The sequence below is a fragment of the Caretta caretta genome, chromosome 2 (genome assembly GCF_965140235.1).
Source record: "Caretta caretta isolate rCarCar2 chromosome 2, rCarCar1.hap1, whole genome shotgun sequence".
NCBI lineage: Eukaryota > Metazoa > Chordata > Testudines > Cheloniidae > Caretta > Caretta caretta.
In genome coordinates, this window is record NC_134207.1 from 63,390,686 (window position 1) to 63,534,864 (window position 144,179).

Genomic DNA, 144,179 nt, shown 5'->3' on the forward strand with positions numbered 1-144,179 from the left:
CGCAGCTGGTGATTGGAGACTACTGCTTGATTGGCAACAAGTGTTATAGAAATGGAATATTAAATAAATATATGAACAGTAACCTGTCACGTTGGCCTGGTCAAATACTGAGCTGTTGTAAGGCTCCTCAACTGCCCTTGGGTCTCCTAGGAGCCAGAATGCTGCTGCTGAGCTAGGCTGTAGCCAACCCAGCTTTCACTGACTGACAAGTTCCTTACCCTACTGGGGAGCAATTTCCCTGCTTTGGCTGAGGCTGCATAGACAGGATGTGGTTTGTAGGCAAGATAGAGGCAGCTCACCTGGAGCAGCTGCTAGCTTTGTTGAGAGGAACAGAGTGTCCTTGCAGTGCTTCTGTATGTCATCAGGAAGCAGGTGTTTGCTGTGGGGGGAGAGAAACTGAAAGGTGAGTTAGTTTGTATTGCTCCACCTTAGCTGCTCTTCATTGTTCTCTGGTTCCTGTCTGTGCCCTGGGAGGTCCCATGTGAGTATGTGCATTGCTCATAGTTAATGTGATGATTCTCTGATTTATTCATTCCTGAGTTCTGTGTTTTCTTGTATTATTTTAGTAGCTACATCTATCCATATCTCTAAGCACCTGAGTTATGCTCTGTCAGTTCCATGAATTCTTCAAAATACAATCTCTTTGCAGGGACAGCTGACTTCTACAAGTCCAAGCTTCTCTGATTTGTTTAGTCTGTTTCTATGCACTTAACAAAGACCCATTCCTTGTACACCTCAAACTCCCATTTATGCCAAGCTGACTCGGGCTTAACGGGAGACAGCAGGTGAAACCAGGGCATCCAGCCCTACTGTGCTGGGTAGTGTGGAAGGGTTGCTCTAATGTTAATTCTTCCTTCCAGTGGGGTCCCATGGAAGCACCTCTTTCAAATTTGACTCAGCTACAGGTTCTAAAGGTCTGCTCCTGGAGGCTACTGATACCTTTACATATACAGGTAAGTGAGAATTTGACTTGGTATTGAGTGCATTTGGGTTTAATGACAGGTTTCAGAGTAGCAGCCATGTTAGTCTGTATCTGCAAAAAGAAAAGGAGTACTTGTGGCACCTTAGAGACTAACAAATTTAGTTGAGCATAAGCTTTCGTGAGCTATAGCACACTTCATCGGATGCATATTGAGAATCACTGGCTTATAGTCCCTTGGCACTGTAGGTGGCGGGTGCAGCTTGGCCTTAAGTCGTAATGCTGCTCTGCATTGTGGTTTCTGACCAACCTGGAACGTGGTTTGGAGGAATTGCAGAAGTGGGTAGATTTAAATCAAGATGCAACAAGACTCACACCTCAGCTGTTCTTAGACTTGTGCTTTCCCCCACTCGGCACTGTTGCTGTGAAATGTTATTTTTAGGTGTGTGTGTGTGTAGGGGGCAACTATTGAAGGGTTTATTTATTTATTTTTAAAGTGTAGCAGGATGAATCAATGGATGGAGAACAGGACTGAGAGTTGGGTTGCCTGGATTTCTGTTGCTTGCTTGCTTGTTCTTGCTTGCACAGTGGGGATAATGATTCCTAACTACTTTTGGTAAAGTGATCTGAGATCTTCTTATATATCACTTTTGATCAAACTAAGTCTGTATTGCTATTTTTGTACCTCCCCATAAAGCCTGGCTTAGTACTGGCAATCTTTAGTATTAAGCCATGAGACAAGTCCTAAAATATCATGAGATTGCCTTGAAATTTTTTTATAATAAGCTCTGGGTTCTGTTTTTGAATCATTAGGCCCATGATTTCAGTCTCCACAACTATAAGGGCTAAAAAATTATTTAACACTCCCCCCTCCCCCCCCGAAGTTCTCATGTGATAACATGATTCCAAGAGCTGGGGCTTTAAGAAAAACACCAAATCTTACAGGAGTCAGGGTAAAGCTGTGAGAGTTGACAACAATGCTGGCTAATATGTTTCTTTAATTCTTAGAAATTCCAGAAATAAAAGTATAGTTGCATATTAGTGTTTTATAAATGACATTAATCTGAAAGAAAGCTTTGTCACAAACTTGAATATCATTGACATAACATAAAAGGACTCAATAATGTTCTTAAGAATGCTTCATGCTGGGTGGTGAAAGATGTGTGAGGTCTGACAAAGATTAAATACTCCCACTTTAAACTCTTAATTATTTATCAGTAATAAATTATGAAATAGAATGGTGACATCATGATTCTAAATGGGAAACATTTCCATGTGGCCTTTTTTAAGCCGGTATTTTTCAAACTGCAGTTTGTGGAGAACTTTATGTTGGGTTGTGGAGAGTTTTCTAGTCACTAGAACTGGTCAAAAAATAAGTAAGGTTTTTGTGAAAATTCTGAAACTTTGCAGGTTTTGTTGTGAAGTGTTAGAAATGGGCCCAGTTTTCTTTTAATGACTGTTTGATTCATGCTTTTTTCAAAAATTGTGATTTTTCTTTTTCATGAAAAATTTTGAGGGTTGACAATTTCAAAAAGAACCCAGCAACAACAAAACAAAAACAATTTTTGAAAGGCCATTTTTTGACCAAAAATCTCCAAACTTCTTCTTGGAAATTTTTGACCAGCTCTACCTGTCACATATTATCTTTTCTTGTTTCCAGCTGCAACATTGCCTTAAAGAGAGTTAAGAACACATGACTCCTTTCCTAGCGTTACTCTGCAATGTACATAAATTGCTGTAGTTTCTACACATGTATAGTTATGTATCACATGTGAGTCAGTATTCCATGCAATTGCAAATGGAAAAAGAAATATTCCATGGAAAAAATTCCCTTTAAGGTGTCGATCACACTGTGGAAATGTTTGACTCTCTACACAAGTTTTTTACAACTTTCATTTAATTCTTCACAACTGTAGTTAATTATTCTTCCCAGTTTGGCTATAGTCTAATACACAGAATAAATGACTCATCCAAGACCACAGACAGAATTGGTGACAGTCAGCATTATTACTCTGTAATACCTGGCTCCCAGTCTTGTACTTCAACCTCTGAACTGTATCAGTCTTACCAGTTTTGCTTGTACTAGTGTTTATTGTGGGGAAAGTTTTTGTAACAAAGCACCAGGGGATAAGAGGGATCTCTACAGAAGAGCTACGTGATCTGACTAAACCATTAAATAGTACTGTTCTGTCATCTCCTGTGAGATGTGAGACAAGGCAGGTGAGATAATATCTTTTACTGGACCAACTTCTGCTGGTGAGAGGAACAAGCTTCTGAGCTACAGAGAGCTCGTCTTCAGGTCTGTGTAGCTCAGAAGCTTGTTCCTCTCACCAACAGAAGTTGGTCCAGTAAAAGATATTACCCCACCCGCCTCTCTAATATCCTGGGACCAACATGGCTACAACAACACTGCATATATCTTAAGTGTTGTTTCCTTCTAAGTTCTAGTCTTTGTTTCTAATTTTTCTTTTTGTTGAAGTGAATCAATAAGCTTTTTTGTTTTAACTGTAGGGGACATGCTGCAACATGGCTTCCACTAGGAACAAAAGTTCATTTTGACAAAAATGCTCAAGTCATTAGGATTTGGATAGAGAAATAAACAAGCATAGTGGAAACGGATGAAATTTTCTCGCAAAGAGCACTTGTCTGCAGCTTTCTGCTGCTGCCGTTCCAGCTTGGGACTGGACTAATGGTGCCTGCTTTTCTTCCACCCTCTGTCTCTGCACCCTCTTGCACAAGAGGCCACTGATCTCTTTAGAAATGGATCCTATTGCTTCTTCCTTGGTCAGCCACTGGTCCAATATGTTAACGATTGGCAAACTTGCAAATAGTATCAAAGTGTCGTCTTCCCCACCACACACACACACACACAAGTGATACAGTAATTTTTATGTCACATCCCCACTGCCCTCCTAACCAAATGACTTGGCTTTAACCCAGATACTACGCTCATTTGCAGTGATGTGTCTGTGTGCACAGTCATAGGCAACTATTTGTTTAGGGATGGCGCTAAAAAATAAAATAGCTGTTGAATATCGCTTCAGTGAGTAGTTTTGTCTGATAACGAAATTTGTCCATTTTTAATAAAGTGAGAAGAACTTCTGTTTCAAACTGTTCCTTTTATTAATGCAATTCCTAATTATTTGGGGACAGGGGCTACTTCTCTTCTCTCTCTCTCTTCCCCCTCTCACCCGAAGACCCCAGTTGGCTAGGCTTATAGTGTGGAATAAGAATTTTAAGAGAGATTGCTGTAATGAAAGTGAGAGTTACACTTATTAAATTGTAATGGTTGTAGGAACTGGGTGACTCAGGGGTTAAGTAATGGAGCATTTCATTTCTCTGTTGCCAATGAAAGCCAGTTCATGTGAGATGTCGAGAGTGCACTACCATCAGAATGGTGATTTGGCCTTTGTGCGGTGAGTTGTTGGTGTTAGTTTAATTCCCAGTGGACTAGTGTCCACATCACTGTTAGCTCCCTTCTTGCCTGTTTTGGAAGCAAGGACTGAATGGAAGTATCAGTTGAGCAGCCTCTTTGCCTTAAATAGGTTTGAGAGACACTTGAAGGGCAATTTGAGGAAGGCTTGACTGTATCTGTTCACTGGATAAATACATGGCTTCACAGTCTCGATAGCTGTCAACTGGGAACCTTTCCCAGCACTAAAATTAACATTTTTAATTTAATTAAAAATGTTAATAAAACTCTGGTTCAGGAGGCAGAACTGATTCATGTTAAACATATTCTTAAGCCACTACTGAGATTTTAAAGCCTATTAAAATCAGTGAATTATTTTCTTCGTTCTTTTTTTGTTTTAAGGATGATGGTGTGTGTATATATTGGAGGCAGAGCTGTTGGAATCCCAGCTAAGGGCCCAGTCCTGCAGCCCTTTCTTGGGCAAGTAGTCCCATTGAAATTGGTGACACATTTTGCTTGAGTTAGTATTGTTCAGTTGAGTAAGAGTTGCAGGGCTGTGAGAATTTTGAAGGAAACTTCTTTACTTTTATATCTATCTCCCATATTTGAAATGAAAATGGCATTTCTGACTCAATTATGGAAAATCAACCCCTTTTTCTGTTTCACCATTTAAAACACTGGTCCATGCTCTACTCATCTACTCTCTGGCATTCCCAAGAGAAGGATGACCCCTCTCGCCAGACCATCCAAAATGCACTTTCTAAAATGTTCTTCCCTGATCATCACTGTAACCATGTTATTCTTCCTCTCCTTCCATCCCCACTGAGTCCCTCCCCTGGCTACATATCACTTAGTGCTTCATTAATGTGTTTTGGGCACAACCTGTGTGTTGCTCAACACTTTCTCCCCCTCAACTGTGGTCAATTCAATGGGAGCTGAGTACTGCCCATACTTCACCACATTATGAAGAGACTTTTCTGTGAAGGTGTTGAGCAAATATTGTGTGCTCTGGCTCTCTGAACTTTCAACATTCTCTAGGACTGAGCCCGATGTTCCTATTGAAACTTACCTAAAATCAATATTTAAGTGAAAAGCTTTTCCCACTGAAATGATTAGGTATCAGTTTTTGCCTGTTACAATTCACTTCATGAAAATGGGAGCCTCTCTAATAAGTTTCAGCTTTTTAATATTAATATTCAAAAAAGAGCAAATCCTGTTTGTGTTTGAGGCAAATCAAACATAATGATTTGGATACAAACTAAACCAAAAAAAAATTCCCTAAAGCAATTTCTTTTGCTTTAAAATTTTAGTCCTTAAATTTATAATTGGCCCACTAATGCTCTGAGGTGATATTGGGGAAAAAAATGTTCAATGACAGAAAATTTGTGTTCTTTACTCTTGAAACAGCTCCCCATCCAATAAATGGCAAATAGAAGATGTGGTGTTTAACAGAGACGGGTGCCTTGGCTCAACACTGCTGCTAGGAACAGCATGGTCAAGTGACCACTACCTCGCTGATGGTGGCCCAGAGAATGTAGTCTTGCCAACCTGATGCTGAAGCTGCAAGTCTTTGGACATGATTCTGATCTCAGTTACACTGGTGCAAACTGGAAGCTACTTGTAAAGATATGTTGGTAAGCTACATAGTAGAGGACAATAAGCCCAAATCCCACCAACAATAGCACAGCTGTGTAGTGTACCGAAAAAATGGAAGTGTGCAGTACTACCTGCTGCCACCAGAAGGCCCCTTGTAGATTTGGATCTGCTCCAAGCCTTGGAGGCTGGCGCTCACCTTGTCACTGGAAGTTCCTGTTGGGGCTGCATGTTGCAGAGGGAAGAGGTGCTGGGAATATAGAGTTATGCAGGGTTAATTGAGAACTACCTAACAGAGGCAGAGTAAAAGGCTATCTGTACATGCTCCCTGCAACTTCGAACCCTTGAAGTCCATGGGCTACAGCCAGTAGAGGGAATATAACCTTCTATGAGGTTAATTCTGAGTATAGGTCTCTCTGCTGCTGCTTCTAGAGGGGGTTTCTAAGATGGAAGGGCTTCCATTACTGCTAGTGGTGACTGAAGGTGAGACAGGTGGGTTTTGAGCCTGGGGATGAGTTTTCTGAGACCAGAGGTGCATGAGTGATTTGGAAGGGATGTTCTGAGCATTGATGTGTCAGGGTGTAGAGCCAGGGGGAGGCGGCAGTTTTGAGCCGTTAAGAGGTTAGGCAGCAAGTGGAGCTTCTTGGCATGAAGGAGTGGAGAGTATGCACGGCTGTCCGTGTGTATGCACAGTGGCGTATTAAGTAGATTGATTAGATTGTGGAACTGAGAGCTAGTGGACCTGAGTCTGACTTTGCCATTGACTTATTATATGATCCTTGGATAATTCACTTAACCTCCCTGTGCCTCTGTTTTCCCATCTGTAAAATGTGGTTGATAATACTTTTAAAAGTCCTTAGATAAAAGGTGCATAGTATTATTATACCCACACCAATATGGATTTTATTGAGATATTCCAGAAAAAAATAATTAAATAGCTAATTTGAAAGTCTTTTCATACATCTGAATACCACTGACATATTAAGAATGAAGTGATTTTCTGAGGATTCATCACATTAGCTGAAGAAAGATGTCTACAGTCTGATATGGGAATTAGTTTAGAGGCACAGTAATAATAAGTAATTCTGGTGTAGTTATTGAACAGAAATGTAAAGCATTTATATTTTGTATTCTCCTAATGTATTTTCTCTAGAATGTGAAAAGTACATTCGTGTTGTGGCTTTGGAGATATAGGTGACTCAAACACGATTTTTGTTGGTCAAAGTTGATGAGCTATGAGAATGGGATTTGTCATCGAGGAAAGTAAAAAGATTTGCTACTGTAAGAGTTATTGTCGTGAATGTAAAATGGAATAATATCAGGGACATGAATGAGATGTCCTTGGTCGGTTTCCTCTTCTTTCTCAGATTAAACAGAGTGAAGAGAAAAACACTTCCCTTTCAAAATATCTTGCATTAATTTTAGTATAACCTGTATTAAATCTACACAGTAGTTGTTAATTTTCACCTACACTTCTCCACTTGATTCTGCTATTACCAGTGTATCACAGAGCAACTCTTTTGGATTTAAGGGGAAAAGTGCAAAGCATGCCTTTCGTGAATATGCTATTTAGGAATCACATAGAAAAACAACTCTAGGATTGATTCTAAAGGAAAGATGAATTGTGATTCCAATTTCAGTGTTTAGGTATAAACCTATACATTTTAATGTGTACGTTGTGTTTCAGTCAATATGATAATGTAGAGCCATAACAATTATATAAGTAGAATTAACACATTTTGAATGGTATTTGGATGTATGGCTGTTGACCTGTATGCTGATACTTTCATTGCTGCCATATACATGCAATCTACTTATGGTTAAGGTTGCAAGGCAAGTAATTGCCAGAATGGAGTGCTAAGCAAGCAGTCCCTGTATCAAAGAATCTGACCTTGTGAAGATAATGAGACAAGGAGAATTCAGAACAGATGAAAGCCAAGAGCACCTACTTTATCTACTGACAGCCAGGGAACACCTTCATGCTCAATCAGTTCCTGCTAATGAGACAAGATGGGGCAAGATGGTAAAACAGCAGTAACGGGCAAACTTTTTTTCAGCTTAATGATCTATAACTTAGTTAGATAAAAATTGTCTTTTAAACCAGGCAGTAACATAAGTATGAACAGAGAAACACAAAGAGTGTACCTAAGATATTTTGGTTTTGTTTTGTTTTAAGAGGATTAATGGTGTAGATTCTTATGAGCAGATTATGAAGATCCATCATATTTTCTAGATTACATCTTCTGACCATGATTCTTGCTTAGGCAGTTTTTAATGTGTTTACAATGTAGCCAGTAAATTATTCAAGTCACTTTGTTTAAGAAATTTTGTCACCTACCATTTTAAAACTATCCAGGAATTATAACACGTACAGGTCAGTTTAAGGCAGTCATATCCTTATTCTTTCTATTCTATATTAAAAGTTATGGCATTCATAAAATTATATAAAAATGTTGCATTTATTCTGCAGATGGCACAGGTACATGGATTAGTGCTATTAAACCTCTGTCCACAGTGTTAAATCTGTGCCCAAAACCTCAGACTAACTGCATGTTTTGTCCAAAATGACAGCTAGTGAAGGTGACTGTAGGTGGTGGGTTGTGTTACCAGGTAGGGAAACTCCATGTCCAAGTCTTTCTTACGGCCCGTGCCTCAGAGCACAGTTTATTGTTATAACAAAGAACACATCAACCAACTCACCTGAGAAATGCTGGTTACAATCCCCAGAGGCTTTTTCCTGCTTCAGTCAGCAAGGAGGAAAGAGGACACCAGCTTCCCAGAGAAGCTCCTGGACCCAGCTTCCTTTTCCCTATGTAACCCACCCAATAATGTGATAGGCAGGGACCCCCCCTAAACCATTTCCAGGTTGCTGCTTTATCATATCACAGTGACCCTTGTATAGCTATCATTGGTCTTCAGAGCCAACACCCAAATAACACTTCAGAGCCAACAGGCAGCTAATCCCTCTGGGCAAAATTCTGTTCTCTGTTTCAGTTTCTTCACCAGTGTAAGTAACCCCATAGATAAATAGATTTGAAGGGCAGAAGGAGCCACTGTAATCAAATAGCCTATCCTACGACTGAGCTAGAGCATATCTTTTTAGATATCTTTTTTTTATTTAATGACTGATTGCTAGAGCCTACATGGGCTTGGTTCTTTCTTAACTGGAGGGGGAAATGGTGGTTTCTCCCAAGAGCAACCTATTTCTGGTGCCAAAATAAAGTCACTTGCAGTAGATTTGTGCAGATCTGTGATCCACACTCTCCTTTCTTGCATGGCTTAATGAGCAATGAAATTGGCAATGTTGATACTTATAATTGGTCATAGAGATTAACTTAACACCTTACTGAGATATATGGGCCGATCATACCTCTTGAAGCTATCATTCTAGAAAAAAAGAATTGAATTTTTTCAATTCAGCCAGTTGAAAAACTTTTGAATTTTGAAAGTTTTGGGTGGGGTTGGGGGGGAAAGTAGACAGATTTTATGAATATTTTGGGGAAAAATTAAATCCTGGGTTTTTTTAAATCAGCTTTATTCCAGATTCACTAAACATTGCTGCATTGGTTAAAATATTCAAAGTTTTCTTTGTGTCTCTAACAGCAAGAGACTTATTTAAAATTAAAGGTGAGTGTGATGCGTTGCCCCCTTTAAGATGCCGCCTGATGTGCTGAGATACCACTGAGCCCGCCTGTTCTGCCAGCATGGGCCCCCTTTTTGCATGTCTTGCTGAACCAGGCTCTTAAGTTTCCTCCAGCATGCACACAGGCAGGGCCACACCTAACCTTTCTTCTAGGGCACATTTTCCTATGCATTCTAGAGTGAGTTCTGTTTTTTGCTTAACTGCGACTTCCTGGCATCCAGCAACCTGGACAGACTCCCTACCATCAGGCAAAACACTTCCATCCCCTGAGAGGATAGCCACCGCACAGGAGCTGGTTTTAGCCACCCGCCCCCTTTGGTAGCAAACTGCTTTGCAGGGCTGTAGAGGAATTAAAAAGACACTCTCTCCCATTTCCTCAGCAGTTTCTGTAGCTTTGCTCCTTCCCCCTGGGGCTTCAGCACAAGATTCCTTCTTGTAGCTGAGAGACCCCATGGACAACCCTAGCCACATTAAAAAAGTCATTCCCCAGAAGAATTTGTGTTCTGAGGGACAGCTGCCACAGTCAACTCAGCTTGCAAATCCCCAGCTTCCATGTGCACTTTAGCCAAAGGCACAAAGATTTTGTGACCCCCTACTAACAAAAGCTCTGTCATCTGTCCTGGCAGTATGTCTTTCTCCTGAACTAGGTCTCTCCTGACCACAGAAACTTCTGCACCAGTATCTCTCCAGGCAGGGAGCTCCTTGCCATTTATTCTGACAGCCTTCATGTGCTTACTGCCTGGTTGTGCGGTGGCAACTTTACAAATCCTGTGTGATATATGGCAACTGCCTGAGGTGCCTCTGTTCTTTGGGTAGAAGCATTTCCATGAGTTGTCTGCTGCCTGTTCCCACTCAGCACAGGGCATTTATTCCTCAGGTGCTCAGTGGAATTACAATAATAGCACCTTCTGGGCTCTTCTGCTTTTACAGGAGATTTGAGATGAGAACTGGAGGAGTGAACTTGGGGAGGTGAGTGTCCTGGCTCCCATCCACCCTCCTTCTTCTCCGGGGTAAAACAGGGACCTTGCTTCCCGCCAAAATTTAACTCCTCTGCCAGTGATTTATTCCTAGTAGGTTCTTGGGATTGGTCAAATTTATCTGCAAAAGCTGCAAGTTTATCAACTGTTTCCACCTCTTTATCCCATAAACACTGTTTTACATCATCATTAGACATATTCAGGAACTGTTCCTGAGCAACCAAATCACACATTCCTTCAAAGCTTGTAATACCTTTCCTCCTCACCCACTTATCCAGTAAATCTCTCATTTCGTTCACATAAGCCAGAATACTTAACCCAGCCCCATGCTTAAGGCTTCTAAAATTTACGCTGTAAGTTTCAGGTGTAATATGAAACTGTTTAAAAAACAAGTCCTTAAATTTACCATAATTGGAAGCATCATCCATTGGCATCTTACTGAATATGTCCAGAGCTTTCCCAGTCAATTTTGCAACCAATGTGGCCATTTTTTGATCGTCAGGAATCGCATGAAGCATGTACAGCCTCCCAAAGGTGATGAAGTATTCAGCAATGTCCCCAGATTCGCTATATGGTGGACAAAACTGCTCCCACTTGTGGATTTTTGGACAGGTGGGGCCCCCTGGTGTGGGGTTTTGGTTCCACTTCCCTATTAAGGCTAGTTCATGTTGTCTCACTTTTTCTCTCTTCTCCATTTCTTTGGCTTGTAGCTTCAGAGAAGCTTTTTGCCTGGCTGCTTCTTCTTTGGTTTGTAGCTCCATAGTTTACTTCTGGGCTTCCGTGGCTCTCTCATGGGCTGCTTTTGTCTGGCTTCTTCTGCTTTCTGTTCTTTTGTCTGCAGTTGTCTTAACTCCACCTGTCTCTGGTGCATTTTTTCATTTTCCTCTATCTGCAACCTGTAGAGCTCCAACTTCTTGGTAGCTTCACTTTCACTCATTTTCCTACTTTTCTTGTCCCTATTTTCCTTGCCCAGAATAAGCAAACAGAAAATAACAAATGAGTAACCATTCTGTTTTCTAGCCAACCCACTTAAAACACACTCAAAATCACCACCAGTGTCTAAGGGCAGTAAGCTGTGCACATTATCCTGCTCGACTATGCCACTGTGACTGATGTCTCTTTTAAGATGCAACCTGATGTGCTGAGATACCACTGAGCCTACTTGTTCTGCCAGCATGGGCCCCCTTTTTACGTGTCTTGCTGAGCCAGGCCATTAAGCCTCCTCCAGCAAGCACACAGATAGGGCCACACTCAACTGCAGAATGACACAGACACTGAGATCAGCTCTGGGAAGACTCAGCTTAAGGGACTTGTCCCAGCACTCAGGTGTCCACCTCCCTTGGAGTGCAGACCCAAAGATATATTATGAAATCTGCCTCCTTCCTCAAGGTGGAGGAAGGTATGGACAGCCCCTAAACACCCTCCCCATTATGATTTGCACAAACTGGGTTATATCATAAACAAGAAATACATTTATTAAGTATAAAAGGTAGATTTTAAGTAGTTAAAGGGGTACCAAACAGAACAAAGCAGATTACTGAGCAAATAAAACAAAACACACAAACTAAGTTTGATTCACTAAAGAAACAGGTTACAAAATGACAGGTTTCAGAGGAACAGCCGTGTTAGTCTGTATTCGCAAAAAGAAAAGGAGAACTTGTGGCACCTTAGAGACTAACCAATTTATTTGAGCATGAGCTTTCGTGAGCTACAGCTCACTTCATCAGAAGTGAGCTGTAGCTCACGAAAGCTCATGCTCAAATAAATTGGTTAGTCTCTAAGGTGCCCACAAGTACTCCTTTTCTTTTTGAGGTTACAAAATGTAATTTATCACCCTAAATGTTGAATTAGGCAGGGTGCAGAGTTTCTGTAGCTCAGAGTTCCTGCTATTTCTTCTTACAAACTGGGCCCCTGTCTCAGTCTGGACTCTCCCCTGCCTTTCCCTTCAGGTTAGTTCCTTTGTCCCTTCAGGTTCTTTCAGCAGTCCTTCTTAGGTAGGTCATGGAAGAGAGAGTCCTGTTTTGCCTTCCTCCCCACCCTTAAATAAGATTTACATAAGGTGGGAATCCCTTGTTTCCCAAACTTGACCCCCCCTTTCCTTTTAGAGGAAAGTTACATGAAGTCCAAGATAACGTTTAGTGTCAGATGACAAGACCACCTGACCTACTAGTGTCACAAAAAGAAAAGGAGTACTTGTGGCACCTTAGAGACTAACAAATTTATTTGAGCATAAGCTTTTGTGAGCTACAGCTCACTTCATCGGGATGCATTCAGTGGAAAATACAGTGAGGAGATTTATATACACAGAGAACATGAAACAATGGGTGTTACCATACACACTGTAAGGAGAGTGATCACTTAAGATGAGCTAATACCAGCAGGAGAGCAGGGGGGTGGGAGAAGAAAACCTTTTGTAGTGATAATCAAGGTGGGCCATTTCCAGCAGTTGACCAGAATGTCTGAGGAACAGTGGGGGGAGGGGGGAATAAACATGGGGAAATAGTTTTACCTTGTGTAATGACCCATCCACTCCCAGTCTCTATTCACGCCTAAGTTAATTGTATCCAGTTTGCAAATTAAATCCAATTCAGCAGTCTCTTGTATTTGCTTCAGGTTGGGGGGCTGTTTGTAAGCAAGGACTGGCCTGTCCCCCAAGATCTGTGATAGTGACGGGTCATCCTTCAGGATAGGTTGTAGATCCTTGATGATGCATTGGAGAGGTTTTAGTTGGGGGCTGAAGGTGATGGCTAGTGGCGTTCTGTTATTTTCTTTGTTGGGCCTGTCCTGTAGTAGGTGACTTCTGGGTACTCTTTTGGCTCTGTCAATCTGTTTCTTCACTTCAGCAGGTGAGTATTGTAGTTGTAAGAATGCTTGATAGAGATCTTGTAGGTGTTTGTCTCTGTCTGAGGGGTTGGAACAAATGTGGTTGGATCATAGAGCTTGGCTGTAGACAATGGATCGTGTGGTGTGGTCTGGATGAAAGCTGGAGGCATGTAGGTAGGAATACCGGTCAGTAGGTTTCCGGTATAGGGTGGTGTTTATGTGACCATAGCTTATTAGCACCACTGTGTCCAGGAAGTGGATCTCTTGTGTGGACTGGACCAGGCTGAGGTTGATGGTGGGATGGAAATTGTTGAAATCATGGTGGAATTCCTCAAGGGCTTCTTTTCCATGGGTCCAGATGATGAAGATGTCATTAAAGTAGCACGAGTAGGGGCATTAGGGGACGAGAGTTGAGGAAGCGTTGTTCTAAGTCAAAAATGTTGGCATACTGTGGGGCCATGCGGGTACCCATAGCAGTGCCACTGATTTGAAGGTATACAAATAGTTATGGGTGAGGACAAAGTCACAAAGTTCAGCCACCAGGTTTGCTGTGACGTTATCAGGGATACTCAAATACTCACCAGCAACCACACAACAGAACCACTAACCCAAGAACCTATCCTTGCAACAAAGCCCGTTGCCAACTGTGTCCACATATCTATTCAGGGGACACCATCATAGGGCCTAATCACATCAGCCACACTATCAGAGGCTCATTCACTTGCACATCCACCAATGTGATATATGCCATCATGTGCCAGCAATGCCCCTCTGCCATGTACATTTGTCAAACTGGACAGTCTCTACGTAAAAGAATAAATGGACACAAATCAGACGTCAAGAATTATAACATTCAAAAACCAGTCGGAGAACACTTCAATCTCTCTGGTCACTTGATTACAGACCTAAAAGTTGCAATTCTTCAACAAAAAAACTTCAAAAACAGACTCCAACGAGAGACTGCTGAATTGGAATTAATTTGCAAACTGGATACAATTAATTTAGGCTTCAATAGAGACTGGGAGTGGATGGGTCATTACACAAAGTAAAACTATTCCCCCCCCCCTCCACCCCCCACTGTTCCTCAGGCGTTCTTGTCAACTGCTGGAAATGGCCCACCTTGATTATCACTACAAAAGGTTCCCCTGCTCTCCTGCTGGTATTAGCTAATCTTAAGTGATCACTCTCCTTACAGTGTGTATGGTAACACCCATTGTTTCATGTTCTCTGTGTATATAAATCTCCTCACTGTATTTTCCACTGAATGCATCCCATGAAGTGAGCTATAGCTCACGAAAGCTTATGCTCAAATAAATTTATTAGTCTCTAAGGTGCCACAAGTACTCCTTTTCTTTTTGCGAATACAGACTAACACGGCTGCTACTCTGAAAATAGTGTCACAGTTACCTCCCAGGACGCCTCCCAGGAGGGAGAGAGATGGGTATCTTCACATCAGATTTGATGGCCTGTCGTCTGGTGAGTGTCTTCCCAAAACACACCCAATTATAATTGTTACATAATCCATATTTCTAACTTTAGATACAGAAATGATACATGCATACCGATTGGATAATCACATTCAGTAAATCATCTCAGTTATGTCCTATCCATATCATAAGCATATTTTCATAAAGAATATGGAGTGTAATGTCATAGTGAGATTCTGGAGAACAATATGACTGTTAGAGAAAGGTGCTGGTACACCATACTGCATAATAATGGCCCAGTGTGATTCCTGTTTACAGATTATAAGCAAGTCTCCTCTTAAAGTTTGGTTTGACAAACGAAACAGATTGCACTCTCTAAGTCTCATTATAAGGCATGCTTTTCAGACCGTGAATTGTTCTTGTAGTTTTTTTCCAAATCTTCTGCAGTTTTTGGCATATTTTCTGAAGTGCAGACCCCAGAACTGGTTACAGTATTCCTGTAATGGTCTCCTCAATGCCATATACCTAGGTGTTATCACCTCCTTACTCCTATATGTTATGTTGCATTTACTCATCCAAGCATTATGTTAGGTGTGTGTATGGGTTTTTTTTTGCCACAGCATTGAACTGGGAGCTCCTCTTCAGTTGGTTACATACAATGACCTTAAGTTCTTTAGGGACTTTCCTTTATGGGATACAGTCCCTCGTCCTGTAAATTCAGCCTATATTCTTTGTTCCTAGATGTATTAAAAGGGTATTGTTTAATTGTACTCCCTCTACCAGAAAATCCAGATCAGTCTGTATTAGTGACTTGCCCTCACAATATTTGCAGATGACACAAACGTAAGTGGGGCAGTACATTGTATAAGGAATTATTTTTATATTTTCTTCCAGATTACTGATAAAAATATTGAGGAGTGTTGATCTGAGAACTGATCCCTATTCAATCCCCTCTTGTTGATGATTTCCCATTAACAGTTGCATTTTGAGCTCTGTCAGTTAGCCAGTGTAATATGTGTCGTAATGATTTTATATCATGCTTATTTTTTAATCGGAGTTTTGTGTGGTATGAAGTAAAATACCTTACAGAAGTCTAAGAATATTATGCAAGAACAGTCATTTTTATCACCCAGATTTATAATCTTGTCAAAGAATGATATTAATTTTTGTGACAAGATCTATTTTTCATGAAACCATGTTGATTTGTATTAATTATATGCCCATCCTTTAATTCTTTGTTATGCTGTTCCATGTTAGCTGTTCCATTATTTTGCCCAGAATTGATATCAGAATAGCCAACCCCTAATTAGCTGGGTTATTGCATTAATCCTTTAACACATTTAAGTAGTTAAAATATTCCATTGATTTCAATAGTTACTTAGGATTTACATCACTGTACTTGAGACCAGAATTTGATTCATTGCTTAGTCTTCCCCCAGACTCAGTAGACCTTTATGCAATAGGAAAGTAACATTTTTGGCAATGGGTAATGAAATGCGGCCTTCCTATCTTCAAATTGGGATTGAATTCTATTTAATTTGGTGAGGTAGTTTGGCTGGTGGATGGGCACTGGACTGGAAGCCAGAAGACATGGGTTCTACTCCCAGCTCTGCCATTGGCTTGCTGGGTGACCTTGAGCCAGTCACTTTAGTTCTATGGCTCAGTTTCCCCATCTGTAACATGGGGATAATGATATTTACCTAATTTGTAACACACATTGAGATACAGTGATGAAAAGAGCTATGTAAAAGGGTGGTAGTGGTATCTACACAAGCCATTAAGCCATTTCCAAACCAGGGGTGGAGTGGGGCAGGATGTGGGAGATGTACTCTTGACATGCATTGACAGCCGTGGGTTGTTTGCCTAAAACAGCATTGGTTCACATTCGGAATATTTACTTTGCAGTCATAAGGGTTGGAGAGCTGGTTGCAATTTTCTTTACTTCTGTGAAAAATTTTGGGGGAAAAACCAAAACACTTTTTTTTTTTAACACTATTTGGAAGTTCTGAGAAGTTTACAAATCCTCACCATGTAAATATCAGGAACAAAACAATCATTACAACAGTTATCTTTTGTTTAAAAAAGACATTTATACAGGAACATAGTCATGAGATTTTTCCAGTTAACAGGGTATTGTCTTCTTAGAGTGAGAATCATTAGGACACCTATCTTGTTTCTAGTGGTTTTATTAAATTGAGTGAAATCTCCTTATGTATATATTTAACAGACCAGCTACGTCTATCAAGTGTCAATATTTAAAAAACAAACAAACAAAAACAAAAACCCCACCACCCTGAACAAGTACGCTGGTTTTTTGCAGGTGAATGTACTTTCTGAGTACTGAATAAAAGGTGACCAAATATCTATCTATCACTCTGTCCTCTGTCTATTTTTCTAAGTATGTAATTGGTGTGTTAAGTTTTCCATAACCACAACCTCCCATATTTTTTTGAACCATTCCTCAATGGTTGGGCCATTTTTCTTTTCCCAGTGAGAGGCTGCCAACAGCTGAGCAGCTAGTAGCAGATGAGAGATGAGTTCTTCATTTCCTTTTGGGTGACCATTTCCACTAGAAAGCCCCAGGAGGATTACCAAAGGATCATTTGGTAATAAATATCCAATAATTTGTGATACGTGGTTACAGATAGCATTCCAATACTCTCTAATGACTGGACATGTCCACCATATATGCATAATATCTCCCTTTTCACGACAATTTCTCCAGCATTTACCCCCATTCATTCCATATATATTTTTGACTATGCGGTGTGGTATCATTGAAACAGTATCTAAAAGAAATTTTCTTTTATTGTGCTACAAACAGAGTTGCTGGTCTTCTTTTCCAGACCAAACCCCTCTGGGGTAATTTGTCTATCCACATCCTTTTCCCAGCATGTCCGATGTGGACACTGTTTTGTTAGGAAAGCTGTCTGAAAAGATTGAGATAAATTAGTTATGTTTTAGTTTTCTAGTTCAGGAGTTCCCAAAGGTGTGCCGTGACACAATCCTGGGTGATACGCTGGCACAGCTGCACTCTCCAGTCAAACTCTTAGTAAAACTTTAATTCCCCATGACTTGTGCAATCTAAGTAAAAGCTATATAAATATAATGTTCTGAGCTGTATCTGTTGGACAGAGTATAGAAAAACACTTTATTTTATTGATTTTAAAAAAAAGCTGCAATATGTCAAGTTTAATTCTTGCAAGTACAATGATGCATTTGACTGCAAGGTAACCTAGCAACGTATGTCATTTACAACTGTAAAAAACGGCAAGCAGTATTTCAATCTGATATGGATCGATTTATTTTTTGAAAGTGAGAAGGGTGCACTGCTGGAGACGATAATGAAAGTCCAGGATCATCTACTGCTACACAAAATGAGCCAGCCACAAAAATAAAGAAACTGGTAAGAAAATACGATGACATATACTTGAAGTTTGGAGTCTCCTTTACCAGATCGGATGAGTACCTGTTGCCTCAGTGTATCATGATATAATGTATTATTATTATTTTTTTTACAATATTTGATTCTTTTCTAATTAGTAGAGTGGGGTTGAACCTTTGCTTACACCGCACAGAAATTCAGATTTCACACTTAAAAAAACCTGAGAATGAAATATAATGTTCAAAGTTTTAAAATCAACAAATAACACAATTTTTTAAAACAATTTTATTCACATTTTTGTGTTGTTGGTTGTTCTATTTTATACAGTGTACTTTGTGTTTTCCCTGTTTAGATGCCACATTTTTTTAAAGGGTAGTTGTACTAAAACGGTTTGGTTTCAAAGATCTTGAAGCATTTCTTTGAGTGCATATTGCTAGGGATTTCTATCATTCCAGTTGTTTACATGAAAATGAAAAGGAAATATGTACATTATTTATTTACAGTGTTATAGTTTATATGGATATCATTAACATTTTTCCTCAAGAAGTGTTAATGGTGAGTTGCAGTCCTTATTGCAGCGGCACAGGTGGGCCCCAGAGAAAAAGGTTTGGGAACCCCTGTCCTAATGGACCAGATGCCATTGCTTCTATTAAAGTTACCTTTCTGTATACAACAGGTTTTCTAGGAAGTGGAGAAACATAGTGTCTGACTTGAAAGTACTGGTACCAGGGGAGAGTGGACCAGTTAAAGTTAGTTTTGATCTCTAAATAAATTGGAAATCTTTCTTCACTAAGAACATAAGAAAGGCCATTCTGGGTCAAACCAAAGGTCTATCCAGCCCAGTATCCTGTCTGCTGACAGTGGTTAATGCCAGGTGCCCCAGAGGGAGTGAACCTAACAGGTGATGATCTAGTGATTTCCTGCCCTCCATCTCCACCCTCTGACAAACAGGGGCTTGGGACACCATTCCTTACCCACCCTGGCTAATAGTCATTAATGGACTTAACCTCCATGAATTTATCTAATTTTTTTTTTTAAACCCTGTTATAGTCCTAACCTTCACAACCTCCCCAGACAAGGAGCTCCACAGGTTGGCTGTGCACTGAGTGAAGAAGAACTTCCTTTTATTTGTTTTAAACCTGCTGCCCATTAATTTCATTTGGTGGCCCCTAGTTCTTATATTATCGGAACAAGTAAATATTCACTTTCTCCACACCACTCATGATTTTATATACCTCTATCATATCCCCCCTTAGTCTCCTTTTTTCCAAGCTGAAAAGTCCTAGCCTCTTTAATCTCTCCTCGTATGGGACCTGTTCCAACCCCCTAATCATTTTAATTGCCCTTCTCTGAACCTTTTCTAATGCCAGTACTGTATATCTTTTTTGAGATGAGGAGACCACATCTGTATGCAGTATTCAAGATGTGGGTGTATCATGGATTTATATAAGGGCAATAAAATATTCTCTGTCTTATTCTCTATCCCTTTTTAAATGATTCCTAACATCCTGTTTGCTTTTTTGACTGCCACTGCGCACTGCATGGACGTCTTCAGAGAACTATCCACGATGACTCCAAGATCTCTTTCTCTTACTGAATAGCTGTCCAATTGTGTGTATTCCTTAGCTCTCCCAATCTTTGAAGCTCTCTGATTTGTGATTTGGATTAAGGTCTGGATTATTTGCAGTGGGTATCATTGGTGATGGAAAAGAACTGATTTTATCTCTTCTCTGTACGTTTGGGATAGAACTAGACTTTGATAAAGGATGTTTGATAACGTATATTTCTAGTGAGTGTGTTGTTTTTTTTTATAAATCTATGGTAGCCTAGTGATGTTTACACTGTCACAATTTTCTTCTTCAATAAAGACCCAGTGTTTGGCTGGATGAGAGTGTTCCCAATCGCTACTGCTTTGAGCTGGCTGGCTGGATAGTACCATAGAATATTTGGAACAGCTACTCCACCCTGCTTAATGGGTCTGTACAAAGTAACTGGTCTCTCTCTCGATCTTTTCTTGTTCCATATAAACTCTAACGACATCCTCTGTATTCCTGCTAGGGTTTTATTTCAAAATCCTTCTGTGATTATCCCAGATAAGGAAGGTATCCTTGGCAGAATATTCATTTTGACTGCGGCTATTCTTCCCCACCAAGAGATTGCATATTTCTCCAGGTCCTTTTTCATTTGCTGAAGTAGTGGTTTGAGAATTAAATCACAGAACTCTTCTAGGGTTGTTTGAGATTTGAATTCCTGTGTATCTTATGGGTTTCAGAGTAGCAGCCATGTTAGTCTGTATTTGCAAAAAGAAAAGGAGTACTTGTGGCACCTTAGAGACTAACAAATTTATTTGAGCATAAGTTTTCGTGAGCTACAGCTCACTTCACCAGATAGAATTTGTTGTCCATTTGTACCTGAATGTTTTCTGGATCAGTGACTTTTGCGAGTCTGGCAAATATATAGCTAACATTTCAGAATTGGCATCATTTACTTAAAATCCAGATGCTTTCCCAAAGTCCTGGATGTCTTTAGAAACTGCTTTTAGGTAAATGTTTGGTTTAGATAAAAATATTACATCCTCTGCATATAGTGCTGTTTTTCATGTGTTCCTACAAGTTTTATTTCTGTGATGGATCCATTGGTCCTTATCCTCTGTGTAGGAGACCATGGACATCCCTGGTTAGTCCCTCTATGTAATTCAAAAAGGGGAGATTTAACTCCATTAATCACACAGCTTTTTTTTGGATCATGTAAAGGACAGTTATCCATTTAAGGAACTGGGAGCCAAAGTCTATATGGTACAGGACTTGAAACAGAAGGTTCTACTAAAGTTCTGTTAAAGGTTTCCTCTGCATCTAGTGATAACAAGAGAATTGGATCTTTTTTTGAACTTGCATTATGGATGATTCCAAGTACTCTCCAAATATTATCTGACATTTGTCTATCCTTAATGAATCCAGTTTGATCTGGATTCATATAAGCCGAGAGCATAGACTGCAATCAGCTACCTAGTATTTTTGCTAAAATCTTAGTCATCATTCAACAAAGATGGGCCTTTGGGAATGGCAAAATATAAGGCCACTTCCATCTTTTGGGAGAACAACCATAGTAGCTTCCTTCATAGGTTGTGGAAGTTCCTTCCCTAACAGCATGGCATTAGGGTGAGCACCCATCTTTAATTGAGTGGGACAGTCCCAAAATATACATTTCAAGTCCCGGTCCCAGGCTGAATGACTCCGGGATAGCATTTGTCCTGGAATCTCTGCAGTCCAAGGCACCGGAGTGGTACCAGCCTCTTCCCAGTGGCGGTGGTGGTGGTGGTGGGGCTTAGCCCCCACTTGCCACAAGGGCCTGCCCCCTGCTCCTCCTCTTCCCCCTGAAGCCCTGCCCCTGGCTATGCCAGAAGCTGGAGATGGGCAGTATTAAGAGCCACCCAGAGAGCCCAGGCTGCTGTGGAAACCTGGGCAGTGTGCCCCAGGGTGGGGACATGGGTTGGGGGCTACTTTTGGGCAGTGCAGGTGGAGGGTCTGGAGTTCTTTGAAAGGCTCAGGCTCCCTGAGAGGCTCTTACTACTGCCAGGCTCCAGCCTCTGGCCTGGCCAGGGGGTAGGGCCTCAGGGAGAAGAGGAGGAGCAGGGGTGTGGGACCATACACGTTGGGCGGGACTCCTGCATGTTGTCCCTTTTTGCATTTCGAAAAGGTGGTCACCCTAAATGGCATTGAAGATACCTCTCAAAGGACCCACTAATATATTCTTAAATAGTTCATAAAATTCAGCTGGAGTTTTAACCACTTTTCATACTTGTCTCTTGGATTTATTCTTGTGTTTTTGTTTCTTTATCAATTTTGCTTATCTTTGGCAAGCCTGCTACTTCCAGATATTTGTGAATAATTTCAGTGTTTGGAGTATTTGAGGTATAGAGATTTTTATAAGTAGCAGCACATATTTAATATTTTGCTGATTGTTCTTAATTGGTGGAATAATACATTGATCTTGAATCCCTTTTGGCTTTTGAGCCCTAGCCTATCACTTTTATTTCCTTTTTTCACAAAACACCTGCTTTGTATAACGAAGGGCTTTTTTAGTGATATCACTTATCAACATACTTAACTTCTCCTCTAATATTAGTTAGTTGTTGTAATGGTATTTCTGAACCTGTGTTTTTTGTTAATGTCTTGTAACCTTTTTAGCTCCTGTTCTAATTTCTATTTTTTTCTTGAGCTCTTTCTTATTTCAGTTGAGAGGCTCTGCTAATCATCTGACCCCTAAATACTGCTTTATCTGCCGCCCAGAGATGGCCTCTTTTTATATTGTCTGTATCATTTAATTGGAAATATTGAACAACATTCCCTTTAATTGCTGCAACCCGATCTTTGTCTTGGAGAAGGAAGCAGTTAATTTTCCAATAAAGTGATCTTCGGGACCCAGCCCAGCTATCAGATATTACTTCCACTGGTACATGATCTGACCATGTAATGTTCTAGTTTCTGCCGAACTTGTGCAGAAATGTGTAATCTCTTTCCCCTGGGTGCAATTCACTCCAGCAATGTGAAGGATTGAATAATTGGCACTGAGAAGTCAATGCTGTACCTGCTTTTTTATTAGATCTGTCCCAGTGAGGAGTCGGTGTGCAATTGAAGTCCTTCAAGTATAATTTTCCCCTTCCTCAAAGTGTTGCAGTGTTTTAAAGAAGTCGGTAGTGAGGGGGCATGGCCTCCGTCCCAGCCGGATGGAGGGACAGCTGCGACCGCCCCTTGGTGGGCAGAGCCAGGAGACCCACACCCGCCCCGCTGGAAGCAGAGGGGTGGGACAGGAACCAGAAGTGTAAGAGGCAGGCCCTCCAGCTCAGCTGGAGAGGAGCTTCTGGAGGAGGAGGAAGTATCTCACCTGCTGCTGGAGCTCGAACCCGAGAGCAACCGCTGCAGTGCCTGAGATGTGGAAGAACTGCCAGAGCTACCAGTCACCACAGACACCAAGGAGTTGCTGGGGCTGCCGTTAGCTGTTTATCCCAATGAGATGGATGATGAACCAGGGACCCAGGTAACCCCCCTTGAACGGGAGTGTAGGAAGTAGCCCAGGGGAGCTGAATATAGATTGGCTGTGTTGCTGACTGACAGCCGGCCAGCGTGTTGCAGCCAGATTTCCCCACTGACCCATGCAGTGGAGTTGGGTGAGCCCTCATCCCCCTACCCCTGTCACTTCACCCCTGGGGTGGCAGTGGCAGCCACCCCACCATAGGCCAAGAGGACTGCGTTTGTTGGTGGTCCACCAGAGCCAGGACCCCCAACTGTTTGATGTGTTGCCCTGTCTAAGGGCCTAGGTTTATAGACTTTGCTGTCCTGCCCTGTCTGAGGACCCGGGTGTATGGACTCTTTATTGCTCTGTCCTGACTCCAGGCCAGAGCCTCCTGACTTTGCTGCCTGGCCTGCTTGAGGGCCTGGGCTTGAAGACTTTACTGCTGTCCTGGCTACAGGCCAGAGCCTCTTAATTGCATACTGCCTCGCTCTGCCTGAGGGCTGGGACTTATAAGCATTACTTCTCTACCCCGCTGAGTGGCAGAGACCCCTGTGCTAAATCCCCCTGAACTGTGCCCTCCCTGAGGCCTTGTAGTGAGGGGAAGTGGACTCCCTCCCAGAAGGATGGAGGGACAGCTGTGACCACCTTACGAAGTCCTTACATAAAGTTTTTTGGTTTGAAGATACACTGAGCCCACTGTTGTTAATAACCCAGTGGTTGTGCCCTTTAACAATATAAATCATCCCTCCTTGTCCTTAGATTATCTTTAATCTGAAGAAGGACATATTTAGCAAATATTTTGCCCACTCCTCTTTTCTTTAACTGAAGCAGAATACGTCTGTTAACGAGTTATCTTTCATGCCCATAATTTGTCTGATGTGAAAAATAGTTTCTTGAAGTAGAATAACTGAGAGTGGTTTTTTTTTAAATTCTACCAGGGCTTTTTTCCTTTTGATGACCTCATTTAGCCCTTTGACGGTCAAAGATGTTATTTAAAAAGAAGAGACACTGAGAGTAACTATTTATTTAGCTTATTGGAAAAACCTGAAATGATTGTGATTCTTTAGCTGTTTGACATATACCCTTGTGTTGCCAATTTCTCTCATTTCTAGTTACATTGCATTCACTGTTTTGTGCCTGAATATACCTTGGTTTCTGTTTTTGTAAACTTCCATATCCACTTCTTGATTAATCCCCCCCCATCTCCCCAGTTCCTTCCCCTTTTCTGCATTCCCCTTACTCTAAATCCACAAATGAAATACCAACATAATTTGTAAAACAGTCCCCAAACGACTTTGCTTTGCTGAATCTTAAACCCTTGTTCTCTCCCCATAAGCACTTGGACTGTTTCTCTTGCACTTCAAAGAAGGTACATTCTCCACCTATGGGACTGTGACCCTCGCCCCTTCGGGATAGATTGCCATCTGATCATTTGAGTTACTGGGGAGGGGTGGAAATTACCCACAACTCCTAAAGGTTCCTTCGCTTCCCCGCTCTATTTTCTCCAATCTCCTCCAGCCTTGAAATCCCCCCTCTTATTATTCTTTATTTACTGTATGTTTTAAAATACAGGGCACATTGATCACCCCAGTTGATCATCCCAATTAAAGTAAACTTCATACTATTTTCTGTATAACATTACAGTTACTGTTCAGCTGTTCATTCCTGGTGGCTCCAAGAAGTCCCCTCTTATTAGTTTTTGGATTACTGGTCAGGTTTCTGAGTTCTCTAGTTCAGCTTCAGCGTCTACCATTGCCAGTATGGTGTTTAGAGTCTTTTGTCTTTTCTTTTCCTGTCTTTTTTTTCCCCTGCGTATCACCATTTGCCAAGAGTTTTTCAACAGCTTTTCTATAGTTGCTATCTCTGGAGAGTTGTAATATGTAGTCCTGAATTGAGTGCAGGGGATTGGACTAGAAGACTTCTTGAGGTCCCTTCCAGTCCTACGATTTCTATGATTCTTATGTTCTATTTTGAATTCTGTCCTCCACAGTACTTGCAACTCTTCCCATGTGCTTGTCACCTGCAAACTTTACAAACATATTCTCCACTCCATTATCCAAGTCATTAATGAAAATATTAAATAGTACCCCTGCAGGTAGTAATCTCATCTAGACCACATTTCCCTAGTTTGTTTATGAGGATATCATGTGGGACTGTGTCAAAAACCTTACTGAAATCAAGGTGAATCATATCTATTGCTTCTTCTCCTATGCCCCAAGCTAGTAACCCGGTCAAAGAAGGCAATTAAATTGGCTTGGCATGATTTGTTCCTGACAGTTACTTATAACTTTAGTGTCCTCTATGTGCTTGCAAATTGTTTGATAATTTGTTCCAGTTTCTTTTCAGAAACTGAAGTTTGGCTGACTGGTGTATAATTTCTAGGCACCCCTTTCCCCCACTTTTTTAAAGAGAGACAAACATAGTACCTTTCTCCAGTCCTCGGGCACCTCACCTGTTCCCATGTGTTCTTGAAGGTAATTGCTAATGGTTCCAAGATTGCTTCAGCTAGTTTCTTAAGTACCCTGGAGTGAATTTCATGAGGCCTTGCTAACTTGAATACATGTAAATTATTGAAATATTATTGATCCTGGTCTTTCCGTATTCTGGCTTGTTTTCCTTATCCCTTATTTTTAATATTTTGTTAAACATCTAGTCACAATTAGTCTTCACTAAAAAAAGTTGAAGCAAAATAGGCATTAAATACCTTAGCCTTCTTGATGTCATCTGTTGTTATCTCTCCTTCCCTGCTAAGTAGTAGACCTACACTTTCCTTCATCTTTCTCTTGCTCCTACTGTATTTATAGACCCTCTTCTTATTCCTTTTTATGTTTGCGGCATTTCCCCCCTGCTTTATTTATTAGGATCTATCATCCCATGCATTTATAGGGAACTAATCACATGATACCTTAGCACAATTAATATTGGACCAACTAAAATTTTCAAACAAAAGAAGAAGATACACCATATAAAGCATGAAGAAAGATTTGACAAGTCAGCTCAGAGCCTGGAATTTATATTTCACATTCCTTTGAAATACTGGGCAAAGAAATGCATGTTGCATCTCTCATTCTAAATTTGGATAGCTTCAATCTTATATGTGTTCCATCTGGGAGAAAATGCCAGCAGTGTGGTCCTGTTAACACTGACACTCACTTCATTGTTTAGGGCCCAGTGCTTGAAAAAGGGAGGGTGATAACTCTCCTCTGGTCCTGGAGCTCTTGCTGTTACACCCCAGATAGGGGAGCAGAGTTTGAAGATTGGTATTGGTATTTTTGCATTGTTGTTTTGTTAAATCCAACCCATAGTTTACATTTAAAAATAATTCAGAGTGGTAGGCTACAGGATTTTAACCTTTCATTAGTGTAGAAAGATTTTCCTTTCATTTTTTTTCTAATGTCCTTTTAAGTGTCGCACAAAACAGTCTCCCAGCCCATTAGCTGCTGTTTAATACACAGTATTTCTAGTGTGCTTTGATTTCACTCCTCCACCATGAGAGGAATATTAAATGTGTCTCAGAAAAAACATTAGGATTATTACCTTCAGCTCACTTTGGGTAGATTCAAAGGTCAGAATGGACCACTGCAATCATCTGACCTGCTGTATAACAAAGCTAAATTTCTGCCATCTTGTGGTACCAAAGTTTACTGCAGCTAGGCAGCACAGTCCCTAGTGGTCGTCATGATTAGCCTGCATTTACATCAGGCAGTAAAATGTACACATAGTAGGATGACCAGTCCAAATAATTCCTCTTTGAGCTAGAGCATCCTTTTTTTTTTTTTGTTATAAACCATTTTTGATTTAAAAATTGCTAGAGATGGAGAATTATTTTGGGGAAGTTCAGTGGCCTGCATTGTACAGGAGGCCAGACTAGATGATCACAATGGTCCCTTCTGGCCTTAGAATCTATGAATACAGGGATATCTGGATAATATTTAATGGCCTGCAATACATGGGAGATCAGACTAGATGATCTAATGGTCCCTTCTGGCTTTAGGTTCTCTGAAACTGAGTCCTCCACAATTATTGATAAAGTTTTTTTCCCCCAGTGGTTAATTACACTCACATTTAAAAATGTATGCTTTATTTCCAGTCTGAATTTGTCTAGCTTCAACTTCCAACCACTGTGTCTGCTAGATAGAAGAGCCCATTGTCAAATACAGAAGAACCTCACAATCACAAACACCTCTGGAACGAAGGTTGATTGTAACTCTGAACAAAACTCTATGGTTGTTCTTTCAAAAGTTTACAACTGAATATTGACTTAATACAGTTTTGAAACGTCACTATGCAGAAGAAAAATGCTGCTTTTAACCATCTTAATTTAAATGAAACAAACACAGAAACAAAAAGAAAAGGAGTACTTGTGGCACCTTAGAGACTAACCAATTTATTTGAGCATGAGCTTTCGTGAGCTACAGCTCACTTCAGCTGTAGCTCACGAAAGCTCATGCTCAAATAAATTGGTTGGTCTCTAAGGTGCCACAAGTACTCCTTTTCTTTTTGCGAATACAGACTAACATGGCTGTTACTCTGAAACACAGAAACAGTTTCCTCACTTCGTCAAATCTTTTTTAAAAACATTCCCTTTATTTTTTTAGTAGTTTATATTTAACACAGTACTGTACAGTATTTGCTTTTTTTGGGGGGGGGGTCTCTGCTGCTGCCTGATTTAGCACTTCCATTTCCAGGGAGGTGTGTGATTGACAAGTCAGTTTGTAACTCTGGTGTTTGTAACTCTGAGGTTCTACTGTATGTGTTTAAGGGTAACCAATATACAGCATGGCATTTGTGACTGTTTGAGTGGCAGAAGTTTTCATTGTGTACACTGCTCCTGGATACCTAGAATAAGCACCAAACACAACTGGTATGTTTGGTTTGCTCTTTTCTGCCAATACACAAATGCTCTGAGGCCTAGAGATAGCGAGCAGCTAGATGCTAGTATACCAAGGCAGCGATATTTGGAGGTATCAAAGCAAATACGTCTGAAATTACAGAAGAACCAGTGTTCAAAGGTGCCAAAGCTCAGAGGTGGCAAAGTGCTGGCTGAACAGTCGCTCCTGTGCGTAAGCATCAGCATCTCTGAGCTTCAAGCCCCCTCCCTGTTCTGAGGAAGTGTCATGTCATTTCCTCTGACTTGTATTGAACAGGAGAAATGTCCATGTCTCTCTACCTTGTTTTTTTGTGGTTGCAGAGTTGCTATCTATTGCCCAGTTACTGTGGGTTAAGATATTTGTAAGGCAGCATCTGAATATAGCCTGCAGTTTGGCCAGCAAAGAAGCCCTGTAAGGAGGAGACAGGGACCACGTACTAGAGATCTGAGACTAGGTAAAGGACCATTGTTGCTGGTGCCCACTCCTGTGATGATGATCTGCATTGCTACTCTCCTCTTCCGTTGGCAAAAAGCTGGAAGCTTTGGGACCCAATATTTCCCATCGCCTTGGGATGTGAGGGGAAATGTGCCTTAAAACGCCTCGGGGTGAAATCACTCAGTGATTTGGAGGCAGAAAATTCCTGGCAGGGTTCTGTGCCAGTCACATACGCGCACCACAGGAAGCCTGTCAATTGTAGGGCTTTGCAGGCAGGCACCGAGGGAACAGAGTTCAGACTCATGACAGTCTGATGCTGAACTGACAGCTCTGAAAGAGACACACGGAGTAATTGTTGGGTTCAAATATCAATAGAAGTAAGTAGGAAAAAATGACCTAAGGCTGAGTGTGACACCAACTGCCATATAGAGCACAGCATCAACTTTCCTAAAAACTTTTTTAAATTGACAGAATTTGAGGCAGATAAATATGATTCCTGAGGGTAAACCCCAGGGAAATCTGAGTTCATCAGCTCTAGGCTGATCTGAAATGACAGCCGAAGGAGCAGCAGTTACTGGGTGCTCTGCTACAGGGAGGGTGGGAAAGAAATTGACAGCCAGCGGGCTGCTGCCACCCATTCAATAGGGGCACAGCTACCTGCTTGGGTGTGTACATGGGAGGAGGGACAGAAGTCCACTCTTGGAACTTGTTAGATGTGGGAGTTCTGTTCATGTGCTGGAAGCGGGAGTCCAAGCGTGGGCATCTATTACACTGGATTTTTTATATCGATAAATAGGCATGTGTGAGCGTGAAATAATTAACGCTTTATATAGGTAATTGTGTTTTAAAATACCTTTTACATATGTCTAATAACAAGCAATCTTATCTTAACTGTAATCCTGATTCTTCCTTTTCTCTGCCCTCCCTCTGAGCCACCTGTTTGCAACGTTGGCCCAGATCCTCCGCTGGGTAAATCAGCATAGCTCAATTGACTTGAACAGAACGACACCACTGAACACCTTAACTTAGATGCTGGCTCTGCAATGAGCCAGTCCCAGCGCTATCAAGGAGCCCCACTTGCCATCAGTGGAACTCAGTTCAGGGGCCTGCCCTCATGGAGCTCATTGCAGGATCTGGGTTTTACATTGAAAGCCCTTTAGGACCAAGGCCATTTCTCTCTTACATTTCTATAAATTCCCTATCACACTTCAGGCACTACCCAAGTAATAACAGCAACCCACGAGTCCAAACTGTGGATTTTGATCCCAACTTTTCCAAGCTTTGTGTTCAGGTTTGGGATTCCAGTTTTAGGTTCGTTTTAGTACGAGAGTGAAGACTCATCCGGATCTGGATCTTAACTTTACTTTTCAGATTTGGAGTTCTGGTTCAGACAGCCATGCTACTATGTATGTTAGAATTCTCTTTCCTTGACTTGTTATATAGAATAAAAAGCACAGCAATACTGTTTGTTAGGAATGAGCTAAACCTCATGGGCAGCTGATCATTTGAATTTTACTGACATCTAAAAATAGAAATAGGCATAATGATGATGTGGTGATACACATACGCAGAGGTGCAGTTTTCAAAACTTTAAGTGAGAAGTAGATGTAGAAATCCCCTCCAGAAATGACATGGCTTGTATGCAGATCTCCCATGTCCTCCTCTGACAACTTACTCTCGCCACTACTCCACAATTGCAACTGTATTTATCTTGCTGTTAAGAATGTGATGTGATCCAGAACTTTGGAAGTGGTAGCATTTTGTATTCAAGAAATCTGCATGCCTCTTACCAGACAAAAAGCATTTAACCCCTACATCTGGTTGTCACCGGGTACGTCGTCCCAGGGACTAAAGACCCACAGCATGGCTGGCCTGGGTCAGCTGATTTGGGCTCTGGCTGTGGGGCTAAAAATCACTGAGTAGATGTTCGGGCTCAGGTTAGAGCCCAAATGTCTACACAGTGATTTTTTTTTTCAGCCCCAAAGCTCAAACCCCATGAGCCCAACTCAGCTGACCTGGGCCAGCTATGTGTTTTTTATCCCTGTGTAGACATACCCACAGACTTTTCAATACTTGGGTCTCCAGCACTTGCCTGCATGAGGCAGTCAGCAGCTTTGTAGTGCACTCAAAAGGGAGACTCAGTTGTAAGGTTCTGGAATGAGACAACACTAAGTTCTGAGGTATGTCTTTTTAAAAAAAAAATTAATCAGAATAGCTCTGTCTACAAGGGACTGTTTCTCTCTCTCAGAGGTGTTCTGAGAAGATACAGCCTGACAGAGTGGTTTAGCTCTGAAAAATGGCAATAGAAGCTTCAATTTTCATTGTGTCTCAGTGACTTTCATATATAATTTGCTCATCTTACAAGAAAAAAGGGAGACTTTTCTCACTGCCATTCCTGAAAATTCAACCTGGCATCTGTGGCCCATCATTGGCCTGCTTTTTGCGACAAGATCCGAGTGCCTCATAACATTTTAATATATTTATCCTCACAACACCCCTGTGAGATAGGGAAATATTGTTATCCCCATTTTGCAAGTGGGGACCTTAGGCCTAAAGGGATAAGTGACTTGCCTAAAGTGACGCAGGGAGCCTGTGGCAAGAGCAGGAATTGAACCCAGGTTTCCCAAGCTACTGCCCTAATCAGGGCTGGTATTAGGGCTATGGCTCAAAAGGTGATTTTTGAGATGAGGTAACTTCATGTCATCAAACAGATTCTCTCCCTTACCCCTTTCCTATGTGACTCTTGTTAATCATTTACCATTGTTCCATATTTTTGTGTGTGTTTTAGAGCCATAAAGCATACAAAGGTACCCAGCAAGGTAGGCTTGGATGTTTAAAATCCATAGTTTCACACCTTCTTATATCAATACATCATAGAACTGTTGCTAGAGTCTATTAAAACATTTGATCGTATGTCACCCATATGAGTCAAGCAGAAACCTTATTTTCTGGGGATCAATTAACAAAAAATGAATGCTTCTAGATGCTAAATTTGTTGTTTTCAGAATCCTGCTGATTTTACCAATGAGAAATCTAACCCCATAATTAGATCATTGTTTCCCTCTTTTTCAACTTGTGGAGAGATCTGTCTATAAAATTCTGGTGCCAGGCTCAAATCAACACTGCTGGTAGCTGTTGACTGATGTGGGAAGTATAGCACGAGCACATAAATACAAAGACCCCTGCTTTAAGCAGCAACTGGAGAACTTCTTAACCAGGAAGTTCCTACATTTGGTAAGCTCTTCACTGCAACCCATACTGGTCCTCTCAGGTAACTGCGGTGGACCAGAACTCTATAACCATTCCAGAGCTCCCTTTCTTTATTATAAAAGACTAAAACTTAAATTTATAAACCAAAGAGTATGTATACAATAATTCAAAATAAACTTAAATGGCTTAAAACTATTTATACTATTATGTCTCCTTATCAATTGTGTAGTCCTTCCACACCATTCTGAAGATTAAGTCTTGGAGGGGGGCTGATCAGTTTTCCAAACTATGTTCTCGCTTCTCTTGAGTTTCTGTGTGGAGTTTCATATGGAGAGGGCACACTTCCTGACACAGTAACTGCAGCTTCCAGATCCTTTCTTCATTGTGTTGGGAAATATTGTAGATGAACTTGATTCCTCTGGAGAAGTCCATGTGGAGTCTTCACTAGGGGGGATCTGGGAGTTTCTGCCAAGTTCGGAACAGTTCCAAATGTCTGGGTGTTTTTGAGACAAATTTTGTTCCCTGGTCTCAGTTCAGATAGTGCTTTTGTTCTGTGCTGAACACTGAAGTTTAGTGGCTGCCGTATTTTTTTAAGCACCCAATTTTCAAAATTCCTCCAGGTTGGGCCACTTGGGCTTAAGTGTATCTGTGCCACAGATACAGGCATCCTTACTCATCTTCCCATCAGAAGTTCAGTTGAAGATGCTTCGTACACAAGAGATATTGACTGATATGCCAGGACTGCTTTAAATGGGTGCACTGATTTTCGCAGGTGTCTTTTTAAAATCTGCACTGCTCTCTTAATCTCCCCACTGCTCGAGGAGTAATGTGGACTACTACTGTGATGTTCAAAATCAAAGTCCTGTGCAAATACTAGGAGTGTTTTAGAGGTCCATTATCAGATCCGAGGACTTTAGGAACTCCATGTCTTCCAAATATTTATTTTAATTTCTGGCTGACTTTTATGGATGAAGTCTGTGTAAGTATAGCCAAGTCAATATATCTGGAAAAGCAATTGAATACATTATTGTATGTGTGTTCTTTCCAGAAAAACAAATCTGTGGTTACCTGCTGCCAAGTCTGTCAGGTAGCATTGTACAGAGTAATTGTTTTGGTTCTTTCTTTCTTTCTTCTCCTTGTTCCATACCTTGCGGCCTTCCAGTAAGGTCTGAATTTGCCTACTAGGACCAGGCTCCCATACAGAGTGTTGTGCTCGTGCCCTGCACTAGTTTATACCTTGGTGTCCCTCAAGGATTTTGGAGAGCATCTCTTTCTGACGTACCGTAGTAAAGTATGGGTCATTCTTTCAGAAGCAGGCCACCAGCCATGTGAAGGTCATTTGGACCTGTCAATATGGTGGTAGGTCTGCTGGAAGCTGGTTCCTTTGACTTCACACTCTTTGTCAGAATTGAATCAATTTCTGGCAAGTGTCATCTTTTAATCCTTCATCTCTAATTTGCTCAGATTGGCTGGCAAATGCTGGAATTGCTGCCAGAACAAGGTCAATGTAGACTTTGACATGTTTTCATAAAGCTTCTTCCTCTTCTGTTGGTGGCTGCTTAATCAAGGCTCTAGATAGTGCTTACTGCTATGAGTTCTTTCCCTGGTATGTAGTCAATGTTGAAAGAAAATTGCATCAGCTATAGTTGAAACCTTTAAATCCTAGGTGGACGGTCACCCAGTGTCTCTGAACCCAATACTGCCAATGTGGTCTGTTTTGTATGTTAAAATTCAATCTAAACAGACAGGCACTGAACCATTCACAGGCCCAAATGACTGCTAGTGTGTTCTTTTTCATTTGAGCAATACTGCTGATTGGTTTCTGTGAAGCTTCTTGACATAAATGCAACAGGTCACTGGTCACGAACCTTCTGATTGCTTTTGTGTGAGCTCTGCTCCTGAACCAGTGAAGATGCATCTGTTGCTACAGTTTACAGAATATTGTGCCAAAAGATGGAGCTGTCTGTAGTTTTTATTTTATTAAATGAGGTTTTTTTTTGTGGGCTATTCTGGGTCCACATTTTGTGACCATTAAGGAGCTCTCTTAAGGGTTTTGTTAGATGAGACAAACTTGGTAGGAATTTCCCAAACTTATTTGTCATACCTAGGAATCTTCTTACTACAGAAAGATCTTTTGGTTTGTGTAAAATGAGTAATGCCTTCAGTTTGCTTGAGTCCAGCTGAATTCCCAGTTTGCCAATTATGTGTCCTACAAATTTTATCTGCTCCTTTCCAAATTCACTTTTCTCATTCAGAATGAGCCTGGCTTGTTGGACACAACTCAGAACTGCATGTAGTTGCTCATTATGTTCATTTTTATCTCTGCCACATGCCAACAAATCATCTGCATGACAAAGGATGCCAGGCAAACCTGACACAATCTGAGAGATTCTCTTTTGGAAACATTCTGATGCTGAAGGCATGCCAAACGGAAGATAACTGAAACATTCAAATGGAGTGATGGATGTAGTTAATAGTATAGGTTCTTTAGCAAGGGGGATTTACCAGAAGACTGCTGTAGTGTGTAACTGAAAAGAGCTTGGCTTCTGAAAACTGAGGTAATATCTGACAAACTGTGGGGAGCATGTACTTTTTTTCTCTGCACACACTTTAATTAAGTTGTGTACGGTCCACACAAATATGGATTTTGCAATTGGCTTTGGTACAGCCATCCCCGCACACCAGTCAGTGGGTTCTTCTATCTGGAAAATAACCCCCATATTTTCTATTCTCTTTAATTTTTCTTTGACTTCTCCTAACAAGGGTATAGGGATGCAATGTGGGGCTGTGAGACCAAAGGGAGTTGCTGATGGCACTAGTTTTATTTTGTACTCTCCTGACTGCTTTCCTAGCCCTGAGAAGACATATGGATACATCTCCTGTATTGCTTGGTTTTTGTCATTAATACATCCCAGTTTCTCTACGAGGCATAGTCCTTGTATTACTGGCAAACATAGTAGGGGAGTTGCAAGTCCTTGTGTTACATATTATTTGATGAAGAACTTTCTGTCATTTCTCCAGTTTCCCAAGGAACTGGCCACAGACATCCAGTATAATGGTTATAGTCCCTATGTAAAATTGTATTTTCATCCCAGGACTGAGTATAATCTTTATTTTATTTGGAATTATAATGATGTTGCCCCAGTATTCATTTTAAGTTTAAGGTTTCAACTGTTTAGATTCACGCTTGTGTACCAAGGTGTTATCAGTTGTATTGTGGATATAGTCCCTAGAAGTATGGACTCGTTGTCATATGCTGATTACAGTCCCTCTTGGATAGTTTCCACTTCTCTTGGGGGCCTACTGCTATTACAAAATGTCCCATTTTGTGGCATCTCCTACATTCTGCCTCTTTTGCTAGACACTATTGCCAGTTGTGGCTTGGTGTCTTGCTACATCTTCCACAACCTTTCCAACCTTCCCTCCTATTAGGGCTCTTTGGTCTCCCACTCTCTAGTTGGGCACTGTCCTTACATTGTAAATTTGGTCTGACTGCTCCTTTCACGTGTTTTTTCTCTTTACTGTGTCAATATTGTCTGATGCAGTCTCCCCTATGCTACTAGTATGTAAGTCATGTGGCTATTTCTTTATGGGTTCTTGCATTCTCATTTTTGCTATAGCTTTTGCTCGTATGAGATCTGGGTCTAACTGAAGCCATGCTGATAAATGGTGTCTCTGATGCCAATAGCTATCCTGTCTCTTATTAGTTCTTCTTTTAATAGTCCATATTTGCAGTGTTCAGCAGCACTATCAACTGCTGTAATAAGTCTCAGTTGTTTGCCTTTGTTCCTGACAGGTCCTACTGAATTTGGTCCTTTCAAAAATAATATTCTGGCTGCCTATGAAATGGTTATCAAAAGACTTTCATTTGTGCTGAAATGATATTCTTTCTTTTTCTCAGCCTTAAGAGGTAGGGCACATAGGATGTCATCAGCAGAATCCCTGTGGCAAGTTCAGGGCATTTACCTGGTATTCTTGTGCTTTCTCTGTTAAACCGATAGCCATCTAGAATAACTCAGGAATGGTGTCTATAACAATTCAGTAACGTGTTATGTTGGTTCTGTATGACACTGAGTAATAAGAGTTTCCAATATGAGTAAAATTCCTATCATTTGAGCTTATTTGAGGAAGTTGGCTGACATGACATCCATGAACATTCATCTTGACAGAACATGACCTACTAATAGTTCTATCATGATTCAACATCTCTAGTACTGAAGTTACTTTCATTAAGTGGATAGAGATTAGTTGTGACCTCAATGCGCATCTTGTTTTTAGCTTGAGTCAAAAGGAGAAGAGGATAGAAATTACTTGTACTAACAGACGAAGCAATAGATTATATTAACTCTTTGGCTAGAACAGAGGTAGGCAAACTGCAGCCCGTGGGCCGCATCCAGCCCGCGGGACTGTCCTGCCCGGCCCTTGAGCTCCTGGCCAGGGAGGCTAGCCCCCAGCCCCTCCCCTGCTGTCCTCCCTCCCCTGCAGCCTCAGCTTGACATGCTACCAGCGCTCTGGGCTGCGAGAGCCACCGGCCTGCCCTGGTGCTCTAGACTAAGCGGTGGCATGGCTGGCTCCGGACGGGCCACGCACCTGCCAGTCCTAGTGCTCTGAGCGGCATGGTAAGAGCATGGGGGGAAAGGGGGATTTGAATAAGGGGCAGGGGGTCCTGGGGAACAGTCAGGGGACAGGGGGAGGGTTGGATAGGCATGGGAGTCCCAGGGAGGGGGGGCCGGATCCTCCTCCAACGAGGGTTGTCCTGCCCTGGGCCCCGGGCTTAAGTCCCTTCCTGCCATCAGGTCAACCTGGAGGCCTCCCCCCACCCCCCAAGCGGAAAAGGGGTGGCCAGACCCTCCTGCGCTAAGGGTCGCCCTGCCTGCCGCCCTGCCCTGGGCTTAAGTCCCTTCCAGCCACCAGGTCAACCCGGAGCGCCCCCCCCCCCCCCCCCCGAGCGGGCAAACGTGACCTAATGGCCAAAGACAATGTTACCCCCTATTAGCAGGGCAGTAAGGCCTAGTGGCCAGAATCAATAGATTTATCCCTGTTAGCAGGGCAGGAAGTCCTAGTGACAGTGACCTCAGACGGGGAAGGGACAAAAAATGGAGTGGTGGTGGCCCGGGCAGGGGGTCCCAGGCCCTCCCTCTCCACTGGGCCTCAGCCCAGGACCCTGGTAGAGGCAAGAGCATGTGCCAATGAGTTAGCACTCTGGTTCCCGCTACTGCAGTCTGGGTGTCTCCACTGTCCCCAGCAACTCTGGACTCTGCAGGGCCTCCATGGATATCCTGGCATCTGTCTGGGCTGCGGCATCTCCAGCTCCCACAGCCTTGGGCTTCGGCTGTTCCTTGGCTGGAGCCTGCAATGTGCACCCTTCCCCTCCAGCGGTCAGCCCCAAGTGAGCTGAGCTGCTCCCTTTGGAGCATGCCCAGTAGAATTGAGGGGGCATGGCTTCCTCAGCCCACAATGTAGGGTTAACCCTTCCCCGTCCAATGCAGGGCGAGTGCGCCCCATCACACCCCCGCAACATGCTATAAATACTCCATGGCCCAGCTGTGCCACAACAACTGTTTTTCTGCCGATAAAAGCCAGGGCTGGTGTTAGGGGATAGCAGGCAGGGCAATTGTCTGGGGCCACATGCTACAGGGGGCGCCGCAAAGCTAAGTTGCTCAGACTTTGGCTTCAGCCCTAGGTGGTGGTGCTTGGGGCTGTGGGCTGCAGTCCTGCATGGTGGAGCTTTGGCTTTCTGCCCTGGGCCCTTGTGAGTCTAATGCTGGCCATGCTTGGTAGACCCCCTATAACCTGCTCACAGCCTCCACAGGGGCCCCGGACCCCTTTTGAGAACTGCTGATCGAGGCCATAATATGCATCATAAACAAATTCACAAATTTGTCAAAAATATTGAGATTTAAAACCTGGACTTTGTTTTTGGTAACCAAAAACATCATTTTTCTGATGACACAAGCAAGTATGTGAAAATTCTGGGTAGTGGCTTCACTATGTAAATTAATTCTTACTTCAATTTTTGGCTTATAATTGTCACTCTTCTGTTAGAGCTGGGCAAATCTCAAAAGGTTCAGATAGGTATCCAAAAGATTACCCAGATTGGAGCTGATCCAATCATTCACTGCCCAGTAATATTTGTTGAAACTTTGGCCCTTTTCTCTATTCATGAGCTGTGTGCAAATTGATCCTGATTCCTACCAATGTATTTGCTATTCATAAATAGTCATTGGATAATTTGTACACATTTCAGTGTTTTTCCAAACTGATTATTTATGTGGTATGATTGATCACCTAAATCACATGGTATTGTTTGTGCTCCCTGATTAGTTTATTGTAATTTTCAAGCAGGAGAATAACAAATTAGGTACACGGCCATGACAAACATTCAAAATGGTTGTTCAAATTGTAATTAATATCAGGGATTCTCAGATAATATTTGTCTAGCTTCAACTTCCAGCCATTGGATTGTTATACCTTACTCTGCTAGACTGAAGAGCCCATTATCCCCAATGAAACAAATATTTGATAATAGGCTCTTCAATGTAGCAGACAAAGGTATAACATGATCCAATGGCTGGAAGTGGAAGCTAAACAAATTCAGACTGGAAATAAAGTGTACATTTTTAACAGTGAGGATAATTACCATTGGAACAATTACCAAGGGTTGTGGTGGAGTCTACATTACTGTCAATTTTAAAATCAAGATTGGATGTTTTTCTAAAAGATAAGTTCCAGGAAAAAATATGCTCTAGGGAAAGGTCTATGGCCTGTGTTGTACAGGACACAAGCACTGACTTTCCAAAGGGCTGGGGGTTGCTCGACCCCTGGCTCTGACTCAGGCTCCACCCCCACTCCACCCCTTCCTCCAAAGCCCCACCCCCAACCCACCACTGCCTGCTCCTGCTCCACCCCTGTCCTGCATCTTCCTGCCTAGTTCCACCCCCTCCCCCGAGCGCACTGTGTCCTGATTCCTCCATCCCTCTCAGCCTCCTTCACACTGCAAAACAGCTGTTCACAGGAGGCACTGGGAGGGAGGGGGAGGTGCTGATCCGCGGGGCCTGCCAGTGGGTGGGAGGTGCTGGGGAGGGAGCTGATAGGGGGGCTGCTGGTGGGTGCTCCGGCCCTGGAGCACCCACGGAGTCAGCGCCTATGGTATCAGAGGTCAGACAAGATGATCACAATGGTCCCTTCTGGCACTGAAATCTATGAAAATCACAAATAGCAGATGTCAGAATATCTTAAACTTTCAAATAATACATTCCAGCTAATAATTGCAGAGAAAACTTGCAGTGTTTGGTTACAGAATATTTGTGAATTACTTTTCCAATTTATTTGACCAGCTCTAATCCAGATTTTTTAGGTTCGCTGCTTTGGGTTGGGAGTTTCATGCAATCAGACTCCTTTTTGATATTGTGATGCTAGGTGTTGAATGAAATCTCCTCGAGTCTGGTGGGTGTAACAGCTGCCCTTCATTCAGGATAAATGTAAGAAACAACTAAGCTTCTTTATGGAATGAGATAATTGAAACAATAGGAGCCACCACCCAAACACAGGCCACATGCAGTGCTGATCAGGAATCCAAGCTATGTGGATGGAGGCATTTCACTGGGGGGCAGAATGCAAATGCAGGGCGCCTTGGTATTGTTGTGTTGTGTTTTTTGTTTTTTTGGTGGAGGAGTGTGAGTGTGTGTGTGAAGAGCAGCAGCAGAAAGCCCAGGAACATTAGAACATAAGAGGAGACAGTTAAAACAAGCACTGGAAATATGGTCCTGAGAAAAAGCACAGAGCTAAGTGTTGTCTGAAAGTGCCTTGGATCTGTGAGCAAAGAAACTGCCTCTCACTGTTTGATTCTCACTGTTATCAGGGAAATGGGACTTGATGTACATTCCTTGTAAATAGGCAGGATTGTATCAGAATTGAAACTATCATCAAATTTCCACTCATCATGGAAGCAACCCACAAGACCCTGAATACTGGCTAACTGCTTCGGTCAAAGGGATAAAAATATTTTAGTATTCTGCTTATGGGCCTGGCTAGAATCAAGAAATGCAGAAGAATCCAAACGTGACAACTAAGTTAACTAAATGGTTTCTGAATCTCCCAAAAGCTTTGGTTTAAGTTCTTGGCAAAGGTTCCCCTTATTTGATCTCATCTCTCTGTAACACAATCAAAGTGACTTAAATCCTGAGTTCTATTTAAAACAGGTATATAACAACTTTAAAATGATCTAAAATTGTTCTTTGCGTTTTGGGCAGTCTAACTATTTTCCTTTGTTTTTATCATTTTTTTTAAAAAGCCTTGTTCCATGCTCATTGAGGGTGTGAGTGTGGGGGGTGGGGTGGGGGGAAGGGAAGGGGGGGGGTCTCCTGATTAAGCTATTAGAAGTCGGTAGCAATCCATAGAGAACTTGAGAAAAATCTGTAGAGATTTTGTTTTACAAATTCTCCAGAACATTGATTTCACATCCTGTTCTTTAAAATGTGTTCTCTTTTGTGGTGGTAATTATTGAGGATGTGAGCGAAACAGAGTTTGAATCATTTAAGACCTCTGCATCCATGAATAATGCTCATCCAATGACTATTCCTAAGCTACAGATTTATGCAGTAATTCAAATAATGAAGTCCTGTTGTGCTTCAAGAAAATAAACATTAAAGTTAACAGCTTGTACTGTGTTTAGATGATTAGGGAGGGTAGTCAATGAAGACTAGACTTCTCTCAGTCCAGTTAGGAGACGTTATTGCAACAATTTTGGTTAATAGTGTTATTTAAATAGATTTAGGCTGTTCAGGTTTCACTGAATTTAAGTGGGAGTTCAGGCCAATCATTACCATTGTAACAAAAGTTATCTGCAGAATCAGGAAGACAAAAGTCTCTTCTGCTGGGCCGCTTTGCTCATGACAGATTTAGGGCTTCCCTAGAATGCAGAGCATCTTTTGAGCCTTAAATCTTGTGCACTTTAGGGCTTCCACAACATCCTGTGAATGTTGGGGTTCCACTGCAGAATTGACACAATGTAGCAGTGGAGACTTTAGACAGGCTATGGGATCATAGCAAGAGAGAACTTGCCGAGTATTCACGATCATATTTTGAACCTCTGTAAAAGGTACTGTGAATGGCATTTGATTTCAGCAGACTTTGGCTTGTGGGTGGAGCTTGGTTTATGAGTGGAGTTTGGGAGAATACCACTAGGCCCCCAACTTAGTTTGCGTACTGCTGGTTCCTAATCCATGCCAATGTGGTGTGTGGGCCTCAGCTGTCCTCCTGCTTCCATATGGCATGCTCCCCTCCTCCTCCTTGTAGAGAGTGCTAGAATCCTTCTCTGCTTCAGGTTTGACCATAGGAAGGGAATGTCATTGGCTTTCTCTCTCTCTTTTGTGTCAGAAGAAAGTCTGGAAGATGCTCCCACTGCCCCAGGTCTTTAGACTGAGTGACAAGTCTCAGCAGTCAGCCTTTCGTACAGACAGATCTAAGCACTGGTCACTACGTAAGACAGAGCACCAGAATCATGGCAGAAAATCTGCTACTCCCTACTTAGAATGTCCCCATTGCTATAAGTTGAACCTCACAAACGTTCAATATTTTGTCATCCCAAGAACCCTGTAAGGATGTAAGCCTAGTGGATGGACGGTTTGTACAAAAAAGCTTTAAGGCTCATAGCATAAGCTCGGAGCCCTGCCAAGAAGCTGAACCTTGATGCAGGCGGAAGTGTCAATATGTAGCGTACTCACTGAAGCTTGGAACTCTGGCTGATTATCACCAAAAACCCAGCACGACTGATGGGTAGCAGGCCCTTAATGCTCAAAACTCAAGGTGAGTGATGCTGATGCAGAGCTAAACCCTAAAGATAAGGTATCAACACAATGAGGCAAATATTACTGATTTCAAATGCAAACACGGAGCTATAGCATGGAACCAAAAACATCATATGTTGCAGACTCCATGTTGGGGAGTCAATGAAGCATTGACTCAGTATGCAGATTGAAGTCTTAACACACACAAATAGAGATCATGGATGTTCTGAGAACTTCCTCTTAGGTAATTTGTCTCTTGGAGCTTCAGGATTGAAACAGCATGTCACCAGTTAGTTTGGAACTGGGTAGAGAGCTCTTTCCCCTTCTCTTTTCCCCTCTCCCTGCTACTCTGTACAAACCTGATTGCCTCGGGGGAGGGAGGAAGTCTCTCCAGAACAAGGACAAAGAATTAACTACAGACAACATTGGAGGGTTGGAACCAGTGAACAGAGGGGGGTAGGATGGGGATCAAACTCAGGAAGAGCAAAGAAAGAACTGAGCAGTAGCAAAAGCAGCCATGAGCTGAGGAGAGAAAGAGTCTGAACTAGGAGCTGCTTGGAGGAGAGCCAGCTGCTGCACTGGTGCTTGCAAAAAGGGACTCTTACTGATGCACAGCTTGGAGCTGATGGGACAACTGAGACCACACAGCAAGACCTACCACTCTGAGCTCACAATGCATACCAGCCTCAGATTGCACTCAACAGAGTGGACTGACCCAAGTCTACTCAGGTTTTGCCAATAGCCTCCAAGTGACCCTCTGCTCCATCAAAAAGATGAGACCCTCTCTGACCCAGGATCTAGAACAGGACTTGGTGCAATGATTGTCAGAAGAGGCTTAGGACCCTGTTGCTTGGCAGGTTTTGCAACTGTGGGTCCAATACCCAATATGGACTTCGAGGAGAAGGCTGTGGATGCAGTTGTGTCGCAAACACCTGAGAGCCAGTGCTAGACTGATACCCACATGCTGGGCTTGGATTATCTGTACTCGACAGTCAAGGCCTGACCAGAGATGAAGTGAAGCTTTCCAGCCTGCATGGAGACCCACAACATTGACACCCCCACTCCCCGAGACACAGAGGCAACCTGGCAGCAAGCAGCCAAGCTTTGCAGACAAGGACCAGGCACCCACACCTCTACCCTGCCAGGATCTAGGCTAAGGAACCTCCTGGATGAATTGTCCATACACATGGAGGAGCTGAGCATGTACAGACGCAGATGGAGAAGCTGTCCAGTAACCTGATGCAAGTCAAGTAGGGAGGGAGAGGGCCCAGGCAGAGGGCCAATGATCAGTTCGATCAGAATGGCTAACCCATCTGCTGGGAACGTAGGGAAGCTGGCCACACCGCAAGGTGATGCTCTGAGTGGGCAGTCGCTTTAAATAGAGGATCCTTAGTGCATGGGACCAAACCCTGAAGGGACAACTACTAGGTCCAACACCTGGCTGGGAATGATCCCAATTAATCAGCAAGTGTCTGATTGTTACCGTCATCCTCAGTGGTGTGCAGATGGATGCCCTACTGGACACTGGTTCCCAGGTGACACCTATCCAGAAAAGGACATTTGTCCAGAACCGGTGGCCATAGGACTTACTGAACCCTCCCAACAATTGGAATCAGCTAGTTGCTGGGCATGGGCTCAGCATCCCTTATGTGGAGTACGTGCTTGCTGACGTACAGCTGGGCTCCAAGGGACTTCATCAACAGGGGATCATCGTGACACTGCTAACCCTGCCTGAGGCCCCGTTCTGGGCATGAACCTGCACTACTATGACAAAGTGCTAGAGGCACTGTGGGCTCATAAGCCTTGGTTTCCCTTGCAGGGGAGAAGGGTGTGGCAGAATGCCCTCAGACAAATATAGATGTACCAGTGCTTTGCGAGGTTGGCCCGGCTAAGTCATCTGTGGATAGAACTGAACACTCAGATCATCCTCCAGTGCAAGACAAAGATTGGCACAGGGAGGCAAGGATTGTACTTCCCATGTGGAGCCATACCCTGGCACTGGTGCAGATCCTATTATGGTGGCCAACACCCTGGTCACTTTCAGGAAAGGGGTTCTGCCACTGTGAATCCTGAACCATGCCATTTAGGGAAGTCCCTGATGTCACACTCTCAATTAAGATGCATTAACACTTCTTTCAGAAAAATTGTGTCAATATATGCACCAGGATTTTCCACAATGCTGCTGCTGCTACTACTACTCATATACAATAGCGTGTATCTCCCTCCGTGATGTCAGGGCACGTCTGTATCCTAGTCATGGGGATGTCATTGCAGAAGTCCTCAGAAGCATGAACTGTCAAAGCAGATTCTACTGTAAATATGGCATTCATGTAAAGCTTTGCTATGTTGTTAGATCCTCTATATTGGAGTTACAAGCTTCAGGTCAACTTGGGGCTCAAAACATTCAGAGCTAGTTTTTGTTTAGCGTGAGGGCTCTATGGTTTAGTGCTATCGGCACTGAGGTCTGACTCTTGGATCTTGACATGCTAATGGATCTGACCTTTCTTACTAAGGTGTTGAAGCTCACAAGCCCGAGACACCCAGCTTTTGTTGGAATCTACGTAAATTTTTCACTATCCCAGATCTATGAGTGGGTAACCTATGCAACCAATGAAGGTGCTAATGAATTGCTGACTAGCCATGCTCTTAACTTGAGACTGAGCAGTAGTGTTGAAATGCAGGATTCCTCTTTAAGTAACAAGAGTTTCTGGAACTGATTTTCTTGAATCCTTTCTGTAGTTCTATTAGGTGAGCATCTCCTGTCATTGCACACTTTTAGCACCTCAGACTTTGCAGTATTCTTTTATAAGAATGGTTAGCCGTTGTTGATATAGCACGTCATGTCCATTGTGAATAGACTTGCTAATCATATTGATGATCTCAGCAATCCCAGTGTGAAAGAGGATAACCCTTTCCACTTCTACCATGCACAGTGATCTATCAGGATACATTTCTCAAATGCAAATAAAAAGGAATATCTGGATAAAGGGTAACAGACCCTCTGCTTATCTCTATTGGTCAAACCAGATGAATCAGATTTAATGGTAATATCCTCTTCCCTGAGCAATTTATAGGAGCTACTGAGTGTCAGGTCTGATTATTGTCTGAGATCTTGATTATATATATATACTTTTTCAGAATGGATTTTGTCTTCAAAGAAAGAATTTTAGACACAAAGACCTAGGTACTAGTTGAGTATATGTTTTGACACTGCCAGTCAGACCTATTGAAGATTGCTTTCAGTGGGTGCCCTTTAAAAACTGGACTTTCAACAGCCACAACCGTTGAATTTCCCACTGTGGTTTCTGTATTTCCTATTCAATGCACAAGGAATGCTGCAAATGCACACTCCTGCACTATAGTACTTACTATTAAATGCCCCTTTTAAACTAGCACCCTACCATCCCACTATTAGCGGCTGCTTTCAGTGGAGGATGACTGCAGTGGCAATGAGAAAAACGCTAGCTGTGTGTGGGGAAAAGTACAGCTTCCTCCGAATATCGCTGCTATCAAGATTTTAAGGTGTTCTCCTTCTGTTTTTGTGCAGAATATATTTCAGTACAGTTTCCTGTATTGCTGCCTGATAAACCAGTCTGACCACTGAGAACATAACTGATGGACATCCTTAAAGGTTAATATAGAAACATTGCTATAAACCCTGATATAGTTTCTGACGCTGATGGTGATGAGTGATGTGTAATGTCAGTTCAAGACGAAAAGCCGTTGCTGAAATGGAATCCTTTCAACATGACTCCCATGATACCGTAGCAGGTCTTAACAGCCTTGAGTTTCCTGACATGGAGGTGAGTGAGTGAAGGCCTTGGAGTGCCATCAGTTATATTATTGATAAATTGTTAAACAATACATCTCTACCCTGATATAACGCTGTCCTCAGGAGCCAAAAAATCTTACCGCGTTATAGGTGAAACTGCATTATACCGACCTTGCTTTGATCCACTGGAGCGCACAGAAGAGACTGACGAGATTGGGACGTTTTAGAGGGAAGGGAAGAAGGGATCTGGTAAAGGTAGGCAAAAGAAGCAGTGGTAAAGAGAGTAAATGGAATGCTCCTATTTACCCTTCTTGTAATGCAAGAACTAAAGGAACATGCTGTGAAGCTGAAAGGCAACCAGTTTAACACCAATAAAAGGAAATAATTCTACATTTGGTTAATAACCTGTGGACTTATTGCTACAAGATACCACTGAGTCCAAATCTCAATGGTATCTAAAAACGAATTAGACAGTTAAGTGGATAAGAACAGAAGAATGGCCATAATGGGTCAGACCAAGGTCCATCTATCCCAGTATCCTGTCTTCCGATAGTGGCTGGTGCCAGATGCTTCAGAGGGAATGAACAGGACAGGCTAATTTATCAAGTGATCCATCCCCTGTTGTCCAGTCCCAACTTCTGGTAATCAGAGGTTTAGGGACACCTGGAGCATGGGGATGCATCCCTGACCATCTTGGCTAATAGCCATTGATGGACCTATTCTCCATGACCGTATCTAACGTATTCTGACGTATTCTTTTCTGAACCCAGTTATTCTTTTGGCCTTCACAACATCCTCTGGCAGTGAGTTCTGTGTGTTGTATGAAGTACTTCCTGATGTTTGTTTTAAACCTGCTGCCTATCAATTTCTTTGGGTGACCCCTAGTTCTTGTATTATGTGAAGGAGTAAATAACACGTCCTTATTCACTTTGTCCACACCATTCATGACTTTTTAGACCTCTATCAGATTCCCATAGTCATCTATTTTCTAAGATGAACAGTCCCAGTCTTTTTAATCTCTCCTCATATGGAAGGTGTTCCATACCCCTCTCATTTTTGTTGCCCCTCTTAGTACTTTTTGCAGTTCTAAGGTATCTTTTTTGAGATGGGATGACCAGAACTATGTGCAGTATTCAAGGTGAAGGTATATGGATTTATATAGAGGCAATATGATATTTTCTGTCTTATTGTCTATCCCTTTCCTAATGATTCCTAACATTCTGTTAGCTTTTTTTTTTTTTTTTACTGCTGCTGCACATTGAGCAGATGCTCTCAGAGAACTGTTCATGGTGACTCCAAGATCTTTCTTGAGTGGTAGCAGCTAATTTAGACACCATCATTTTGTATGTATAGTTGGGATTATGTTTTCCATTTTGCATTACTTTGCATTTATCAACATTGAATTTCATCTGCCATTTTCCTGTCCAATAAGAACAGCCTCCTGCTTTAGGGCATAAGACAACCACCAAGTCACTGGGGAATAGGAAGAAACTTCCCACATGGGCAGATTATTACATAGCTTCTAGGGTTTCTTGCACCTTCCTCTGAAGCTTCTGGCAATGGCCGTGCTCAGAGACAGGATACTGGAGTAACTGGTGCAGTGTGGCATTTATGTACCTATACATTGCAGGCATCTCTCAGTAATGTAAATGAGTGCATGGATATCCTCACTACCACTTACATGGCAAGTGTATATATCTAATTAATTTCCATTTTAAAATTGTACCTGACTAAAAGCAATAAATATTATAAAGCAATTCATGTGTTAAATTAAAAATATAAGGAAAGTAGCTTCTGTCTTCTAGTTGCTAGAGTGTTGGGACCATAAAACACCCTGATAGGTATTGCTATGCTGAAAGGTGTTAATAGCTACCATTTCAGGGGAGGTTCTTAGATCCAAGGACAGTCACTGACCTCATTAAATCCAATGGATGTGTCAAGCACTCTCTTTCAGGATCAACAGGTTCAACCCGGTTGGTTCCTGCCCACCTCTACTTGTGAAAATAACCCTGAAAGGAAGCAAATAAGCAGAGCTTATTGGGTATAGAGCCTACTGGAGTGGGACTCTAGGGGTTTCTGGGCAAGGAAATCACTTCCTGTTGGCTATGTCAACTGTGTTCAGGGAAACAGGACTTTGAGTATGTTCTCTATACATAAACAAGATTACACCAAGAATACCCTCTTGGTTTCTAGAAGCCAATGGGATTTGAGGTCTCTCAGGAACTTGCAATATTGGGCCTTTGTATTAGAACCAAGGATATTCTTGGTAGATTAGATTTCACTGCCTACTATAAGGTAACTGGAACTGTGCCCTTCTGATTTCTCTTGGACTGATTTCAAGGTCTACGTGGGTTTTTGTTAGTAATTCTTACTTTAATAATTCTCTTTTTTGAATTCTTCATTGATGTTTTTAAACTAAATTCCCTTTAAGTTTCTGGATGGTTTTAAAAATAGGGAGGAAAGAACTTACTTGCTAGTCACTTTTTCCCAGATTCCCAAATAAAGAGATCATAGCAAACCCTCATAGGGTTAAACATCACTGTGGAAAATATTATTTAATATAAAGAGCCAATATACAAAAATATGAAGGTAGTCACTGCCTTTAAGAGTTTATATGAAATAAAAGTGATTTTGATTTGCAATGATTAGTTCCCATTAAATTAAAATACCTTGATTTCTTACATCTCAGTTCTATTACAGTTGATTGAAGCCCTAGTTTTTTCTTATTCCTGCTGTGTTGATTCTGTAGCTTTAGAAAATGACTAGAATGCATTTTAAAAGGGACAGTTCAATAAACTGGAAGTTGTGGTTTTGTTTTGTTTTTTTAACTGAGAGACTTCCAGGTGTCTGTCTTTATTACTAGTGGCACCTTAGAGACTAACCAATTTATTTGAGCATAAGCTTTCGTGAGCTACATCCGATGAAGTGAGCTGTAGCTCACGAAAGTTTATGCTCAAATAAATTGGTTAGTCTCTAAGGTGCCACTAGTACTCCTTTTCTTTTTGCGAATACAGACTAACACGGTTGCTACTCTGAAACCTTTCTTTATTAGTCGTCTCTGATCTAAAAACTGTAGTACCTAATTCCTACCACTAAGTGTCAGACACTGAATAGTCTTTTGAGATTCCTATTGTGCCTTTTCACTGGATCCTTTTTCCATTGCATAGTTGTTCGAAGAAAAAGTGATCAAATGAGGTACAGAAGGAATTTCCATAACACGTACGTGTGTGTGTATGTATGCAACAACTGAGAAGATCTCCAAAATCAAAAGATCAGTATCACCACTAGCAACCTAAAGCATGCTGTTAATTTGCTCTTGTTTTTTTTAAATTGATTTTGACATATTTTTAAAAATAAACATACAAGATAAAATCCTGATCCCACTGTGAAACCAATGGCAAAGCTCCCATTGACTTTATGGGGGGGGCCAGGATTTCACCCATGCATACAAATTTGCTTGGGTGACTAGCTGAGTCTCTGCTGGAGTTGCAATATCCCCACTGTTATTTTTAGAGCAACTAGCTCCAGCTCTGCTAATGTGAACCTGTCACAGGCTGGGAGGCTCACTTGCAGCTGCAGTGTAGACCTATCCTGAAAGGCAACAAATCTGAACCTGATCAAAGGAATTTCTTTTCCCTCTTCTGCTCATACTATATAAGTGCTATATAAGCGGGAAGCGGTGTAGGCCAAGGGACGTGCTGGCCGCCTTTCCCGCAGCCCCCATTGGCCCGGAGCGGCGAACTGCAACCAGTAGGAGCCACGATCAGCCGAACCTACAGACACGGCAGGTAAACTGGTCCGGCCCGGCAGGGGCTTTCCCTGAACAAACGGCGGACCGGATTGGGAACCACTGCTCTAGAAGAAATTCAGGTCAGTGCAGAGGAGTGAAAAATAAAAAGAAGGATAATGTGTGGAACACAGTTTGCTCTTGAGCCTTGCTCTTTTCATTTAATCTTCAGCACAAAGTTGGTGAAACCTCTCCCCCGCGAGAATGAGATTTAATCGCTTTCCTTTGCTTCTTTCCATTTTATCACCATTAACAGCAGGTATGGGCCCAAACCGCAAAAGCCCAGATCTAAGTATCTGGAACTTAGGGGAAGCTGAGTCTGTATCCCAGTCTCACAGCCCATTGTCTGAGAGGAGAAGATTTTCTGTTTCTGACAAAGGGCTTGGTTTGCCCTGGGCATTTAGTCTGCTTGTTATGGTGGCTCTCCCTGTATTTTTATGTTGAAATTTTAGAAATAATTAACTTTCCAGGGAGCCCTTGGGGTATAAAGTTCAAAGCCCTGGAATATCATTTTGCTAACATGCAATGTGAGTAAGGTACAGAGATTTACCTGTGTCTCATGTCTCAAGTGGTTTATAATTAAAGATTCCCATAGAACAGCCTATAGCTTCTTGCTTCAGAAACAGACCAATTTTGTGTCTGTCTTTATTTTACCTTCCAAACAGTGTCAAGTGGTTTGATGCCCCCTGCCCCCCCTCCTTTTTTAAAGGAGTCATGGCCAATGGGTATTTTTCGTTTTCTTTTCTTTTAAAGTGTTTAACCCTGGAACAGGGTTTGCTGACTGGTTAATATTCAGTGGGTTGTAGGCCTTGTAATAATAGTCTGATGTAAAAAACAGCAAAACCCAGACTTTATGTGCTGGCCCCAATCACGTGATCTGGGTAATTGTAACAAGGGGTCAGTCACATGGCAGGGGCCAGTCATACTAATCACTGACTGCAGTGTAACATTACAAAACAGAACTGGCTCAATCTCTCACTCAGAACTCTGGAAAAACTAACACCACATCTGGGCACATCTACAGGGCAATACTTCCCCAGTCTGTGTATAACAGTAGACTACTTTGATTAAAAGGGAGAAGGAACTTAGCACTAACTTGGGAAAACACCACAGCAATCATTCAAAAGTATACAGACCGTAAGTAAACATCCACCTCACAGTATCTTGGGCACTATGCTGTGCCTCAGTTTCCCACTTTGCAGTGTGACAGTCCAATGGGGGAAAGTCCCTTTAACTTTCCAATCCCCTTTCCCTCTGCTGCACCCCATTCACAGTTGGCTGTCCAAAGTCAGCAAAGTCCCAGAATTCAGGGGTGTGTTCACCTCCCACCCGGAATGGGTGTTTGTGTCAAGCAATGCCTTTGCTGCTCACCGCTGTTGTCTCCGCTTACTTCTGCCTTTTCTGTTGCTCACCACCACCTCTGCCTCTAGCTGCAACCAGGTAGTGGAGAATCTTGCTGCTACTGTATTCTCTGTGTTGTCTTTTACCACAACACTGTCCCCATGTCTGATCTAAAGATTCATCCCTCCAGATCAGCCTGTCAGTGATTTCAGTTTTAGTGATTAGTGAACAGAAGCCCGGACTCTGAATCAAGTCTGAGTGATCTGTTTTAATCACTGGTAAAGAGCATAAAAGGGTATTTAAGACTCTGTTCAAAGAGTTTACACAACCATATAGGAACATCTGTCACCAGTCCCTCTGACTTTCACTTGGATTGGCATCACTACCTCCTACTTAGTGAGTGAGGTTTAAAGTTAGAGTGACCCCCTCAATTAGGGCAGGTTGAGTATGGTTCTGCTGCTCTTTAGTTATACAATAAGGATATTAACATTTCATTACCCCTGCATCCAAGCCTCAAGTGAATTTTAACACAAAACAGCCAAAATTGATTACTTTGGCAAGGCAGATCTGTCTGTCCAATCACTTAGACGAAATAGGTGTCTATGCAAATACAGTCTGCTCCTGTGGTTTTACTTCCTCAATATAGAGGAGGGAGAAATCATTCAGACCCCACTTCACAGTTTACACCAATTTGACATTGACTGTGAGGCTTAAAGCAAAGAAACCAATGGCTGAATGGGCTGGGAGACTGACTGAGCTTTTAGCTCTAGAATTAATCCTTCAAAATTGGGGTTGAGACATGATGTAAGATGCCACATAATACCTTGCAGTGCTATTAACCTATGCTGCATTCTGGACTTCACTCGCCACGGCTACCATTTTTCATCTTTCACAAGACTAAATGCACATGATTTTATATAAGGAAAAATATATCGGATGACATTTTCAAAGCAGTCCTGTGGATTTAAGTTAATGGAAGATATGTAACTAAAGCCTCTAGATTGCTTTGAAATTTTCAACCAGAGTCTAATTACATGATCTCACATTATTTTTCAAATAATAAATATCATAGTTTTTTTCTAGAGAAGAATATTAGATATTCATGTTGAATCTTTGTTTATTTTAAAATTTTTGTCTACTTACATTGTCACAGTCATGGTACAGAATATTTGTACTGACAGATTTTTATATTTAATAAGGTCTCTTTTCTCTTTGATATGTATTTTAATTATTTAGGGCTAAATTCTGCTCATGTGGTGGTGTTCCTTTTTCTGGGCCAGACTGATACCGGTACTCAAACTGAGTAGTAATTTATTCTACAGATTAGTTCCATTAATACAATGGGACTAGTTGTGGTATGAGTTACTGCTTAAATTAATGAATGGTTCTTCTTCTGAGTGCTAGTCCCTATGTGTATTCCCCAGGTGGGTACACATATGCTGCCTGTGCCCGAGACTGGGGATTTGTAGCAAGTGGTGTCTATTGGCCAGCGCGTGTGCAGTTGCTGTCTTTGTGTTCTGAACTAAGGGCACCAAGGACAGTGTGGACTGGCATCTTTCCAGTTCCTTCTGACTGCCACCTGGCCTGAGCTAGAATTCTGTGTCCATTGTGATCTTCCTCCATTTTCAATACCTGCAAATATGTATTGTAAATGGTTTTTAGTAAATTTGGACTTTGTGCTTTAGGGGTTTTTTTTTATAGGTAATATAGTTAGTTCTTACTGCCTTGGGGAGCTTCTCCATGTGGAGAACGACTATGCCAAGAGTCCTGGGTTTAAGTACTGTACCTCCTGCCCACATTGCTTCTCAATCAGCGATGAATACCAGCACTGTTTTTTTACCACCTTGGAGAGGCTCCCATCACTGCAAAGTGCAGCATCTGATGCGCCTTCTTTCCTTGAACCCACGGGAGACGAGACTTCCATTCGCAGAAGCACTTCATGGAGAAGTCCATGAGACCATAGTATGATCAATGCAAGCACTGCTCCTCTGAGCATGAGCTCCAGAGCAGAGGCCAAAACAGTTAAGACTAGGGACATGACCATAGGCATAAGGACAGATCCCAGTCCAGATCTGCCTCAAAGAAAAAGGCTCTTTCCCCCTCAAGTTGGGAGAGTACTCAAGTACAGGTCTTAAGGAATTTGGATGCAGAGTTTAGGCAGACCTAAAAGGAAAGGCATGAAGGAAGAATGATCCAATCGTATTGGCTTCAGCTCCATCCCACAGGTCAAAAGATCATCACCCACCAGTCCTGTCTGGAAGCTTCATGTTGGACCCCCATTCAATGGTTCTGGCACACTCTGACTGGGATCCTCCAATTGCCAGTCCATCGGATGCCCTGGAGCCATCTGTCCCTACCTCAGGGACTCCTTGAATGCCAGGAAGGACTGAAACTTTGCCTCTCTGGAGGATATTTTCTTTCTGCTCTATCCACAATCCCTTCTTCTGTTGGGCCTGATCTTCTTCTTTAGATCATTTCAACACCAGAAACCCCTTTGAGGTGAAGAAGATCCTCCCCTACCGCATCCACAAGTCATAGCATTTTTCCACTGGTACTGACAGAAGAACAGGAGCCTTCCTTTTCATTGGAAGAACCTGATACTCCAGATGACCCTTCCCCACTGAGGGGAACGAGCTCAGACAAAACCCACAGGAGGTCATGGAGCCATTCTCCTCTTCCTGGTTATGACTACCCAGCAGACCATTGGTACCCTATATGCTGGGGGCTCCCCCTGGCTGGTCAATCCTACTTACTGACCTTACTCAGTCCTGTGCGATCTGTAACAGACAACCTGGATTCATGCAAGAATCTCACTGATCCTCCTTTCCCAGCTGACGCTAACTGGCTCTGTCAGAGTTCATGTAGGAAGTCGAACTGGATTTGCCAGTCCTGATGAGTGTGTCGTCGTCCTCACCTGATGAGGTAATTGCTCCATCATCTCCTTCCCCACAGGAAGTACCAGGTGTTGTTTCAGAGGATGGCAGTTCAGCTATATATACCCTTTGAGGAGGTCCAGGACACTCAACATGATCTATTGGACATCCTGCAACTCTCTGGCCCTACTGGCCCTTCCAGTCAACAAGGTCATTTTGGAAGCCACCCAATCTGTGTGGCATACCCCCATTTTCTATGCTCCTACCCTGAAAAGGGCTGGAAAATGTTACTTTGTGCCAGCTAAAGGGCCAGAGTTTTTATTTACTCACCCAGCCCTTAACTCCTTAATGGAGCAGGTGGCTACAGAGAGGTCTAAGATATAGCACCCCAAGACTACTCCAGCTGAAAGGGCACTAAACACCTTGATCTGGTAGGGAGAAAGGTATTTTCATCAGCCAGTCTCCAATTCATTGTACAGCACATTTCATAGAGAAAGTCTCCATCTCCACTCAAAATTCATCCCCAAGCTAATTGAAAAGTTTCATGTGAACCAACCTATTTGCTTACTGATATTCATCTCAAAACCTCATGCTTCTAGTGGAGAAAAGAGACTGCACTCTCTCAACGTCAGACAGACCTTGGCTGCCTCTCTGCACAGAAGAAAACCAATGAGGAAGACACTAAGACTATTTTGTTGTTATAGCAGAGTGATCAAGAGGACTAGCTTTATCAGCCCAGAAACTCTGTGAGTGGATCTTTGGATGCATCATTCAATTAAATCAGTTGGCACATATTCCTCCCTCAGACAGGGTAAGGGCCCATTCTATAAGAGCACAAGCAATCTCAATGTTTTCTTTTTGAAATGTACAAATACTGGACATTTGTAAGGTGGCCACTTGGAGATTTGTCCAGACATTTACAAAGCCGATTGGAATCTTCAGCAGATGTAGCTGTGGGGTCAAGAGCATTAGGCATCCATACCAACTGCATCCTCAAACCCTGTTTTGAATACTACTCACCAGTCACCCATGTGTGGAATGCACACAAGGATCAGCACTCATGGAAGAAATGGAGGTTACTTAACTGTAGCTCAAGGTTCTTCCATGTGTTTGGTCCCTATTTCAGTACCTGCTCTCCTTGTCCTCTACTTTGGATCTGATTCACGGTAAGAGAAGGAACTGGAGAGGCACTGGTCTGTGCCACCTTTTATGCCCTCGGTTCAGAGCACGAGGAGAGCAACTGCACATGTGCAGACAAACAGACACTACTCGCTACAAGTCTCTGGTCTCAGGCATGTGGGCTGCATGTGTATCCATGTGTGGAATATAGATAGGGACCATGTATCTTAAAGAACGTCCAGTTACAGGTAAGTAACCTCCATTTTCTTAACCTGGTCAACTAAAATTAATGAGACCACTTGCAGAGTAAAGTGATACTCACTGTAAGTGACAGGTTCTGACTAATGACCAAAATCTTACACTATGTCCTATGTACATTTTCTTTTCAATCAGCAGTGCAGCCTTAAGTGAAACCCAGAGGATGAGTTAGTGAACTATAAAGATAACTTAGCTGTGAATTTAGGTGGCCTATAGATGTCAGCAAACTTTCACTGTTACTCCAGACTGTTATACTTAATCTGTAACATGCTGTTTAAGTACAGTTAACTGTGTGCTTTTTGTACTCAAAAGCAGCTGAATTGGTATGCTCAAATTTTAGTAAAGAAATTGCATCTTTGGGTAGGGACAAGGATGGAAAATTTCACTTGAAAGGGAGAGTCTGAAGACTTCACAGTGAAAACAGAGTAGAATGAAAAATGGGTGATATGCAGCCTTAAGCATAGTGCTTGCTATCAGTATAATATAACACGTTTCCTGGTAACAAAAATTAAATATACATTTTGTAAAGACTAATAAATTAAACTAGATTACTTCCATAATTCTGAACTACTGTATGTCTGGTGGGAGAGCGTCTTAGACAAGAGCATCTCTAAAACACACATATATTTTGCCTGAAATAGATATTAGTGAGGCTAATCTTAAATTATTAGTGATTTCATCTAGTTGCTATGGAAAGAAACTATGAGGTTCTATGGAATTCTATGGAAATCTTCTCCGGTTTTAAGCCTCAATTAAAAAACAAACAGAACACTCAAAATTAAAAGTGAGGGACCTTTAATTAATTATCTAAAGGTAGCAGATATCTTGAAGGAATAAGCTCTATCAAATGCCCATGTAACACTTGTTCAATTGAAATAATGTGTTCCCCATTAAAAGTAAAACCTTTATACCAGTGGGTGACATTTGTAACATCCATTATCTGGACTTACACATAAATACTAAAAGAATTACTCTTAACTGAGAAATTAATGACTTAGGTAAGTAGCTGCAAAACACTATCAGATTTGTAGCTGGAGTTACAATGATGGACAATATGCAGAAAAGGAAACTCCAGTAGTTTGGTGTCAGGAATTTGTCATGCTGGATCCCTATAGATTATGGATGTACAGATGTATATAGCAGGAGAGGATACATGATGGTATGGTTTAGACTGGAGGATGTATCGGCATGAGTCTGGGATGGCTGCGTTATTCACAAGTACTTGTTTCTTATGAAACAAATGATTTTTAAGATTCTGTTGGATAGGTATAGACCTTGATTATACTCTTGGTCATATCTTTGTCATCTCTTTTACATTGCATACCTTTGGATCTGTTTCAGAAGATTTATGTATTTCTCACAATAAGATTTCTGTGTACTTGCATTTCTTGCTTAGTCTGATGGTTACCCATTTAAGGGACCTAGGTGTATAGAACTTGCTGGGATCAGGTAGTCCCTAGCTCCATCAATGACTTTATAAACAAAGGGAGCCTTTTGCTTCTACCATCTCTCTAACCTCTGAGACAAGAGACCGGGGTGGGGTGTAGCAACAGCAGGCACCAGTGTTCAGAGGTGCAATGGGAACAAGGACACTGAAATATTACCTCACCACACTGAAAGTACTCACTGCTTGGATTAACGTTGGAAGGGGAAAGAGAAGAGAGATGTCAGATGCTGCTGTAAGACCTACAGCATGATGGGGCATGAAGAAGGGTTCCCAGCCAGAAAGGTTTACAAGCCACTGACTTAAACTGTCCTTTGTTTCTGGAATACTCTTTCCTTTCAGATTTTTTTTTTTAAATGGGTTGTGTGGGTGTACATGAGGGCAGAACATTAGCTCACGATGTACTTGTTATGGGGTGTAACCACCATAGTGGTTTTGAGAGCCCAATTAACCCACCTACTGGCACTCATCAAGTAGGTCAGTTAGCAGGCCCACCTGGAAAGCAGTCAGGTTTCCTCAGAAGGACTGAGAAAGTTCAGTTGGAGAGAGAGACTCAGGAGAGAGGAGGTTGAGAACAGAAGTCAGAAGAGAAGTGGGAAAACCCACAGGAAGGGAATTAGCTCCTGTTGTGGGTCTCAAAACAGGGCAAGACTCCAGGAAGGCAGCCCTGGGGTGTTGTCATGGCCAGTTGAAGAACAGAGAAGGCTTGTGAAGAACTGAAGTTCAAGCCCAGGAAGGGCGCAAGCAGGGGTGAAAGTAATAATAAATTCTTACCAGTACAGGGGCTGGCTCCAGCCCCTGGAAGCGGCAGGGCCTCGGGCAGAAGGGACGGTGCTGGGGGATCAGCCTCCCCCAGCCAGCCCATCCATGCTGCCTAGCCCCCTCCGCCCGGGGCTCCAGTGGCAATTTAAAGGGTCTGGGGCACCGGCTGCAGTAGTGGCGGCCGGGAGCCCCGGGGCCTTTTAAATCACCGGCCTCAGGGCAGCTGCCCTTTTGCCCACGCCATCGGCGGCCCGGGGGGCAAAAAGGGCAATAACATTAAAACACTTTAGTGTTGTTGCCCCTTTTGCCTCCCATGTTGGCGGCCCTGTCGATAGGGTCTCTACCGGCAGGCCCTCCAGTGTGGATGGGGGAAGGGGCAGCAACGTTAAAGCACTCTTGCGGCCGTGCTTTAAAGAGGGTCCTTTGCTGCGGCAGTGCTTTAATGTGGGCTGCGTAGTGGCCGGTACCGGCTTCTTACAGGTACGCCATACCAGCTTGCTGTCATCCCTGGGCACAAGTGATATAAGTTTGCACTCTTGGTTTGGGACTTGTTGGAGAATTCCAGGGGGGAATCCTGTGAGTGCAGCCCTGAAGAAAGGGCAAAGCCTGAGACCTTGCGGAGCCTGAGAGGAATGTAGGTACATAGTGTGTCCAGGAAAGGGCTTGTGGGAAAGGCCTGTAGACAGGCTCAGATAGGAATAAGCCAAGAGAGGAAGCAGGGGGCCTAAATAGACAGGTTTTGCCTGCTTATTACAGGGTATGTGGGCTGGAACCCAGAGAAGTGGGAGGGCCTGAGTTCCCGGAGATCGGGGTAGAAGGACTATTGAGTCGGGACTCAGGCCATAGACTCGGCTGGAGGCAATGGGACTACTATTTCCTGGACTTTTGGTGTCCCTGGAATGGGAGAGATTTTAAAGTGACCAGGCTGGAGGGCCAGAGTGAGTGTCAGTAGGGGCTGGTAGACCATGACAGGCTGTGGGGGAATGCAGACCAGTGTGTCACTCTTCTACAGCACATCTGTCGAGTGCAGCAATAGCAAAAAATTTGTACAGGTTAGAGAAGCTTCTACACATTAAATAGATGTGCCTATATACAATACCAATTAATAATCATGGTTTACAGATGGAGTAGGAAAGGAAATAGAACCTGCATTCTCAGCTTTTTGTAGTGAGCCTCCTGTGAGCTGAGTTAAATTAACTTTCTTTGCAAGCTTAGCTAGAAGACTCTGGGCCTTTATCTCATTTACACTAAAGACCCCTTTATACTAGCAGACAGGTTTTAAATGGCCAATAGTGTAAATGAGAATCAGGCCCTCTATTTGTATAGTCCCATAAGCTCCTTCAGCTCTGCTCTGATAAGTGGTGCAGTATCACTGTAAAGCAAGAATTTGGGGAAATGTGCCTTTGGAACTTTTGAGGAGAGGAGGAGAGACCATCTGCTTTACTTGTCACAATTCTTGTTTGTTTAAGACATGTATTGCCAGAAATGTGGAAAGATGGTGTACAACGACAAGTGAGAGAGTAATTTTTCACACTGGACTTATCGGAAGCATGTGTTGCCCATCTGTGTAATTCTCATTTTATGCAAATTTAGGAAATATAGTCTTATTGTCCCAGGGTAGTTCTGAACATAAGGTACTGGAGCACACCTCATGCCATGTCACCAGAAGGCCTTCCTTTGGCTGTGTAATATGCCAGTGAAGAAATGCTGCTTGCCTGAAGTTACAAATCATAATAAATGTTTATATTTAGGACCAAAGTAAGATGCTGTTTCAGAGCACTACCAAACACTTCTAATAGATGCTTATGTATTACTGGAAGTGTAACAGGATGCCAGAGTTCTTCTGATCTACTCTAACAGGTGACATAACCCTGCATGCAGCTGCACACTGATTCCTATTAATTCATTGTGGTAGGTGGTTTGCTAATTTCACCCTAGGTATAAAAGAAGTGAGAATGACTTTCTGTCCAGAGAATCCATCCTTTGGGGTATACAAGTCTTTTAAGAAAATGGCCAAGTCTCTGGAGAAGGTTTGGGCTGGAATTCATGCTGTCTTTTACCTTGTTAATAAAGTCACGCTCCAGGGACGGGGTGAGTTTGGGCTTTTATGCAGTGTTTCCTCTTTTACACAGCAGGATGAAAATGCTACTGGTTTGTAAAAATTATACCTTGTGATGTCTGCTATCAATACTTTGGCTTAAGCACTAATTATTAGGGGTCAGTGTAAAGTTCCCAACAAATTGTTTTCGGTTAACTTTGTCATTTCCCTGTTCGTGACTTGTCTCTGTACTGCGAATAGGTTAAAAAAATCCTTGCATCTATTATTTGTTCATAAATTTGCCCAACAAATAATTGTTAATGTGAAGATCATTTTCCAACAGGTAACCACAAATTCAGCATTCTAACTTAAAATGTCCTTTGAGTATTCAGGCTAGTGATGCTTAAGTGCTGGAATGTTTGCAGTAGGAAAGTCAAAAGGTTTCAAATGCAATGGCATTGAGATTCACTTTGGAATTTGAAACAAACATTCACAGAAAATTTGTTGTGCTCTTTGCTCGGTTCCTAAAATGATAACTAGGACACCAGCAACTTCAAAGCATGGTCAGTATTGAACAATGAGTTGAACATAGTGTCCTTTCCTGGAGCCCCCTGCCAAAATTCTGTGGCTTTACAATCACAGTTTTATATTTTGAAAAATGTGATGGCTTTACCTTGTTGTGTGAAAGACTTTAAGGGGAACTCCCCTTTGCACCTTTGAAAATCTCCCCCAATATACAAGGTGAACAGCAAAATGTGCTGTCAACTACACAGACTGAAAAAGAAGTAATATATTTTCCTCCTCTTTTACTTATAATGACCCTAAGCATTACCTGTCACGATAGGTTTAAAAAAAAAAATCAGAGAGAACTGTAAGGGTTACTATGTTGATAATGACCATATGTGCTTTAGGGCATTTTAATGGTTTGGCTGGGACAGCCCTGGGGCATTGCTGTCTCAGCTTATCCAGCACTGTTAACAGCAAGCCTTGATAAACCTTTATGGGTGAAGAGGTGAGCAGAGTGGAAATGCTCTCTTTTGCTGTGGAGGAGAGTGGGGAGGGATTGTGTTTTTCTCTGTTTGTGCATGTAAGCAGGGTCTGAATGAGTTCTGCCTGGACAATGAATTGGTGGAAAAAAGACTTCAGAAACAGCTTGTATTTGCATAGACACACCTAGTCTGCTTAGGTGCTCAGCAGATGGAGCTGCTTTGCTTTGATCAATTTTGGCTGATTTTTGGGTTACAATTCACTTTAGTATATTGAATGAAGGGGTAACGAGATGTCATTATCCTTATTGTATGAGTATTAGGCGCCAACTACCCATGGGTGCTCAGCACCCACTGTAAGCTCCACAGATCAGCTCCTCCCCCTCAGCACCTACCACCCACCAGTGATCAGCTGTTCAGAGATATGCAGGAGACGCTGGAGGGGAAGGGGGGGCGGAGTGGGGGCAGGAAGAGGTGGGATGGGGGTGGGAGCGTGGGGGAAAGGATGGAGGGGAAGGGAGTGGGGCCTGGGGCAAAGCAGGGGTTGAGCACCCCTGGGAACTCAGGAAGTCAGTGCCTCTGGTATGAGTACAGGACAGTAAAACTGTACTTAGCATGCTCTGATTGAGGGGGTCACCCTAAACTGAACCTCACTAGTTAAACATGGGTAGGGATGACAAATCTCAGTGAAAGTGGGGTGGTGGTGTGTGTGTTTTGTGTTCCCACCTGATGATATGGAGTCTACCCTGAGTCCTACACCCCATATGGCTCTCCCCTCTCCAGTGTTTAAAGATGGAGCTGATTGGACTCAAATAAGAGTCTTTGTTTCTGTTCAGTGATTACTAGAGCTGAAATCACTGGTGAGTAGGTCTAGTGGCTAAGCCTTAGATCTGATATGGTGATAGTGTTTCAGTAAAAGACAACAAAGAGATAGTAGCACAAAGGTTCCCCACTGCCTAGTGAAATCAATAAGAATTGAAATCACTCAGACCTGGGTCAGTGGGAGAACCTTAGAACACAGCATCACAGACGTGGCAGTGAACGGCAGCTGAGATGAGCGGTGGTAGAGGTATCAGACCTAACAGCAGCACCAGTGAGCCAGTTGCAGAGGCATTGCTCCATAACCTCCCAACCCCTTTTCTGGGTGGGAGGTGGTCCTATCCGAATACAGTTTTGAACTCTGGATCTTAACTGATTAAGGACCGCCAGCCAGCAGTGGGGAAAGCAGAGGAAAAGGAAAGTGGCGTGTTAAAAGGGACATTTGTTCATTGAACTTTCACACCGCAAGGTGGGAAACTGAGCCAAAGGACACTGCCTAATGTACTGTGGGGTGGGCGTTTGCTTACGGTTACACGCTTTCGAATCGAGGTTGTGGTGTTTTCCCAAATTAATGGTGGGTTCCGTTTCCCTTTCAATAAAAGTTTTCTTTTGTTATACACAGGCTCAGTGCTGGTAGGTGAGGAAGTATTACCTTTTAGAGACACTAGCAGTGGTGTTTAGTTTTCCTAGAATTACTGGGTGGGGGCTGAAGCAGGATCTGTTTTGGATTGTTAAGAGGAACCCCTAAATATTGAACCTGGCCATTTTGGGGGGCTTATCTATAAGGTGGATTCAACTTGAGCCCTCATTGAATGCCTCAGGTATCCCTGTTACTAGAAGACAGTTCTTAGGGTCAGCATTCATTCATTCCCTTGCACCAATCCTCTAACGGCTGTTTACATATTATACACATTGTAGTTTCCCCAAAATATAACAAAATGTTTCCCCAAATTAATGGTTTACTCAAGATGTGCTTGTGAGGGGTGCTGACCCAGGCATCCCCGATGAGCCCCTCAAAATGTAACCCTTCTGCCAGGTGGGGTTGGCAACAAGTGCTGGATTCAATATCTAGGGGTTCCTCTTAACAATACAAAACGGACTCCCGGTATGACCTCAGTTAAGTGTGTCTCTGTGCCTCAGTTTCTATTTGAAAATAGGAAAGAGGAGTACTTCCCTACCTCACAAAGTGTTATGAGGATAAATCCACTAAAGATTATGAGCTGCTCACATACTACGGTAATGAGAGCCATAAAAGCACTTTAGATAGCATGCAAGCAAGTGAATAAAAATAACAAATGGGGCAATGAAGCATATTCAGTATAAAGGGAGTATGTAGCATGCCTGGTGGAAGCAACATTTCTGCATACCAGGTTCCCAGAGATTTTCTACTATCTATCGGTGCGAAACATATAAAATGCAACTGCACTGAATAAAATGTGATTTTCTATAGCATCTCATATGTTCCCAGTTTCCTAAAGTGCTTTCCTAAGTAATGGTAATGATGTCTGTATGCAAATGTGTCAGTCATTCTGCGCTCAGAAACAGCCTTGGACATTCAAACTTCTATTCTTCGACAGAAGAAATGTGGACTAGGGCTTTCGGTCTATTCTGTACTCTCTTCGCAATGTACTATGGGGAAAGCTGTGCAAAGAACCAACTCTTCAGTTTCAGGTTGACCCAAACTGAAAAGTTCTTGAATTTTTTGTTGACCTGAAGAAGTAACTGTGATGCTGGCAGACAAGTTGCCAGCTCATGTGAAAGCCTCTGGGCTTCACTGAACGTTGAAAAAGGCGAAGCTGGAAACCAGTCTGGCTCTCCTGGGTGCTAGTGTTGTTAAAGAGATATTAGAGTTATAAGAATGTGCTTAGATTTTATGAAATGCTTGTAGGATGCTGAATATATTAATCCTACTTATAATATCTCTATCCCATGTTATAAGGTAATACTTAAATATTTGCTCTGTAACTAAAAAAATGTTTGCTAAGACTGAAAAGCCCACAGTCAGGAGAGAAACATTACTAAGTGTGAAATACAAGTTTACCACAAGAGGTGTCATATCGTCCCCAGTAAAGAAGGCCCATAGACATCAGACCAACCATTGTGGAATATCTGTGGACAAAAGACTCTGTTGATTGCTTCCCCCACACCCATGAAGATGGTAGGTGCACAAGCACACCTTAAATGCTTCAGGAAGGGAATAAAAACCCCTGTTAAGGAGAAATTATCATCACCATGCTGCTTGGAATTCGGGAAGGGCAATATTTCTAAGCAATAAGGAAGGGATCTCCAAGCTGCTTAGTTTGGATTAGCCCTAAAGGACATATAGAGCTTGCATATAAAGTAGTGTAGCGGGGCAGTTACCCCGCTCCTGAAAAAGGTAGGCTGATTGGGTGCGGCTGCAGCTGTGGCCATTTCCCCAATTAGACCATAGCTGCCCCTATAAAAGGGCTGTGAGCCAGGAGCTGAGGCAGTCTCTCTGTAGCTCTGTAGCAGAGAAGGAACTGGCTGCCTGGGAGAGAAGAGTACCTGAGGTAGAGTAGTGCTGGGGAGCTCTAGCCTGGTAACTCTGTAGGCCTTGTGCAAGGCCTATAGAGATACTGGGGCTGCAGAGGTGCAGCCTGGGCTTAGGCAGAGGCAGCTGGTCCAAACCCCTTGCCAGTGATGAGTGGTTTATAGACTGCAGTCTGCCCCAGTGTGCAGGGGCTAGATGATGACTGGCAGTAGCCACTGAGGCAAGGTGGGGATAGAGGGTTATGGGTTCCCCTGGGAAGGGAGGCCCAGAGCGGGGTGGGGTGGTACTGCGGAGGGCAGAACCCTGAGGAAAAGGGCAGAGGGGTCTGGGAGGGACATGGGGCCTGTGGCAGGCTAGACACTGGCCAGTAGGAGGCGCTCCATATGCTGGGGAGCTAATGCCCAAGATGACCAGCAGGAGGCACCAAACCAGTCAGTCATCACTTCGCTGCAAACCGCTGCTGTCACCTTTTGGAACCTAAGACTGTAACTCATTTGTGTGTGTATGGTTACTTGCTTTAATCTTGTAAACAATGCTCATTTCTTTCTTTGAAATAAGAATCTATACTTAAAATGATGCATAGGCATTGCTGTAGCACTTAAATGAAGATGCTCTGCTGATGGGAGAGCGCTGTCCTGCTAGCCTAGTTAATCCACCTCTGTGAGAGGCGGTAGCTATGTTGGTGGGAGAAGCTGACTTAGCGCTGTCTACAGTGGGGGGGTTAGGTCGGTATAACTACATTGCTCAGTGGTGTAGATTTTTCAACCCTCTGAGTGATGTAGTTATACTGAAGTAATTCTGTAGTGTAGGCTTAGAATCATAGAATATCAGGGTTAGAAGGGACCTCAGGAGGTCATCTAGTCCAACCCCCTGCTCAAAGCAGGACCAATCCCCAATTAAATCATCCCAGCCAGGGCTTTGTCAAGCCTGACCTTAAAAACTTCTAAGGAAGGAGATTCTATTCTTGCCCTGAGTTAATAAATCTTTAGTTAATGACAGGATTGGATACAAGCATTGCCTTTGTTGAGAGATCTGGGGTAAGAGACTGGCCCTTTGGGGCTGGGAGTAACCTGAGTATTGTTGTGATTTTTGGTGTAAGGAACCATCTATCACTAAATCCGGCTTGTCAAGATAGACAAGAGTACCTTAGGGGACGGTCTGTGACTCCACGGTAAGGCTGTTCTAGTGCTTGTGGAGTTCACACTTGTTACTTGGTTAGAGAAATCTAATTACAGAACATATAACCACTTTGGGGTTTGTGCCCTGCTTCTTAACGGTGCGCCCTGAGGATAGCACCCACGTTCGTGAGCCTCTTTAGACAGCCTGACGGTAACACAAATGTCATTTTAGGTCAAACAAAATCTTTCATTCTGAGTTTTATCTTTAATAAAATGAGGAAAAATTCAAGAGCCATATCAAATTGAAAAATCACATTTTGAAAATGTCAAAACAAAAAATGGAGGTTTTTTCAGATTCTTTTTTTCTCTTTTCCCCAAATTAAACAATCTGGCAAAAATTTACAAAATGTTCTGGTTGATCCAAATCTGCATTTTTCAGATGAGAAAAAATTTCAGATGAAAAATTTCACATGCTTTAATAATGGGATCTTTAAATTGTAGCTCAATAGCTGTCAGAAATCATCTGAAATAACTTGGTTTTCCTCGGCAATTCTAATCATGCAGTATCCTATTACTATGAGACAGAAGTGAAGTTCAGTGTGTTGGCATTAACAACTGGCATTTATCTACATTCTCTGATTGCGTGTTTTAATCAAGAAATAATGTATGTACAAGACCTTGCTATAACTTTACTTCCTTTTGGAAGGCTATATATAGGGCTCACACCCTTCTACTTCGCTCTTGAAATATGGAAACTAAAACAACTCCAGAAATTCTTACATGTTGCTGGAGGGAGGTAACAGCTTTCACACTAGAAGTACTTTAATTTCAGCACGTAAAAACAACAACAAAAAATCCAACATATTGCCACCATGGAAAAATTCCATGTGTGCTAAAAAAATAACAGCATATGGTTGGGTGGGGTGTGACCAAACTGAACATAGTTATCACATTTTGAACTTTGCTTTGTACAGACCACCTTTCTTAAAAAAAAGTGTTCTGGGACAGAAGCTGGAATGCTCCTAAATTATGCCTTTACAAAAGTGCACCTGTTGTGTGGGTAACTGCAAGGTTCCTCTTGTATAAACTACAGCTTAAAATAGGAGATGGACATTTTGTCTTTACATACGGAGCATGCACAAAAGAAATCAAAAGGACAAATGGTAAAGAGACAGGCAAGCTGTCCTTGAGCTGTGCTTTTGGATGGGAATGGTGCTGAGCTCAGAAGAGAGGTGAACAAAGATACTTGAACTCTTTGTGATTACTGCTGAAAGAGCAGATATCAGATCCACTTATATAACCGAACCAATTTAAAATAGACTAGCTTGGTGGGACTGTGTGTTTCATAATCTAAAAGTAGCCTCTGGTTTTGCAGACACAGTTTGGCCCACAGTTAATTGTGGGTGCAAATGCTAGAATTTCTGGCTTAAATCTTCACATGTGACTAGTGATTATGGATGGCTTAGGTTTTGGGTGCCTAACTTGAGGCACCCTGATTTTCAGATGGCAAGGGCCAGATTAACCTTTTGTGGGCCTGATGCCAAACATATTTGTAGGCCCTCATATGGGGCAGTGGGGCATGGCATAGGGGGTGGGGGGGAAGAGTGTGAGGAGCTGGTTGGGGGCAATGGGGTATGGACTGGCAAGAGCGGCCCCACTCCACCCAGCCCAGTACAAGGGCACTGTTTACAAACCGGCAGCCTCCAGATGCACACTGACCCGCCTGGCCCTGCGCTGGCTTCTTCCCCTTGGGGTGGGCCCACACCACACCATGTTACCCCCCTGACCCGCTACGCCCAGTGCCACACCACCCAGTGTCCTCCCACAGACCCCTATGCCCAGCAACCCCCACCCAGAAACCTCCCCACAGATCCTCTCCCTGCCCAATTCCCCCCTACCCAAACACCCCCCACAGCCCTCCCACCACAACTGCACAACACCCTGCACTTCTCTGCCCACAGCCTCCCCACAAATCCCCTCACTAGCCAGTGTCCCCCACAGCCCCACTGCCACAACTGCACAGGGCCGTGCACAGACCCCCCCCCACTTCCCAGCGCCCCAACACACACACATCTCCCCCACTGCTGAGCACTCCAACACACACAGATCTCCCCATCCCACACTTCCCAGTGTCCCCCAAAGCCCCCCACTGCCCAGAATCCCAAAACATGCAAACCTCCCCCATTGCCAAACACCTCCCACTCCTTCACTGTCCAGCAAACCCCCCCCCCCCAGCTCCCTAGAGACCTACTCCCCTATGCCCTGACCCCCGGCCACAATAGCTGGCCCTGATGGGAGGTGACTGTGTCTGCCAGGCTGATCTGGCAGGGTAGCCAGGGATGGTCCCAGGGCAGGATCACTCCGGCCCCCCCGGGAGTAGTGCAATCAGCCAGGCTGGAACAGGAGCAGGGCCTGCCTGGGCCAGGTTCCTCAGGACCCACATGCCTAACAGGACCAACCTAAGCCCCCCGCACATTGTCCCCCACAGCTGGTTGAGACTGGCCTGGCCTCTGCACCAGTCCCAGGTGGCTCTGCCCCCGAAGAGGCAGGCTGGGCTCCACAGGTCCCAGGTAGCAAAGACCACTCAGAGCTGGAGCCGTGCTAGGGACTGGGGCAGATCGCTGGGACGTGACTCCTGAGATCTCACCCTGCCCAGCCACACCCATTGACCCTGGGGCCAGCAGCCCTGCCCAGCCCACATGGTGGACCCCAGCTGCTGGGTGATGAGCCCCCTACAGGCGAGTGGAACCTTCTGGCTGAGAGCTGCTCACACAGCAAGGCCTTGGTGCTGGACTGCCATGGGCGAGGGGCCAGACCTGGCTGTGTGGATGGGTTAGAGCTTAGAGGGAGGGGTACATAATGGGCCCCTTCCCAGTGTGGTCCTGGTGCCACGGTGCCATTGGTACCATTGTAAACGCAGTACTGCAGACGGCATTCAGAACTTCAATATCTGGACCCTTAGGGTGTCCCAACAGAGATACCTAAAAACTGAAGCACACAAAATTGCTCGTCACTTATGAAAACGTAGGCCTCTGTGTCTAGCTACGTGACGTATGTTTACAAATCCACACCTCAAAACTGGAGGTTGGATGAGAGCCCTTTAATTAAAAAAAATGGCTGGTCAAATACAAAAGATGACTTCAAACCATTCAGTAATTTATAGGGGGCACCAATAGCATCACCTATTATTAGAGTTGCCCAACTGTCTGTGACTGGGACATGGGCACTCGTGGCTAGTGATTGGAACAGGAGTCAGCGCTCAGGATCAGAGCTGAAGTCAGGAATCCGAGCCGAGGGTCAGAACTAGGTTACCTAGAGTGGGGCAAGGCTGGGCCTAAGGCAGGGGCAGGAGCTATCTCAGCCACGTGCTTTGAGCAACCACTGAACTGCTGCTGTTCTGCTGAGCCACTCTGCCGACTCGTCCAGTCAAATAGGCAGTGTAACCAATCAGGCAGCCTAACATAGGCCAACTGTGCTCATTAGGTTGCCTGGAGACTGGCTCTGCTGCAGGCCCTACTTCCTAGGATAAGACGGGGTTTACAGTTTCTAATAACTTTTGCCAAACGTTAACCATTTGGTCTGCAATTTTCCATGTTGGCTGTCTGCCTAAGGCTGGCTTTTGGAAATTTTCATCCAAAGCAGTTCTGCCATTTACAAGAATGAGCTTAGAGAAAAATACACTGTTTTGCCATGTTTTTTTTAGAAAAAAAAAGTCTGGTGATCTTTTCTTTGAGAAGTTCTAGAGTCTCCCTGCTTTGGAGCAAGGAGGTGGAGCATGGCCTTGGTGTCAAAGATAAGCCTTTTGCCATCTCCGTGAAAATCCAGCCAAATTTGGCCAAGTTATAAGCCTTTGAAAAAATCACAGTTGGCATATGCTCTGTAGGGACTTACTAGAGTGTGGCTAAATTTCCCAAAGATGCTTTTCGCACTGAGCATGCTCAAGCCCAGGGCAACAGAGGCTGAGCAGGACTTTCCCTGCAATTACAGCTCTGGGCTGCTGTGGACCAGAGCTGGGCACCAGAATAGAAAGCAGAGAGCCTCCCTCCCCTGTGCTGTCAGTGCCCCCCACTTCTTGTTGGTGCCCAGGTGGCATAAAGGAGGAAGCTGGGCAAGGAGATGGGACTTGGAGCTAGGGAGGGAAATGCTGTGAGGGGACAGACAGATTGGATGAGGAGCTGGGGGAGACTGAAACTGGGAACCATTGGGGCAGAGGATGGGGGAATGATTTGATGAGGAGCCGGGAGGGGAGACTGGGACTGACTGAGAAAGGAGACTGGGGGTGATGGGGGCTGCAGGTGGCAGGGGGAACTGGGAATGGATGTGACTGGGAGCAGGGAGGTGAAGACTGGGACCAGTTTCAAGTAGTGCATTAAAGGACATGAAAGGGTAATTATATGAAAGGGCTCCATGCTTTTTAAAACTAACCTGTCTTTTTATTATGTGACCTACTTACTTTCACCCCTGAGTTGCAGCACCTCTGTAAGTCCAGTGACTTACCGGTACTCTGGGGCCAGCTCTGGCCCCCGGAAGGGGCGGGGCCTAGAGCGGAAGGGGTGGGGTTGAAGGGTCAGAGCCAGCCCCAGCCCACCCTGTAAGGTAAGTGCCCCCCCCACCGGGGTAGCAGCAGCAGCCTGGGGCTCTGGGGGCTATTTAAAGGGCCCGGGGCTCCCCTCTTCTACTGCCCTGGCCCTTTAAATAGCCTCCGGAGCCCTGGGGAAGCGGTGGGGCTCCAGTGGCTATTTAAAGGACCGGGGCAGTAGAGGCAGCTGGAGCCCCAACCCTTTTAATAGCCCCTGGAGCCCCCGCTACCCTAGGGCTCTGGGGGCTATTTAAAGGGCCCACAGCTCCCCTGCTTCTACCCCCCCATCCTTTAAATAGCCACCGGAGCCCTGGAGTAGCGGTGGCAGGGCTCTAGCGGCTATTTAAAGGGCCCTGGCGGTAGAAGCACGGGAGCCCCAGGCCCTTTAAATAGCTGCCGGAGCCCTGCAGCTGCTACCCCAGGGCTCCAGCAGCGGGGCTCTGGAGGCAATTTAAAGGGTCTGGGGCTCCAGTCACCACTGGGAGCCCCAGGCCCTTTAAATTGCCCCTTGGAGAAGCCAGGCTGCCCCAGTACGGTGCACCGGCTCTTACCGGTATGCCGTACCGGGGCGTACCGGCTTACTTGCACCTCTGCTGCAACTGTAGGTGGCATTCTAACCATGTGCACACAGACTGACTTCCTCATGCCTCCTCTAAATTCTTTCCCCCTGCAACCTGTGGTCCTCCCTTCAAGCTCCTTGCAGGTTGCTACAGGAGTGGTCAGGGAAGACTCGGACTTGGATGAGAAATCTGAGGACTGAAGATTGGAAATGGCGAGATGAGAATGGAACTAGGATGAGGGGCTAGGACAGAACATATTGAAGGGGATGCGGCAGAAGGGATTAAGCTGGGGGGCGGGGAGAAGGCAGAGGAGTCTGTGCTCACTAGCACATACTTTGCTCCAGAACCTGGAACAGAATCTGTGATTCTTGAGTCTCACAATTCCTCTGTCAGCAAATATTTATAAAATCCACTAGCACAGATTGTATGTGCCCTTCTAATAGTGGTCCACAGAGAGGATGGCAACCTGCTATCAATAACTCAGATCAAGTAGCAGAGGTCTTTGTGATGGATCTAAAGTTTCCAACCCAGCTGATGACCCACGTGGGTGTCAATATGCCACAGGATGGCCTTTTCTTTTCAATTTGCTTTTTAAAATACCTAGGAAATTACAGCTCCTTCCCCACTCTCCCCATAACAAACCCAACACCACCACCCACCCCCCCACACACAGAAGAACATTATTAAGGTTGCAAAGTCAAGTACTGAAAAGTTAGAAAATGTTAGAATAGTTTGTGATCATACCATAAAAGACTGAATCATAATGCATATTCACAAGGGGGACAGCTTAAGGTTGCACAAGGAACCTTCATTCTAGCATTTCCTAAATGTTTAGTGCTTGATTCTGGAACATCAGTGCTCTTTCAAGGTAGCTATTCTGTGTGCAATTTAGAGGTAAGCTGGTAAAACTTGCTTTGTACACAAGTAAAGGGATGTGAACAGAACCTCTTGTATCCTTAAATGGTCACTTGAATAGTTTGGGATATGGATGTGTAATAGACTCAGTCTGGCACTTGGCTCAGGATTCTGAATGGATTGCAATTCAGTCTTTTTCAAACTGTTCTATACAGCTGCTAAGAAGTATCAAAGATGTCTCTTGAGCCTTTCCAATGCCCAGTCCTAGCTCTGCAACATATCAGACAGCCCATCCCAGGCTGCCAACCGTGGAAAGTGCTTTTTTATATGTTTTTCCTGTATTGAGCGTGCAGAAAAGGGATTCCTAGGTAGATGATTCAAGGGAAAACAGCTGCTATGTTCTTGATTTTCTAGGTCTTTTAAATTTTGCCTACTGTCCTTAACATCTTACTGATCCCAGATGCATACTGCATGCTGACACTTAGACAAATAGCTAATATTATTTTTTAAAGCCTCATTGAAAACTATTGGAAAACATGGCTTGTTTTGTTCTCTGGGAGAGCAAGTTGGAAGGTTTTTTGAATATGTGAGGTCATGGACTAGTCTGCCTTGATGTGTACCATGAGCCCTTGTGATAAAGTCTTCCCCTTACTTTAGTGCCCTGCCCCCTCTACCTAGCAGTAGGACTCAATGTTTTCAACTCTCATGGTATGTGATATTTGTCTTAGCCCCAGACCCTGGAGTCATTCGATTAGGTGGGTGAGACTCTGACTTAGCGTTGTTGTTTTTTTTAAAAAGGGTATCTAACCTTAATGGCTGTGGAGAAAAGCTGGAAAATGTGAATCCTACAAGCTCAAAACACAGAAGCTAAACAAACAGAGCCCACAATTTATTTTTAAAATCTCATTTTTGAGCCAATCTCATCATCTTTTCGGGGCCTAACTCATGATTTTTGAATACTTGCAGCTGGGAATACTGGCACGGCTGCATCTTTCACCTCTAACATGTTACAGAACTGCTGATCTTCCCCAGGCTGCGGTAGATTGATAACAGCTCTGTTTGATACTTAGGGTTTTTCTAACTGGGGAAATTGACCAGTATATATATAAAAAGAAAAGGAGCTCAGGAAAGCTTATGCTCAAATAAATTGGTTAGTCTCTAAGGTGCCACAAGTCCTCCTTTTCTTTTTGCAACTGCAGACTAACACGGCTGTTACTCTGAAACCTGTCAGTGTGTGTGTGTGTGTATATATATATATATATGTATATATATATAGCTAGAATTATAACACTATAGTTCTGCTGGTACATTTCCTTTTGTATACAAGCCCTTATGCACAGAACACCTCTCAGGACTAGCTGGTACTTGGGTACTGATATTAATTATACAAATGTTCCAAGCTTGGTTCCTTATAGTTCTCCTATGATTTTAACATAACTACTAAGTAATGTGAACACTGTGCTGGACACACTCCCCCCTCCCTTATCCTTTCACACCCTTCTTTAGCATCTATTAAAAAGGATGATGTCTGGCTATATTTTGGGAGAGAGGGGAGTTATTTTTTTCAGGTTTTGCCCATTTCTGTGGAGTTTCCTGGGTGTATTATTCCCCAGTTGTCTTTGTGGTGTGTGTGTGTCTTGTCATTGGTGCATATCTGTCCAGCATGCCCTCTTCTGGTCTTGTAGGTTCATTGCACCCCATACCCCTTGGGTCTTTTCAAACTATTACCCAGACCAGGTTAGTTCAATGCCTCTTTGCAGGGTCTGACTTATTCACAGTTCCAGTATATACCCCTTTACAGAGTGGGGTTTATTCACTCCTTCTACAGACGTAAGTCCCGGTCAGTTTCCTTCCCAGTTCAGGAGGTCCCAGACCCCTCCCGTAGCCAGGGTCTACTTCAGACTGTCTCCCTGTCCCTCTCCTTAATACAGGAGCCTCCTAGCTCTCCTCCTTGGAGCATGAGTTAAGGCTTGTCTTCACTACCATGCTAAATTGGTGCCACTGCATTGATGCAGCGGCACTGATTTACCACGTCTGTTGAAGATGTGCTATGTAGACGGGAAAGCATTTCCTGCTGACAGAGCGTGGTGCAGACCCCGCTTTAAGTTGATGTCCGTTATGTCACTTGGGGGTGTGGGTTTTTTCACACTCCTGAGCGACATAAATTACATCTACTTAAGTGGTTGTGTAGACAAGCCCTTAGAGACTTTAGGACAGCTGTAGAGCCTCATGCAACTTCTCCCCCCAGCTGGCTCTTTTCCCAGTCAGTCCTTTCAGCCTCAGGCTGGGGCATGGTTCAGCCAGGTGTAATGTCAGAGACTGCTTCTGTCTTTTCCCCGTTAACTCAGGGTCCTCCTTACTCCCGGCAGCATCAGCAGGCATCTGCTCTCCTATGAAGGAGAAGGCAACATTTATACTGACCCCTTCGTATTGTGTATGTGTGTGTGTGTGTGTGTGTGAGAGGGGAGACTTGCCCCCACCCTCTCTGCAAAGCCCCAGGTCCCTGGTTTGAATGTGAATTGGAGATATCGCTCACCAATACTGCAAGTGCCTCCCTGTATCCCCCCAGATACCTTTCCCACCCTTGGGTGAGATCATTATTCATCTGCCTTCCCCATCTCATCCCCAGAAATACTGATGTGATGCAGACTTTCATACAGAAAGTCAATTTGGCCCTAAGACTTTAACTTGACTGCCGGGCACAATCCTACAGCTATGGTGTGAGAAGATAATCTGATCTTGACAGTCTGTGATTCCATGAGTTCTGCACAGAGGGAAGCTTTACATCTGATAATATAAATGACCATTCTTTATGGTTTGAGGGGTTACCATTTAAATTCTCCAAAACAGATGAGAGGATTATTCTTAAAAAGTAGGGACAAATCTGGCTCCTGATTCCATAGGTGCCGGGTGGTCTTTAGCAGCAGAACTGTTGTGGTTCAACTGTGCCAAAGGGAGTGTAGTTGTCACCCTCTCTCCTTCTATGCTACTCAGCTGGACTGCTCAACCTATAAATGGAACCCTGCTCTGCACAACCTCCTTGCATAGCAGTGAGATAGGGCACTGTCAAGGACTGAAGAATCAACAAGTACATACTCATACACCCCAGCATGGTGAGGGATGGGCGAGAATTTCAACGCTTTCATTACCTCAGACTTTTGCCCAGCCCAACATCTCTGGACAGGCACTGGGCAGAGTTGTTGTCCTCTAGTGTGTTAAATCTGAATGCTGGAATACATTAACAGAGGGCATTCAGATGCACATAGGACCCACAAGGTATTTGAAATCTTCCAAATGCATATTGGAGACAATGATTGGAACAAGTAGATAGCAAGCCATTCTGAAAGACTGCTGTGCTGAGATCATTTTCAGAACAGATTTTAGGGTTTTAGTGTTTGAAATGGTCACTAGATGGCACCATACAGCTAGGTTGTCCAAGTGAAGTCTCAAGAAACAGTGAAAGTGAGCTGTAGGTAAGGAAAGCTTATGCTCAAATAAATTTGTTAGTCTCTTAAGGTGCCACAAGTCCTCCTTTTCTTTTTAGAGATGAGGAGTGTGTATAGTTTTTTTCTCCCCTTCTTAAAAACACAAACAAACCACGAACAGCAAACCTCTGACACTTTCCTTTGTCATTATCTGTGAGAAGCAGCCCTATCTTTTAAAGACATTTAGAAACTAAGAGAAATGTTGCTCGAACAGTGATGTGAGTATAACTTCCATGGAACTGAAACTGCCTATGGAAAAAACAAAATAGACTTCCACGTGGCATATGTAATGTATATATGTTATGGCTGCATATTCTGATAACTGTTCAAAACTGCACCTGCAAAATGCTTTTCGCTTAAGTGGGGCAGAAAACATTTCTTTTGCTATAATCATTGTTATATTGGGATTGTATAATTATAAGCAATACGGTATTATGTTACAGATCAGTTTGAAATCTGATACTAGAGGATCATCACTGCCTAAATTATCAGTATTTTATGTTCTACCTTTTATTTAATACTTAATGTTTCCCTAATACAGGATTTCTCCACCGTGTAGTGATTCAGGGAACTTTTCATAAGAAATCTTATTCTGTTCTGCTCTGTGTTATACAGTTTAGGCTCTGATCCTGTAGCTGACTGCGTACAGGTGGACCCCTCCACTTGTGTGGAGTTGCAGACTTGAGGCCTCTTATTGCAGAGTGATAGCACGGTCACTGAACAGGATGATCCGGCACCTCTAAATATATGTGCTGCTATTCCAAGGGCAGTATTTCCAAAACCCTTTTCCTTCAGGAAAATGAAATCAATTTTGTACCCTCTGCAAATCAATCATGTGATGTTTAAAGACCAGCCACCTTACCATATTTCTATGTAAAGTATGTATTTTGCTCACCATTCCTCACTCCCCAGCTTGTCCTTTGCATTCCTGGCACTTTGAGAAACTCTGGTGTAGAAATTCATAATATATTTTCTTTCCATTTTTACCTTCTTTGAGCAGTAAAATAGTTAAGAAGGCTGACAGTCAAAGTGTCACCATTGGGATCTAATTTAGCACCCATTGAATTGAACTAGGGCAGTTCTCGCCCCAGAGCTATAGTTTCAGGCTCTCTCCAAACTCTGACAGATGTTTCTGCATTAGTTACAATTGCTTCATGTTTTGAAGTTTGTTTCTTTGCCATCTAAACTATATATACTTTCTGTTAAAGTTCTATGCTACCTTTGTTTTAAAACAAAAGCAGAGACTCTGGAGAATACTGAGTGGTCTGTTTGCACAACCCACACTTTGGGAAACACTGCCTGAGAATGCAGGTAGATATTCTGCTGTTGTTCTGGGAGCTGATATCTCTCTTACTAGTCATTATTTCTATGAAAGTATTACTTCCAACATGATATTTCTGGGAATGAAGTTCTGAGACACTGGGTAAAAGAGAGATCATGATCATTTATTTAAACACATTTGTTTTGCATAGGTCTGATCCAGTGTGAGCAGCCATGCATGTAAATCAATAGCAATGTTACTTGGGACAAGTGCATATTGAACCTTGATGGCAAATATTGTAAGTGTCCAACTATGAGCTAAGTGGTCATCTACACTTGGCTCTAAGATCTCCCCCTTTTATATAAAAATATACACACAAAGACTGTGTTAAAAGAACTTTATTTAGGTTGCAAAGTCAAGTACTGAAAACTTGGGAAATGCTCGATTAATGGCTGCCAGTGGAACTTTAATTCCCCTGTCCCCCAGGGTGTCTAGCCTCATGGAAAAAGTGATATGTGATCAGGTAGTAAATTATATTAATATGCACAGGTACACGGGGGCCAAATTAAGGTGCATTGGCAATTGTCAGGCTGGCATTCAAATGCATGACTTTTTCAACCTAGACAATGTTATTTTAATTTAGTGGGTTTTGTGTGGAATGTCCTGGTAAATTTTTAAAGAAAAATGTGAAAACAAAGTCTACTGTGTGCAACTGTAACAACTCCCTTTGCCTTCAGGGGCACCACATGTGTGCTTAAACAGGAGCACGTTTGCAGGATTGAGGCCTAAAAATCTGATTATTTTTGTAAATGTTTATTTTGGCCAATGACAAAATATTTTTATCATCAACATTAAATAAAATGTTCTGCTGCCTAAAAATTTCAAGATAGCCTAGCAAGCCCCGAAAGGAGCGCTTGGTTCTAAATAAACAGATTCTAAATATATTATAATGTCTTACACCTGTACTGGCTGATCTCTCGTTGAACTGGGTAATCTAAAAATGATGGTAACCAATTTCTAGGAAACATGGGAAAATACACAATGTTTTTGCAATGCTGTGTTTTTTCTTTAAGAGGTCATGACTTACAAGTGAACACTCTTCATCTCTGCGACAGGGGCAGCGAGTTGTATGGACCCATGGTGCCTATGCTCCACCAATATGAGAGCACGGGGGCCCGGCCCCACCAAAGTTTGGGGCCGGTTTTCTCCCCTGGCCCCGCCTGCTGCCCCTGTGTGCCTTTCCTGGAGTATCCTCCCCACGCCCACCTGCCGCCCCTGGGCAATTTAAAAGGGCCCAGGGCCCCCACCGACAGTGCAATGGGGCTAAGGCGGCTTTCTGCCCACCCACTCTGCTTCTGGAAGCAGCCGGAACATCCCTGCGGCCCCGGGGGAGGGGGGTGTCTCCATGTGCTGCCCCCACCCCCAGCGCCGACTCCGCCAACTGCGGCCAATGGGAGCTGTGGGGCTGGTGCCTTCGGGCAGCGGTGCGCGGAGACCCCTCTGGCTCCCCATTTGGAGCCGCTGCCAGAGGTGGGTGCGGGTTGCTATCGGGAGCTGCCCAAGGTAAGCGCTACATGCCTCACCCTCTCCCGCACCCCTGCCCCAGCTCAGAGCCCACACCCAGATGCCCTTCCAGAGCCTGCCTCCTGCACCCCAACCCCCTACCCAAACCCTAACTCCCTCCCAGAGCCCACACCCAGTCCTGCACCCCAACCTCCTGCCCCCGTCCAGACCCCGCACCCAAACTCCCTCCCAGAGCCCATCCCCCACACCCCCCCCTGCACCCCTGCCCCAGCCCAGAGGCCGCACCCCACACCCAAATGCCCTCCCAGAGCCTGCCCCCTGCACCCCCTCCTGCACCCTGACCCGCAGCCCAGAGCCCAGGGCCGGCTCTACCGTTTTTGCCGCCCCAAGCACTGAAAAAACTTGTCGCCTCCGACGGCAGGAGAGAGAGAAGCTACCGCCGAATTGCTGCTGCAGCCGGAGGAACGGAGAAGCTGCCGCTGCCGTGGAAACTCTGCCGCCCCTTTCCGACTACCGGCCCAAGCACCTGCTTGGAACGCTGGTGCCTGGAGCTGGCCCTGCCAGAGCCCTCACCCTACTTCCCTCCCAGAGCTCGACCCCTCCCTGCATCCAAACTCCCTCCCAGAGCCTTAGGCAGGGGTGTGGGTGTGTGTGTGTGGGGGGGGGGGGGGCAGGACTTGGACCTGTTCTGGGCACCACCACAAGTTCTACAAACCTGCCACCCCATCTGGGAAATACAAGCATCTTCCACAAGGAACACTTTTTAAAAGGGCTTTTGATCTCGAAAGCTGACATCTAGCCACACATTTAGGGCCAGATTCTGCCATCCGTACTAAAACTGAGTAGTACGTGTGAGGCAGCAGGGAGGGGGGAGTGTTGACCTGGGAATGTGCCCTGGGGATGGGAGACCTGAGAGCCTGTCACCTGAGCCAGGAGTGGGAGGGGGAGCTAACACCTCTGCCCAGGAATGTGAAAACAGGCTGAGAAGGGAGCCTGCTGGGGGGGTTTAGTTTCAGTTTGGTGCTGGGTGGAGGAATGCAGGGAACCCCAGGGCTGGGGTCTAAGCTCCCTGCTCCCCCAGAAGGACTTGACTGAGGGGTCCTGCTTGTACCCATAAGCTCTGTTTTGGACTGTGTTCCTGTTGTCCAATAAACCTTCTGTTTTACTGGCTGGCTGAGAGTCTCAGTGAATCCCAGGAAGAGGGGTGCAGGGCCTGGACTCCCCCACACTCCGTAACAGTATGTTATACTCTGTGAGTAGTTCCATTGAGTTCAGTGGAACTATTCAGAAAGCGAAGAGACGTTCCAACATGAGTCAAAGTAGGAGAATGATACCGGTTAATTTCAGGAACACCTCTTTTTAAATGTATATATTCCAATGTGATTTAAACAATAAATTATTATTAAGCTTAATCTTAATAATCTTTTAAAAAGAATTTCAGGAACATCTTATAGTGCATGCCAGATGTATCAATTGGCTGGCTAATTTAACACACTTGTATAATTGAAATGTAATAAGCTTTCTGCTAACTCACCATACTATTTATGGTTATGAATAACAAAATTTTAATTTTCTTATGTGCATAATCTGAAATACCCACTCCCAGCCGCAGAAAATAAGCAGTTCCACAAATGAATGTGTTTTAATTATTTGAAACACATACATCAACATCCTGCTTTATTTTATTTAAACCAAAAAGAAGATTTGATTCCTCTGGAGATACTGTATGTATTGCAAATACAAGTTTCAAAAAATAAGATCAAGAAAATTGTTTTATGTCCTCCTGTCAAGTGATTTGACATCTGGAGACCAGATCATCATAACAGTCCTTGAAGCTACCTGAGCAAGACCAAAAGTTTTGAAACCTGCACTAGAAGATGCAGAGACCATGCAAACATTAGCTTTGAGATGGGTGCCCAGAGCAATTTGGAGGAACTGGGAGTCACCTGAGGTCCATGGATTTCCAACTTTCTTGCCTGTTCTGAAAGTAGTTGTGGGTGCAAATACCACCATCATGTTGGAACAAAAAGGTTGCATCTGTGAATGTGGGAAGTTGGAGTTTCTTGTCCCTTATATGGGATTTTCCTGCATAAAGGCCAAACTGAAAATCTAAGTCTAAATTAGTCAGCAGGACATTGAACTTGGCATCAGAGTTCTGGCAGAATTTAAAACTCAGCATCATTTTGGTTTCTTTTGGGGTGGCCAGTTGAGACTGGAAATGTTGTTGACTTCTTGTGCATCTCTCATCCAATCACATCCAAACTGGAAAACTGATTCTTCTTTTTAGAACAGATGCCACAAATAGCAGGGGATCTTTTAAAGCTTATATTGTAATCATATACACAAGGAGCAGGGTTAAGGTTGCACAGGTGCTTTAACTCATTTCCTGATTTTTGTTTTGTGTCCTTTTGTATGTAACTTCCTCTAATTTCAAAAAAGAAAAATGAAGAAACAGAAATGTGCCCAGGCATGGCTATATGCTAGATAGAAGTAGAATGCTCTGCACTGAACAATTTGAATGATCAGTGAAGCAGGAGTTCTGTCCTCATCCCACATGCAGCTTTCTGTATTATCGTGGATTTTACTCTAGTCTGTTGCTTTACAGAGAACAAATTACAAAGATCATATGTTCTCAGTTCTAGAAAGATTTCAGTTTTCTGCTCAGCAAATGGGCATCATTCCTAAAATCATAGAATCCTAGGACTGGCAGTGACCTTGAGAGGTCATCTAGTCCAGTCCCCTGCACTCATGGCAGGACTAAGTATTATCTAGACCATTCCTGACAGGTGTTTGTCAAACCTGCTTTTAAAAATCTCCATTGATGGAGATTCCACAACCTCCCTTGGCAATTTATGCCAGTGCTTAACCACCCTAACAGGAAGTTTTTCCTAATGTCCAACCTAAACCTCCCTTGCTGCAATTTAAGCCCATTGCTTGTTGTCCTATCCTCCAAGGTTAAGAGAACAATTTTTCTCCCTCCTCCTTGTAACAGCCTTTTATGTACTTGAAAACTGTTATCATGTCCCCTCTCAGTCTTCTCTTTTCCAGACTAAAAAAACCCAGTTTTTAAAATCTTCCCTCACAAGTCATGTTTTTTAGACCTTTAATAATTTTTGTTGCTCTTTTCTGGACTTTCTCCAATTTGTCCACATCTTTCCTGAAATGTGGCGCCCAGAACTGGACACAATACTTCAGCTGAGGCCAAATCAATGCAGAGCAGAAGAATTACTACTTGTGTCTTGCTTACAACACTCCTGCTAATACATCCCTTTTTTTGCAATAGTGTTACACTGTTGACTCATATTTAGCTGATGGTCCACTATGGCTCCCAGATCGCCTTCCTAGAAACTCATTTCCCATTTTGTATGTGTGCAACTGACAGTTCCTTCCTAAATTCCTAAATCTATGCAAACAGTTAAAAGAAAAGTAATGGGCTGGAGCTGAAGTATTCTTTATGACAAATAAGAAAAGAGAGGCCATTCTTTCCAAAGTGGGGGATACTGATATTTCACTGAAGACTCATGTGTGTCATCTTTGCCCAAGACAACATATTAGCACTTAACATTTCCCTTATGGAAGAGTCCTATAGAATGGATTGGGGATAAAATCCTTAGGCTTCTATAGAAATATAATGGAGGAGAGATGGTTGAAAATATAAGGATGAGAGATCGTTGAAAATTACTTTGGAAACCTATAGAATTTTAATAGCAAGGGATCTCCTTTCTGCGCAGGGGGATTTTAATTCTATAAGATTCTGTAGCAGGGATATAATTTTCACAGTTCCATAGGACTTTTCAAGGATGATCATTTTCTATTAAATTCAATAACTTTTTCATTAGGGTCAACATTTCAAAATACATTGGACCAGATTTTCCCTGTGTTAGCGCAATTTTGTGCCACCTGCTGATGTGAATCAGCCCTGCTACTAGCTTAGCTGGCCAATAGGTAGTCCTCAGGTTCCTGGACTGGCATATAGCTGCTGTAGAGATTTCTCTGCCAACCCCCCTCCTTGTGACTGGTACAAGGAGTGTGGCAGAGCCATGGAGGTAAGGATGACATTGTCAGTTCATTCCTTCACGCTGACACCCTCTGGTCTTTGAACTCAGTGTTTAGGAAAGATGCTGGACTTATAGCCTTACAACCAGCAATTCTTTCCTTAGGCCTGGCCTGTACGTAATTTTTGCACTTTCATTAGAGGTGTGATTTGATTTTTTTTTAAAACCAAAATAGTTATATTGGTTCAATCCCCCTATTGTGAGTGAACTTATATTAGTGTAAAGGTGCCTTATACCAGTAGAGCTGCTGCTTCTTCCCTTACAATAGCAGGCTGGGAGATTGACATAGGAGCTTATATGCTGGTTCTACACCAATGACGGGTCCCCTTGCACTGAGAGAATCCTCCTGTGTCAGCTATGCTAATTCTGTAAACAGAATCCCCAACAGCACAGCACAAAATGACTGCCCAGAACTGGAGTATTCAGAGGTTCCAAGCCAAGAATCTATCTAGTCTGACCTCCTGTATAGCACAGGCCATAGAACTTCCCCCATACTAATTCCTAGAGCAGATATTTTAGAAAAACATCCAGTCTTGATTTAAAAATGGTCAGTGATGGAGAATCTGCCACAACCCTTGTTTAAGTTGTTCCAATGGCTAATTACTTTCACTGTTTAAATAAATAAATAAATTAAATAAAATGCACACCTTGTGTAGCTTCAGCTTCCAGCCTTTGGATTGGGTTATACCATTCTCTGCTAGACTAAGGAGGCCATTATTAAATATTTGTTCCCCATGTAGGTATGTATAGACTGTAATCAAGTCACCCCTTAACCTTCTTTTTGTTAAATTAGACAGATTGAGCTCCTTGTGTCCATCACTATAGGGGATGTTTCCTAATCTGTTAACGATTGTCATGTATCGGGGGTAGCCATGTTAGTCTGTATCCACAAAAACAACAAGGAGTCCGGTGGCATCTTAAAGACTAACAGATTTATTTGAGCATAAGCTTTCGTGGGTAAAGTGAAGTGGGGTTTTTACCCACGAAAGCTTATGCTCAAATCAGTCTGTTAGTCTTTAAGGTGCCACCGGACTCCTAACCATTGTCATGGCTCTTCTCTAAACCCTGTCCAATTTATCAACATCTTTCTTGAATTGTGGACACCAGTACTGGACACAGTATTCCAGCAGCGGTCGCACCAGTGCCAAATATAGAGGTAAAATCACCTCTCTGCTCCTACTCAAGATTCTCTTTTTTTATACATCCAAGGATCGCATTTGCCCTTTTGGCCACGGCATTACACTGGGAGCTCATGTTCAGCTGATTATCCACGTGACTGCTTGTATCTTTTATGTGAATTATTGTGGTGCTTTTTGAAAAACTAATCAAAACTTCTTACCTGTCATTTTTTATACTCACAATCCTGCTATGATAGAGGTTATCTGCAAAAACACTGCTTCTAAGGAATGATGTTACACCATCAATATCACAATGTTTTTCAGCACAGGTAAGCTATTCATGGAAGCACAATCAACTGAATGCAGATCATCTGGAAATGATCCCTGAAAACTAGGAAATAAGTAAAGAACTGATAGACTAATTAGCATAAGAGCAACAGTCAATCCATATCAGTTGTGGATATGAGCATATTCGCTATAGCAGGTTTCTAGTTATAAAATGTTGAGAAATAGCAATGGTCTGTAATAACCATTCAAAACTTAGCTACTGACTGAGTCAAAAAGTTTGCTACTGGTATGTCAACAGTGCAGCTGGATGTGAGCCGTCCAGCCCAGGCAGACAGACTCACAAGGCTTGAGCAAGTGTGCTAAAAATAGGCCCAAGCTGCAAAGGCCACAATGCTATTCTAATGCACTAGCTCAAGCCCTGCTTGATGGTTGTCTGTCTACCCAGGCTGGAGTATATCTATAGCTACAGCGTAGACATACCCCATGTGAGCTTGTAATTTTACTGGCCAATTATACCACACAATGTGGACCAGGTGTTCAGACCTTTAATTTAAAATTGATCATAACAAAAATGGATCAAATATTGTCTCTGGCATTTCCTCCAATGCCACTAGATGAAAGAGAGGATATAAAAGAACATTCACAAGAGAATGAAATGCTGCCTTACTATGTATGGAGGTAGTTGGTTGTTTCAGGGGACATCAGTTATTTAAAATGTTTAATGATTTTCAAAATATGAATTAAAAGAGTTGTGCCTGCTCCAACAGTCCTGCCAATTTGGGGGATTTTTATGATCAACTCTGCAAATAGTTTTCTCTCTCTCTCTCTTTTTTTTTCTCTATTACTATGTGAACTCTCCACCCCCACCTCCTACCCCCCAAAAAACACAACTGGGGAAATGGTGAAACTGACTAATGTACAACAAAAATAAAGAGTAAAAAAAGAGGCAATGTTGTTTGTTTGCAATCTCTTTCAGTCCCGGTAACGAGAGTGGGAGGTTAAAATAACAAACAAACCCCTCAGACTTCTATTTTTAAAGATGATCATATGTCCATTTAATCTCAAGTAAAGCATCTCGTATGTGTTAGGAGCTTCATCCAGTGCATGTTTGAGTCTGTAATTAACAGCTAAAAGCTGTTTGGGCTTTTAATTTTGGGGGGGTAGAGGAGAGAACCAGTGCGTATTGTGAGAGAACCTTATTCTACGTTCTCACGCACTTTACACCATTGTAATTCCATTGACTTCAGTAATTAGTCATTTATGCAAGAGGATGTTCTCTACTGTGATGCCTATAGAAAACTGGACAGGGGTTAGACAGCTCGTGGGCTGGAACCACTGCTTATCGTGTTAACCAGTAGTTGTTCCTTTATGCTTCTTATGTCCATTGCATCCACTAGTTATGCCTCATCTTATATCTAAGCTCTTTTGGGCAGGGACCATTTCCTTGTATATATTTGTACAGTACCTAGAAGAATGCGGCTTTGGCCCTCGGTGCTATCACAATAATAATGTGTAAGGGTGAGGAATCGGGCCCATAGAGTCTTTCACAAGAGTCATTTTTCTTTTTGAGGAGAAAATATATTGTATAGTGATTCAGTTTCATGGCACTAATAGTATGTTATAGAGAGTCATATAATGAACTGTATTGTTCAATATGTCAACATTAAATCCCATTATTCACAAGTATATAGAAAAGACCCAATTAAAGAAGAGGTACTGCTGGCCCATGCCAAAGGCCTTTCTTTCTGAAGTCGCATAATATAACACTCTCCACTTTCTTTTAATGAAAGTTTCTAGCCCTCACGCTTGTGAAGAAAAGCTCACAAGCATGACATGAGTGTAATCAACACAAAAAGAAAAGGAGTACTAGTGGCACCTTAGAGACTAACCAATTTATTTGAGCATAAGCTTTCGTGAGCTACAGCTCACTTCATCGGATGCATACATATATATATATATCAACACAGTGGTGTCTGGCTGAGCCTATGGCCAGCATGGAACAAAAACTCAAAGAGGTGTGAATTGCCCATGCGTCAAAATGGTAATGTTAACACCAAGACACTCTGCTCCCTTTTAAGCGCCCTTTTAAGGGTTTCCCAGTTCATTACAGTGGAGCAAAAGGTGGGGAAATGCTGGTTTCTACATCTCTCTGGGACAGGAAGGGAGCTCCCTGCCACCACCCCTCTGATTGGGGCACAGGTCCACAGCGTGGGGGTGGGCCATGGGTGGCCCTGTGTTGTGTGGTGAGCGTTGGGCCCTGGATTGCCTTAATCTGGCCCTGCATACAGGGCTGAATTCTGTCACCAATTACACCCATGCAATTCCATTGAACTCAGTGGGGTTCAATGGATGTAAAAAAGAACAGAATTTGGTGGTCTATGTAACAATAGCTACATATTATAATTCGCTTTAAATGATGGTGTTGCAGAATCCTCTGTTAGAAACATAGGATTGATGCTTTATAGAATAGGCTTTAATACATGTTTAATATAGTTCCCTATAAACTGTGTTATTAATGAATGTACCAATAGCAGTAATTCACTTATTAATTAAGGTAACACATTTACAAATTGAACCTTAAATGCACAGTGTCAACGGTGAATCAGTGTATGTACTTCTGCCTTTCTCCATTGCTGGTTACTGAGGCTCTGCTGCTACTATAGCAATGGCTGCCTTCGTTCAAGGGAAATTATTTTTCATATTTTCTTTAACAAGCGTAACTCTGTCTCATTTACTAGTATGGTTAATAGAGAAAGTGCTTGTGGCGTCAGTGACATTGACTGATCTACTTTTGCAGGCATCATTGCTAACTAAATGCAGTTCCTCAGGGCATGTGAATTTGCTAAACATTACCCTAGTGACCCTGGAAATAATAATAGAAGCGATGGCAAAGGTAACTGCAACAATACAATAACCAGAGCTAGTAAAGGCATGTTTCCCTGGTTCACTTCTGATATTGCAGAGGTCCCAATTCCCATTCATTTTCTTGTGAATGCATTTCACTTTTCTCTTTGGAGAGCTCTGTCTGAGACTAGCAGGAGATCACAGGGGACTGGGTAACAATGACAATACTTAGTATTTTATGTCTAACTGCTGTACAACACTGGCCCACTGTCACATGCCCATAGAACTCCCAATCAAGTCTTTATTATACTTGCCCTTGAAGCCAAGTAAGAGCCTTTACCCAGCGAGTCATTTGCTGCCAGGAAATCCCTAACCTGCAGATCATTATTGCTTTTATAAACCACAAAAGTACAGTAATTACCTTTTTGTGCAGTAAGCAGAGCTGGTCAAATATGTGGTTTGTGAATAAAGTACCCAATGACTTTAGCCCTTCTTTTTCTGATCATGAATCATTTGTGAACTCCTCCTTATTTCTGTGAATGTACATGGCAAATATGTGCAAACTACTAACCGTTTGCAGCTGATGGGTTCATTTTGACTTTTTGTGGTGCGTGACTGGTCATGTGGGCCACAGTGCCTCAGCTGGGCTGAGGAGAGTGTATAAAGCAATTCAAGTTGAGGGCAGGGTGCAAAGCTATTCTTTGTACTCTTCCTCCAATCCTAGATAGGCTGTGTGCTGGGCCGATAGCTCTGTGTAACTTACAGCAATCTGAAGGCTGCTGTAAATTGTCAGCTGCCAACAGCCCTAAGAGAATTGATGCAGCCATTGGAAATGAGCAGGACATATGGCAGCACCGGCTGTGGCCCCTTCTCTCTTTCATTTACCCCTTCAGTGGCATCTGGGAGCAGTTGTACAGGAGATGCTACACTGGCTCTATACCAGTGAAAGATCCCCTACTCTAGAGTGATCCTCCCTTGACTAGTTGAGCTGGCACCAGGGTCAAGATTTGCTGCCAGCTCAGCATGGATGAATTGGACTGAGGATTTTGGCCCATAATGTTTGTACTGTTCTCTAACTCTAACCCTAATGTGACTTTAAAACTTTTTACACAGGAGACTGGGAAGTGGTGAATAGTGTTTAATGAATACTATTCCTTTGCACAAGAATACACTTGCTCGACTGCAACTCCTGGAATGGAGAACAGCATTCCCCAAACATTTATGTGATCAAAAACTCATTCATCACAGCATATACAAAGGGCTACAAATATGTCTGGATCCAGTAGCTATTCAGAAGTCAAATGTTTGTAAAACAGGTTTCTGTGGTATTTGATCAGCTGTAGTGGTAAATTAGAAACTGAAGTGTGTGTTGCCCTGGATATGATATTCTGCTTATGAGAGGAGGCCAAGATTTTCAAAAGTAACTAGTCATTTTGGGTGTTCAGTGTGAGATACTTTAAAAATGGGTCTGTTTTTCTGAAAATCTTGCCCCTTAAAGGCATTTCAAACTGAGTACCCAAAATCTCTAGTCATATTTGGAAGTTCTGCCCCTAGTATTTTCTTATCAGTAAGACCAACACACAAAACAATAGGAAAGCAGAAGTTCGTGTTGAGCACTCCATCAAATATAATAATTATTGATAAATATTGCCTTAAAGTCTTAGGCCCTAATTCAAGAAAGTATTTGTAAGCACATGTTTAAATGCTTTCTTGGGCAGGGATGTTTTCCAGAACAGGGGCTTTACCATAGTAATGGGCTTACAATTAAAGGAAAACAAAAGGAACTGTGGGAATCAATACACCAGACTTCCATAGATCAAATAATGGAGGGGTCAGATCAGGACTGAAAGTTTTGTGAAAAATGTGGGGGACATGTTGGGACGGGACTATATTTTGGCAGCATGTTTTTTTGAAAAATCCAATATGTTTTGTTTCGGGAACCTCTGGTTTTAGTAACCATATTACACTGTTATGTCACATATTATATGAAACAGAAATAAGTATATTAAGTCAAAACATAATACAAAGGACAGATAAAATTAAAAAGTATGCACTGGCATGAAAAGTTGCTTATGTAGTACATTTTGCCAGCACTGAGGCTGACCCAGCTTTCTTCCCATTCTGAACTATTTTAAGCTACACTAATAATGCCATAAAAGTGAAAAGCAGCAGGCTAACAAATTTTTTCCTCCAACAATCTGAGAAGTAAAGTAGATTGCATGGTAATAAGCACTAAATAAAAATACAATTTTAGATAGACTGCTGCAAAGTTGAGCGTCCTTCCCTTTGAGTATTTCCCAGTGCGACATTCCTCCTCTACCTTGGTGGGTCTTGCGCTTATTGGCGGATTTGCTCACCTTGGAGCTTCACAACAGCCCTCAGTTTGGCTGTTTTCATGAACCCACAGTCCAGGTCGACTCCTCCTGTGTCTGACCAGGAGTTGGGAGCTTTGGGGGGAACCCGGACCCGCCCTCTACTCTGGGTTCCAGCCCAGGGCCCTGTGGAATGCAGCTGTCTAGAGTGCCTCCTGGAACAGCTGCGGGACAGCTACAACTCCCTGGGCTACTTCCCCATGGTCTCCTCCCAACACCTTCTTTATCCTCACTAGAGGACCTTCCTCCTGGTGTCTGATAATGCTGATAATGTACACCTCAGTCCTCCAACAGTCCGCGTTCTCGCTCTCAGCTCCTAGTGCCTCTTGCTCCCAGCTCCTTTCACGCGCACCATAAACTGAAGTGAGCTCCTTTTTAAAACCGAGGTGCCCTGATTAGCCTGCCTTAATTGATTCTAGCAGCTTCTTGATTGGCTGCAGGTGTTCTAATCAGCCTGTCTGTCTTAATTGTCTCCAGAAGGTTCCTGATTGTTCTGGAACCTTCCCTGTTACCTTACCCAGGGAAAAGGGACCTACTTAACCTGGGGCGAATATATCTGCCTTCTATTATTCTCCTGTAGCCATCTGGACTGACCCTGTCACACCAGTTACAACCCTCCTGGTTCCTACAGTACTTCTTAGAAGCTCTTTAGCAGCCCTGATCCCTACAGCACTCCGAAGAGCATCCTTGCTCTTGCAGAATTTAGAAAATATGCAGCTTTAGATAATTGACCGTAATCAGGCTATGTCAATGTAGCAGGTTCTACTGTATGAAGCTGTTGCGCGCGCTATATATATAATATGGTAGCATCCCATGGGTAATGGAAAGTTTTTTACACAAAATCATAGGCATTGGAAACTGAAAAGGCCTATTATGTTTGCTAGTTCATCTGCCGTGCCAAAGTACTCCACATGGGTACTTTGGAATTAACCAAAACCTAAGTGGACAATGATGCAGCTTTTGTAATCACTCACCGTAGCAATTTTTCAAATCCTGACCTTCAGTACCAAAAGCACAGTTAAAGAAGGAACTTTAGCTGGCAGCAGAGTAGGCTGCAGGAGTAGTCCCCAGCCTCTAGTGGGTGACATAACACATTTGGTGTGTAATACACACACACTCCTGCTAGGGCAAGTTGATCCCAAGCATCTGAGGTCAGTAGGTATTCAAACCCAAGCACAGGCCACAGCCACAGGTCATCAGCTATGATTCTCTTTTATGTGGAGCAGCCACTAGAAGGAACAAATATTGTAGACTCTACAAGTCAGCCCTCTACTTATCAAATCTGCATGCTTTTGTGTGAAACAACTAACTAGTGGTGGAGGCCTGAGACAATAAGTTTGGCAGATGGGTCCTTCTTGCAGTGGCTGGGGAGGATTGTGCAAGTTTTATCTTGCCTTCCCTATAGCTGTCTATAGGTGCAGGATACTGCTCTGGAATCAGGACTGCCACATTCAGACATAAAAGAAATGGATCAGTCCTGAGATCCTCATGCTGAGATAATTCGGTGGGACTCCTGTTCCTTTTCTAGTGTTCTGATCTTCTAAGGATTTTCATAAATAAAATACTGGATGATGGTCTTCTCATGGTCCTTTTAAATACTTTGTGTTCAGCACATTAGCGCGTGAGAGGTTTTTAACCAAAGCAAGGTAAGTCATCTATTCTTATTACTTTTGGTTGTCATCTTATATTTCTTTTGCTCACCAGGTTTCTTTGCATTGTTTTAAATATTTACTGCTTGGGAAATTTCTTGAACTGAAGAGATCAGACATTTTTGGTCCGTTTATTGGGCCTTCCTCAGGTAGCTATGATACCCATTGTTGGACTAGGAAAAAATAATTAAGGAATCTCTTTTATTCACCTTAAGCAGTACTCAAAATGCTTGGTTTTTCAGACAGCACAGGGACAGTAATCTATTCCTATGGTATTTACCATGAAATAGACCTAAGTTTGATTTCCAATCCAGATGTCTTGTTCTTTAGGTTAACAGGGCTGAATTTTACAGCCAACAGACTTAGCCTATAGGTAGAAGGAATGTTTCATGCCACTTTGCTTTTTAACTGACCAGTGTTGATTGGTATCTGCAGGAGGCCATATTCTGTCCTCCTCAGTCAGAAATACTGTGGCTACAAGTGGAAAGAATTTCTGAAATTCATAAAACATTAGGCTTGGATATACTCCACAGGATCCAAACTTTGGGTTATGAGAGATACCCAAGGGAAACAAATATTTGATTTCTGAAGTGTGAAAGCAAGAGAGGATTTTATACAGTACAATTTTGCATTATACTAATTTATTATATGTGGTGTGTAACATACATGTTAGTTTAATATTTAGGACAATTAATCTTTTAGTGCAAATTTGACAAACTCAGGAAAGCTAACTTTCCACTTTTGTTATATAGGTTGTTTTGGAGGAAGTGTTAGAGAAACATAGTAGCAAGCTATAGCTTTATAACCTTCCCTCATCATCAATTCATCAGCCCATCATAACTTTCTTTCTCTTCAGTGTATCTGTAATTTTATGTCCCTCTAACCAGTAGAAAAAACACCTTTAACCAATCCCTTAATGTCTCATCTCACTCCTCTGCTCAAAACTATCATTCTTCATTGTCAGGTTTGTAGTCCATAAATTAAAAAGTGACTCCTGGCCCCAGTGAAGTCAAAGAGAGTTTTGCCATTGACTTCAATGGAGCCAGCATTTCACCCACTCTTCCTTTTTTGGTCTGCAAACCTGTTTGCTTTCACCTTTGAAATATCTAACACTGTCTCAGTGATGCCTCTGAAGTTGTTTATGTCTTCATCTTCTGTGATCTTGACTGCTGCAATTCACTTCATCATGGTCTCCATAAGTTTCAACTCTCCAGATTTCAATATTTCATTTGAGTAGCAGCTGGTCTGTTATGCAGAAATGGAAGCAAGAATTTGTTTTCCTCTTCCTGTGAAACCTCCCCTGAATTCTTGTTCATTTCATACTTCAGGATGAAATCTCAATCCGAGCACTCAAAACTTTTTACCTCCTCACAACCTTTTTGACCTCATCTCTTCATTCACCATCCCATCCACATGTCTCAAATACCAAACTTATTTCTTCATTCTCTTTAAAGCAGAATAAATATTTTACAATAATTTATTTTGGCAAATGTGTGAGTAGATCATAATTTCCTCAAATGTGTTCATTGGATTTTTTTAATGTTCTTGATTGATCAGGATCAGTTCTTTGAATGATGAATACATACATTCACTTGAGCTGCATTGGTTACTTACCAGATGGAATTGTTTCATCACCCTGACTGGATAAGCACTCAAGCATTTCCAGCATGAACACTTACTTTTCAAGACTTTTTTTGGTGTTTTTTATGAATTTCTGCCCACAGAACTTTGAATTTTTGATTTCAGCAAACATTACAACTCAATTGCACAAATGTTAGCACAAGGCAAACATAAGTGATGAGAAGATGACTGAAGCAAATGTATTAGAAAATTCAAGAAAATCAACTTTTTTGCAGCTGTATTCCTCTCTACGCTGAGTATTCTTCTCTTGCGGTCCTTCCCTTCTCCTCCACCCAAACATCTGAAATAGTTGGTTGATTTCTCTTCATCTAATCCATTCACTTTGTATATTCTCTCACTCCCCCTTTCTTTTCACTGGCCCATAATTCCTAGCTCTCTCTAATATATCTCATTTCAGTACTAATCCTTTCTCTGGCACATGATTGTTTTATTAGAAGGTGTCATAAATATAAAGGGAAGGGTAAACCCCTTTGAAATCCCTCCTGGCCAGGGGAAAGCTCCTCTCACCTGTAAAAGGTTAAGAAGCTAAAGGTAACCTCGCTGGCACCTGACCAAAATGACTAATGAGGAGACAAGATACTTTTCAAAAGCTGGGAGGAGGGAGAGAAACAAAGGGTCTGTGAGTCTGTCTAGATGCTGGTTTCTGCCGGGGATAGACCAGGAATGGAGTCTTAGAACTTTTAGTAAGTAATCTAGCTAGGTATGTGTTAGATTATGATTTCTTTAAATGGCTGAGAAAAGAATTGTGCTGAATAGAATAACTATTTCTGTCTGTGTATCTTTTTTGTAACTTAAGGTTTTGCCTAGAGGGGTTCTCTATGTTTTTGAATCTAATTACCCTGTAAGATATCTACCATCCTGATTTTACAGGGGGGATTTCTTTATTTCTATTTACTTCTATTTTTATTAAAAGTCTTCTTGTAAGAAAACTGAATGCTTTTTCATTGTTCTCAGATCCAAGGGTTTGGGTCTGTGGTCACCTATGCAAATTGGTGAGGCTTTTTATCCAACATTTCCCAGGAAAGGGGGGGTGCAAGTGTTGGGAGGATTGTTCATTGTTCTTAAGATCCAAGGGTCTGGGTCTGTAGTCACCTAGGCAAATTGGTGAGGCTTTTTACCAAACCTTGTCCAGGAAGTGGGGTGCAAGATTTTGGGAAGTATTTGGGCGGGAAAGACGCATCCAAACAGCTCTTCCCCAGTAACCAGTATTAGTTTGGTGGTGGTAGCGGCCAATCCAAGGACAACGGGTGGAATATTTTGTACCTTGGGGAAGTTTTGACCTAAGCTGGTAAAGATAAGCTTAGGAGGTTTTTCATGCAGGTCCCCACATCTGTACCCTAGAGTTCAGAGTGGGGGAGGAACCTTGACAGAAGGAAAGAAATCAAATTCTGCTCTCCCAAAATCCCAACATGCTAGCATTTTCCTTGCACCTTGGGAAGTACTACCTTTCATCTCTGCTCTTTCACATCCATAATATGAGCTGTATGCTATAATGTACATTACAGGAGCATGTATTCTACTGGGCCTGTGGCATTGCCTGTATAACAAAGGGGTAAACAATGTTTAAAAGTTTCTAGTCTCCTGTGTTTACAGTTATAATATTCCAAAATGTTCTCATCTTCAGGTGCAGTTGTGCATGACTGGCCTCCGCCCGAAGTTTGAGGAAAAATAACTTGAGACATTTTTGACAAGAAACTTGGGTTAGACATAATTTTCATTGATGATTAATACCTTGGTTGAAAAAAAAATTGGTGATGTGTAACAAACCTGAGTGACATGCAATTTTCAAATAATCAGGCAGTGTTGTTTAGGATTCATATATATTGTGGTACATGTGTTTGTGTATATATGAATGTGCGTGTGTGAGAGGGAGAGAATGCAAGAGAGAGAAAGGGATCACCATTGATGCACCTGGAATTTTTGTGGACCTACAAAAACTAAGTCTACAGACTTACGTTTAAAGATGAATGTACTGAATATGGATGTGAAGCTGTTGTAGTTAGCTAAATGTAAGCTATGAACTGTTCTCTTGTTAGTTCAAAGAATTTACGAGCAGACTACATTTGTATTTTCTATTCATGTTTCACCAAAAAATGCCGATTCGTTGAAACTGAAACAGGGTGAGTTTCAGCAAATCTCCTGAGTAGAGAAATTATTTGGGGGCGGGGGGGAAGGTTTGAAATGGTTAATGTCCCATTTTGACATTTTTGAACTGGAAAGTTCTTTGTTTTCAAGTCAAGATGACTTTTTGTTTTGAAATTGCAGTAAATTTATTCCAAAAAAGGTGGGGAAATGAAGGGGGGCGGGCAGGGGATCAAAAGAAAACATTGTTAATGACTTGAAATGAAAATTTGTTTGGGTTTTCAGTTAAAAAAAATTGAGGTTTTGACTTTTCATCTTTATCTGGGCTGGAAAAATCTTTTGCTATCTTGCCAGTTTTCACAGGATGGGAAAACAATTTCTTGTCCAGCTCTGTTTTGCATGATTTTGGTCACAATCTTAACATTGCATTAATGTTGTCTTTTATTTGTATTCATTATTGTGTGGGGTTACTTGGAATTGGCTATACTTCATGAGAATGTAGGGCTCAATCCGAGCAACTCTTTTACATGTGAGTAACTTTATCCCTGTGAACTGCCCCATTCAACTCAATGGGAGTAGGCACATGCATAAGTGTTATGGGGATATGTCAGTCATGAGTGAGGAAAGCATCCATACTCTGGACAACACTTAATCACATGCTTAAATTGAAATCAGTTGGATTTAAGCATGAGCTTAATTTGCAGCACGTATTTAAGTGCTTTCCTGAATTGGAATCTAAGACGGGGGATATAATATCTATTACTTTGTTTTTAATATTACTTTTTTGCCTCTATGTCATGTGCAGGTGTCTGTTTTGCATATTCAAATCCAGGTAGTTAGATGTACAATTACCCAAATTGCATTTCTAAATCTGGTCTTTTACATGCCTTTAATGTGGGGGGCTGTGTGCACAAACAGATGCAGCGGCATGTTTGGGGACCAGTTAAAAACTGTTTCAATTTTATGCTGAGAACACTAAGACAAACATTTCCTTATTGTAACCCAGTAAATCAAGCTCCTGGGCAACTTTTTCAGGATATGGAGATTTCTGATCTGCAGCCTTTACATTTCTTAGTTTAAGTATAGTAGAGTATCTAATATTTAACCTTAGTTCAAAATGCAGTCAGTAGGGGGGGCCGGGAGACCTATGTAAAGCTATTTGTTTTGTCTTTTAAACACAAACTATTTGCTCTGATGATATGTGGGATATTGTACACAACAAAGGGTGTGAAAACTTTGACTTTTTTTTAAATGGTTACATTTTTTAAATTCTCTTTTTAAATACTGAGAGCCAAATCATAATACTTGTACTTACTTTTCACCTAATTCATACAAGTTCTCATAGAATTCAAGAGGCATCTGCCTGAGAAAGGACTGTGGATGAACTCCTGACCCTGTGAAGTCAATGAGAGTGTTGTTATCTATTGCAATAGGGCCAGGATTTCACCCAGTATATCTGAGTATCTTAAGTCTCACTTAAGTAAACATGGTAAAAATGTTAAGGATACACTTTTAACTGTGTCCACTTTATATGCTCCCTTCAGTTTACACTCTCAGCTCACACTGAAGTTAAAGGCAGTTGTATGGACTGAATGCAGGGGGAGTATATAACCCAAAAAAACCGACTTACAGTGTAAAATTCTTTACTAAGTATTGACAGGAAAAACACATATTGCGGGTGAGAACTATTTTCTAGTGACCTGTACATTCTTTGAATATGACTTGATTGAACCTCTTGCACTCTGAGTGCTTTTAATAGTGTAATTATAGAACTTAGAAGGGTTCAAAACATCTCTTTAATATTAATGTGTTTTATTATAGGTTTGGTGAACTCTGGATATTATGCTGAGGAGGATTATACATTTGGAGAACCATGCAAAAGCTCTTTTACTGAAGCGTTCTGTACTGTGATGTACACTAACAATAGTAAAATGTATCATTGTCAAAGACAGAAAAAGACCTACATATTCTAATTATTTTCTCTGTTAAAATAACTGCAAAGTAATTTTCAGAGAAGTGTTTCAGTTGTAATTGCTGAGGGAGAAATGCCCTAGCACAAACCTTCCATACAATTTTTTCTTTTCCGTTTCCAAATTTATCTGTTTACCAATTTATGAATAATATAGTTAGTTAATATGATATTTTCTAGTGCAGAAAAATTGTAAAAGGATAACTGCTAGGGACTGATTTAACATTAAGGTTAAATTAGATATTCAGTAGTTTCATATAAAACCTTAGTTTGCATGAAAGTGAGTATCATTTAAGCATTGCATACTGACACAATTTAATAAATCAAATTTTATTTCTGGAGGATTTATTATAAACTAGTCCTTCAAATCAGTGTGAACAATAAATTAACTTCATTACATCAGTACTGATAGAATTACTACATTTATTCTTTTATTTGAAAATTATTCAAGTGTATCTATGGTCCTATTATAATTTAGTAAGTCAGGACATTCAAGTAATACAGCTGTACATATATACCAATTTGTATAGAACATTTGAAGAAGTGTAACTATAAAACAAGCTTCTCCTTCCCCCTCATTTTCCAACTGTGCTGCTTCTAGTCCACTTTTTTAAAAGGAACAGTGTCAGATATTTAATTTTTAAAAATACATTACTGTAGCACAACTGTACTATCTTCTAGCTACACCTCTCCATAGTTTAAGAGATACTTAATTTCTTTTAGATCCAAATTTACAACCTGGTATTCTATCACTATTTACGGCAGTAAACTGACATCAGAAGAGCTGAATAATGCAACTGAAGCAATGAAGTTTGTGTATGTATAGCAGGGATTGGGACATGAATCTCATGTCATTCCTTTGCTAGTTCTTGTTGGACCCCTCTTTTATCTTGGGTTCTTGTCTGACCGTAAAAGCCATTGTCACACACTAGTCTTTGGTAGGTTGAAAGTTATGCTTTATTGCCCTTTTCTTCCACCCTTTGAAATCTGAGGATCCTATTCTTGAGGATTTCAGGATAGGATTAAATAAATTCAAGAGGGCAAGTTCTGTGGTAGAGTTTTCTTTGATCTTCCTTCCACTTACCTGTGTTATTTCAGGTGTCCCACGCCACATTTAAAATGTCAACACTGGAACTCTCTCCTGATCTGTCTAACTGGGCAATATCTTGCCTTTTGTTCAGCTCCCAGGCTTTAATCTCAGTCCCTTGCTCCTGAGTGACTCTGGAGGGCTTGGTACTGGGCTGCAGACCAAACGTTCTCGAATGTCGAACTCCTTTTCTCCCTGAAGTCGTCATCCCGCTTTGTGACCTCAAGACAATAGAGGGAAATCCTCGGGTTCCAAGCGGCCGGTTTATCTCGCAGTCCTTTAAATTGCAAAGTACTTAGAATAATCTTAAGTATTACGTTACTATGTCATGTTTAGTTTCGGGTTCTTTTCCTAGATGTCATCGAACACTTTTGCAAATCGATGTTCTTCCTCTTTTGGCCAGTAGAGGGTACCATGACCTAGTTAAGTAACCTACTTTAAGTTTTCTGCTCTGGGTAGCCAGAGTGAAATAAGAAAACAAACATCTGCATACGTTTTCCCAATGGTGCAGCCTTGCTTCATCTCAAACAAAATAGGAGCGGTTCACTGGGCAAAACAGTTCTCCAAGAAGCTTTAACTTTAACCAACCAAACACAAATCTAAATGCTTCTGATGCAGAGGGGGCCCCAAGACAAATCTCTCTGCTCGCCTCCCACTGGCCAGCCTTCGTTGAGTTAGGATAGGACATTATGCTGCACTGTGTAAAAACTGCTGAGAGCAGAACTTTTGACTCCATTTTTGAAAGAGGAAGGAAGGTGGTAAATAGTAAACTCCGAGATTATTTTCAAATGAGAGAATTTCTCAGTATTCCTAGAGAATCAAAAATCTCATCAGACCTGGAATTATTCAGCCTTTAATAAAACCTCTCTTTATGAGCTCATGGTTCCTCCAGATCATAGCATACTGTCCAGTTCCAATCACTATATTATTTCAATTTAGAAAATACCAGGATTCCTTTTGTCTAATAAAAATGGGGAAGTATTTTTAACTGTCTCAGTAATTGGGCATTTCATTTATATGCCCTATTTGGTATTATACAGTATACATTGAATAGTATATATGACTGACTTGATGCATATGCGAAAGACAGAGGCGGGTTTCACCAGTGGGGTAATCTAGTATTTGAAATCCTTAAACCAATTAATTTAATGTTTCAGAGCTACGCTTTTATATTGCTCAGCTAACCTGTAAATTTATAATCTATTCCTGAGTTAGAATTTGCTTTGACTTTTAATGGATTAAACAAAATAGTATATGTTCTCATATATACATATACCATGATACATAGGTCTGGATGGTTATTTTATTGTTCCAATAATTACATTTTTTCTTAATTAAATCCTGGGAAGCTGTTCACAACGAATTGTAAACATAAGTCATGCAGACTCAAAGCATTAACAGTTCGGGCTTTTAAAAGGAAACACTAGGTACGAAATTAAAGCTTCCATTTATTCGACCAGCTCCCAGGAAAGGGTCTGCAACTGTCCGTTTTGACTCCTCTGTGTCAGAAAGCCCAAGGAGAGTTCAGTTGTGAAAAGTTCCGGGAGGGCAAAGGGAGAGAGGTAATCCTTCTCTGTTGTGGTGAATGTAATAGGCCCTAGCTGCAGTCTTCACTCGGACAAAACTCCCACTGCAACCAATGGTTTCTTTCGCATGAGTGAGGACTTGCGGAATCAGGGGTTCACTTCTAACATGCTTGTTCTGCTCCAAAAGCATAGCATGTTTCCTGGTGCCTATGTTTGTTATATTTATACCTAAATGCCCAGAGGTGGCTGTGTTGGCCTATTGAATGTTTGCTAAATGAATTATTTGAATATATTAGAATTAGGCTAAACCCTAGGGAGAGTAATATGACAAAATTAAACAGACCCTACCACCGCCAGCAGCCGGTTTCTGTTCTTACTGAAGTTAATGGGAGTTTAGTCGTTGACTTCAACTACTGCAGGACCGAGGCCCCAGTGACCAAGATAGCGGGAAAAGGTAGTTTTCACCTCGTCTGCAAAAGAGATCAATGTTAAGGGAGTTTCCTGATCTCCCTAGCAAATGACTAAATGTGCTGTGGAAAGTTATCACCCTTCTCTATTGCTATTAGCAGCAGCTGTGCTTGCGCCCTCGGTCCCCTGCCATGCTAATGTTCAGACAGGCAGTGTGTAGGAAGTAATGCACTTTCCTGCCCCTATATATTAATCTAGATTAAGCAGCAGTGTGTCCTATAAATACCTGAGCCTTCATTATCTGCAGTTATTTTGCAGACCCTATATTACTTATTTTAATGTTCCTTTCTCCCCCAGTGGCATATTTTAAAGGCATGCACTTTCTCAGCGGCTGGCATACTCTGTGAAACGCCAAGAATCAATAGATTCTGGCGCTGTAACGGTTGCATTTTGTAGACAGACGCATTCTGAGTACTATTATCTGCTTGCCGATCAATATGGTGCCTCATACCTGTTATTTTGGGGGAAGCGGCTAGAGGGTTTTAGAGTAATCTGTCAGAATAGGTAACACAATAATCCCGCTTTACAAAATTCTGTTGTTAAACCGTAGGTATGTAATTGTCACAGCGGGTCTCTTTTTCACTGGGGCCTTTCAGTTACAGCCCGGATCCTGAGTGAATGAAATATACTTATGTCCGCAATCTGAAAACTATTCAAGGTGGGGGAGGTGGAAAATAAAGTAGCCCTGATCCAGTCGTCTGTTTTTTCTGGGCAGAGTATCCAGGACTAGTCTGGATCGCAAAGCGAATGTGTTTTCCTGATGCGAATGAGTTAGCGTCAGAGAGAACCGGCGTCTTGCTGTTCCGAGCTGGAGAATAAAGCGCAAGAGCTGCCTTCAGGACCATGGACAGCGGACGGGCTCCGGCCGCTGCCGATGGGACCTGAGCAGAGTATCTCTTCCCCCGCTTTGTTCCTCTGCAGGCGCAGGCCCAGGCCCGGCTAAACAAAGACATTGAGCAAGAGTTACATTCAGAGCCCTGGCTTCTTCCCCTAGCTCCAGGACTCCCATGTCTAACTACCCTACTCTCACGCGTAGGACGTTTTAAGACTCCACCCAAAGCCTCTCAACAGAAGTCAGATTCTCTGTTCTTTCAAGCTTCCCTAGCTGTAAAACCTTCTCCCCCGGCCCTCCTACGTTTAGAATTGTTTGGCTGCTTTAATTTCTTCAGCATCACGTTACTTGGAGTGCAAGTCAAATCAGGTAGAATAGCATGTCAAGAAGCCTCACAAGGGGACGAAATAACAAGCGGGCATTCCGAGCCTAATGCTCCTGGACGGTTGGTAGGAAGATGCATAATAAACAATCCTGGGAAGAGGATGACCATATATAATGTGTCTCTTTAATTGACTTTAAGCCCAGAGAAGCAAAAGAGTAACCTACTTCTCCTGCTAAAGCACTGCTGCTGTATTGCCTATAATAAACCAGCCCCTCCACAGAGCCTTCTCGGGACAACTGCCACTTGAAGAAGCTTACCCAGTGGCAGCCTTCCTTTCCTCACCAGAGGATTTAGCCATTCCAGCTGTGCATTCCTATCTAGTCTAGATTTTCTTAGGTGAAGGACTGTGGATTTTTATTTCTTGCGTCTGGCCTGTTTTTATTTTACTGTTGTGTTTGTTCTATGGTCTATGATCTTCAGTGCTGGCTTCAGGCTCCGCTCTTGGCATTCACCGCGTGCCTTAATTGTATGACATTAAATCAAGGTCCGCTGTGAACACGGAGAGTCAGAGCCTCGGATCTCTCACTCCGGAAACAAAATAGCAACTGATCTTTGCAAGGAAGGTAGATTTCCCCCCACCCCCCCACACACACACACCCGCTCCTCCTCCAGGCCTGGGCTGAAGGTTAGTCATGTCGGAGGTGTCTTCCTAGCCCATCTGTTATTTCCAAGGGCCAGGGGTCTGTGAAGTGTGCCTGCCAAGTTGCTGCTCTAAATTGGCCAGGCTTTTCTGGTCGCTTGAAATAGAGAATCTGGTTTTGCTCTAGTTTTGATTTCTCAGATTGATTCTTCTTTTAAGGCTAGCAAATGTAGGGTTTGCCCCCTCCCCCCACCACACACGCTAGCTTTCGCACTCTGTGCGTCGGAGACAGGCCCAGCATCTCCAGCTCCTCTCCGCTAGGAAGGGTTTCGGAGGGGGAGCGCTGAAAAATGAAAGGACAGGACGCCTCATCTTTCTTTGTAAAGCAGAGAAAATTAACCCGATCGCACCTGCCCCTTCCCGGGAGGCTACGGACAGCCCATCTGGCCTGCCTAGAGTTACTGTGCAGTGGAAGGAAAACAACCTACTCTTTTACTGCCCTTTTAACCGTTTAAACCGGCATCAAATCCAGACTGATTCGGACGGCATCCCTGAGCCAAGGAGGGTTGCTGTGCAAAGCCTATTACCCAGTCTGAATGCGATCAGCGCCCTAAAACTGAGCCAGTTGACCTCTACCGGTGGCCTCTGAAGTTTAGCTTCAGTGGGAGAGAGAGAGAGAGAGAGAAGGCACATTGGGCTATTTCTTTAGACGAGCGCGGTTCCATTCTGGCAAACGGAAATGGGTGGCTCCAGGAGTTTGGTTTCCCAAGGACTTCAGTTGCACACCAGCTTCTGTGCGTACAGGACGTGGGGACGCGGTTCCTACCCTGACCACCATAGATCCGGAGAGTGAGCTCCTAGAAAACAGACAAAGCGCGAGAATTAGAAAGGACTGGGGGTGGGGGAATAGCGTTACAGCCCGCCCGCAAAGCACTGGCTAATGTATGCAAATGACAAAGGAGGAGAGGGGAGGCTGATCAGGAGAAGTGTGTGTGTCTGGGGGGAGGGAGATACACTGAATAGGGAGAAATAAACGGGGAAATCGACTTTCCTGAGCTGCCCCTTCAGCCAGGGAGAAGAGCTAATGAAGGACAGGAGTTTCCGGGGCCGGGAGAAAGATGGGGGAGCAACCCCCCGTTTGAGTTTCTATGTAAACAAAGCGGATTTGCCAGTCGACGACACCGTTCGAGCCAGATAGGATCTTTCCAGAGCTCGCAAACCTCAGCCACAAACGGGCATCCAAAAAAAAAAAAAAAACCCCAACCAAAACAAAAAAGGCAACAAAAGGTCCCCCTCCCCATCCCCCCAGTTTAGGTGCATTCAGAATACACTAGCCGAGCGCGAAATCCGTCCGGAAAATCCGAGCACTCCCCATAAACCGCCCCCCCCCCACACACACACACTAAAAAAGGAAGAACCAGCTAAACAAAAAGAAAGGTTCAAACCTGCGGAGAGCTCAAGCTTTTCCCCTGGCAGCGCCGGAGCCCGCAGAGAACGCGAGGTGAGGGTCCTCTTCGGTGCTAGGTGCTTTTTGGGGTGGGGGGTGGCGCGGTCTGGTCTTTCCCCCTCGCTTGCTGATCCCGAATTAGGGATTAATGGCTCTCCAGCCAAACAAATAAGGCATCTGCCTTCAGTACAAGCGGATTACACGGGGCTGCTGACGTCACCAGCCAGGCAGATGTTGGCTCCCAAAGTCCTGATCATCTCCCCGTGTCCTTGAAACCAGAGCGAACCCGGCAGGATCTCAGCCCTGAGCTGCTCAGCCCGGGGTCGTCACGGGCGAAAGAACCTCACCCGAGCCCCGCAAACCAGCTCTCTCTCCAGCAAACTCTCCCACTTGGGAGGGAGAGGTGAAAGGTCGATCCCAGTGCAGCTCCCCCAGCCTCAGTATCGCCTTAATCTGCACACTGACAGCAGCGAAGTGGCTCCTAATCCCAGCCTCACCCCATTCAACCCTTCCCCAGGAAACAGCTGAATTCAATGAGATCCCCTTCACTGCGGCACCGCTTTGGTGTTTATAGCGTCATTCGCTGTGGTTTGACAACAGGATCCGCTAGCTCACTACAGCCCATGCATTAACCACCGTTTCACCGCAGACTGCAATCTAGTTATGACCCAGAGTCAGTCTCCTAAAACTCTCTGTATTCCGAACAGGCACCCCTTACCCGTGTCCTCCAGCGGACTGATTCATCAGACAGAAACAGACGCTGTTCTAAATAACAGTGATCTGAAATTCAGACCCACAAATGAAACCAGTTTGGCCTTACCCTATCTATATCCTTTGAAACACAGGGTTTGAGCAAACCTAAGCGGGTTATATAAAATACTCTTTCTTCATATTATTAGGAGAAACTTTTTTTTATGGTTAGATCTATCCATGTCAATCAGAGAGATTCTATTCAGAGAAACTGGAGGTATGGTGTTTATAGATGCTTATCTTTCTGTGTATCAAGTAAATCTGTTTAGATATTAAAAACAAAGCCAAAAACCCAAATAATCCAGCTGCACTCAAGGCCTCACCCAAATTGATGCTTGTTTAAAACAAAATCGAATCTTATATTTAAATGACTTAAATGAGGGAAAGTGTATTTATAAATCTTGTAGGTCGAGGTAAGGCCTTTCCATCCATAACTCCCCATTTCTAAGCTCAGATATATTTAAACTCCCGAGTTCGGGCGAGAGCTTTCTGTGCATGTTTCTGCATTGACTGGTTTGGGAGGATTTAAAAGGATTTGAAAAGGCAGCTCAACTGGAATGATCAAAACGAAAAGGAAATTTGCCTTAGAGCCATGGCTGTAGATTTGCTATGGAATAAAGTCGATGACTCATCATCCTAGTCTCTGCATCAAACAATTGTTTCAATAATGTCCGTATCGCAGTCAGGCAAAATAAATGGTATGATATAATGTAGTGGGGTGAGGAAAGCAGCCCTTCAATATCTAGATTATTTTTAAGGAGCTGTTTTATAGATCTGTTCCATATTATCCTTGTCTGTCAAAGTGGCATTTAATTTTCCCAATTGTGGAACTTGATCACTGATCAAATCAATTTAATTTACACCAATGTCACTCAGCTGATGTTAGAATTGAATTGTAGATTTATTTTTGTCTCTGCGTGTAAGAAAAAGCACACAAATGCAGAGTGGGTTGATCTTTCTGACTTCCGTAACAGGTAACAACGGATGAAAGTCTTATAAATACTAATTCAATAGAATAGAAGGCGGACTGCTATGCAGCAAAATTAGAAATGCCACTTCCCTCATCTTTTGTTTTTGAAACTTCTGCTATTACAAGAAATCGAAACCACATGTATTGAGAAAGACAGAGCAGCGAGTTTTCTTATTATTTTCACATGTGTGGATTTTGAATATTATCCTGTGGTCGCTTTACTCTATATTTTCTAGCCTGATATTCCTTTCCCATTTTAGTTTAATATCCGTTCGCTGTCCATGGTTTTGATCTGCATGATGGGAGATGAATGCTACATCTTAAAGAATGTAAATCGCTGTGTATTTGCACAAACTCAATAATGCATTTGAAGTTGTTGTCAAATGGCGAAGTAAACTGCAAGTTTCTCCAGGGCACTTTTAAAAAGAAGTCTCTTTGTTTTCCAGTGCAGAGCAGTGAACACAGGTGGGAATTTGCATTTATTTATAGTTTATTGCTTTTAATAGCTGACAGATGTCTGATACTTCGAAATCATAATGAAATGGTGACTACTAAGCCCGATACTCTTAAAACCTAGAGCTCTTTCACCATTTCTTTAAACGGATTAACGTGGAAATTAAGAAGTGATTTTCAATTATGATTCAGGGAGCGAACATACATAACCTTAATTTAAGCTATTGGAAAACCACCATGTCTTTATATTTTATAGCGGACATAAAATATGCACGAATCTAAAATACTACTCAGAATCTAGAATCTAAAATACTACTCAGAGACTCGCAATGCAATCGGTGTATAAAAATCCCTTTCCTGTTTAAAAAATGGTTGATTACCACTACAGACTTTTAAAGCTTTAATAAGTTGCAAGAGACATTCAGGACCATTTCATGGCTGGATCAGCCTTTTCCCAGTTGAATTTTTCCTGTCTGGGTTATTCCGTGTTCTTGCTTAAAGTATAAAGACAATTAAACCACACAAAACAGCTCCCCCCCCCCCGAAAGGGAATAAGTATAAAACACCGCCCGCGCTTTCTAATTTCTTTCATGCGAAGAAACTCATGTGCAAACGCGCCTGCAAGTCCCATTTCAGTGCAAGTGGCTTCGGAGCCCTGGGCTACCAATTGCCCCCTCGCCCTCTCAGAAGCAAAGAGGTGCAATCTCAAACGCGCGGTACCGGCGGCGGGGCAAAAAGCAGGGCTGCAGCCATTCACACTTCATGGGGTCGGTGGCTTCTTTCAAAGGAGCCTTGAAGTATTTAGGATTGGGGGGGGGGGGACCCTTGTACCGGAAGAAAATGGTCTAAACACAATAGGACTCGCCATTTTCTCCTGCCAAAGCACAAAGCAGCTCCGCGGCTTCAGCACCACACAAAGAAAGCATGGACCGGCTGAATTCTCTTACCACCCCCCCACCCCCCCGGGATTCAAAGGCTTTCCCCTAACCGATCCGGTTTCCCAGGCGCGCTCACACAGAAAAGGCGATGGGGGGGGGGAGGGAGAAGGGGTGTATTGATCTCAGGATAGTGAAATCAAATCCTGCCAGAACAAGTCCGGCCAACACAAGGGCGTTTGCAAAACGGGAAAGCGATATTGATCCCGGAATTCCTTCAAGCTGGGTGGACTCAGACCCCCACGTTGGGCTGAAGAGGCTAGACTCAGAGCACGACCACGTTGCCTTTAAAAAAAAATTGCACGCGGGCCAGAAAAGACCTTCTAACCCAGTTGGAAATAGAGCTAGCAAATCCCCCCTGAAACTGCGATGGGACCTGACATTCCACGGTGTGAAGCTACAGCGGCAGTAGCCATGGCCAACATGTGCAGGGTGGTCCGTCCCCAACCGGCCAAGGAAGCGCAGGGCTTTCCTTTCCTTCGCTTTCCACCTTGGGTTCAGGACGGTACAAGGCAGCAGACTCCTAAAGAAAAGGAAAAACAAAACAAAACCACCCCTCGCAGCAGCGCCCTAAAATTGCAGCAGGAGGTTTGTACTTACAGCCAGCGCTAAAGTGAGTAATCCTCATCCCAGGTAGGGTTCGCTTTGCCTTTAGTTCTGGTTTGCTCCTAGTCTCCATGGTTCAGAATGGATGAAAATACAGATCTGCCGGCGGGCAGGAATGGATTTCTTTCATTGTTTAAATGCAGGAACGAGACACGGTGCGGTGTCTCTTCTAATAGTTTCTGCTTGGGATTCAGCAGCTCTCAGCCCAGTAAAGCAAGGCTCCGTGTGTGTCTCCCCCTCCTCCTCCTTCTCCTTCTCCTCCTCCCCCCCCCCACCACTTTTTTTCTCTCCCAAAAGAGGGCAGGTCGCTCCCTGAATCCCAATGAGTTAAATCAGTCACTTTCCTTCTCATGCATCAGCAGCCACTTTAACAACCCCAGGGCTGCGGGCACAAAAGAGCATTTAGCTGCCTCCAATTTGTGCAGAAGGCCTGTCCTTAATTTGTTTTCGGAGTATAATTAAATCATGTATTTCGCCCGAAATAAAAATACCACGTCCCCAACTTTGGCGATTGAACCACTAATTGTAACCTTTTTAATAAACTCCTGAACGTGCACTCATACTCAGCGAGCCTGCAAAGACCCCCCCATAAATTGACGAGCAGCATTTCTCAGCTACGGAGACCTGCATCCTTTGGAAAGGTCGGCGCTGTACAATCCACAATCCCTTGCCAATGAAGTCTTATATCAACAGAATCACTCTGAAAGGATTACAAGCCGTCCAAAATAAAGCTTTAATCTGAAATCTACCTGGTGGCACATTCAATTGCAATCAAATATCAGGGATGGTTTAAACAGCCCCGCACAACCCAGTGTAATTTGATGTGGATTTCATTTTTTCAGAGACACACGCTGTGTCATTCGATAAATACTGGTTTTGGCCAGGTTATGACGCCGATTACTTCTTCGACAGCTACATGTATGTAACCGTCTAACTGCTGCTGAGGCGGAGAACTGATAAATAAAAGCAGATGCTAAAGAGATTCAGCTGTAGTCCTCGGCTTTGAGAAGCTAAAATCCACAGAAAGTCATTTACATCTCGGGTACTATCGCACTTGGAAAGCAAGCGGCTAACGTAATGCAATGCAGAGCGCATGTTGTCAATCGAAAACGTTAATCAGCAGAGCCCGTGCCAGTCTGCCTGTCGTGCCGCAAACCTGTTCTTCATGCCCACTGACCACTAGGGTGAGAGATGACCCTTCGGGGGCGCTCACACCATCTTGGTTATATAAAAAGTTTTCCTTTGTACTTTCTTTACACCCCTGTCATCTCCTAATTCCAACTGTACTTGCTCAAATGGGTTGTAATCCGACTCTAGAGGAGATTAAAGAGCCAGAGATAGCTGCGTTTAGGATTACCAAAAGGAAATGAAGGGATCTAATCCATCCCCCCTCAAGCCCTCCACCCCTCACGTATTTTTCAGTTTCAATCAGACTTTATATTACCTTTTAGTATTTTAAATACCTGGAATCGTTTGAAGAAGGGGGCAGAAATAGACTGAGAGCTAAGGAGTGTTTTTTCCCTTTGATGAATTCATTGGCACAGAATAAGGTGAGTTTGCAAAAGCAGCCAGCGCTGTCCCCCTGCTTGCCTTCCGCATCTCAAACACCCATTGCATGCGAATGGCTCCAGGGCCTGCAAGCTTACATAGAACCTCTTCTCTTCAGCCTACGGTTCACAGCAAGAATTCCATGTATGGAGCTGGCATGTGCAATCCACAGAATAAATCCGAGAGTGATCTAAGTTGCAGCAGGAAGAAAGGAATCTCAGTTTCCCCACACCAGCGATGAGATAAGAAACAGAATATTATTTGCACACAATACTAACAAGTTTTAGAATCCACTTACCTTTAAACAGAGGAACGTGAATGTGTTGCTCTAATCGCTTAACCCCGCCATGGAAACAACTAGCATTTACTACATCGATACGAAAATAAAATCGTGGGGTGCTTTCCACGTTTATCTTTAAAACAAGGAAATAGCATCACCTTGTGCTTAAAATGATACGAAAAATCTATACAGAAATGTAACATTTATCTAAACAAGTCTGTTACGTTGAGACCAATTTGTTCTGTGGAAGGTCTGTAGAATAAATATTATGCAGTTGAAAAAATGTGCTTAGAGATTCTAAATCTCTCTTCTTATCTGTCAGTTCAAATATACCCTCACACCCCGACGGGTTTAAATGGGTAGCTGTAACCTAGACTGTCTGACCTAGACTGTATCATTTTGTATGAATTCTTAATTTTAATTTTTTGTTCTGATTACCCCTGGAGTAAATCAGGACCACCTGAAAGGGTGTGGTAATATACTATAAGGGCCTGCATTAAAAAAAAGAAGAAAAGGGCTAGTCATCCTTTTCAAAGATTTTGTTGTGTAGAGTGCATATCCTGGTCCTTGCAAGCCTGGAAGCGTGTTGAATCAAGTGCCCTGGCAGGAGCTACAGAGCTAGCGACACCACATATAGCCCGCATTAATTATTGAGGTTCATTTCCTGATTTAGGGCTCTGGTTTCCTTAGGAAGCAGACCACCTGCCACAAAGCAGGCCAGCACCTTTGGTCAAAGCTTATGAAAATGCAACCCAACTCATTTGCAAGAAAGTTATTGCTCATTAGTTGGTAATAAACTTCTCTGGAGAGGACACAAAAGTCTTTTAAAAGTGCAAGGTGTTCTTTGTTACGGCATCGCAAGTGGGATTAGCATATCAATGCAGAAGGGGAACAATAGACTAGGGTTTGCCTCCCCCACCCCTTTTAACATTTTAGGTGAATCTAGTAGTCATGAAAGTGAAAGGCTGAGGTCCAGTCGGGTTTAGCAAACCCTTCACCTCCCTCTGGGTCTGTCACACCCGTTGCTAATCCAGTTCTGGGTCTGTCCGGAGCAGAGCTGCCAATTCTGCACCGCCCATGTTAAATTTTACAGGAGATGGGCAAATGGTTACTAAAGACTGACCTGAGACCACTAGATTCATTTCACTTGGAACCAAAGCCTACTTTGAATACAAGCCTCCAGGGGTGAAAGTCTACAGCATTTGAAACATTGGACCACCTGGCAACACACACACAACCCCAATGGTTTTATGAGCCCTCTCCCTGAATGGAGCTAACAAATTGTAAAACTTTGGCCTTTTGGATTTTTCTCCCAGGCTGCAGTTTTACTGTTGAAACGTTTGCAGTTGGATATTTTACAGGACAAAGGCCATCGACTAACTCTGATATTCAATATCCTTAACAAAGCCTATGTTGTTGTCCCCCCTTCTCTCTTTATGGTGTTTAAAAAGTCATCCTGGCAGACCCTCATTCTCCTTGCTTTCAAATCCATGCATTTCTTGATCTTTGTAGGGATGTGTTAACATCCTGGCAAAGCAATGGGGCATTTAAAAATTATTCAGCCAGTAGGGAAGACATGGCATTTTTTCCTCATTCTTAGCTATTTAGCAGAAATCCCTCCATCCCCCCAGATAGGAAACCCAAGGAGCAACAAAAACAAGGTCAAGGCTACCAGAATATTCCAGCCCTTTGGTTATAGATATAAGTAGAGGTTATGTAGCAGTAGAAATTAATAATAAAAATAGCCACAGGTCAGTGGAACCAATTAAACAAATCTCCCCAACTCTGAAGCCCCTGATCCAGCTAGTTGTCCTGGCTTGACAACCTGTATGGGTTATTTACCCACATGTGTAGAGTGCAGCTAAACTGTTGCGAATTAGAATTGTGACTTGGGCCCCACAGGGAAAGCACAGAAAGTCTATGGCCGCCTTCCCTGGTGGCTGGCTGCGAACTCTTTGGTTGTAAGGCGGGAGCAGAAGGAGACAAAAGCGAGGTTTGCCGAATCAGAGCAGCAACAAACCGAGCAATTGCAAGCGTTTGCCTTTGGAAAGGAGCTGCACGCCAGCGGGTGCCCCTCCGAGGAGATGCTGCTCGAACGCAGCTATTTTTAGGGATTGCAGTGCTATGCAATATACATTAAAGTACAGCGAATTGCCAAAAATAAAGGAAGCCCCTATTTTCCTGGCAGTGTCGCTGGGGACGAGGAACATAAAAGTGTCCTTCGCAAGAACCAACAGCAGCAAAACAAATAAGTGCGGACATTAATATATATATATATATATATATATATATATATATATATATATATATATATATATATATATATATATATATATATATATATATATATATATATATATATATATATATATAGGTATTTAGTGTTTGATTCTCTGGTTCCATGTAAGGACTCCTGAGAACTGTGAATAAACCCCGAAATCGTCGGAGTTGACGTCAAATCCATCTTAACAGCCATCAAGGAAAACGTACAGGATGGGGTTTCCCTAAATGCAAACCATCAGCGAGGCATCTGAAAGGAGCTTTACTTTCTCCATTGTTGTCTGGCAAACAATGGGAGCCCCGGGCGACTGTAAGGCTGTGAGAATGAATAGGGAAGCCGCAGGATGTGTGCGGGTCAGTGCTTGGGGTCTCTGTCCTAAAGCCCCTTTCTCAGCTTGCCACAATAAAGGAGCACAAGGTTTAGGCTTTGTTGGGTCACCGGCCATCTTCTATTATTCATCACAGCCGCAACAAAAAACACTTATTAATCAGCGCTGACCAGAGGCCCCTTTTGAAACAAGGACAGGGGGGTGGGAGAGAAAAGAAGACAGAGGGACCCTGAACAGACCCTCCCAAAGCTAGAGCAGCCATAGGCACTTTTCGGCTGGACAAAGTGGTGTTCCCCCCCACCCTCCCCATAACAAAGTTTCAAATCAGGCCCCAGAGGACTGGTCTTCACCCCTCCCTCTCACTCTCCCTTTCCTTCTTGCTCCGAAGAGGATGGAGACTTTGTTGCAAGTAAAGCTGGCTTGAGGTCAGATTGCCAAGGCCTGAGTTTACAGGTATAGGACTGCTCATGGAAGAGAAGCCTGTTTCCCATCTGGGCCTCAAGTCAGGAGATGACGCAGGAGAGAAGAGGTTTGCTTGGGGTGCGCTGCTGCTCTTGTGCTTTAAAGCTGATGGATGAGGTGTCAGGCCAGGAGCTGTCTGAGGACTTGTTTCAAAATGGTATGAGAGGGAGTCAAATGTGCCCCTGATTGACTGTGCTGAGAGCAATCCTCAGGGTGGTGGTGGCTGTCCCCGATTTCTAGTGCTGTGTATTGCTAAAATGGTGAGCTTTGCTGAAGAGGAGCTCATAGGCTTAAGAGGGCAACATTTATTCCTAGGTGTAAACAAGAATTCAGCGGCAATGGAGTGCTGAGTGATCTTAAAGGATGTATTAAAACCGAATAGGTGGTTATTTAATTCTGGGGGAGGAGAGAGGGATTTTTTTCTTTATTCATTTCTGATAATTTTGCAAACATAATTTAATTATTGTCAAATAAGCCAGTGTTTTTGTGTAATTAACTATGCCTATATTACTATATAATACACAGCCTTAACATATCTATGTTCACACAAATATATAACACCTGAAAATGGAATCAAGGAACTTGGTACAAATAAGTTTAGTTTGACTGGAATAAAACTAACCATTTTTGGAAGGAGAACTTTTCTGGAAAATCCTCTCTATCTAGACAGTTGGGTTTTTGTTTAAGTGCACAGACTTATCTAAGTAAACAAAGCATTTTGTACTAGTTTATATTTACCAAATGAAAAGGGAAAGCAGATATTGAATCCCCTGTCTATCAGCAGAGAAAAAGAAATTGTTCTCTTAAGAGGAAAAAAAAGTCAACACAGAAGATAGCTTCTGCTTTAAATGTTTACCGACTATATTGTGTGTGTGAATGTCTTTCTTTCTTTCTTTCTTTCTTTCTTTCTTTCTTTCTTTCTTTCAGTACCCACTATATCTGCGGAAAAGCACTAAATAGTAATAGCTAACTGAATCTGATGAAAAGCTTCCCCTTAAATTTATGAATATGATTCTTTATGGCATGTAGGCTGTAACATTCTGAGCTGTGGAACGCCTAAGTAAGGGCTTTGTTAATGAAAACAAGAATAAAGAATTCTTTGGTATGTAGCCCCCACTGGTATTTACCACAGTTTACATTGCAAATACAAGACTGCCTTGCATATTGTGTTCTCATGACATGTATTTTACTTAAGTGCTTACAGTATTCTAAGGGTGAACATATTTCCAAAGAGAAAATGGGACACCCACAGCTGCTCACCCAAGGCCAACCCCCACCATGCTGTTGCTGGTCACTGGAACTCTGCCCGCTCCCCCCCTCTCCCCCACACCAGGCTGTTGCCTGGTTGCTGAAACCCTGTGGAGGGGCCTTCGCATGCTGGAATGCTGCTTCCCTCCCCAGCCCTACTTCCCCCCTGTGTGTGTGTGTGTGGGGGGGGGGGGTGGCATCACCGCTCGCCCCCTCTGTACCGCTTGACAAAAGTGAGCATTTGTCCTATTTGCTCTTGCCAATTGATCAAGTCAGCAAGAGCAAATGGGGCAAATGCCTCCTTTCGGAAAAAAAGTCAGGATGGCCGGGACAGGGCTTAAAAAAGGGACTGTCCCCACCAAAACAGGACATATAGTCACCCTAAGTATTCTCTCTTCTCTCTTCCTGTCCCAAGCCCAGCCTCAACTATTGTGTGACTCAGATGTTGCAGAGCTTGACGTTCCAGCAATGGAGTAATCAAGTGTTACCTAAATTATTTAAAGCCTGGGATTAAAGGCCTTAGTGCTGAGTGCTGACAAGCTTTCAGATATAGACTGGAGAAAGTTTTGTATTCTTTCCTCTATGTATACACTTTGAAAATAATTTGGTAAAATCCAGTGAATTATTCTCAAACTGTATGCACAGAGAGAATGAATAATTCTTTTACAAGTTGTTCTCCAAAGGAATTAATAAGACTATTCAAAATACAGTGGAAACCTATTAAACACACAATATTGTGGGCTCTCCAGTGCCACTCTTTTAACTGCTCTGTTTCTTTCACAGGTGCTTTTTGAAAGCAGATCCATTATTTTACTCTGGTTTGGTTTGGCACACAGAGCATGCATTAATTCAACAAATCTGGCTGTTTCAAATGTTAATCTTCTTTACATGTTGAGGCCTGATCCTGCAATGCTTGCTCTCCCTAAATTACCATTGACTTCAGGTTCCTGTGTACTGCAAATTAGTGATAATAATTAATAATGAAACTTGTCATTTAATTTACAGAACTTTAGTTTAAAACAGCTAAACTAATTCCATTTCCACATCTGGGTTTGGTGAACCGGATATAGGATTATTTAACAGTACCATTCTTTTCAATAGGTTTCCTTGTGAATGGTTTCTGTATTGATGGGTTATATGTGTTACTATGTTAAACAAGGGAAGAAATCTTTAAATTAAATGGTTTATTGCATTCTACTCTGCTATATTGTATAGAAAAACAGACACAAAGTATTTCAAAAAGTATTTTCTGTGAGCATTCATTGCACGGCATCATAATGATATCCCCTTAAATATACCAGTTAATGCTAATGCTGCTCATGCAAATTAGGAAGGATTTTCCAAGTTTGTTGAAAGAGAAAAGGCACATGTCAATGTTATATTTAGTTCAATGTTATATTTAGTAAAGGTTCACATTTGAATAACATTAGCACATTCTTTTATGTTAACAGTATTGTTTACTTTTTTACATGTATTAAATAGATTATTTTATTAGGTCAGATTCTGTTACTCTTACAAATGCTGAGTAGCACCTGACTATATGAATAGTCCCATCAAAATCTGTGGAAACGCCCATGGAATAAGGGGACATCTTCACTACAATAATAGACCTGTGGAATGGCCACAGCTGGCCCTGGCCAGCTGGCCTGGGCCAGCCAGGGTAGTTGGGCTTGGCTGCAGGGCTAAGAATTGCAGTGTAGACATTCACGCTTGTGTCTAGAGCCCAGACTCTGAAACCCTGCGAGCGGGGAGGGTCTCAGGGCCCGGGCTCCAGCCTGAGCCCAAATGTCTACACTGAAATTTTTAGCCCTGCAGCCTGAGCCCCGTGAGCTCGAGTCAATTGAACCTGGTTCAGATACTCGGTGCTGTGGGTATATCATTGCCGAGTAGATGTACTAGATACTATGCTCCATAAGAAAAGACAGCAAAATTTGGCCCATAGGAATGAATGGGACTATTTGAAGAGCAAGGTACTATTCGATGTGAGGAAGGGTGGTAGAACCCATCCCTTATATAGCACAGTATCCAGTGCTTTAAAAACATATTTTAACATATTGTGTACCTAAACATTTGTGGGTAAAGACAAGACACTGGAACAGCTGAGATGAGCAAGGCTGGTGGAGATTGTTGGTGTTGAGAAGAAGGAAATATTGATTGCAGGAAGAAGTAGGGCTTAACAGAGGGGAGGCCTGAAAGAAGAGGGCAAGTGTGCTTGGTTGATGGAACCAGAATAAGTGTATCATGCATAGGGGACAGCATGACAGAAAGTGTAAAATTGAGGATAGGGGAAGAACATAAAAGGAACATCAAGTTCAAATGACTGTAAAGGGCATAGGGAGTAGGAGGTGTTCTTGAGTTCTTATGAAGCAGCAGTTATTCCAAATTGCTTTAGTTTATATTTAAATTGATATTTTAAGGTAAAAAGCCATTTACAGCCAGAATAGCAATCTAAAATTTGATTCGGTACATAATGCATCTTGGGCTTGGATCCTGGACTTCTTATTCAAAAATAACCCCTCCTGATGTCAATAGGCATTTGGAAGTGCCCGGTCTGAATAAGAGCCAGCTCAGGACATGTCTACACTTACCTCCGGAGCAATCGATCCATCAGGGGTTGATTTATCGCGTCTAGTGAAGACGCGATAAATCGACCGCTGAGTGCTCTCCCGTTGACTCCGGTACTCCACCGGAGTGAGAAGTGCAGACAGAGTCAATGGGGAACGTCAGCAGTCAACCTACCACAGTGAAGACACCGCAGTAAGTAGATCTAAGTATGTCATTCATGTAGCTGAAGTTGTGTAACTTAGATTGATCCTGCCCCCCAGTGTAGACCAGGCCTCAGACTCAAAGATTGTTTTACTCATTTGGGAGTTGTACGTGCCCTGTGATGTGTCTTACTAAGGGCCTGATTCTGCCCTCTGATACATTCATGCAAGTAGTTGTGCATGTATGTCTGAAGGCAGAACTAGGCTCTAGGTTTTCAATTCTATATATGTAGAACAATTTTTAATAAAATGAAGTGTCTGGAAATTTGGCAATGAAAGAAAGATAGATATTCTTTGCACAATATGTGTGTGCATGTAGGTATCACACACAATCACAGAACCATATTTTTAAGTGGGCATGCAACAGCTGGCTTGTATGCACATATCAGCATCTAGCTGTGAAAAACAAGAGATAGCAGGCGCACATTTTACCTTGAGTACCTGCAGGTTGGATGTGGGCAAGAGTAGTAATAATACTTAGGTATTATATAGCATTTTTAATCAGTAGATCTCAAAACACTTTTCAAATGGAGGTAAGTATCAATGTGCTCATTTTACAGATGGGGAAACTGAGGCATGGGGAATGACTTGTGGAGGTTACCCAGGAGGCCAATGGTAGAACCAGGAATAGAATCCAGCTCTCCTGAGCCCCCATGTGCACTGCTCTATCCTATAGACCACACTGCCTGGTGTATTTGCTAGGCAAATCTGGCCCATGAAATCTAATCAGAAAGCTAAAAGAAAAGGAGTACTTGTGGCAAGTTAAGAGCACACAGTTAACATTACAGACACAGGAAATGCAAAATTAAGTTCCACTGGAAATATGAATTTAGTCACATTGGAAATTGCAATCTCACACATATTTTATAGTGCTGTTGTTGTCTGAAGACAGTTTTCTGCAAAAATGGATTCAAAGTGAATCAGTACATTTGTTAAAACTATGATGGTTGTAAATTCACAGTTGAAAAAGATTCACATTTTGTTCAATGAAAGCCTCTAATTTTTAGAATATAGTAGAATGCAGTAAGAAAAGGAGTACTTGTGGCACCTTAGAGACTAACCAATTTATTTGAGCATAAGCTTCCGTGAGCTACAGCTCACTTCATCGGATGCTCAAATAAATTGGTTAGTCTCTAAGATGCCACAAGTACTCCTTTTCTTTTTGCGAATACAGACTAACACAGCTGTTACTCTGAAACCTGTCATAGTAGAATGCAGTGATTTTTTTACTGAACCTGATGGTAAGGCAGGTTTGGATTTTGTGGAGGACTTTACTTGCATTGATTTCAATGAAAGTTAGGAGCCTAAACACCTTTTGTGGATCAAAGCCCTCTCTTCCTGGTCCTTTAAGGGCAAGCATTGCTCAACATGCCTTTTACAGGCCTCAGATTCTTTAAGGTCAAGATTGTGGGAAGTATAATTTTGATGGAGGATGGTGGTGTCACATGATGGATCACATGGCTAGCTTGAGTGCTAGGCATGCTGGGAGAGGAGACAGGAAATAAAAGCAGCCCCTGTTGGTTCAGCTGAGAGTTAGTGAGCAAACACACATGCTAGCTGAAACCTAACAGCTATAGCTGTGCCCTAAAAAGGGAGTCTGACTGGGGCAATTGCCAGAAGCCAGTATTATAAAGTCCATGTATTCAAAAATCATGAGTCTGGGCCCCCAAAATTTAAACTTCATGAGATTTTTCCCCCGAATAATACATCTTTTGTTTATTTGCTTTTTTGTTTTCTGAGCCTTTAGGGTGCATTTGTTTCATATTTTCAGGACTTTGCCTGCAACCACGAAGGCTAGAAACTACTTAAAAAAAAAAAAAAAAGCTGAGATTCTCATGCAAATCTCTTGAATGCAGCAGCTGGGACTTCAAGGAAAACTCCAAATATTGTGTAGCGCCCCCTCTCCACCTGGTTACCTTCTTTAATGCCAATCCGCTTACAGGTTTTGATGGACAGGCCTGGGTTCTTTTGGATCTCGCCACCCACTCAGCGGGGTGTACCTTCTTTCTTTTTTTTCCTATGAAATTATTTGGCGGTGCCTCCACCCCCCTTTCTCCTTCCTGGCACGGTCACCCGGGAAGCTTGGGCAGAAAATTCTAACTACAGAGTAATCCCCACTTACTTGCCAGATAGTTGGAGACTTCCAAGGAATAACACAAGCACATAAAAATATATTAAACACAATAATTATATTAAATAGGAGACAAATACAACATAACAGGGTAAAACACTATTTTTAGGCTCCCACACTGCAAATACCCTTGACTTGATGTAGCAAATGTAAAATTACGGTCCCGTTGGTACACGTACTTTGCTGGGGCCCTTGATGACCTATAACCACAAAATTCTTCTCTGCAGTGGTTTAGCAGCAGGGCTGACGGGTTCAGTACAGCCCAAAGGACTCACAAGTGGGAGAAGGTGGTAAATCCATCCACACGTGTAATATACAGGTTATAAAATCCTCAAACCCTTATTCCCTGGCTTGAGTACACAGTTCAGGGAGTAGGGGGTCTCCAGAACCAATTCCCTGACTAACTAACTAAACGATGGTGCACTCACAAACTCCATGAATGAATCTTAGGTTCGAAGATGACTCTGGACTCCTCAGTCACTGCAGAGGGGCTGCTCTCTGCTGGCAGGGATCCTCCTCAGGCAGGAGTCAGGCTGCTTCTGGTCCCAGGATTTCCCTTCACCACAAAGGGGTGCAGGGCTCAAGGTGTAGATTACACAACTACACTAACATGCAAACGCTAGCCTCCTAGCCCAGCCTCCAGTCAGACACTCAGCAGGCAGCCTCCCTGGACTAGCAGCCAGAGCAGAGCTGACCATGTGGTGACTGGTCTCACCTAGGGAGCTGGAGGGCAAACTCAGCCTGGCTGGGAAGTTTCCCAGCAAATGTTACAAATTGGGAATCATCAGTGGGGAAGGAAAAAACCCAGCTGAGGGATCGGCTGTCAGATCCCTAGAGGCCTGTTCTCATGGGGAGCCCTGCATGCAGGCCTGGGACTCACCAGCTCCCTACACAGCCAGCCCTGCCCTTTTCCTGGCTGGCTCCAGACTGACTCCCAAATGGCTTCTCCCTGGGAGGGCCTCTCACTCCCTATTGGTTGCTGGGCGGACTCTGAGTCTGCCTTGGCAAGCCCTCCCTACCACGGACAGTGTGCCTCTCCCCAAGCCGCCTGCAGACAGAGTCCCAGGAATCTATGTAATCTCCTGAGGAGTTACAATTGCAAATGGTGAAACTAAGTGGTGGCAACACTATGGAGCTGATGAAAGGCCAGGAATTGATTGGAGCGATTGTGTATTCTTGTGGCTAAGAAGGATTAAAGGTTTCAGAGGAACAGCCGTGTTAGTCTGTATTCGCAAAAAGAAAAGGACAGGTTTCAGAGGAACAGCCGTGTTAGTCTGTATTCGCAAAAAGAAAAGGAGTACTTGTGGCACCTTAGAGACTAACCAATTTATTTGAGCATGAGCTTTCGTGAGCTACAGCTCACTTCATCAGATGTTGAAGTGAGCTGTAGCTCACGAAAGCTCATGCTCAAATAAATTGGTTAGTCTCTAAGGTGCCACAAGTACTCCTTTTCTTTTTAAGGATTAAAGGATGACTATTTACAGACCGTTTCTTACAGGACTGTGGAAGCCTATGGAAAAGGTGTAGATTGGAGCTGGTTTCTTGTGGAAGTCTTGGAGGTTAATTAGTCTATCAGTTAAGCAGCCCCAAGAAGGGGAGATTTTATTTTGCAACTCTTACTGAGTGGTGTGTAATTGCTACAGAGGCACAGAATAAGGATGGTGGGGCCTGAGGCATGGATGTGTATCTGATGAGTGAGCAGATAAGCACCACTAAATTGAGAAGAATAAGCCCATGGGCCTAATTTAGCTGTGAAGTAAGTAAGACTAATTCCACCAAAGTCACTGGAGTAGCACAAAGTTGAATCAGAGTTGAATTTGCCCAGCTGAGATTACTGTTATGAGAGTGTGCTATAGCTGTATGTATGTAAACAGTTAGCTAATCAACATGGCACCAGTAGATTGTGCTCAAGAAAATGCAGCATTGTTCATAGGCTTTTTAGGACTAATAAAAGTTGTTGTGCATTGCAAATAGCTTCTGATATGGGACTCTTCACAATGAGAGCTTAATAACTGCCAGGTCCCAGTCAAGTCCAGCAGGAAGAATGTGTATGTGATGTCAAAAAGGTGTAGGGTTATTAAATTAGACTCTCCTACATCTACTGAGAATACTCCCCAAGTAACTTTTAATTACAACTGTCTTTTTTATTCCCCTCCCAAGCGAGACAAAAGCACATCTATTTCCTTGCTGAAGTTCAAACTTCAGCCTTCTTGGCTGTAACTCTGGTCAGTACAAGGGATTAGGTTTTGTTTTGAGGGTTTTTTTACAGTAGGATTTTATTTTCACTGCTTTTCTTTCCACTTGTGTTTTTTATCCAAAACCTACTTGAAGGGTTTTATTCAGACTTTAGAATGTAAATCACCTTCATGCTGAGACCAAGCATGGGACATCTCAGCCCAAAAGATGAATGTTTTGGAAAGTTAAGAGTTTATGAAAATGGGTTTACAATGGAAACTGTTTTGCATCTTTAATTACAGTGGGTGTGATTGGTGTCTGCCTTTCAGTCTGTTTAATTTTATCTAATCTATTGTAGAACTGGAAATATTCAGTCTAAATTAATTTGTTTTGTAATTTGTAAAACCAGCTAAAATTAATTTAATCTCCAGCAATTATTTTTAGTAACTGTCAATTGGCACCACTTGCCTGCAGAGGTGAAAATAATGGAATGTGTATGTACAGCCACTCTCTCTTACACTAAAAATAAAAAAGGGTGCTAAGACAAACACTTTTAAATTATCAATGATCATAGATGCAGCTGTATGTGTGCATAGGTATGTGTTACAGATCATATTTATTTACAGCTTTGACCATCTTCTCCACATTCTGCCCACAAGTGGTCCATCTCTAGCAGGACTTATTCCAACATTCCAAACTCCTGGGCAACGTCAAACAGCCACCATTTATTTTAAAGAATCAATCTGTCAGAGAAATGTTTCCTTCTTTCTCCCCAGATATATAATTCCAACTCCCGCCCCCCAGTTACAGTAGAATGAAGCCCAGGCTGGCCAATATTGAGTCATGACCCAGTGGTAAGATTTGGTCTAATATCTTGCAACGTTGCAGGGCTAGAAGCGGAGCTTTGTACCATTGGAGAGAGGATGTTTCCCACTTTCAGGTGGGGGATATACAGTTGTTGGTTCTAGCCTTAGAATGTCCTGAGACTCTGAACTTATAAATCCTGACAATTTTATTAATAGAAAACCCATTTTAGATATTTTTGAAGAAGTTTAAACTTATGATTTCCCTCTCTCTGAGTTCTGTGTAGTTGTTTGCTGGATGTTAAGCTTGTTGTGCCTGTCTTGTTCTGGTAGAAGTTTACAGAATATAGTCCCAATAAGAGAAAATAAAACTAAAATATTTCTCTATTAGTTTTTTCCATTAGGTAAGTGGGATATTCAGAACATGTAATGTGTGATGTATTATAAAGGCTTTATTAATGCTCATTTGCATAATTGCTCTTGGTTTCACTACTAGACCAGGGCAAAATTATTTATTCAAATCTTTTGACCCAAAAAAGCAGATTTGGATTGATAAAAACTCTTAGTGAATTTGCAAACTGAAAAAGAAAAAAAAATGTGGAACTGTCAAATGGTTTGTTTTGTCATTTTTCAGAATGAAATCTTTTGATTTTTCATTTCTGAATGATGTTTTTATTTAAAAAAAACATTTTAAAATATTTCTAAAACTAAAATAGTGAAACAAAATGGTTAGTTTCAGGTTGATTGAAACATTACAGCTGACACTAAACAATTTTTTTTGACATTTTGGCTCACAGCAAATTTCGAACTATTTTTGGGTGGGTCAACCTGATTTTTTAGACCTACACCTGAACTGAATATTCAGTTATTCAAACAGCCCTATTCCTTATTCATGACAATGTAGCCATTCAAACTAATGCCACTGAAACTTTACCATGCTACTGCATTCAGTCTTGTATTCTCACTTTTATATACGTGTCGGTGAATATGAGACATCTGAGATAAGAGAAAATGAAATGGACATATAATTCACTGACTATATTTGTAAGAGACTTCAATACATTTAAATATTTGCATCTATTTTATTTTCCTGGTAACTGTAGATGCCTTTTTTGCCATCTTAATCAAATTCAGTTCAAATGGATCCCAAAATGATCTGACAAATTAAGATATCAATAGGTTACAGTGAAGTGTAAATGTAAACTCTGTTGAATGTTGCCGTAATGCGTACCGTTTTCTTTTATGTAAAAATAAGTCAGTGTAAATCTCCATGCTAGATGTGAGGTATGATGGGACTGACAGAAATTTGACTTGCCTCCTATGCTTTGTCCTTCTAAACAGTGGTTCCTGTTTAGATTGTACAGATCTGAGGTTTCTGTGCAGACCTTCAACTTGGCATGAACTTAGTATGTAGGAGTAGTAAAGAAAAATTTTTGTGAAACTTTTTCTCATAACAAAAAATGCTGGTTCATCAAAACTGAAATGATTGGCAGGAATGTACTGGTTCGATGAAAATTTTGTTGGGAAGGTTTCTCAGATCCAGTATGGTTTTTTTAGGGGGGAGAGAGAGAGAAAGAAAGAGAGACCAGAGTAGCCAGTAGCCCAGGGGTTAGGGGACTTACTTGGAATATGGAGGACCCAGGTTCTGCCTCACTCAGACAAGGACTTGAACCTGGTCTCCCACATCTCAGATGAGTGCCCTAACCTCAGGGCTACCCTGGAATGGGTCTTTTATGTGCTTTTCTACCAATAAAAAAAAAATCAAAAGAATTAATTTGTGTTCCCTATCAGAATGAAAACAAAGTTCAAAACCTCAATCTTTTTTTCATGAAACAGAATTCTTATGAGCCCTACTTTGGAAAACAGTACTGCAGATTTTGTGATATGTACTATGTGTAGTTTACTGGTTACCACTAGGAAATAGACACTTGTCTATTTCATGCATATAGGTAATTTCATTATCTGGGTAAAAATGGTAGAAGCAACTGTGTAGGGCTAGGTCTGGGACTGAGGGAATTTCCTGACTGCCAGTGGGCTGTGTAGCTACCATTTTTATATAGTTGATCATTGCACGTATAAATGAAGATAGGCAATGATATTACAGTACATCTCATTTAGCCACAACTCAAAGTTAACTGCTGTTTAGGAATATTCCTGGAAGTTGTATGGAGACTCTGTGATCTTACACAGTTACCCCCTTTTAAAGTCAGCCAGCTCTTCCCTTCATGCCAAACACCATTTCTCTGAGAGTTTCTAGACTTGGCATAAACAGGGTTGTTCTAAACATATCCTTCTTCACAGCACAGCAGGCTGCCACCAGCAATTTTGGGACCCTCCTGCCGAGATGTTAGACTGAGGCCCCCAGGGCCAATTCAGCCACGCAAATAGCAGCCAGAGAGCCAAGATCAGGAGAAGAATGCCCCAAGCAATAGGTCTAATTTTAAAATAGTTATCGTAGTGATAATAATAAAAAACCTAGAAGGTCATCAATTTCATGGCTTTGCAGGGTCACCCAGATTTATTGTACCAGCCCTGAGGTTCTCCCTATACCTTTAAAAATGTTAGTTCCTCTGCTCAGTGCCATTTTCCTACTTCTGAGATGGACGAATTGCCTTCCCTTGGTTTGCCAGTTTTCCTTTTGACATCAGCCTGGCATTTACAGGTGTGCGAGTAGTTTTTTAAACAACCTTTCTGAGGGGTCAGGGAGAGTTTTCAGTTTAGATTCATGAGCTGTAGAATTGGCACTAGTTCTTTACCTAATACTAGAAATGGAATGTGCCAAATTTAAAAGCTACAACCCTTCAAAAGGTTATTTAAAGAAAAAAAATTAACTTCTGCATCCACCCGTGCTACCCGCTTCTGATGTTTCTTCTTCCTTGGAAAAGCAAAAGCTCCTTTCTCTTTTATTGTCTGTCTTTAAATAGCCAGGCTCATTCTGTTGCCCATTGCTGTCTCCCATATTATTAATTATTATTAAATATTATTATTTGTATTATCATACTTCTAGGAGCCACAGTCATGGACCTGGACCCCCTTGTACAAGTATTGTACAAACATTTATTATACTTCCCCTCCATCTTGCTCCATTTCTTCTGTTCTCTCAGTCTGCTTTGCTCCCCAAACTCACACCTCTCTGTCACCCTTGGTCCTATCTATATTATATTGTCTTTTCGGGCTTCCCATCCTCTCTTTCTCCCATATACTTTAGCACTTATAGAATTTTACATATATGAACTAATGAATAGTTCAAACACCACTCTGAGATAGGTGAGTATTCTCCCTCTTTTACAGTTGTGGTAAACTGTAAACTGACTTGGCTTCTATAGAGGGAGTTGGTGTCAGGGTTAAGGTAAGAGCTCAGGTAACCCCTACTCCCAGATGTGTGGTTAGACTGCTAGACCATGCTGTTTCTCCTATTAGTAAGTTTCCCCTTTGTGTCGAGGTCCATGATGACTGCAAGGATGATAGGCAGTAAGCCAGAAAGGAGTTTACACCGTCTGTGGCAGCCGGGTACTCACCAAAGTCAAAAGGACAGCAGTTGTTTCACAGATCACAAAGGCCTGTGAAGTTTCAGGAAAAATCACAATGACAAACTTTCAGCTGTAGCATCTGTTCATGTTTTGACAGTTCTTTCTGCAACAAAAAGGGCGAGAGAGAGACTAATTTTTTTTATTTGAAAGGCAAGCCAGGATGTGCATTGACTGAGTCTCAAAAATCGGAGGGGTATGTAGTCCTGGGCCCCCAAAACTGCTCTGATCTCACTATTCTTGTCAGCATGCCTTCAGATTTAGACTGTTTTCCAACGTGTATGTTATGTATTTGCTTTAGACTGTAAATTTGTCTTCTACATCATCTGACAGGGCTGTGTACTTACTAAGCTCTATAAATGAAAATACTGACGTCAAACTTGCTGGTGCCAGTTAGTGACTGGATAAGGAAGCATTACCACCTGAGCAATGTTAAGCTGACTTTTTTTCAGTGTGATGCAATATTACATTTTCTCTCCCCAGGCACATTCTCCCCCTCCCCCCATGGTCAATTGTTGAAAATCTGGTCCTTTCATTTGCTTTTTTGTTATTGCCTGTATTAAATAAGTTTGCCCCACAGTTTTAAGAATTCAACTGGCAAAATTAGAACACTCTGTCTCATGAAAGAAGCTGACAAATTATGGGCTAGTAAAATACCAAATTTCCCATTGTTTTAGTTTACAAAGGTACACTGTAAGGAGTAATCATAGTGAATGATTAATCCTGACTAAGGCTCCGTGGCAAGCAGAGCACGTTGTGAAGAATAGCCTAAAAAAGGGCAATGGCCTCATACAATGGCTTGCACTCTTTATTAAAGGAAACCTGATATGCTTTAAACTAAAGGAGTTTGTCCTGAATAAATGGGCTGGTTCCATCACAAGGCCCAATCCCTCATTCCTTGTGCTCTCTGCAGCTCACAGGATCAGGCCCCATATGCATACAAGATATTAATATTTGTACATGTAACAACCAATGTTGATTGTAAACTCTCTGTAAGTGCAGGATTTTTGTCTTATTATCTCTTCCCTGAGGTGCCTGTCATACCTTAAAGTGTGGTGTAAATAATATTAATAACCTTGTTGACTTCAGTGGGAAATGGTTAATAAAAGGAAGAAGGTGAAAGGTCAGAAAAGGAAGTTAGGAACACCACTTGATATTAGCAAGCTTGATTTTGGATATCCTGCATTTATCTATTTCTATCTATTGCCATCCTGGGGCAAATCCACTTGTTTTATTTCCTGCAAGTAGGTACGCTGGTTTTAAATGGGAACTAAGTGTGTGTGTAAAGCACAAATGATTAGTGTCCATATAATGTTTTAAAATGCCATTGCATTAGTTTATTTTAAGCTCAAGCTTAATTATAATTTGTATTACAAAAGTGTCATCAGGGCCTTGTTGTGCAAAGCATTGTATAAACACAGAATAAGAGACAGTCTCTGCCCCCAAACAGCTTACAATCTAAGTAGACAAGATGTGTGGGGAAACAGAGTCTTCCCTTAGATCAAACACCAGCTCAGTGTTAAAACTAGAATGGAATCTAGGTCTCCCAAGTCCCAGTCCAGGCTGATACTTAAATTATAACTAGTAGTAATAAATGTTCTTGTTTCTTTAGGGCTTTGAACATGTAAAATGCTGAAAGTGTTAAATATTATTAAGAATTGTATACCAAGATATGGTAGATTTCATTATACATTGTGGGCTCTGATCAGCAGATTGTTCAATACACAAGTGTAAAATACAGCATTCTACAGTAATACAATGGTTTAACATTAGCCACGTTCATGCTGTATGGTTCAAATGTATCAATGTAATAGAAATGAATAAGATGCTGTTACTAACCAAGCCATGCTAGAGTGATATGATCTAATATCTAATAATGTGAAACAAGACCCAGAATACAATGCTTTCATTTTGTCCAGTTTTATTATTGGAATGAAACCAAATTGCAACCACTGTTTTAAAAAATTTCATCATAGGAGGAAACTTTCATATCTCAGGTACCATACTGTGGTAACCACTGATAAATGATGACTTGTAAATGGAAATCACCATAAGTGCATATATATAAAGATCTATTTTTGGCAAATATACTGCAATAGTAAATTGCTGCTGTACAGCAGGACCATATTCATGCTAGTATATAGGGCCATTGTATATACTTTCAATGAGAATTATGTATGGTGAGGGTAATTAACCACTGGAACAATTTATTAAGGGTCATGGAGGATTCTCCATCACTGACAACTTTTAAATCAATATTGGATGTTTTTCTAAACAGGAATTATTTTGGGGAAATTCTATGGCCTGGTTTACACAGGATGTCAGGCTAGATTATCAGAGGGGTCCCCCCTAGTCTTAGAATCGACGAATTATGTGTGTGGAACAATAGCAGGGTAAGATCCTCATGTCACTCACACAGTAGCATCCCTCACTGTGATATTAACTCTTTCAGGTGCATGATGATTTTTATGTCTAGGCTTACTCACCAAATCAAAGCCCCCCAGATTCCCTAATGCTACATGGCAGGGAACAACAATGCAGAAGTGTCGTGGATATAGTATTGGCAGGCTATGCAGAGATGAGAATCTTCTGTGTCACATGGATACTTCATGCATTTCATGGTGGCCGGCAACGCATGAGCTGACCTCTGTGTGATTGTGAGGGTGGTCAGCAGGAGGGAGGGGTCAAGGAACAGCCACTTTATGTGGCGTGTTCCCCTTGCTGGACAATGTGCCATATGATGCAAAATGGATCATGAGCAGGGCCCCATACATTTCATGATTGCAGAGTCTTCCCTTTGCTGGATAACTGCTCCAGAATGCAAAATTTCTTTAAAGGCAAAAGTTTATAGATTTTAAGGTCAGAAAGGACCATTATGATCATCTCGTCTGACCTCCTGCATAAGACCATAGAATTTCACCAAGTAATTCCTGCACCAAGTCAGTAACGTCTGATTGAGCTCGAGTGTATCTTTTATAAAGACACCCCACCTCAATTTAAAGATTTCAAGTGATGCAGAATTCACAACATCCCTCGGTAAGTTGTTCCAATGCTTAGTTACCCTCACTGTTAAAAAAGTGTGTTTATTTTGAGTCTGAATTTGTCGAGCTTCACCATTGGATTGTTTGATGCTTTTGTCTGATACATACTATTAGAAATCTTTTCACCGTATAGGCCATTTTAGACTGTGATTAAGTCACCTCTCAACTTTCACCTGGATAAACTAAATAGATTGCACTGTTGTAGTAGTCTGTAAGGCATGTTTTCCAGCTCTCCAATCATTCTTAGTAGTTCTTTTCTGAATCTATTCAAATTTGTCAATATATTCTTTAAGATGTGTGCACCACAACTGGACACAATCATCCAGGAATGATCTCACTAAATGCCATATTCAATGGTAATAATACCTCCCTACTTCTGCTTGATATGCCAATGCTCATAAACCCAAATATCATGTTAGTCCTCTTAGCCAATGCGTCACACCGGGAACTCATGTTTATGGTTATCCCCCATGAAGTCCCTTTATAACTCTTAGGATTGTAGGAAGAACCCTGAAAATATAACCTGAATGTAATGGATGGAGCATTGTCTTCCTACATCTACTGATAGCCTAAAACAAGAGCTCTGAAAGACATGAACTGGGCCATTAATTTAATGGTGATTTAACTCTAAAACCTAAAGATGACAATATTGTAAATATTATTTCATTGCTGACCTATTGAATTTTAGCAAACAACTAGCTACTGTGTTTATCCCAGAATCCCAAACTATTGCTCAAGCTCCCACCAGGTACCCTAATATTCCATTTCAATATTTAGCTGAAGGTGCTGTAGAATTTTCAGCACAACATCTGAATCCAGGGGCCAAGCTTCAGAATTTAGGTCAAACTTGATGCAAATTCACAGGGACTTAATCATAAGTTACTCATAAGTAACTGGCTCTCCCTGATCCATTGGGAGCTAGACAATGGCAGCATAGCAGCATTAGGACATAGGCTGCCAGCATCTGAAGGCGTTGCGGGGGAGTGGAGGGTGGCAATGTGCAGATCATTCACGATCCATAAGGTCCTGCACAGCCCCAGCTGCTGAGCTATTACGCCTTCTGCCTGCTCCCCAGTGGAACATGTAAGATTTTGAGATCTCTCAAATAGTCACAGGATGCATTGCAGAGTCACAGGGCCTCAGTGTGGACAGTTGTGAGCAGTAGAGCCCCTGAGGTCAGTGGATTCTGGGGTATGAACAGTCTGTGTAGTCTGGGTAAAAATGGGGTGGGCAAACCCTACCCCTTCTCTTCCACACCCCATGGAAGCTGGTGGAAACTCTGCAAAGGGACTTTGTGGTGTCCTGTAGGTCATTTCTTCCATGCAGCATTAGAACATGAGCCTCAGGAAAACAGAGGTTTTGAGACAGAACATTTTTGCCAAATTATGTGTTTTCTCCTTTCATTTCCTCTGTTCCTGCACACTTTATCTTACACAAAAGTAATTAATCCACAATTCTCCACATGCTTCCACCAAACGCAAGAAAACAGGGCTTTGATTTTTAATCATCACACCTAGGGTCTGAGCAGGTTCTGTGAAAACCCTACTTCTCCCTCTAGTCTAATTGAAATCAGAATAATAATCATATCAGACATGCCTAAATCTGCATTAAATATATCATGCATGAGATATTGTGGTGATATTAATACATTCAGCCATAACTGCCTCTCTGATTGCCTAGTTTCTAATGAGCTGCCTTAGGGCAGGTTTGCCATCTTATAGTAACTTTTTTCCCAGCATGCCTTTCTAGGGGCTGTTCCTTTAAATTTGGCAGAGACCAGCAGCTGTTTCCATAAAGTGGCCATTTTGTTACTAGCTGCTGCATTTTCCTCTCTTCCAGCTGGTAAGTGTTCTTACCTCTAGTTATATTTCCCCTCACTGGATTTGTTTTTTCTTATTCTTGAGATATGGTAATTTCTCATGATGCATAAGCACAATTTGACATACAATTAAGTATTTTTGTAGTGATTTCCTTTTAAAGCAAGTAATATCACTCTTATTTAAGAGCCACAAGTGTTGCACAGAACTGCACAGACAAATGAGAGACAATCCCTTCTCCAAAGCATTTACAATTCAATGTCGGATTTCATGGTCCTTGGGAGTAAGGGGAGTTTTCCTTTCTTAAGGACCACTGAATTTGACCTTAAGTCTCAGTCATAACATAAGAAGAAATAATATATGGAAGAAAATCATGAATTGAAGATGAGGCAACATGGCTCAAATTCTTGCTATACTTAATTGAGCAAAACTGCAACTGAAGTCAGTTGGAGTTGAGCTTGATTAGGGACTACCGATTTAGCAATTAGGTAATTGTTTTCATACTTATCTTGATGAGAAGGTTGTTTTGTCCTTAAATTAAATAGATTTGTTCTTAAACCCTATTCCTGCAACTGATATTGCACAGATTTCAGCTGGGCTCCACATGGAGGCAGGAATCTATCTGTGCAGAGCTCTTTGCAGGATTCGGGTCTTTAGTAGTACAAATTCTTTATGGTAGGGATCATGTCTACCTCCAAGGCCTTGATCTTGCAATCTTACGATAAGATCTTCACAGAACTTCACAGAACAATAAGATCTTCCACCCTGCACCGTGGTGGAGTTCTGGTACATCTACATGGGCACAAGGTCTGTTTGTGTGGATCTGCAGGATCTGAGTTTGCATAATGCTTAGCACAACAGTGCCCTGGTCCTGATGGGGACAGATGGGTTCTACTGTAATACAGATGGTTACAATATTTTATTTTAACTTTGGAAAATTATTACTGCTTATAGAATTTATTTTAATGTTTATGGTGGCCCTTTGGGGAGGAGATTGAAGTGGAGTTTTGGGTGTACAACGTGAAATACCTTGGCCCTGACTTTCAGAGGTACTGAGTACCCACAATATCAACTGAAATCAGGGAGCTACAGGCACGAAGCACCTCTGAAAGTTGAGCCCATAGTCTTCTCTCTCTCTCTCTCTCTCTCTCTCTCTCTCTTCATTTTGGAGTCCTGTGCCATGGCCTAGGGGGCCTATGTGTTGCACGGAAAGAGGGGGTTTGTTTGGGTACAGAATACTGGGGGGAAGGTACCAGAGGCACAGAACAGAGGGAGTGAGGAATACAGAGGGAACATAGCTACTTAGTCGTGTCTTCAGTGACTCAATATCTTTACAAATCTGGCTATCAGTGACTTACCCAAGGTCATACAAGAAGGTAGTGTTGGAGATGGGAATTGAACTCTGGTCTCACAGGGTAGTGTCCCAACCATTGGACAATTCTTCCTCTCCAAAAGCACTTTTTTACCTTAGGGAGAAAACACTGTGGAGGATCCTGGACTAAGCTAAGACCAAAAAGCACTGAAAAGCTGGGAAACTGAGTATCTTGATGACGTAGAAGGGTTGCATAGCTACTCATCAGATTTTAAGTTAAGGACTGGTTGTTTCTCTTTTTGCTTCTCTTTGATCCTTGGCTGAAGCAAGTCATCACTGGGATAGTATTTTTCCCTCTTGTTGGAGCTGGCTGAGATAAGCTATGGTGATTTTTGTACCTTAGCCAGGGAAGAAAAAGACTCTACATGGAGAAGCATGTTCATTGAAAGGACATGGTCCTCTATTGTGTCTTCCTTTTTCCCCATTTTTCCTTACACACAAGGCTATGTCACTGGAGGACACTGGTATAATAGAAATTATTGTGAGGGAAACTAGGGCACTGAAGAAAATATGTGTTAAGCTATGGAAAAGGCAGAAAAGATGAGGGGAATAGTGACAGAATTTTAAGAAAATTCTTCAGTTTATGAAAATGTTTCACTCAGTGTTTTCAATTTATCATTTAGTTATGGTTTGAATGTTTCCAGTAAAACAGAATCTAAAAATGTTCTGGCCCTCGGTGGAATGTGGGAGGATTCATACCCAATCCCAGGACCTGACATTCTGTAATCCCCATCCTCGCACGAAGGGAGAGATTTTCCTAAAGCACAGATGGCAGTTAAGTGCTTAAACTCCTGTTGGCTTTTGGTGGGAGTTAGATGTCAAACTGCTCTGTGTGCCTTTGACAATCTCTCCCATATTCTTCATTTTGTTTCTGAGACATTGACAGGCATGTGAGACAGCATCCATCCCCACATTTGGGGAAGTTTCTGGAGACGTGTTTGCAGTTTGTCTTCTTCACTGGCAGAAGGTTCTGTCATCTTTTGTGTTTAGTAAGTTTCTTGGATCTCCTAAGGGCTTATGTGTGTTTTTTTTCTTAAAAAGGAGATCCTCTGCCTTTCCTGGTTAACATGCACCAGGCTGAATTTAAATATAGTTCCCTTCTTAAATACATGATACATTTTTTTCTTCTAGATGGCTGCATACTGCAAACACCAGATTAACTTCCCTTAATTCCTTTACAGAGAAAATTGCATACTACCATAGTAGATGTAAAGCATTAATGTTAGTTTTTTGACTGAAATCTTCAGTGATGACCAGACATCTGGGTCAAATTCATCTGTAGCATAACTCCGTTGACTTCACTGTAGCTACACCAGGGGTGATGTCTTTGTTCATTAATTCAGAAGATATCCAGAGTGAGGAAGGATTTCCTCATAAAAATCAGGTTCTGTTTACTGAATCTGGGCCATATTTTCTGTTATGCTGTTACGAAATCACTGAAGTCAACTTCCTCATCAAGCAGCTGGGGCTAGGATTTAAAGTATTTTGCCTCTGTTTTAATTTAAAACCAAGGCTGGGCGGGGGTGGGATCTGTGTCTCCCATCGCTGGAGACTATTCAGCGGGGGTTCCTGGGCAGCCCCAGCACAAAGTGGGAGAGACAGGCCAAAAACAGGGAGTTGTGTTGCTCAGACAGTAGGGAGATCCATTACATGAGCTCTCCACTCGTTAGCTCTGCTACTCCCACCAGCTGAACAGGTGACTTGGCGAGGCAGACTGGGTTTTGCACACCAGGGTAACTTCTCGGTTGAAATTACATCAATGAAGTCTTCAGAGACTTGGGTGATCCTGTAGGTTGTGTAACTTGTGTAATGGGGTGCTCACTGTGCCCTGCTAGGTTCAGTCTCCTAGCTCCACTCCCCAATGAGTCAGGACAACTCCAAGCTGGTGCAGCACCCATGCTCTTTATTCCTTTGTCCAGTCCCCACCACCAAGCTCTAACTATTTACAGCTTATTTACAGGTTTGGCCTAGCACAGCCTCAGTAGCAACAGGCTGGCAGGCTCCTGGCTTCTTCTGAGCCTACTCCTCCCTCCTGGTCTGCACCCCCCCTCCCCTTTGGGCTCACTGCCTCCCAAGCTTTTAGACCCTGTTAATGAGGCTGGCAGGTGTGGCCAGTTTCCTAGCCAGCCCAAACCCATTTCCCCTGATTGGGGCTGGAGTGTCAAGAGCTAATTAGGGCTTCCCCTGCAGTGCCCTGCCACACTTGTCATATGAGAGTGTCTCTTGCTCTGTTTGATGGCATATACAACACATACTACAAAGCCATTCAAACCACTTAACACTTCTCTCCGAACATTATTGACAAATAGTCACCTTTCCAGGTCACGTCTTGTTGGAGGGCACAAGGAAAGCAGAGACTTTTCCACATTTTCAGGTGTTATGGGACAAATTTTGTCCCTAGTGACATTTGTGAGCACAAGTTACATTAGGTGCGGTGCACGCATTAGGACACCTCGCTAGACCTCTCTTTTGTATTATCATTTCCATTACTGTTTGTGTTGCCAAGTGCCTAGCTGTTCCTTAATCACTCCTTAGTCTGTATGTGTATATGTAATCAAAGCTTGTTTGAGCCCCATTCAGTCTAAAAATTGTCGGCGTTATTGGAGTCACATGATGGCAGGATTTGGTCCACTGTTATGGTCCATTTACGTCATTGCCTTAATCCTAATGGTAAAAGGCCCAGTTATCTGTTAAGGTTACAGTACTAATACAAAGCGAGGTCTCTTGTTGTTTAACTACACCATAGATGTGTCTGTGGGGACACTTGTGGAAGGGGCTTTTGGCAGAATGACGTTAAAGCCAACCATGCAAAATCCAGCAGACTCAGGGTGAACAGGAAACTTTCTCTAGTGTGTATGACCAATGCTATTGACTGCTGTAGAATCTTCGCTCTTATTTTAAAAGTCCTCATGACTGTGAAGAGAACCTTGCAAAGGAGAAGAGTGGTGTGAGGTCAGAGAGGTAACTGATGTTGTAGTTGCCAAGCCACTATGGGAACAGCTGCTGCTGTTACACTAATTGTCCAGTAGAGCAGCACTGTGTCTTAGTTCAGCGGCAGAGAGAATGCAGGAACAGATACAACAGCCTCATGGAATCCCCTTGGCTCCTCCTACCCTGTGGGGAAAGGGGAAATGAAGACCAACAGCTTCCCTTTCAATGAGGGATGTTTGTTCCCTCCCTGTCCCAGTCTGGCTCAGGTTCACAACACTTCTGCTCTGTCATCTGCAATATACACCTGTGGTCAGCCAGAACTATCCCCTCCTGCCCAGCTCCAGGGTGTGAGGAGCCCATTCAGAGGGGCCACACCGCACCTTCACCTTGGTTCCCATCCATCTCTGGATTTGCAGAATTTGAGAGCTGGTGCCGGAGTGGGCTGGTGAAGGAACAGGGGAGGAGTTGCTGCAGTTGCTACTGTGGAGTCACAGGACAGAGCAGCAGGGTTACTTGCAGCTCCAGGCAGTGGCTCTACCACCTGAGTTTAACAATATGAAATTAACTAGCTGTGGGGGAAAAGCAGGTTTCTAAGGTGACCCCAAGCAGACCTCTTGTAAGCACTTATTTGCAACTAACAACTCTCAATTAGCTTTTGAGCTATACGTTCCAATTTATATAAATCCCTAATGATAGTATAAATTACTAATGAAAGTGCTCAAACTGAGGGGCCAGCATCTAATTTCATTTACACTGGAATTAATCTAAGTAACTGTATTGACTTAAATAGATTTACTCCAGATTGACACGGGTCTTACTGATGTCAGAACTGAATCTTCAGACTTCTACATTAGAGAGCATAGAGAGCATAAACTGAGTGAGCAACAGTACTTCAGATTTAGTTGCTGTTAGTGAAAATGTCTTAAGCACAATTGTGTGGGGCTATTTAAATGCATTGGTCTGAATTAAGACTATTTGCTTCCTTTAAAATTGTTTTAATCTTCCAGCCATGGGTGGTTTCAGTGAGTTTCAGAAATGTGAAACTTAAAAGTATTTATTTCACATCAGAGAGTCTGATATATTTCATTATAAATGTCAAGTCTCTTATATTTATTCTTAACTATTTTTAAAAATTTCTTAGCATGACTCTTAAAAATAACAAGCAATTTAGACGTCATAAATGTTGGAATTTGAACTAATACATGCACTTTCCCCCACTGTCTCATTTTTGATATGTCTCTAATCTATCATCATATTAAAAGGCTTCTCCGGCAAAAACCCTAATAAAGCACTTATTGTATTCAAGTTTTAAACCATTCAAAAGTTTGCCAATACTTTCTCCTCAAACTTGGGTTGTGTTGTACAATATATTCAATTAGAAATAGATCAATGCTTGAAAGGCCCAGACCCTGATTTAGGAAATCCTCCCAATACTGGAAAATGGTAAAACATGTGCTTAAGTGCTTTCCACTGGAGTCCCAAAGTTGCTGTCTTTAAAGGCAATGGTAAGAAGCCCCATTGTCTAAGTGCTGTTGAATTGGGCCCTAAAATGGTATTTTAGCATAATGGGCTTGATCCTGCCAGATGCTGAGTTGTTCCTGGGCACCTCAACTCCCACTATTGCATCTGGTGGTGTCCTTACTCAAGTCAAACTACCATTGAAGTCAATAAGCTTTTAGCCTGACTTAAGGACTGCATGATACAGCCAATTATACAACAGATATAAAAAGGGGAATGTTATAGGTAAGACTTGTATTTATAGTCTAGAATATTAATAAGATAAGGATTACAGCTGTATCTGTTGGTTGTGCAAGTTACTTTTCTTAATGAGTTCATTTAGCTCTGTTAAGATGTTCAAAGTGTTTCTTGCACAGTATGTACAGTAATTAATTGAAAATACTAAAGGATATTAATTGAATGATAAATAATAAAGCTGAATTTGTTATATCTTCAAGAAAACCAAAATATAAGCTAGTATCATGTCATAACTGAGTGAATAAAAATTTCACATTTTTTATTATTTCTCATAAGTTGCAGCAGTTCTTAACATAAATTGTCCAGTCAAGGAAAAGAAGAGATTATTAAATACTGAAATACTGATTCAATTAGAGTAAAAACTATTTTACAACGTGAAGTGACAACTCTTTAGAAAGTCCCTTTAAAGCTACATGACATGACATAACTTAATGTGTTAACATTTTATAGCAACCAGTTTTACAAAATGTTACATAATATGTATTATGTATCACTGCACCTGCTTATGGTCAATAGCAGGAAACAAAATTAATCTACAGTCAGCTGTAGTTACTTTGCTACTACTTGTCATGATCTCAGCTGAAAAAATAAAATACACAATTCCTAAAATTTTGTATTTTTGTAACAAAGAAGCAAAAGAACTTGCTCTGTGATGGAAAATATGCATTTTTAAAGTCTAATATTAAGTTTTAATGTAACAATTTCACTTTAAATTCAGCTGCTCCTTACTGTATCTTGCAAGATACTGAGCACCTGCAGCTAGGACAGTATAAATTGTAGGTGCTCTGTGTCTTGCAGGAGATTGTCTGCATCTTACAAGATCAAGTTTTACGATCTATGAGGTGATATTGGATTTGTGATTGCAACACTTACACATGTGCGTTATCCTTACTGAAGCAAGTATTCTTTACAGCAGGTTGTGTGAGCTGAGACTACTTGTGTAAGAATTTGTGGGATTGAGCTCTTAATTTTTTGATTTGGTGATTTAGCTTTTCTAATGAATAGACTTAAATAAATATTTCAAACTTATTCATCAAAAAGCATAGATTCAATGTCATATAGTTGGCAACTACAAAAGTTGTAGTTAAGCATTTCAGAATTCTACATGGTATTTCTGTACTTTCTAAAGTGACATTTTTAGTAATCTAAAAAACAAAGTTGTCACACTGATAACAATACACCTGTATATAAAAACAGTAAGATGATGCACAAAATGGAAAGATGCATGGAAAATATTTTAACAGCTTACTGTGTTTGCTATTACTCTCTGTTTAGTAGTATGCCAAGATCAACAATGTTAGGTGGAAGTAGAACACAGATTGTGGGTAGGATACTAAATTACATCTAAGTAAAAGTGAAGAGTGCTATAAGATTTTAATTCTAGTTTCTGCCAGGAATTTGTCTGTTAGCTTTGTTTTTGCTCTATCTAGTGTACACTTTTATACCCACAAAATCATTGATTGAACAAAGTGCAAGTTGTCATGAAAAAATGTGGCATAATTAGGAAACAAAAAAAATCCAAAAACCAAAACAACAAAAAAGCTTCTATAGTACAGTGTTTATAAAAATCAATTATAATTGACTTTTTCAGATGCTGAAACAATGAACAATATTCTTGGTAATTAACACTTTTAAAAAATGAATGGATAATCCTAGCACATGAAACACTTGGAAACAAAATCAGTTATTTCTCTCTGAATGGTTTAAAAAAAAGTTATTTTTTCCCCTGTCAGTAAAAACACTTAAATCTGTGTAATGTTTTTAAGTCTTCCAGCTGGAGTTTTTATAGCTAACCAAAAATGTATATATGCCATAGGTGAGGAAAGATCGATGGTGATGGCTTTTAACATAAATCCCAAAAGCAGGTAGATAGAAGTGGATACACTGGCTTTAGTTCTCTCAGTTCACTGTCTGAATGGAAACATGTTTCTGTGTGCAGTGCGAGTGCCCTAGCAGCCTGAAGTTGTAATGTATTTACTGCCTTTTGATGTGCCTTGTTTAACATTTGCTTAACACGTTTATTCAAATGAGGCAGGGCATTTGTTTATCCCTTATCGAATGAAGTGGGACAGTTCTAGGACAAGAACAAACAGACAATATCAACAGAAGCACCGTAAGACATTCTCTTGCTAAGATGTCAGTTAGAAAGAGAAAATGGGCAACCAAAATCTATTCTGACATAATCAATCTCTAGTCAAATTGTTTGGGTAATGATCACTTGATTGTTTAATATTTGATTATACTTATATACAGTAAGAAACAAGAAAACCCCAGGAGCATCTAATGCAATCAGGTAAATAAACGATCTGAAGGTACTTCCATGTGGGAATGTGATGATAGGCACATCTAATTTTAATTCAAGTGCTTAAAAGATATAAACTTTAAAACTATCTATCCTGACCTGTGGTTGTTTTGATTACCTTGAATAATCAACTACACAAAGTGTACATTTCAAGATTACTTGTAATTGTGACACACGCACAGTATACATTAGCTGCTCTCTTGTTCCCTGCCTCTTTCTCTCTGCCCTAATCTATCGATCCACCTTTCCTATGCTCATTACTGTGGTATCTGAACACTTGAGGAAAAGTTACATCAAATTGGCAAATAGTGTTAATCACACTTGGTTCTTCCTCACTTTTCCAGGCATTTTCTCTCCTCATCTTGGCATCAGCTTTAACCGTTAGGAGCCCAGATCTGCTGTTAAATATATACATGACATGTTCCTATTACCTCACTGGGAGTCACACAGCTGTATCTCAGGGCAGGGTTGGGTACTTAAGTCTATAATTGCTTATTGACACTGACTCAGTTTTGTGCCAAATGTATCTAAAGCAGTTTTCTGCAAAATATCTGTTTTGTGTTTATATTAAAATTGATTCTGAAGTAAGGTAATGTAATGTAAAATCAGGTATTTGTTTTTGAATAAAAAAGAGAATACACAAATAGAAATTATTCACTAACCCTATAGCAATAAGTGTTCTCACATAAACACACAAATCTCAAGGGAGCATCAGAGGAAAAGATGTCTTAAAAATTATGGTGATTTAATTTTATTTTGCCCTAGAATGACATTCTCCTGAGTATTTGTGAAAATGAAGATGAATATGCAGGGATACATTTGGTTGATTTTGCGCCAGATGGCCAGTTGCAGAGGCTGAACTAAGCTGAACTGATTGATTCGTTTTTGCCATATTGCATGCTGGCATTTACCAGAGTTCACATCATTCAAATACTAACATTTTTGGTGCTTTTTCATTTTTTCAGTTTCTCAGGATGACCTCTGCTTTCATAATAGTTTTTGTTCTTACTTCCTTAATCCTAAAGAAAACAACTCATTTCCTAACCAAATGGTTTATTCTTGTTTTTAGTCATTAAAAAAACATTAATAACATAGGTACTGATCATTTATGATAAAGAGAAAAGAAAATACAGAAGACACAGTGTGCATTCTAATATATTTCCCAGGAAGTTTAAATGTTTCCTGATGACTGCAGCTGAGTGCAAATTATGCACGTGAGCACTGAAATACATACTGTACTGTGTTAAAATGGAATTCTTAAAATGCAAAGGTAAAATGAAACATACACCTTTTACCCATTGGGCTAGAGAACCAGTCACCCAAGATTTCTGTATCATAATCTTCATGGAAAAATCCTATAGGATGTAATAAAGATGAAATAACTAGGCTTCTGTAGAAATGACTCCAGAAACCTATGGAAATTAATAGAAAAAAGTTAACCTTTCTATATGCTTTTTAAACTATGCTATATAACTCTATAATAAAAGAATAATATCTGCTATAGAATATAGTATGCGAATGTGTATACATTACAGTGTATGAAAATATTTGTCTAAAAGTATATTTCTTCTATAGAACTCTCTCTATTTTTTTAAACCATCCTATAAAGGTTTTATTATTATTATTATTGCCATAGGTTTTTGGAGTCATTTTGGTAGGATCCCATTGGTTTAATTCCTATTTAACACAGGCAGACAAACAAAAACAAAACACCTTCTCCCCAAAATCCCCACAACCAATGTAACAGTGTATTAGAATTTAATAGAGAATTGCTACTGAATTTTTAAACCAACATATATCTACTTCTCCGCAATAGTTTTTGATAATTGTATAGAAAAATATTCTCTAATAAGTTCTGTCTATTCCATAAGGGAAATATATACACAACTGTACTCCAAAAGAACTTTTGCAGTCATTTCAGAGGAATTATCCTTTTAACTTTGAACCAAATAATAATCTTAAGTAAAATATTAGAAGCTACCTACATTAGTCCATATCATTTTTAAGTAGAACTCCTCAATGATTTCATGCCTTAGAAATTGATGGCACAATAGGGTCAAGTGAGAGAAAAAAAGTAATGAGATTTATGTCAAATGCTTTCATTTTAAGGAAAGCACTGTCAATCGATTACCAAGAGAAATCCAAATCAAAATGTTAGCCAGATAAAAGCATACAGAGTGAAATCCTGGCACCACTGAAGTCAATGAGAGTTTTGCCATTGATTTCAGTGGTACTAAGATTTCATCTATAGTGCCAAATCTTGGGGTCAGTGGGAGTTTTGGGAGTGCTAGTAATGTAGGATTGGGCCTATGGATAGGGTCGATTGTCTAATGTGTAATATGTTTGTAAAGTCTACATAATGCTTTATGGGGCAGTTCCTCTGTCTGGCCTGAGTAGCTAGGTTGAGTGATTGGCAGGTCATCAAATGTGGGTAGCTCCCTCTGGCAAAATGACTGTAGAGTTATTTCACAAAGCTATTGCAGCTCATTGGCTGTAGTAAGCCATGTGACTCCTTTAACAGGCATGCCCTTGCACTTATGGGGGAGAGGACAGGACGACCCTCCAGTCTCTACTCTAGCCTGCCCATGCTCTTCTCCTATGCACCCACTGGGAGACTAGAAGTCCTGCCCACTCCCTTTGAACAGCAGAATCATACCAGTTTCTTTGCTGTGGGAGCCAGCACAGAAGAACACTTGTATTTCCTCCTGCATGTTAATCTGCAAAACATATTCTTCAAAAACACAAAATCTCAGCAGCCCAATATTCACAAGTAAACCACTGTGGATACCCAATGGGTAGAAAATTGTGAGTAAGGAAATAGGTTTAACAGTATTTTCAAACTTTGAAGAAGATGCTATTACAAACTCAGTAGAAAAATATTTAAAGAAATAATTAAAATGGTTCTAACTAGACACTGTGAACATGAGCTTTTCCTCCAGCTTCTCAGAAAGTTATTTTACCAAATGGCCCAAAGAAAAAGGATGGGGCACTGAAGTATTCCTAAAGTTTGCCCCCTTTCATATTCCCCAAATGTTATATTTAGAAATGTATGGTCTTTTCGTAACAATTACCAGTGTATGTTTATTACCTAGAGTGGCTCTGTAAATCAAACAGAGCAGTCAAAAACTCAGGCTATAGGATTGAAAGGGATTAAAAAGATTGAACCTATGGTACCTTATTGGCCTGGGTCCTCACATTAACCTGATCTGATTCTGTAATTACTTTGAATAGAATAAGGCTTACAGTCCTCCTTAATAACACCCCATGCTTTTTATTCTGTAAAGAGCTTTCCTATTCATGTGGCCTCTTCTTTCAGATTTACAGATTTGTAGCAAGAAGAAATGTGTGTGGTTTTTCTGGCACTCCAGGGGAGAAAGCTACCTAATGTGTATGTCAAGTATATTAGAAAATACAAGGTACAACCTAAACACTTATTTGCTTTAGAAAAGTTACTTTAAAATCAAATCCCATTTATGTTTTCTGTTATTGGGAGGAAAAAGGCAAAAATATAAGGACTGGGCAAATATTGTCTTATTTTCAAAATGTCATGGAACAAGATAACATAGGTTCCTTATTAGTTATGACTTTTATGGGGCAAGAAATGTACTCTATTCTCTCCTACAGATTCTCTTTTTTCACATGGGTTCAGAAACCCAGCATGGTACTCTAACTTAGGCAAACGATACATACAAAAATGATCGTGTAACAATGATATATGATACTATAATTAATAATCGGTATTTTCTCTGAATTCAGAACAACGGCTGCAGCCCACTGATAAGGTACATTTTGAGAATAAAATCAAGGCTGAGCATTAATAATTATAATTTGGTGCGATCAAGAAAAGTGACACAATCATTTGGCTCTGTGAAATGAGCTGAAGTATATGAGTGGGCCACTGGGTTAAAAATGAAGAGGGAATAGATGTTAGGGTTAGGAGTCTAGTGTGTGCTGTGCTAAGAATGGCATAGAACGGAGAAACAACCTACACAAATTTTGCATTGAGACATCATGAAAAGCATCAAGAGAGTCTTGTCTGAGTAAGGATCCCAGAATCAGATCCAAAGACATTTTGGCTTGAAAATGGAAAGCGTGTTTGGGAAGCAAGGAGAGGTTTTAACAAGGGGAGCTAGTTAAGAAACTGGAAAAACAAACAATTTAATCTCTAATCAAGTCATATATTTACATGTGCTTTCTCTGAACACAGTGTTGGTACTTGGACCATAATAGCGATCTTTTTTTTATAATTTCTGCTTTCATAATTTGTTAGTTTTGGGGAAATCACTCAATGGAGAAAAAGCAAGAATGTGTTTAAGATTTTATTTTTGTCTTCTGCACTGACTTGTATAACAAGGAACTAAATATGTTGTTTTAAAAAGGTTAAAAATTCAGTAATACTTTGATTAGTTTGAGAAGATGGATGCTACAATTTTATTTTTACTTAACTCTCCTGTTTACAACAATTAATACACTGAGAATATGACATTTGACACTGTAGCATTATTTTAAAATCTTTTATCATAATTTCTTAGCCTTCAGAAGGGAGGCTTCAGTAGGAGTCAATTCAATTATTCTGTCACAAACACTCCCTTGCTATTTGTAGCTTTCCCCCCAAGGTTATTAACAATCTGTACTCAGCTTTTAAGGAGTAAGAATTTAGATTCAAGCAAGCCAGGAAATTGCCCCCAAAATGCTTTCTATTGATAGGCCATATGAAAATTCCATTGCTTTAAAAATATCATTATCTAGATCTATAGATAGGCAGACATATATAGATAGATGGACATATATATATACCACCTATTTTAACAGTTGGGTCTTAATCACTTATTCTATTCTATGATTGAGTTGTTATCTCAACAGAACATTTATTTACTGTGAAATGGCATTATATAATTTTTCCTTTAATCTCTTTTCTTGACTACATATTGATAAGGTCTTGTTGGGCAACTGATTACTTTGAGCCCCACTAGGTGTTAATGGCAAAACTCCCATTTTCTCCAGGATTAGGTCCTTTTAAAAAAAATCATTATATTTTGCAAGAGGCTGAGTTTAAAATCTAAGATTGGGAAGACTTTCACTTTACAGTTTCATGTGAGATGTTTTACCTTTAGAATGAAAGAACATTTGGAAACGGTAGGACAGTTTTGATCTAGACTATTAAAAAGAATCAGTACTGAAAATGGATTCACATCATCTTCTTTTTGGGTACCCAGTACATGGGAGAAGGAGGGAGAGAGAAAGTAACGACTGATTTAATATAAGTGGGTTGAATTCCCTCTCCTGGTGGGCCTTTCAACACTTTAGTTTCTGTTCTTACCATCGCTGTGTGAATATCATTTTTATATCATTTTTTGTTAAAAGGAATTTCCTATGAAAGCCTATAAAAGCAGCCTACAATCTGATTAGGCTTCTTCCATAAAATTTTTGATGTGCTTGGGTCAGTATCACAACTCTGTTCAACTGGCTTTATTTGACTAGGCTGTGTACATGAATGACAGAGGGCATTATGGTCATTAGGGCTACAGAAGATTTCATTTGTGAAATTCAAAAGGGCAACAATGACAATAACGTGAATCTGTGTTATTAAAAGGGCAAAAAGAGCTTGGCATATCTTTAGGGTTATAATTGGAAGGTACCTATTCTTCAACCCAGCCTGGAAAGAACTAAATCTGGATATTAGTGGGGAAAATGCTGTCTAATGAAATATGCAGCAGTCATTTGTCTGCCTTTGGATATTGTGTCTTTCAAGAAGTGGCAGTGTTGTCTGATGTCTAGAGCACACAACTAGGAGTCAAGGCTCCTAGGGTATATTTCTAGCTCTATTCCAATAGTTTACTGTGTGAATTAAGGAAAAAATCACTCTAAGCCATAGTTCACACATCTGTAAAATGGGTACAGTTGAAATCTACTAAGGTTTTTAGGGATGTAAAGATAGAGATGGGTACCTAGGTGCTTTTTGAAAATCCCAGTTGGTACCTATCTGTGTCCTTAGGTGCCTAAATAACTTTAAAAATCTGTCTTAGTCTTTCTGTGCCTCATTTGGATATAATATTATTTTTCACTAATTGGTTAATCATAAGTATTTTTCAATTTCCTTGTGTGAGGTAGTCCTTGTGTCATATGTTTAGTTATGCTGTTTAACAGTGTGTCATGGCAGAGGCAACATAGTAGTAACCTCCAGCCCCAAACTGGAACTTTCAAATTTCTTTCCATGTGTACTACCCTCAAAAAAGTTTCAGAACTTCTGCTAGCTTTAACTCTTTTAGTACATGGCAGCGTGGAAGTATATTCGGTATTCCCAAATGAATGAATAGGTGGTGTCACATGGAACACAATCTAAAAATTGTTTCTTTATGTGAAGCCTAACCATCGTTGCTGTTACAGTTGTCTGTTTTTGTTTGTTTGTTTTTAGTTTTGAACAATGTTGGAGTACCCACAAAATCTAATATTTTTCTTTGTCCCCCTTCCAAGGTCACTTTGATAATGAAAAGTACATTTAAAAAAATACAAAATAAAACGCCCAAAAGTAAAAAAAAATTAAACAAAAATAAAACCTGTCTCTAAAAACTGGAAAAAATACTAAGAAGGAGACAACCTAAGAAAGAAAGAAAGAAAGAAAGAAAGAAAGAGAATGATTCTACATATTACATTTCTTAATCACATAAGACAGAGCACAGCGTTTTTTTGTTTTGTTTTTTCACCTGTTAACCGTGATAGTAGGCACAGGATAGGATCTAGTGGACATTCTAAAGCAAGCTGCACAATTTGTATAATACATCTAAGGAAAATGACCATAACCCCCCCTCCTCCAACTGTAGTAAAAATCAAACTATTAATTGAATGATAAGCCTCAGTGAGTGACCTATTTCTCTTTCTATAATGAAGATAATATTTCCAATAGAAATTATATTTAAAAAAATAATTTGTTTACCATCAGATGTTGTAACTATTTTATATATTCCTGTTTCTCTTATTTACCAACTGTGAGCCTCAGAAAGAATACAAATAGAACTCTCAAGACAAGAACATTTCTCCTGCTTTATATATCTATTTGCGCACGCACACACACACTGAGATTCATAAGTTTATAATTGGTGAGGAAATCTTGTGGTTTTCATTTGTGATTCTCTAAATGCAGAAAATATGAATTCTGCCTTCAGAAAGTGAGAATATCACCTCTATTTCTTCTAGGCAAACAGAGGGTGCATTTTTATTACCTTTTTTCTACCTATGATTTTAACAACACAAAGCAACATTCAAATATTTTCTACCTAGGACTTGTTCAGGGAATTGTCATGTGTCTCAAAATATTTTCCTGAATTATTATGGGCAAGTGATAAAAATATTGTATTGGAGTAGGTTCCCATGATAATACCAATATAATGTTGTCAGATTAGACCAAAATTATATTGGAGAAACCAGATTTTATGAATTTATTTAGTATGAGTCCCATAACATTTGTGAGCGCTCCCCTACCAAATAGACTGATAGTGTCATTAGAAAAGAGAGATTTACACACACACTAAACTTATATGTGGAAAGGAACGAATAATAATAATTGAATATTTATTTTTTCAATGCTATTGTATCTCTGTGTAAAAAAGGGTGGGTTTTTTTGTTTTTTTTTTCCCCTCAGCCAGTGGTTAACATACTGGTGAAACTACTGCAGACTTTCCCTTCAGTTATAGCACGGCTATTTTCTAAGTAGTTTCATAGGTAACAGCAGTTCACACAATATTCTAAGGGCCAGGTTCAGTACTTCTGGAGATATGCACTTGTACCGTACATCCTATTTTCCTGTGTCTTTCTGCTGGTCATAGGGTCCAGATCCTGCTGTCCATACTCATTCTTTGGTACACTGTTAATTTTAATGGGAATTTTGCTTGAAAAAGGACTTCATCCAGATACCTATTTTTCCCTGACATGTTTCTATATTGGGGAGAAAAATGCATATCTTAAGATAGCCTATTACAATAAGAGGGGGTGATGTGTGTGACCCTGTGTTTACCAAGTCAATTACATATTACCATGGAGAGCAACTTTTCCCTCTGTTTGGCTATCTATATGACCGTATCAGGTACCTTATATGAATGCTTTGTTAGTAGTGTGCAATATATACTACAGGATGGTTTTCAAACAGGGTTGACAATTAAACAACAGTGGGGTTGGATTAATGAGCTGTCCATCTTTTGTAACTGATTTGAAAAAAAGGAGACCAATTTGCCATATCTGTTGCTTAAACAGGGCCTTTAACTCCTTTTTACAACCACCACAATTGAAATACCTCTATCTTTTAACATTGTACATATAGTTAATGACTTGTAATAAACTGAACTGCAAACTTCAACTAAAATTTTCTAGAGGACTAAAATGCCCAAGATGATGATGATGATGATGATTTATTATGTATTGTTTATTTAAAATTTCAATTATGGAGGTTTTTAAAGAAACAAAGGATTGGGGTTCTGACTTTGACCCGACAAAGGTACTGTGGGGTAAATATTCAATTCTTATTTGTTTTTTTCCATATATAAGGGGAATATGAATGAGGTCCAGTCCTTGAACTTTTAAAGCTCTTGAATATGTTCTATTAATCTACTAGTTCTCCCGTGTGCAAAGCCTATGTCTATGGGATTTCTAGGATAGTAAATATGAGCCTAATCCTGCCCTCCTTACATATTAAGCCAGGGGAGTTTTTTCTAGGTAAGAGGAGTGCATGGTTGGGCCCTGCCTACTTTTCTGGTTTTCTTTTTAAAGCTCTTGT

The 144,179-nt window shown here is 41.9% G+C and overlaps 1 long non-coding RNA gene across 3 annotated transcripts; it reads left to right on the plus strand.

Annotated features, from left to right (window-relative positions):
* Nucleotides 1–433: 433 nt before the first annotated feature.
* Nucleotides 434–94,716, plus strand: LOC142071013 (uncharacterized). 3 transcript variants are annotated; one of them, XR_012666967.1, is made up of 5 exons: nt 434–481; nt 861–953; nt 14,735–14,843; nt 18,111–18,200; nt 94,460–94,716. It is a non-coding gene; the product is annotated as an uncharacterized LOC142071013 (long non-coding RNA). The 3 variants fall into 3 exon arrangements; XR_012666968.1 differs by lacking the exon at nt 14,735–14,843; XR_012666966.1 differs by lacking the exons at nt 14,735–14,843; nt 18,111–18,200; nt 94,460–94,716 and adding an exon at nt 3,431–3,956.
* The last annotated feature ends 49,463 nt before the right edge of the window (nt 94,717–144,179 follow it).